Raw genomic sequence first — 143,844 nt, 5'->3', positions numbered from 1 at the left:
TCAGTGACTGCTTGAAAATAAAATTGTCAAGTGAAATACTCACTTATCATTAGTAACAGGATAACTATATTTGATATATGGGTTCCTTGCAATGTTTACATGTCCATTAGGTAGGGCTCACCGCTCACTTGACCTTGATCAGTGATCAAGGTAAACGTTATGTGATCAAGTCTGTATCTCAGATACTATAATCATTAGGTCAACTATATTTGGTGCATGGAATGTTTATAAGGTGTACATGTCCTACTGACAGGTTTCATATGACCTAGACCTCGATTTTATGCTTCATTGGTTAATGCTAAGTTTGTGCCTGACAGTTGGACATGTACACCATACAATGATTCCTTGTACCAAATATAGGTGCATTATTGCTTATAGTTTCGATGAAATAGACCAAACCACAAAGACTTTGACCAATAAACCATGAAAATGAGGTCACAGTCCGATGAAACTTGTCAGACTAACATGTACATTAACAATCATTTCGCTAATTATATCTGAGAACAGATCATACCACAAAATCTTGCTGACACTGACCAATGAATCATGAAAATGAGGTCATGGTCATATGGACCTCACCAGAGAGACATGTGTACCTTACAATCATTTCAATCAGCAAAGATAGTTGACCTATTGCTTATAGTATTGGATAAACTGACAAAATTACGAAAACTTAACATTGACAAATGAACAATGACAATGAGGTCAAGGTCATATGGACACTGCCAGACAGACATGTGTTCCTTACAATAATTCCAAAAGACACAAATAGTTGACATATTGCTTATAGTTTTGGATAAACTGACAAAATTATGAAGATTTATTGACAAATCAACTAAGAAAATGAGGTCAAGGTCATATGAATCCGACCAGACAGACATGTAAATCTAACAATCGTCCCATGCACCAAATTAAAATTACCAATTGCTTATAATATCCAAGAATAGACCAAACCACAAATACTAAACATTGTACAAAAAAACATAAAATTGAGCTAATACACCATGAAAATGAGGCCAAGGTCAGATAAACCCTGCCAGACGGACATGTACACCTTATAAGCGTTCTATTATATTCACCAACTATAGTGGCCAGTATCTGAGAAATAGGTGTAGGGTATAATTGTATGATGTGCATGTCTGTCTGGCATGGTTTCTCTGACCCAAAATAAAAAGCCTTATAATTTCTCTCCCACTCGCATACAAGTAAATTTATATATTTTTTTAAATAATCTCATCACGTAGTTACATAAAGAAAAAAATAGTATTATAAGAAACATTTTTTAAAATATTATGTCCCAGGTCGAACACAGAAAAACCCATGAACATTTGGATTTTACACCAATAGATGATTTATCTGATTATCTGTTTTCTTATAAAATTCAAAATGATTACCATTTATAATAACAACACTTCAATTACCAGATAGCCAGGTTTATCTCATGTTCTTTTTTTAGGCAAACCGAAAGTACGCCGCCCACCTTTTGTTCTATAAATATCACGATCAGCTGATTACCACATGTAAAAATTGATCACGTGCTTAATTTATGCTTCCTCGCACAACGAAATAACACAGAGGCTAGTTAAAAAGAGGTAAGATTATTTATAATCGAAATCAATCAAATTCACACAATGACAACATCAACACAAAGAACACAAATCAATAATTGATTTCCTTGACCGTAAATAAATGGGGAATGTTCGATGGTTTCTTTTTACGTATTGGATAAATATAGCAGGTGTTATTCCATAGTGCATTTTGACAAAGTAGCAGCTTCACTCATGCACTGAAAAATAAATAGCATGTCTATGAAATGATGATGAGGTAAATATCACAGTGAATCAGACTTTGGACAATAGTAGCTAGTCTAAATACTTACATCCATTAAGGCATTACTGAATGATTTTTTTAGTGTATTATTATCAAGTGTGGATATAGGATTTTGAAAAGAGGGACCCCCCTAAAAAACGAGTTGAAATAAAAGATGAGAATTAATGAAATCAGCATACATATGTAAGTGCAACTGTTGTCTATTTTACTTGTTAAAATCAATGCTATAATCATAATGGTTTGTATTTAATCAATATTATTTTCAGTATTACATTTTGTACCTCCTCAAAAATGCATGAGAGATATTAAGAGATATATTTATATTCCCTAATGGCTATTTCATTAGCTTCACAACAGTAGACAGTATTTGAAAATTTAAATACATAACTTAAATTTGTTAATGAAAATTAGCCACATGTGAAAAAGAATTTGAAAAAAATCAGAAGAGGGGGAGGGGCTCAGAAATCTGTAGTAGTTCATTTAAACTGAGACTACTTTTTCACATGCGTTATAGAAGTCTCAGATTTAAACCACACAAAAAAAATCTCCATTTACTAAATAAAAATTATCAAAGGACAGACAACAGAAACAGCACATTACACAGAAAAACTAAATATTGAACAACATATTAAACCCCACCATACTTCAGGTGTGAAATCCAGGTCTTCTGGAAAGGACAGCAGTATGATGTAAAAGAAATACATATCCTTAAAATAGAAATCATGGTATTATAAAAAATGTTATCGATAGCTCAACCCCTCCCCACCCCATTCCAATACTAAACGTAAAGAACTTTCACTTATGGCAAGAGGTGGTAAATCTGTAAAGATAAAATTTCTTAATAAGCCCTATACAAATATACATAAGCTTCAAATTCATACTCTTTGGTATGACTAAAAGGAGATGTGGTGTATCTGTCAATTGGACAGCAACCCAACAACACATTTTTCATAAGACATCTAAATCTATTTGAAGTGTTGTGAGGTATAAAAATCATTTCAAATACTAAATAGGTTTAAATCTCTCTTGAATCAGAAAGAGCAGGTGTATCTCATTTTTTGTCAAACAACAAATTTGTTTGCCCCTCTGCACTCTGTTAGATTAACATTGCTCAGACTAGGTATTGAAAAAATGTTTATCTCAAGAAATTGTTTTGTACACTGGCTTAATACTATGTTTCTAAGTTTACAGGTAGAATTGTCCTCATTAAAGTGGGCTTTTCAAAATGAAGTATTTAAAATGATTCAATTTTACTTGTAAAATTCAGTTGTAATCTTTTTAATGAGGTTCATATAAACTTTTATTGTTCAATATTATATATATGTCAAAATATTTGTTTTCCTGTTTTAAATTGCAACTAATAAGAGTTTTTTTAAAGATATTATTAACAATAATAACTGACTTTTTATTCATATCTGAATTTTGCTTTCTTTAAATATTAAAATATAAGCTAATTATTAAATCAATCCTTTTCTTTCTCAAAAAGTTATCAATTCCAGAATTATCCAAGACATCTGTGAGATTAGATCTGATTTACAGTAATATGTCACAAATATCCACTAAGATAAAAGAATTTGAAAAATGAATATAATCATTTCAGAGCCTTTTATAGCTGACTACCGGTATGTGGTATGATTTCTTTTTTCATTGTTGAAGGGCATATGTTTGTAATCTTCTATTTCATATGGTCTCTGGTGGAGAGTTGTCTTATTGGCAATTATACCACATCTTCTTATATTTATAAAAACTTATCTACAGGAGTCTCATCCCTTGGCACTACTATAAAGTAGGTTAGTGACGATTTTGTATAAAAAAAATCCTTTATGTAATATATGGATATAGTTATGATTATTGGTTGCGTTACATCAATATGCTAAAAAACAATAAAAACCAATGTTTCTATAAAAAAAAAGATGTTACAAGAAGTCCAGTACAGTATAAAATTACAATGTAAACCCAACATTAAGAAACCCTTACTACATGTACTAAGTAATGTTTGTTTAATCTCCCTGATTTCAAATCCTTTTTAAAAGATGTATGTAGAGAACAGAAAATTTGCATGATTAAAATTGAGAAAGGAAATGGTGAATATGTCAAAGCGACAACCACCCGACCATAGAGCAAACAACAGCCGAAGGCAACCAATGGGTCTTCAATGTAGCGAGAATTCCCGCACCCGTAGGTGTCCTTCAGCTGGCCCCTAAAATATGCATAATAGTAATTGTTTGTTCATTATGGTCTATAACTCATAATATAATACAATTATACCACTTAATCTGCATTTGACCTCGTATAATTTTAAGATATGAAGTGGGTCCTTTTAGGGTCAATGTCTAATAATTTTGTTATGATTAAGATGAAATAGAAAGATGAGCAATTAAATACACATTTTCTTTATATGAGTGTTTTGATAAAACAAGGCTATGATATGGTGACATGAAATTATTTCCTGTAAAATTAAATACTTAGCAGTTTTGATTTGATATTTTTTTAAGAATCACATTTTTGTTAGTCATATGACATTCTATCAAAATAGTACCGTGATGAGGAATAAACATTTACATGTACAGTCATGGTCATACATGTGATGAATAACTTCCATTCTGTTTTATGGTTAAGCACCAACCATTTAACTTTGTTAGGCTAGTACTTTTTTTCTGTGTGCAAATATTTTTTTCAATGACAAACGATAACCAGAATTTTATTTTAGATAATACCGTTTTTATTTTGTACATTATTTATTTTTATTTTCTATAAACAAAAGGAGATATTCGGTATATTTCCATGAGACTGCACTCCATGGACCAAACTTCCACAACCAAAAAAAACCCAAAGAACATCCAGAGGGCAATACAATGTATACAGTCTTCATCAAAAGCAGGTGTTTATACATTGTGTCAAGTTTTAAATTGTCCAGGGTTTAAAAAGGTTGTGAAGAAATTAAACAAAATAATCAGAGATATCCCATCAACACCAAATTCTCCTAATTTAATAACAAAACATAGGAGACAATCACTGACAAGGTTCTTAACTTCCTTATGTGAGGCGTATGTATATATGGCTGGTTTTTACTAGTTTTTGTCTCTCCTGTGACTGCAAGATATAGGAATGATAATCCAATGGCACCAGGTCCTTTAATTAGATACTTTGAATAAAAGGTCAACTAAATTTGGTGTATGGAATGTTTGTAAGTGTAATGTCTGTCTGACAGGGTTCATCTAACCTTGACCTTATTTTCATGGTTCAAAGTAAAGTTTTTGTGGCATGATCCCTTTCATAGACAATATAAGTCATAGGTCAACTATATTTGGTGTATCAATGATTTTGTATGGTGTACTACTACATGTCTGTCTTGAAGGGTTCATCTGACACTAACCTCATTTTCATGGTTCTTTGGTCAACCTTAAGTTTTCTTGGTTAGGTTCATTTTTTAGATGCAAACTTTAAGCTATAGGTAAACTATTATTGGTATTGTAAGGTGTATATTTTTTTTGTACATGTTGATCTTGCAGGGTTGTCCTTACCTTGACCTTATTTCATGATTCATTGATTAATGTTAAGTTTTCATGATCGCATTTGTAGGTCAGTTTCCAAGTAAATACTTGGCAATCATACCACATCTTCTTTCATATATAGATAGGTCAACCATGTTTCATTTATGGAATGATTATCAGGCAACCTTCAGTGATTGGTAATTCTCTCAGATATCGCCATATAACATGATTCCTTCAGTGGCTGGTATCATTTTCTTAAATCTCCACAGAAGACATTTTGGTTTTCCTTCAGTGTACTCTGGTAAAAGATTTGTTGATACCTATATAGTAATAAAGATATCTTATTGACTATGTTGAAATATACATTTTGTAGCTGACCCTGACTTCATTTGATAAAATTTGGTCAAAGTGCATTCATCAAAAGGTCATTGACATACATGTACATTGGTATATTTATATTTTAAAAGCTCCATTTAAAAGATTGTTATAACCTTTATAACTGCTATGTGGGTCATCATATATAGATAACAATTTCTCACTTGCAGATTTTCGTTTAGATCAATTTATTTCTGTTAAAATATAACTTATAATTAATCTTTTGATTGGATGATTTTGCCATTAATTCAATAGTAGATGGTTGAACTGACTGCAATACATGTATATAATTGCAATAAATTTCAGTAATCCCTACATCTATGTTTCTGGAATGGTTCAAATGTTTTATTTTTACCATTTTACGAGTAACAGTAAAATATGTAAAGATTTACCACCATTATTTCCTTTTTATGCCCCACCTACGATAGTAGAGGGGCATTATGTTTTCTGGTCTGTGAGTCTGTTTTTGTTCATTTGTCTTTCCTACGATAGTAGAGGGCATAATGTTTTCTGGTCTGTGGGTCCGTTCGTTCGTTCGTTTGTTCATCCGTTTGTCCCTCTTCAGGTTAAAGTTTTTGGTCAAGGTAGTTTTTGATGAAGTTGAAGTCCAATCAACTTGAAACTTAGTACGTATGTTCCCTATGATATGATCTTTCTAATTTTAATGCCAAATTAGAGTTTTTACCCCAATTTCACGGTCCATTGAACATAGAAAATGATAGTGCAAATGGGGCATCCATGTACTTGGGACACATTCTTGTTTCCCTTGTTTAAATAATATAAAGTATCTCCTTTTAAAAAAGCCTTGTCATACTCAGATCTACACATGTTTTACTTCTGAAGTAATGAAACAGGAGATTTTAGGTTTTTATGAAGATTTTAGATCCAAATATTGCACAAATTCATCATGTTTTGACATTTAAGAAAGTATGCTGACTTTGGAGCATTTTATGTACTATTATGGAGAGAATTGTTTTACTAAAGCATTAAGGCTGTTGAAATGGACCCATTTAATTTTGATGAAAATTTTGAATTTCAAAACTAAATTTGGACCAAAGTAAACCTATTTCTTTTGACTGCCACCGAAAATAAGAATATTTTGGATAGAGGGGGGGAGGGGGGGTTTGCTTAACAGGCCCCTCAACATGCAAAGAGCATGGCACGCACTCTGTAAATAATATCACATTTTGATAGAGAATGATATGTATGTTATTTTTCCTTTGGAAAGAAATATATTGTTTTTTCATACCCTTTATGCCCTTATCTCCTTTATGAAAAATTATTTTATGGAGCTCAGATAATGTGTGACACTAGTCATTACATAATTAATTTATTAGTTTCTGCCTTCACTGAAGAAGTTCTCATTAAAAATTTAAGCTTCTTACATGATCAACTTTAATGATCAATATTTTTAGTACATTTATATGATAGATATTAATCATTTTGGTTCTTTTGAAATGTTGAATATATTACAATTCATATGAAGATACATTTATTCTTGTTAAGTAAAATTTTTATGATTTATTAAGAATTGCTAAGATAGAACAAAAAAATCTGAAAAGGACATTAGCTACAATTTATGATTTTTGTTGCAAATATTTAATAAATTATTAGCAGGCAGTTGGGTTCAATATTGTAATAATAAGCTAAAAAAAACATCAATGTTATATTGTTGTCTTGCAACCAGCCAATAATTTAACATCATTTGGGTCTGTAGCATGAAACCTTTCATTTGGACCTGAGTTGGGCATGTGCTCAGCATTTCCATTGACTGAAACAAATGTTGAAACTGTTGAAGGACTTAATTTTACTCATAATCTTGAATGAAATGGTTCTTTTTGTAAATTTATTATGTTGTAAAAGTGTGAATGTACACATATTTTAAGTATGAAGCGCTTCAATTTGAGCTTCCATCAAATTGCTTGTACACCACAACAAATTACAGAAAGAAGCATTCCATTCTTAATTATTACAGGAGAACAATAGTCTTATCAATATTTTTTGTGGGTCCTGTCAATTATGGTTTATTTATATTAGTCAGGAATATGCATAAAATGTTATGTATTCTTTTCCTTGGATTTTGTTTAGTTCTGAATGATTTTTAAAGTATGATCCTTTACAATTACAAAAATAGTTGAAATGCCCTGGAATTATTTGTAATATGTTTCAGTATGTTTGCCTGCAGATATTTGTAAAGTTAAAAATACTATGAGTTTCTCTAATTTAATGAACAGCAAAGATAAATTTGTTCTTGTTGGCTTAGCCAAGTTTTGTAAAATTATAATGTCAATTTACAAATGATATTTACCTTCCCATTTATTCATGCATTTGTAAATATGTTTGTTAATGTATTATATCTTTAATATTTGTTATATTGTTGTACTATCATGCCTCATGTGAGGCCTATGTTTCAATGTTTCAATGTTTCAAAACTCTGAAAAAATATTTAAATATGGTATTGGTAAAATATTTGATATTTAATTCAAATAATACAAGTAGTAATTATACATTTTTATCTGTAATGTTCAAATGTCAACATTTAGTGGATGGAAGTTTGGTCATTCATGAACTGGTAAACGGGAAAAAAGTCACAGAATAAAAAGTCACAAAATCCTTAGGAAAAAAGTCACAGGAAAAAAAGTCACAATATGTTTAAGTAAAATTATTTGTCAGAAGTATGGTGGAATGCTCGTGAAAAGTCACAATGTACATGTATACAATAGAAAATTAAACTTGAGTTTTTGAATGCATAGGAAAAAAGTCATAATATACTTGTATCAGATTACCTATCTTAGTCATGTTAGTGGTAAATTTTTAAAAACAATAAAGGAATTAAGGAATGACTGTAATATTTTTTCTGTCTATGAAGAAATAACATAAAAAATTTGGTGTACACTGAATAAAGCGCGTAGCGGGTTATTTAACAGTGTGCACCACATTTTTTATGTTATTTCGAATGTAGAGAAAAAATATTACAGTCATTTCTTATAATTTAATTCTAAGTTCCATTTTAAACCGTAGAAAACCATGAAAATCCTTTGATGACTTCACGGTCACATGACTAAATTATGTCTATGGGCTGATAAAAAAATAACGTCAGCCAATCAGAAGACGTGTTACATCCAAAATTAAATTATTTATATATAAACTAATAAAAGCGTAATGGAATATGTTCTTTTTTTTCAAAATTAACTTGTTCACAAACAGGGAAAGCTGATTGTTTCCTTTTATTCAATATTGAGCATGAGTTGTATTTCATGGGTATGGCTTCCTACAAAGACAGGAAGTGAAAGGTCTACAAAAGGGGAAGGTGCCACAAGCAGCCACACATCAATATCAACAGTCCCTTGACTGAATTCTGAGGAATATGTTCAATTATGCAAAAAAAAACCTGTATTTATTTTTTTTAAAGTGTCTTCTGAAAAAAAAAAAATTATACTATTTACTTTTATTTACCTGTATTATTGGCACAATATAACCTCCTTGATTCTATGAACTACATTACTTAAAATTACAAAGGATTTGTATGAAATTTTGTACCAAAATTGAAAAAAATATATATTGAAAAGAGATAAGAATTTAGTGATTTTTGTAACAATATTTTAATAAATCATTTTAAGATTTTTTTCTAACGATGAAGTTTTATTTTTGATTTTTTATTTTAAAAAAAAAAGGGTCAAAAATCATGATGAGATGATCAGATAATTGAAACAGTTCATGAACCAAATATTTAATTATTGCATAGAATTAGTTGCATAATAACAATATTTACAACATACATGACACTTGTCAATGTCGTTTGATATCAATACATATCATAGAATAAACTTTTACAGATAAACAGGATAAACAAAGTGAATAAAGGATAGACATTCATTTTATAGATTTGTGTTAGTATCATACACCTTGAGGGTGTAAGATTTAGTATCATACAACCTCATCATACACCTTGAGGGTGTAAGATATAATTGTCAATGCAGAATTATAGTCTTCAATAATTTAGGAGGGGGTGGGGGTTGTCTTTTAGAAATTTGATCATAAATTATTGGAAAGCATGATAAATGCAAGGTATTCAATTTCCTTAAGCAACATTTTCTTGTAAACATATGATATATGTGTCAGAAAAGCAAAAAATGTGAGTAATCGTACTATGTCAAGAGCCCCTGCAGTTTATTGTAACACATCTTATTGTTAATAGAATCTGAGACTACTATAACTAAAATTGAGAATGGAAATGGGGAATGTGCCAAAGAGGCAACAACCCGATCATAGAAAAAACTTACATAACATACTAATGTTATAGTAGTCTCAGAAAGAAAGTTAACAGACCAACTTACACTGCTTATGTTAATGATCATGTCACATATTCAGTCAAGAATATAAAAAGAAGTTACTGTCAGTTTAATTGCTAACAAACAAAAAATATTAGGACATAGTAATGTAAAAGATGAAGATGTATGGTGTATGTAAACATGTAAAATAACAACACCAAGAATATAGAATAATTTCTGTTTACTGGAATTTACCATTTCCATATATCTTAGGACTTGCAGGTCATTTCATTGTTAGCACACAAAAATTGAATAAATGTAAGTATTTCAGTTCCGTAATTTGGGCTTTGTCTAACAATTACAATTTAATGTACACTTTTAAAAATATTATCCAGAGATTTGTTAGACATTAGCTTCTAAAGTGAAAAGTTGAGATTTATAAAATAACTTCTCCAAAATTTCAAATATAGAAAAATATTCAACCAGTGACCAAGAGGCACATTGATTTCGTGAAGTGAGATTATCAGGGTTGTTTGGTCATGAGTTAAATGTTTTCGATAATTTAACTCTTTGATTACTGTTAGCTTTTTTTTTGCATTTACACATGACATTTTTTTAATGGAAATAAGGAGCAATGTCTTTTTCTGATGCATACTCATATGTTTTGATACAATTTCATCAACAACTTTTTGCCAACACCTTTTGTTGTATGACATTAGAGGAGTATGATATCTGATTTTCACATGTGAAATTATCAGTTTTTATTTCACTGCGAAATCAGGTAGAATTGATCAACTGATGTTATAAATTAAACAGAACTTGGACATCTGTCAATTTTTCATTGTTTTTTATGTGTAAAAAGTAAAACTTACAGGTCAGAAACATACTTTTATTTTTCCTTAACAGCACATTAATTATAAACCTTTTTATTCCTGTAGTGTGAAGTGAAACTTCGTAAATTATTGACTTGAATAAAGGGATTTTTATCGATAATTGGTAATTATGGCTGGCAGTTTGGTGAGGAAACAATAACATAAAGTAGTGTTGAACAATCAGTAAGAATTCAGATTTTCAGAACTCAATTACTGTTTGTTTCTATTAATTAAAGTTTTTCCAATTAATGGGATTTCAAATGCATTACAATTTTTCTCAATATTTGTAAAATCAATTGAAGTCTTGTTAAATCTAGAGAAGATTCATCTCGTCAGGCACATGTACAAATGTATATTCTGGTTAGTGCATATTAAACTGTTTGTATTGTCAAACTTTGAGCTTGTTAATATTTTGACAGTTTGATTACAGCTACCTTAATATTGGACTTTACATGGAATGCTGTTTGATTTGATCGTAGTATATACACTTGTGACCTATCAATATCTCCAGCTACCTTGATCACAATGGTCCACTAATTTAAGAAAACGTTTTCTTAGGAACATGCAGATTTCCTCAAACTAAATTTTATATTATAAATTGAGGAGGATAAGATTCTTTTGTCCTTGAAATCTCAATCTTTAGGTGGTCAGATTTTGTGCTTTATTTTGCATTATAAATAATCCTTGTATGAAAGATATCTTTCCACAATCAATTAATTTATAAATCATTGCCCCTCAACTTTTGACCCAAATGAAAAACCAATAAGAATGTAAATTTAAGAGACAATTTTTTGAATATATCATTAATTCATGAATAGAAAATCTTGTCAGTACAATCAATAGTCAAAGCTTTAAGTAAGATGCAGCAGTTATAAGGTATGTATGTACTCATATAACACATTTTTGTTGTTTTGTTACTAAGCACTTATATGATGTCATAATAAATTTGTAATATTCAGATTGTGGATTCATTATAATTTGTGGGATACCAATGTTCGTGAATTTCTTGGGTACAGAGTGAGTGAGTGAAGTTAACCACATATTTGAATAATCCACTAAGTTCCAAATTTTCTATAGGCTTATATGCATACATTCCATTCTCAATTTTATTTGTAAAACTATGAAATTTTATATCCAGGAAAATACATTTGCTCTTCATCTACAAAAATTAGTACCCACAAAAAACTTTAATCCACGTTACAGTCCATAGAAATTCAATAACTTGCATGTAAAAAGTACATATATGTACATTAAATTAAACAAAATCAAGTTGCAAAATTTGGTGACGCCAATAAAAAATATCTTGCTGTAACAAGGATGTTCTTGCATGTTTTTATACGCCCTTTTACAGGACAGTATGGTATACCGTTGTCCATCAGTCTGTTGTCAACATGTCGGACATTAATTCAAATACGCTTCAACCTATCTGCATAAAACTTAAGTGAATTTTATATCTAGTGATGTGAGCTCCCTTTCATTTTTTCTATTTTTTTTGGATTTTACTTTCTGAGTTATGGGGTTTTATTCATTAAAAAAAAGGGGGATTTTCCCGTTTTCGGACAATAACTCAAAAATGCTACACCAAGTTGTAAGAAACTTTGGTCAATTGTTTATATCTATTGACATGAGCTCCATTTTAATTTTTTAGAAATTTTAGATTTTCATTTCCAAGTTATTGAGTTTTATTCTGTAAAAAAAGGGGGGATTTTCCAGTTTTTGGACAATAACTCAAAAATGCTTTCAGCAGTTCTCATGAAACTTTTTAAAATGGTTTATATCTATTGATGTAAGCTCCCTTTTAATTTTTATAAAATTTATTATTTACACTTCCAAGTTGTGGGATTTTATTCATAAAAAGGGGGTGATTTTCCAGTTTTCGTACAATACCTTTAATGTGCTTTGAGTAGTTTTCATTAAACTTTGGCGTCTGAATTATATCAATTAAGATAACCACCGTTTAGTTTTCACAAATTTCTGATATAACATTGAGAAGTTATTGAACTCTATTCTTAAAAAATGCAACGGGTGTATCATGCACTCATGGCGCAGCTGTTTATTTTAATAATTTTGATTCATGAGGTTTTGAGACAATTGCAGACTACTTCCAATATAAATCCTATTTATAGCTTGTATACCAACAGAAGGTTCACTTACTTATTTAAAAAAAAATGGGAGTTATGTGATGAAAACAGATAGCATCCTATTATTGTGCTGGAGAGTTATCATCATCATCACTACATAGCATTGTTGGACAGACTGTTGTTACAATGTCAAATGTACACCACGTCTTGCGCTATTATTGTTGTGCAAAGTGGTTATCAGAGGCAGATTCTGGATTTCAAACAAAAAGGGGGAAGGTATCTACATTTCTTTAGTCCTTGTGAAATTTAAAAATACAATACCTGTGCACAAAATGAAGGTTTTTTTTGGTTTATTATTGTTAATTCTCAATAGGACACAAAAGCCTTAACTTGTCTAGATATGTACTTGTATTTAGTTTTTACCAGACTTAAACCAAGATTTTGTTTTTGTATTTTTTATAAAAAATACCTTTATTGATATTATCAACAGACTTCATGTAATCATTTAAATTCTTGGGATTGATTAGGCATAATGGTATAATAAATAATCCAATTCAAATTCAGGAATTATGTATGAGTTTGTATTCTTATGTACTCTGACGAACAACAGATATTATAGAAAGTTCCATAACTCCTTTTGTGTGTGATTGTCTCTCTCAGTCTTTTTTGGGGTTTCTGTGATTTCACATCAGAAGAGGATGTGAAAAGGACCATTGATGTTCAATTTAAACATTCTTAAATATACTATAGATCATGTAGAATTGTTCTATAAACCAAGAAAAAAAAATGAAAAAAAAATGTTTTTTTTTTTCTTTCTTCGAAAAATACAAAATGAAACAGAAAGTATATGTTAGACAGACAGATGGACAGGATTAATAATGTAAAGCTTGTTATGAAAATTATGGATAATAAAAAGAATGTACATTTTCGATTTACGAAAGATACTTAAGGCCAATGTCTTAGTATGTTTCTTTATCAATAATTCAGCTGTTCAAAGAATCTATAAATTAGATGTTTTTTCAATGAAGCATGCAAGGTTTTAGTGTATTGAACTAGTAATGACAACAGTACTTTTTATGACTGTAATTTATATATTGATCAGTTGACTGAATAATTATATTTAGACTTCAGTAACAAAGACTTCAGTAACAAAGGGTGTTTTCAAGGTTTATATTGTGCAATTTTAAATAACTACTGGATTATTTGTTTATCGGATATGGGTTCTATTTATGTTGTTTGTTTATGTTTTTGGTGATTTAATTTGGATGTGGATTGGACGTAAACAGGTCAGTTTATTAAGTACTGTCTAAACAAATATCAAACTAAGTAGAAAACATGAATAAGAATATTAAAGAAAAAAGTAGTGAACTCAAAGACTCATTTATATACATGCATATCCATATTTTTTTCCTCGGAGTTCAGTATTTATGTGAGATTCTACTTTTTAATACAGATATATTACAGAAAAAAAATGGTTGCATAATAATAGAAAAAAGTGCAGAATGATGCAATTATTGAGATTTTATTATACAGGCCAAAGTAAAAATCAGGGTTGCATGTAAATTAATAAATTAAGATAAGTGCAGTTAACTGACAATAGTATCATATACTGGTAAGATCGTGATTTTAGTAGTACAAACAGTTATCACCTGCTACTTCAATTTCTAAAGTGTGTTGTATTTTATTTTTTAAGTGTCTGTCTGTCTGCAGGAGATATGTCTTGTAATAAGTTCTATTCTGTAATATTAGTTTTTTTAATTTACGTATTTTTTTTAATGGAAATAGATCAGATAGAGGAATATCTTTCACACACCACACTTTAATATTATAAGATGTTCAGATTTTAGCCATGTACCTAATTCCTAGATGTAACTTATGATTATCAATTCATTTAGGCATTTCCAATGAAAGGAGTACTGGTGCACAGATTGTGTCAATTTGTCCCTTATACAGGTGCGGATCCAGAGGGGTGTTCCCAAGGTTGGAAATCTCCTCTCTTTTTTTTATGGAAGATCAATACATTTTAATGGGATTATATGGTTGGAACCCCCCTTTCTGCTGGATTCAGATCCCCTCGGTTTTAGAATAGCCTGATCCACCCCTGCTATAGTTCAGCCTTTCATTCATTTGGAGCTGAAACATGTTTCATGTTGATGCATTTATGATGTTTAATTTGTGAGAACATTAAATAGACCAATAGAATTGTTTTTTTAAGCTTTTCTTAGATTTTTCAAATAATTAAGAACATACAGTATATGCATAGACAAGTTATGGAAAACAAATGATGTCAGCTTGAGTTCACTCTTGAAGTATTTATGTTTTACGACATTGTTACAATTACATATTTATTTATCTAAATAATTCCAAACATGTATCATCACAGTAACAAACATTAATATTGATAGTTACTTTTTACCTGCACATGCAGATGTAACTAGTGTACATATGATCTAGAAATAACTAGAAATACCTCCTACACCATGTGTTATCATTCAACTATCTATAATTAGTTTAAACGTACCTATAAATAAAACTGTTTCATTTTTTTTCAGATATTCACATTTGATTAAGAATGACTGAACATTGGTCAAGAGAATTTTAACATTTTGAGACCAGGATTTTATTGGTTGCTGCATTCAGGACTTCCACATAGATCAAATCTTGACAAGAGTTTCCTGTATATTGATGTAAACTATAATCCTACTAATTAACAGGACAGTAATTACAGTACTGGAGTACCTAAGCTACCTTGAACCTTGATAAATTTTTAACCTGATGAAGAAGAATGGGTAAAGGAAGACATCAGACAACAACAGACAATGGACAACTCACTCCTCCGGATGGGGGATGGGGTTGGGCTGTTGTCTTAGGATCATTTATGTTACATATTATTGCTGATGGAATTGTTTACTCATTTGGAGTATTTTACATTGAGTTTTTAGATGAGTTTAAAGAGAGTAAAGGAGACACAGCCTGGATAGGATCACTTGTTCCTGGAGTTTGTCTCCTTGTTGGTAAGTTTTAAGATATTTCACCTTTTTAGCTCACCTGGCCTAAAAGGCCAAGTGAGCTTTTCTCATCACTTGGCGTCCGGCGTCCGTCGTCGTCGTTAACTTTTACAAAAATCTTCTCCTCTTATAGTCAATTTTTAACCATTTTTCGTAAATCTTAGTAATATTTTACAAAAATCTTCTCCTCTGAAACTACGGGGCCAAATTAATCCAAACTTGGCCACAATCATCTTTTGGGTTAGTAGTTTGAAAAATGTGTCCGGTGACCTGGCCATCAAACCAAGATGGCCGCCATGGCTAAAAATAGAACATGGGGTAAAATGCAGTTTTTGGCTTATAACTCAAAACCCTAAGCATTTAGAGCAAATCTGACATGGGGTAAAATTGTTTATCAGTTCAAGATCTATCTGCCCTGAAATTTTCAGATGAATCGGACAACCCGTTGTTGGGTTGCTGGCCCTGAATTAGTAATTTTAAGGAAATTTTGCTCTTTTTGGTTATTATCTTGAATATTATTATAGATAGAGATAAACTATAAACAGCAATAATGTTCAGCAAAGTAAGATTTACAAATAAGTCAACATGACTGAAATGGTCATTTGACCCCTTTAGGAGTTATTGCCCTTTATAGTCAATTTTTAACCATTTTTCGTAAATCTTAGTAATCTTTTACAAAAATCTTCTCCTCTGAAACTACTTGGCCAAATTAATCCAAACTTGGCCACAATCATCTTTTGGGTTAGTAGTTTGAAAAATTTGTCCGGTGACCCGGCCATCCAACCAAGATGGCTGCCATGGCTAAAAATAGAACATGGGAAAAATGCAGTTTTTGGCTTATAACTCAAAACCCAAAGCATTTAGAGCAAATCTGACTGGGGTAAAATTGTTTATCAGGTCAACATTTATCTGCTCTGAAATTTTTAGATGAATCGGACAACCCGTTGTTGGGTTGCTGACCCTGAATTGTTAGTTTTAAGGAAATTTTGCTGTTTTTGGTCATTATCTTGAATATTATTATTGATAGAGATAAACTGTACACAACAATAATGTTCAGCAAAGTAAGATTTACAAATAAGTCAACATGACCGAAATGGTCAATTGACCCCCTTAGGAGTTATTGTTCTTTATAGTCAATTTTTAACAATTTTCATAAGATTTGTAAATTTTTACTAACATTTTCCACTGAAACTAATGGGCCAAGTTCATTATAGATAGAGATAATTTTAAGCAGCAAGAATGTTCAGTAAAGTAAGATGTACAAACACATCACCATCACCAAAACACAATTTTGTCATGAATCCATCTGCTTCCTTTAATATTCACATAGACCAAGGTGAGCGACACAGGCTCTTTAGAGCCTCTAGTTCTAGTCTTTTATGTTTTTTGATTTTAGTTCATTTATATTTTTGGGGGAGTTTAGTGTGAGGTCCATTTGCATTGATCTATTACACATTTGATTAGGAGCCAGCTGGAGCCTGCCTCTGAGTGTGGGTTTTCTCACTTTGTTGAAGACTCATTGGTTGTCTTTGGCTGTTTTCTGCTTTTTCACGGGGTTGTTGTCTCTTTGAAACATTCCCCATTTCCATTCTCAATTTTATAATACAATTTTTTAATCAAGCCTATCTAAGTATCTTGATGTAAATTCAGTCTAAAAAATAAATAGCAGTTGATTTATGATACTCATTTTAAGATAGCATGTATAAAATAATGAACACCTGAAACACTTTTCTTCTACAAAAGACTCAATAGTGATGCTTTCATACAAAAATTAAGTTAAAAAAGGCCAAATTAATAATGAAGTTGAGGAGAATTTAGGACCTAAAGTTTTGAGAGATTTTGCCAAAAATAGATAAGTTAGTTACTCTATACATGGAGTAGAAAATCCTTAATATTTTGAAATTCAAATTCAATTATGAATATGACCATATCAATTATAGTTCATGTCGACGCTAAAGGGCTGATTTATACTGGGCTGGTGATACCATCAGGAACGAAAGCTTCACTAGTAGAGGCGTTGACCAAGTTCAGTGAGAAGAATGAAAAACAGTTGATATAAATTTTGTTATAGATGCAAATGACATTTTCTAGCAATAGCTGGAATCATTTATAGAACAAAACATAATCATTTATTATAAAAGAGTAAAAAGGTAATAAAAAAAAACCTAAAAAGATATAAAATATTGTTATTGAAATTTATTACATTATATAATATAAGTATGTTTTACTTAATATATAACTTTACATTTTAGGTCCTGTAGCAAGTGCTTTGACAAACCGTTATGGATGTCGGAAAGTTACTGTAGTTGGAGCACTGCTAGCATCTTTAGGATTTATTCTGAGTTTATTTGCACCAAATATTTACTACTTATATGTTACATTTGGTATCTTATCAGGTAAATTAAAGACAATCATTTGAATATTAAATGCTGCAAGTGCATTTACCCTTTTGCAAATCCATATCAAGCATAATAAAAAAAACACGCTGTGGATGGTCATCAAGTTTTACTCTTGTCTATCCTTTCTTCCATACATCCCAAAATTAGTTTCCATTCCCTAACTTTAGTTTGCCTCATCAAATGTAAGAAACTTATACACAATGCTTATTAGCACCGAACACAGATCCAGTTCTAATATGGGTGTCTGACTTTCATCACTTTCAATGTTCTTAGTTATGTCCTTCATAAATGGAAAAATTAATTGCTAAATGCTCCATTTCCCCAATCTAACTTTAGTTAACCTCAACCAAATAGTACGAAACTTTTACAAAATGCTTATTACCACCAAATACAGACAAAGTTGGAATTTGGTTAGTGTCACTTTCACTGTTCATGAATTATGTTCCTTTAAATATTGTTACTGAAATAATTTTGGTTATTTGATTAAAATTGAGTTTATTATTAATTAAATCACCATTTTTGCACGATGCAATATAATGATATTCATTTTAAAATTTATGATTTGGAAGAACGATGTATAATGGTGAATATTCTTGGAGATTATAAACATAGAAAGTTTTACAAAAAATCACTTTCCAACCCGTTGAAAATCAAGAGGTTGTTCTAAAAACCAGAGGGTTATGTTTGCCGACTAAATGTCATGAGAATAGATTTTAAATAGATTCCATGCCATTTTTGCTTGAAGTTGCAGCATCAGAATAGATTTCTGTAGATTTAACTGTCGATTTCTATGTAAATCAATAAATGCTGCACTATTTGCACATTCTGTAAATCATGTTTTAATGTTTAAATAAGACATTTGATTCTATAAACACAAGTTTCATCTGCAAAATAATTCATTTTAGAATGCACTGGAACTATGAAAACACTATTAACACTTATTTATTAGAATTTGCATTGTGTGCTTTGTTTAGAAACAACTCTTAAGATTTGGCAAGGCTATTTATAAATAATGAATGTCTTGAAGTGAAATTATCATACAACAAGGGTAAATTAAATGGTCCAGTGATATCCTTTGGTTATAGAAAATAAAGATTGAATTTTTGCATCTCACCTGTGAGCAATACACAGAGATACTAATCCTACAGCAGTGGCAGTGACTGCCTATTATTTTTTTTTAAAGTTGTCATGTATGTGTTTGGTTGAAATAATACAATCATAAAACAAAAATCATTCTGCAATAACAATAATACAAAATAAGGATTATGCGAAAATTGTAAACTGTTTGAATATCATCTATAATTTCCGTTCTAACATTGCATTTTCATCTATACCATATGTTCATTGCACTAAAATAACAAATACTACCAATTTTGTTTTGGATTTGCCTATTATCATCAAATAAAAAAATTAAAAAAAGAGAACTACCAGTACTGCAGAAAGAGAGAAATTGTAAACAGTGAAAATAATCAGCAACACAAAGATTAAAAAAGAGAATGGCCATAGTTAGAGATGTACAATGATTCTGTTCAAATCACAAGCTCTTGTGAGACTCTAGTTAATAATTGTAGAAACAGATAACTTAATTTTCTGTAGTGTCATGAATTTTGTAATTATTTCAGTCTACTCATGTAATCTAACTGTGTATTTTATTTCAGGTTTGGGTTTTGGATTAATGTACTTGCCAGCCATTGTGAGTGTGTCACATTATTTTGATACAAAGAGATCATTTGCTACTGGACTAGCAGTATGTGGGTCAGGTATAGGTACATTTATATTTGCTCCATTGTCGAAATTTTTGGTAGATGAATACAAGTGGCAGGGAGCTGCTCTTATAGAAGCAGGGATTATTTTGAACTGTATTCTTTGTGGTGCTTTATTTAGACCATTAACTTACAGTGTGTCAGATAATGATGAAGAAAATGGTGGACTACATAGTACTGAAAAGGAAGTGCTTCTTGATAAGAAAACACAGAATGGAAGTACTGGAGATCACATTCCAGTAATTAAAGTGAATGGAGAAAGAAAACCGATTAAAGATCATGTACTCGATCAATTAAGATTGACAGAAACAAATAATGTAAATATGTTCAGAAGTGATGGAGCTATTCATACAGTTAATGGGAATAATTCAGAACCATCATCACCATTATCAGCCATTGTTGTTCCATCATTTAATCGTCAACATTCTTTTACACCTGTCCAGAGAACAACTGGTTCAAGTGTTTTCAATAGGAAAGATATATTTTATAGCGGAAGTTTAATGAACATTCCACAATACAAGTCCAGTCCAGAGATGTATATAACAAGTATTCAGTCCATACCAGAAATGATATCTGATGATAAAGAATGGTGTCTTATACGTTGTCTCAATTTGTCACCAGAAATGAAAGATGCCATTCATCAAATGTTAGACTTTTCTTTGCTTAAGGATGTTATATTTGTACTGTTTGTTATTTCAAACATTTGCACCAGTATTGGTTTTAACATGCCTTATATATATCTACCAGCTTGTGCCCAAGAAGCTGGAATAGATGAAAACAGTAGTGCCTTTTTAGTTTCTATAATTGGTATAACCAATACAATTGGTCGTATTGTGTTTGGCTGGATGGCAGACAGACCATGGGTTAATAGACTGATGTTGTACAACACTGCCTTAGTTATATGTGGTGTTGCTACTGCCTTGAGTCCTTTAAGTGACAGTTTACCATACCTCCAAGGTTATGCAGCTGTATTTGGTGCATTTATAGGTATGTATGTTGGTAGGGGTAAATATTATTAAACAATTCAATTTGGTATGTGTAGTGAAACAATATAGGCGAAAAACTATTAATCAGCAAAAAGTCTACCGGTAAACAAGTTTTAAATTATTTATACATAGGCCATCAATTATATAATTCTAACATCAATTTTTCATTTAGACAATGGACCTGAATAGATGGCCAGAATTCTAAATCTGGGACAAGCACATGACTACAAATAAAATTAAAATAATGACATACATTTATGGTGTCTTATTGGATTTCATTTAAATACATGTAGATGTATTCTGTATCTGTTAGTAGACTGTTACATCATGAATTTATTAGATTTAATTTGGAATACTAGAACAAGATTTGTCATTCAATCATCAAGATTAAGAAGAAAGGTAAAATAGTGCACAAGTTTTGCTTTTTTCTGTACTAATAAAAGTGATATGAGAGATATACCAATGAGACTGCAACCAAAAAACACAAAAAAACACTCAAAAGGTCTTCTAGGTCAGGTAAATGTGTATCCAAAACAAAGGCAATAAAGCTCTGTATCAGCTTAAGTCTTTAGATATAGATAAATTGAACAGAAATCCACATAGTTATAATGACACCACTGAAAAGTTCAAAGTTTTAGTATAGATGCACTAACATTTGTCAGGTTAAATCAATGTTGTGAATATGCATCTCTAACCCTATTACCTGGTTCAAAATTTTTTTTAAAAGTCCATAGAAAAATCCAATTAAATCATAATTTTACAAATTACAAAAAAGTTGTTGATTTGGGAGAATTTCTCACATGTCTCAGTTATCTCCCTTAACTAAATCAAAAGTGAAACATTTGCAAATTCTTTAGTTCAAAGTTTTATCAGTCCCTTACCTTCTAATTGGAAGGGGAATTTTGGTTTGAACTCTGTCTGTCTGTTTGTCCATCTGTCTGTCAGGCAATTCAGTTTTCCACACCTTTTTTTTCATGCTTGTAGATGTTGATTTGATATTTGATATATAGTTTTATAATGACAAGGTACAGATTAAGTTTTGAATTTTGTTCCAGTCTGATGATTATGATCCTAAAAAATTCCCTCAAGTAATCAGTTTTCCACACTTTTAATTAGGTGGGGCATTATGTTTTTCCCTCTGTGCATCCATTTGTTTGTCCATCTTTCCGTCTTTCTGTTTGTCCTTTCATCATTCTTGCTTCAGGTTAAATTTTTTGGGCAAGGTAGTTTTTGATGTAGTTGAATCTGATCAACTTGAAACTCAGTACGCATATGTTCCCTATAATATGATATATCTAATTTTAATGCCTAATTAGAGTTTTTACCCCTATTTCACGGTCTATTGACCATAGAAAACTATAGTGTGAGTAGGGCATCCTGTACTATGGACACATTCTTGTTTTGTCATGCTTGAAGATTCAATGAATTTTTAACCAGTAGAGGACTATTTATTGACTATGTTTTGCCATGCAATACTCTCTGAATGCTTGTTTGTATAAGACAATCTGGTTCAACAACTTCACCTACCCTGCATTTCTCATGCTTTTCAATATTATATAAATGTATGGTCAAATTGCCCTCCAAACTACTAACAAAATAGCAAAGTGATTGAAAACTATCATTCTCCATTGACAATGATGCATTCATGACATTGGTGTAAATTTAGATACACCCATTCAGGCTAAGGCCCTTAAAGTGTATCTAATATTTAAATAATGAAAAGTAGTTAAATATTGATTTTTAGATTATAAAATGATACAGAACACTAATAGTTCTGGAAACAAAATTAATTTTGGGTTTTATTGCAATTTTAAAGCATTTTAAGTACTTCATTCGTCAATGTTTTATGACTGAATTCAATTGTGTGAGATAATTTTTCTTAATATTGGCATTTAACATTTACTTCTGATCATGAATCCCTCCCTTGCTATTTCACACATTGTCAGGAGTCAGATATTATTGTTTTCATAGAAAAAAAGTGATTATATCTGCACAAATGTAGATGACATACATCACAAGTTCATGCTGTGACTTGAAAAATATTTATGGTTTGGGCATCAGTGGTGAAGGCATTGTTTAATTTAATGGAGAATTAAACAAAAAATGGGGATGTAGCCAATGACCTCATTTTCATGGTTCAGTGTCTACTTGAAAAAAAGTTCAGATTATTAGTTTTATAAATTTCACTCATAGAATGAGTAATAGGATAACTATATTTGGTATGTGCGTATCTTGCAAGTTTGTCATGCCCATCAGATAGTTTTCAATTGACCTCTACCTCATTTCATGAATCTGTGAACAAGGTTAAGTTTTCTTGGTCAAGTCCATATCTGAGATACTGTAAGCAATCGGTCTACTATATTTGGTGTATGGAATGATTGTAAGGTGCACCTGCCTAACTTGCAGATGTCATCTGACCCTGACCTAATTTTCATGGTTTATTGATCAATGCTCAGTTTTCCTGGTTAAATTTGTTTCTTAAAAGTATAATAGGTCAACCATATTAAAACCATATTTGGTGTATAGAATGATTGTAAAGTGAACATGTATTTACAGTTTGGTTTATCTGACCATGCATAACCTCATTTTCTTTGATCATGTTCAGTTTATGTGATAGTTGTAGTAAAGCTTTATATTAAGGACTATAATATAAACATAAAATCATTTCAGCATGTTTGCACTTCTGTAAGAGTACCAATGAACATTTGACATGTATGCATTGAAATAAGTACCACAATTTTAAATAAGTGTCATCCAACATAAAAAAAAAGTTTTTTACCAACATTTATATGACATAATAACATATATACATGTATATATTTATCTCCATTTTTTTTTCAGGTGTATATGTAGGACTTACATCTGTTGTATTGGTGGACTTGTTAGGGATAGATAAACTGACCAATGCTTTTGGTTTACTTCTAATGTTTCAGGGAGTGGCTACTCTGATTGGCCCACCAATTGCAGGTATTGTAATATGTAAATCGTACATGAACCTGAAGAGAAAAAAATAGTGTTTTCATAACAAATGGTTACCCTTATACTGAACCAGTCTTAGACAAATAGGAAAATTTTTCCTTTTTCTTTGAAAGAACAGTTTTTTTCTTGATTCATATTGTGAACTATGTAACCAAACTAAACACCACTTCATATCAACAGGGAATTATCAGCTTACAAAAAGTTTCTGGTATAGCTACTAATTGGTAGCAAGTAAATCAACAGCTATTTGTTTGCCATTAAATGATCTTGCTTTCATGCTAGCAGATATCAAATACATGACAATATCACTTTATTTGGTATATTTTGGTTCTTTGCAAGTCTTCATGTCTGTTAGACATGGATCACTTGAACTGGACCTAATTTCATGGATCAGTGATCAATGTTAAAGTTATATGACTAGGTCTGCTGTCTCACAAATATTATAAGAAGAAGGTCAACTATATATACATTGTATATTATATGTGGTGTATGGAATGATTGTATGTTGAAAATGTCAGTCAGGCAGGTAACAAATGACCTTGACCTTATTTTAATGATCTAGGTGAAATCATTGTTAACTACATTCCATGCTTACAGTTCATTCTGTATACCTGTAAATCTTATTTTTAAACCAGTTTGTCTACTATATTATACTATATTGAATTTCTTGAAGCAATTAGCACTTAAAGGCACGTTTTTAAGCTCAGTTTATCTGTATGTTGTTTTAAATGGTCAGTTCTGTTGGTTGTCATTTGAAGAATCAAAAGAAAGGAAGACTTTTTAATTCTAAATTACTATACTAAATTGGAAACAAAGAAATGCCAGTACTCACCTTTTTACATTGCAACAGCATTATTACAAGTAATTATTCAAAGAGCTCTTATAAAAATTATAAAAAGCTGTATAGAAATTTTGCAAAAAAAATATGTAGAAAAGAGTTATCTTGTGAAAGCTGATGTATTTACTATTAACTACCATTATATTGCTCTTTGATTTTACTTTTAAGTAAGTTTGTCTGTTACTTTACAGGCTGGTTGTATGATGCAACAGGAAGTTATGATATATCATTTTATGTGGCTGGGACTGTGGTAGCTTTTAGTGGTGCTGTACTATACATCATTCCTGTAATACAGAAATGTACTGGACGGAAGTCATATTCAAGAAACACAGAGTTTGTTGTTGACAATCCAGATACTTCAAACAATGAATTGAAAGAAGTAGAAATGTCAGAGATAAAGCAGACTTGAAGAAAATTGTGATAGATGTCTCATTTGAATATGAATTAGTGTAACAAAATAATTGCACAAGATTAGAATTATTTTTGTGATCATCAATTTCACAACGAAATGTTAATGATTTATATCAAATATATGTACATAGTACACTTAATTATATCATATATATATATTTGTTATGTTAATAAAGTTGGTTCATATGATTGAATACAGATCTTAGGCAAACTATCTATTATATAGGTTATAAAAAAAATTATATGTTTGTACTACTAAACATGGTCAGTGCCACGTAGAAATAGGGTTTACTTTTATAAACAATGATTGTTCGGAGAATAAATTGTAATAGAAGCTTGTCACTACCCCAAAAACTAACAAAATAGGAATTTGATTGAAAAACATTTATAGCTACATCAAAGAACAAGATAATAAAAGATAAAATTAATTTGGGAAAGTGATTTTTTAGCAGTTTAGTATTGATTTACTTTTATGTTTCACACAACAAAAGAAGTAGTTATAAGACTGTGTTTGGTTGGTCATTAACAAAAATGTTATAAACTATATTGCCTTCTGTGTCCACTAATTATTATTTTATATGAACAGTTCTTGTATTACAGTGAAAGGTACTATATGTGTTGTTTGTTATGTTTTGTCTTTGTTTGAGTGTCTATATTATTTTTAGGGAATCAGATGTTAGTTGGTTGATATGGTCTGTTGTACTGTCCAGTATTTTTTGTGATTCGTGTTATCATTTTTAGCTCACCTGGCCCTACAATTTTTAGATGAATCGACAACCTGTTGTCGGGTTGCTGCCCCTGAATTGATAATTTTAAGGAAATTTTGCTGTTTTTGGTTATCATCTTGAATATTATTATAGATAGAGATAAACTGTAATCAGCAATAATGTTCAGCAAAGTAAGATTTACAAATAAGTCAACATGATGGTCAATTGACCTTCTAAGGAGTTATTGTCCTTTATAGTAAATTTTTAACAATTTTCATAAAATTTGTAAATGTTTACTTACATTTTCCACTGAAACTACTGGGCCAAGTTCATTATAGATAGAGATAATTGTAAGCAGCAAGAATGTTTAGTTAAGTAAGATGTGCAAACACATCACCATCACCAAAACACAATTTTGTCATGAATCCATCTGCTTCCTTTATTTAATATTCACATAGACCAAGGTGAGCGACACAGGCTCTTTAGAGCCTCTAGTTATGTATTATAATTACTAGCCAGCCTTATCCCATCACAGGATATCTAGACTTGGTGACTTGGTTTGAATTTCTCATGTTATGCAAAAAACAGGCAATGATAATAATTTCCTCAAAAACAGGCAATGATAATATTTTCTTGTTTCAATATCATTAAATTATCAAATAATTGATTCAGTATAGCAATGTATGTACAGTTTCTTTGTTTAAAAATGAGTGAATCTGTGTAAAATTTCTGAGATTTTTATGTATTATTTTGTTGGAAAACAGAATTTTGATTGTACTTAACTTTAAATTATATGTGAGGAAACGATGCCCTGTTTAAAAAAAAAACAAAATTGGAAAAATCTCTTAAAAAAACTCTTTGACAATCTAGTTATTACTACAATGGAATTATGTTTAAAAATATAACACTATCTTAGAATTCATAAAAATACATTCTCTGATATATTTTTAAAAAAATTTCTTTTTGTCATACTTGTACAAAATAAAACAACATTTTTGTAAGACAAGACACATGATGATTTTATTATTTTTTTTAGGTCTATGATTTAGTTTCTATACTTAATTTAGAAGTTTATCATATATATGTGTGAATATTTAGCTGTGAAAAAGTTTTTCTTTAATTGAAAAAGTCTACAAAATATATAACCTCTCAATGGTTTTTGCAGGTAAAGGAGACAATCAAAGATATATATTTTTTTCCCCATTTTGTTTATATATATATATATGATTATATTAATTATATTAATATAAATATGTATATTTTCTAGAAACAATTTTTATAAACATGTTGATTTGTATTAATAACTCCTTTTGACCTTCATATATCCAAGTTGTAGTTCCATTACCAAACATTGTAAAATACTGTGGATTATTCGTTGGATACCAATTGTTCAATCCAATTAGGGTATAAAAAATGTGACATCATAAAATTGTGTATCTTCAATAATTTAGTAAAATGAAAAAGAGTAACCTCCCTTGCTTTAAAATCAGTTTTTGACTAATTTGATTCAACAAAGGGAGGCATATCTGTTCACCTCTTGTAGAAGGATGGGAATTGGGTACCACATTAAAATTTTTGCTAAAATGTAATTAACAACTTCTCTGTTTGATGTTAACTGTAGTTACAAAAATACCATGTTTGAATGACTATATAGAATTTTAAGGCTAGGTTGAGGTTGTACTGGTAGATGAAAGGAGGAAATTGACCCTAATACAATGCAAGGTATAAGTCCTAACCACCTCATGTATTTATATGAATATTGGAATAATCTTGGGATTTCTATACCCCAAAGCTGTTATAGTGTTTGTTATTTTTTCATTCAATTGTTGTTTATTTGATCACTGTTTTGTATGTTTTACTTGATTATTTTGTAGAAATATAAGTTTGATGAGTAGTTTTATTGTCGAGCCTGCAACTTTTGTTGCAGAAAGCTCGACATAGGGATAGTGATCCGGCGGCGGCGGCGGCTACGGCGGCGGCGTTAGCTAACTTCTTAAAAGCTTTATATTTTAGAAGGTGGAAGACCTGGATGCTTCATACTTTGTATATAGATGCCTCATGTTACAAAGTTTCCGTCAGTCACATGTCCAATGTCCTTGACCTCATTTTCATGGTTCAGTGACCACTTGAAAAAAAAGTTCAAATTTTTTGTAATGTTGAATTCTCTCTTATTATAAGTAATATGATAACTATATTTGATATGTGCGTACCTTGCAAGGTCCTCATGTCTGTCAGACAGTTTTCACTTGACCTCGACCTCATTTCATGGATCAGTGAACAAGGTTAAGTTTTGGTGGTCAAGTCCATATCTCAGATACTATAAGCAATAGGGCTAGTATATTCAGTGTATGGAAGGACTGTAAGGTGTACATGTCCAACTGGCAGGTGTCATCTGACCTTGACCTCATTTTCATGGTTCAGTGGTTATAGTTAAGTTTTTGTGTTTTGGTCTGTTTTTCTCATACTATATGCAATAGGTTTACTATATTTGTTGTATGGAATGATTGTAAGGTGTACATGTCTAGCGGGCAGATGTCATCTGAACTTGACCTCATTTTCATGGTTCAGTGGTTATAGTTAAGTTTTTGTGTTTTGGTCTGTTTTTCTCATACTTTATGCAATAGGTTTACTATATTTGTTGTATGGAATGATTGTAAGGTGTACATGTCTAGCGGGCAGATGTCATCTGAACTTGACCTCATTTTCATGGTTCAGTGGTTATAGTTAAGTTTTTGTGTTTTGGTCTGTTTTTCTCATACTTTATGCAATAGGTTTACTATATTTGTTGTATGGAATGATTGTAAGGTGTACATGTCTAGCGGGTAGATGTCATCTGACCTTGACCTCATTTTCATGGTTCAGTGGTTAAAGTAAAGTTTTTGAGTTTTGGTCTTTTTATATCTAATACTATATGTCATAGGTCAACTATATTTGGTGTATGGAAATATTTTATGATCTATATGTCAGTCATGCAGGTTTTATTTGACCTTGACCTGGTTGTCACGGTTCATTGCTCAGTGTTAAGTTTTTGTGTTTTGGTCTATTTTCTTAAACTATAAGCAATAGGTCAACTATATTTGTTGTATGGAAGCATTGTTAGCTGTACATGTCTGCGTGGCAAATGGTTCAACTGACCTTGACCTCATTTTCATGGTTCATGTTAAGTTTATGTGACAGTCGTAATAAAGCTTTATATTTAGGAGTATCAACATAATATCAATGATTAGTAAAGAAGGCGAGACATTTCAGTGTGTGCACTCTTGTTAAAGACAAAACACAAGTTTTAGAACTTGTTATTCTAAGAAAACATGTAATCTTTCATCAATTTATTTTTAATGTTTAGAAGATTTTACAGCTGAATAATCATGTCAAGTTAATGATATGTGTTTTATTTTGTATTCTTTTTTAAAATTAAATTTTTTGGATCATTTGGAAGATACATTTTATTGAAGAAAAATATGTTTTTTCTATAAATCATATTTGTACACAGGTGAGAGTCAAGAGCGTTCATAATGTCTTAAAAGAATCTTGCATATGGTGGCTATCTAAATAGGAAAAAGTGTGATATTGATTGAGCTTCAGAACAACTATTCAGTATAATAACATTCACTGTTTGCCCATTTGAGCTGTTTTGTGATCTCTCCAAAAGATTTTTAAATTGTATGCAAATGCATTATAATAGTAACATATACAGTGAATCTTGGACATTAAATACTGGCAATTGTTGAAAAACTAATATTACTTTTACAACATGTAGATTATTGGTTGTTGATGTCCACTTTAAAAATTGTTCTGTGTGTTTTATTTCAATATTATTATCTTCCATTGAAATGCAATATTTTAGCTGATAGTTTGTGCAATAATTTGTATAATAGCTTTACAACTTTTATTATATTTATTTATTTTATTTTTTAAAATTATACACACACATTTTCTGTAGTAGATCAATTTCATAACCTGTCACATTTGTTATACATATGCATTTAGAAAGTTATTGTTTATCTTATTTGAATGTTAAGTTATCTGAATCATAGGGCCACATAAGCTATTGCCTTCACTGGGCATGTCCATCTATCATTAATCTGATTGGAGACTTGAAATTTTCAAATTTTTCTGCTTTGTATAAACAAGGTTAGCTACTTTCAAGTATAACAAAAGTAATGATTGGCTCCCAGTTTGCCTTATTTAATGCATTTCAGGTGAAATTATACATAATTAATGATTCCACTTCGTATCATATTCAGTTCTGTTTTTAATTATTGCAGATTCCATCTTTTTAGCTCACCTGGCCCGAAGGGCCAAGTGAGCTATTCCCATCACTTTGCGTCCGGCGTCCGTCGTCGTCGTCCGTCGTCGTCCGTTGTCGTCCGTCGTCCGTCATCGTTAACTTTTACAAAAATCTTCTCCTCTGAAACTACTGGGCCAAATCAAACCAAACTTGGCCACAATCATCATTGGGGTATCTAGTTTAAAAAATGTGTGGCGTGACCCGGTCAACCAACCAAGATGGCCCCCACGGCTAAAAATAGAACATAGGGGTAAAATGCAGTTTTTGGCTTATAACTCAAAAACCAAAGCATTTAGAGCAAATCTGACAGGGGTAAAAATGTTTATCAGGTCAAGATCTATCTGCCCTGAAATTTTCAGATGAATCGGTCAATCGGTTGTTGGGTTGCTGCCCCTGAATTGGTAATTTTGAGGAAATTTTGCTGTTTTTGGTTATTATCTTGAATATTATTATAGATAGAGATAAACTGTAAACAGCAATAATGTTCAGCAAAGTAAGATCTACAAATAAGTCAACATGACCAAAATGGTCAGTTGACCCGTTTAGGAGTTATTGCCCTTTATAGTCAATTTTTAACCATTTTTCGTTAATTAAAGTAATCTTTTACAAAAATCTTCTCCTCTGAAACTACTGGGCCAAATTAATCCAAACTTGGCCACAATCATCTTTGGGGTATCTAGTTTAAAAAATGTGTGGCATGACCTGGTCAACCAACCAAGATGGCCGCCATGGCTAAAATTAGAACAAAGGGGTAAAATGCAGTTTTTGGCTTATAACTCAAAAACCAAAGCATTTTGAGGAAATCTGACATGGGATAAAAATGTTTATCAGGTCAAGATCTATCTGCCCTGAAATTTTCAGATGAATCGGTCAATCGGTTGTTGGGTTGCTGCCCCTGAATTGGTAATTTTGAGGAAATTTTGCTGTTTTTGGTTATTATCTTGAATATTATTATAGATAGAGATAAACTGTAAACAGCAATAATGTTCAGCAAAGTAAGATCTACAAATAAGTCAACATGACCAAAATGGTCAGTTGACCCCTTAAGGAGTTATTGCCCTTTATAGTCAATTTTTAACAATTTTCATTAATTTGGTAAATTTATGTAAATTTTTACCAAATATAGTTCTCTGTTACTAATGGGCAAAGTTCATTATAGATATAATTGTAAGAAGCAAAATCGTTCAGTAAAGAAAGAACTTCAAACACATCACCATCACCAAAATACAATTTTGTCATGAATCCATTTGTGTCCTTTGTTTAATATGCACATAGACCAAGGTGAGCGACACAGGCTCTTTAGAGCCTCTAGTTCTCTGACAAACTAAATCAAATCCGGCTGAAATGATATCCTTTGAAAACCTCTTTCAAATCTAGTTTGATATCAAATTAAAATATGACAACATTTTGGTCAACTTTTGTAAAGGACCAATTTCTACTAAATTTAAAATACAAAAATCAACAAAGGAATATAGTGTTATTGGGACCTATAGTCTTGGTTTATTATATTTTATTATGATTTAAATTGATAAAAAATTGAAACAGTTATTAAGTACAATTTATTTGTGACAGTATTAGATTTTGAGTACAGATGAAAATTTACTGTAACGAAATCAAGTCCATGTTTGAATGTAGGTGTTCAATTTAGTACCAATTTAAATTGTTATGAAAGTGAAATTCTCCATTAATTGGTGATTAAGAATGTAAATATTTTTCTTGACTAGATATATATGCAAAATATTTATATTCAATAGAGTATCACACACATGTAATATGAAAGTTCTGTGAATATTTCTTTAGATGATATATTGATGATTTACTGGTATGTACAAACAATTCTTTCTACAATAACTCATTAAAATCAAACTAATTTTACAGAAATGATTATTCTGGTATTATAATGATATTAAATGTGTACAATTTTATTAAAAAATTGTTTGATACAAAAAGTTATTGTATTAAAAAGATATGTAGATAATATTTATTGTTTTTCATAGCTTAAGCTAAATTATTGACACATGGAAATATGAGAATGCATTTTCCTTTTTAACTGTTCATTTGCACAAGCCCAAACATTTGTTTTGTATGTTTGTCTCCTCTATAATTGGGATTAAAAGGAAACATGGCATATATGTCAATGAAACAGCAACATATTGGTGCTTAAACATGCAGACGACTAGAGATAAAAAAAACACTGTCTTATACAATACACAGGTGTCTATTATATGCTGAGCTATAAATTTCCATGCACCTAAACAATTGCAAAATAATTGAACTAACTATTAAATATCTGCCTCCAGCACCAAATTCTCAAAATGACAGAAACATTAAGATAGAACAAAGGAACATATGTTTTCAACACAATGTTTCTGGTCATTTAACAAAGATTTTGAAGGACTTTCTGCATGTTATTTCAAACGCTTGACCATTGTAAGAATTAGGCAATTTAAAATTGCCTAACAGAAGAATTTTAAAATAAATGGCATAAAAAAACATCTTATCTTGAAGTTTTGAAACCCTTTACCCAAGTAGGAAATGGTATGTCTTTCGTTTCTGTATGTCTGGTAATTGAAGAAATCTGCAGATGACTTTTGGTTAGAATAATAGTAAATTACAGAGATAGCTCCCATTAATTGGAAATATCTAGTGCTTAGCAACCATATTATATCTTGGAATACCAGAACAGGAAAAGCAAACAAATGTAATGTTTGTGCACCAATATGCATTTGGAACTTAAATTCATGTAAATCTGAGATGGTTTCGATTTGTCCTGTTTTCACCACAGCTTAAATATTGGCACTTAAATCCACCAGAGACCAAATGACACAGAAATTTACAACTATAGTTCACTGACGGCCTTCAACAATGAGCAAAGCCCAAACCACATAGTCATCTATAAAAGGCCCCGAAATGACAAATGTAAAACAATTCAAACGAGAAAACTAAACTAAAAATGAATGAGAAACAAACATGTAACACATCAACAAAATGGACTGCAAGGGGAGAAAAATCTTTTGAATGTCAAATCACCATTCATCTATCAATTAGTCATTTATAGATATGAAAATGAACAAGACTGTTTATCATGTTATTTTAACATCCAGTATGATCTTTCTTTACCACTCTGATATAAAAAAAAAAGAAGAAAGAATGGATTTGCTAATTGTAATTTATTACATAAAAGTTCCTCAATTTCTGAATATCATTAACTTGAAGATTTTTTTCTCAGTGATTCCAATGAACACTAAATGATTTGTTTTTAATATGAACTAAGCCTTGAAATCAATCCTAGAAAATAAAATAGGTATTGAAGTGGTCAAAGTCAAATAAGAGTACCTAAGCTAAAGAAAAATAATTAAGAAAATCAAACAAATATTTTCGTGTTCTGGAAGACATTCATCAACTGATACTACACAAATGTACTAATGTCAGTGCTTATATCATGTCTTTCCGAGAGAAAAAACACTGATCAAGCACACTTGGGACCTAAAATATGCCAAGTACATCTAAAAAAACCTGAAATGGAAAATTAAAACAAATAAAATCATCTTTTTAAAAGTAAACTTTGTCTAAGGCTATTGCAATGTTAATTTGCCACTTCCAGAATATCAACTACATGGATAGAACTTTCTTAGAGTAATAATTAACCATTAGTGACAATGGTAGTTATACAAATGTATACCAATGCAATGATATATGTAACTGGTACAATCCTCATCTGACAAACATTTGCACTCCATACCTGTATGAGGAAGTTGGGTTAGAGAAGACAAACATTTTTGTTTGATTTATTTGATTTTGGAGCTTTGAAATACTATTGATTTCTGTGTATAAATGTGCACGGACTATAAAAATCATAGGCTTTGTCAATAATGCTATTTGTATCAAACAACAAACAGAAGTTTCACCATGGTTTGCTGTTCTTGATTGTATACTTAGAAATATCATCACGTGCAATCTTAATTGGGACTATGTTTCAATTAAAAGATCTTAAAAGTGTGAAATTTATCAGACGTACATTATCAAGTCTTTCATCTTTACAATTCAAAATATTGAAAAACAACTTGTAAATGAGATTACTTTAGTCTCAGTTAGTATTCACTTACCAAAAGTAAAGACGTCGACAAAACGGACATATTGCTGATAATCTCTGGGCTTCACAAATAGAATGCCCTTACATACACTCTTAAAGCACCAGTTTTTGATAGAACAAACATATCTTGACTTGTACATAAAAGCTTACCGAAAAGATGATTTACAATCTAATATCGGTCGATTTTGATACAAAAATATAAAATACAAAGTGTATATAGAGAAGTCAGTTCCGTCATTCTATATCCCTGTTCACCTACGAGGAGGTTGAAGTAGAGTTCAGAGCAGGAAAGTGCGTTTGATTATTCACTAATAACCCAAACACTAAGTTATCAATTTGATAACTATACAAGAATGGACGGTACATCAGTTATGTATTGAAGATAACAATCACAGAAATTTAATTAAAAGAGAAGAAGATAGTCAGAGGTCTATTGGTCTTTTTTACTTTGGGATAGACATCACAACATCATATTGATGCGATTTGAGAAATTGAAGAATATATCGAAGACATCAAAATAAAATGAAAAAATATTCAATTCCCATTAAGGACACCAGGGCAAATATTTTAGGAAATATTTTCAATGACGAGGGAGATATTCTGACAAATAGAACAATCGAAGAAGATCACAACCAGACAAAAACATTACTTACAAGGTAAGGTAGTTTAAGCTTTGACAAAGGAGGTGCATTTTAATTCAGATTTGAATTAAAAGTATACTATTCAATGGGCTTGGCATTTTTCTGATGTTTAAATATTTTAAACCATGTTGATGTATTGAATCAACCAACTGAGAAAACTACTAAAAAGAAAACTTCCTCATCAAACTTCCTAAATTCTGCTCCATTTAACATTTAATTGTCCAACTGCTTTTGATAAAAAGTCTAATAAAATGAATTTCCTTTAATTCTGTTTGTTCATATTTGATTCTCACCGTCATGTTATTTTATAAAACCTGTAAACGTTTTCGATTTAATATATTCAAACTAAAGTGTGTAAAAGGAAGGTTGGTTAATAGACTTTGTTGATGAATAGCGCAGTATCGACAACAAACAAGCTTCTTACATAATGGTAAGTTTTTCTTGCGATGTTACGTTCATAAAATTTTAAAATTTCAGGAAAACTAATTCTTTCATCAATTACCAAAATTCTTTCCGGTATATCTTTTTACCTTAGTTGGTGAAGATGTTCGGCTGTGGCGTTGTTGAATCTTATTTCTAACTTTGATGTAGCGTTCAAATTCACTTCAAGACAGGGATTTTATTAAAAAATCATTTTATGAATTAAGTCGAGTCAATAGTTTTTTTAACTTGTATCATTGAATCATTTGCAAATGAGAGGCAACAGTAGTGATGTTGAAATCTTATCAATCCATTTAGAAAATATATAAATCCAGGCCATACACAGAAAAGGACAGAATGAGTGCCTATGGATATTCATGCAACACCCGCCATGCGAATGTACACCAAGTTCAAATGTCACAATCAAAAATAGATAAGTTGGGATTATGACAATAAAATGACTCGAAATCATTTATTTTCATCTATGGTATCAAATCGATTTTGAATATCGGACACCTCACAAGGAAGCTATTAAACCAAGAGTTCCAAATGGTGAAGTTGAAATCATCCCTTCGTCAATTTTACGGACGCCATCACGAGTTGATTGACCGTTATGGAATAACCGTTTCACAAATGATATCGGATATGTTCTTTACGTCGTAACTACAATCCCCTTCCCTTTCATGAATGTGACCTACCGAATTAGACTATTTACCGGATTTGTAATCACATAAGCAACACGACGGGTGCCACATGTGGAGCAGGATCTGCTTACCCTTCCGGAGCACCTGAGATCACCCCTAGTTTTTGGTGGGGTTCGTGTTGTTTACTCTTTAGTTTTCTATGTTGTGTCATGTGTACTATTGTTTTTCTGTTTTTCTGTTTGTCTTTTTCATTTTTAGCCATGGCGTTGTCAGTTTGATTTAGATTTATGAGTTTGACTGTCCCTTTGGTATCCTCCCTCTTTCACACACAGTTAAGTCTGTGGTGCATCTGAGATCACTCTCGAGTTTTTGTTGGATTTGTGTTGCTCAGTCTTTATGTAGTGTTTTCTTAAATGCTGTTTTTTTGTGTTTGGTTTTCATTTCTTTCTCAGGTGTTGTTTATTTTTTCTTCCATTTATGAATTTTGATTGTTCTTTATGTACTTTTCTCTCCTTATTTCTTCAAATAAGATTTATGGTTGATTTCAATTCGACTTTGAAATTATGGTTCCAGTATTTCATTGCAACGAATGTAATCTAAACTTCTTTAAAACGAGGACAGTATGTGATAAATGAGCTCTTCAAATGAATGACTATAATCGTTTTCCAAGTCTAAAATTTAAGGGTTTTTAACATTAAAATAAATTTTAAAACTTTATAACAATTCTTTTCTTGCTCCAACTGCTATGAAACAAACATAGATAATAGCTTATCATTGATGTTGCATTTGAGAAAGAAGTAACAAATTAAACATCATGGTAATTTAGTTATGGCTTTTATCTGTAGTTTAAAATTGTTATACGATGATGACTGATGTACCCATATTCTACTATTTTATTTATTGTGTCTGTTTAGTTAACACATCAATGTAAATATAACGGAATTTAATGAGACTGTCATCAAAGTGAGAGGGTTAGCGCTATAAAACCAGGTTTAATCCACCATTTTCTACATTTGAAAATGCCTGTACCAAGTCAGGAATATGACAGTTTTTGTCCATTCGTTTTTGATGCGTTTTGTTATTTGATTTTGCCATGTGATTATGGACTTTCCGAATTGATTTTCCTGTAAATTCATTTTTTTTGTGATTTTACTTTTTTTCAATATATTTTAAAATGTTCTGAAATATAGAATGTGAACTGACACAATATCTCTTTTCAGGGTTTAATTGTGAATGTTGTATCAGGTCATAGGAATATCATTTTCCTAGTTGGATTCACTCTTTTGTTTTTGGAAATGGCTTGCGACCTTTACATACCGTGGTCAACTCATGGCCAGAAAACGTTATGGTGTCCGGACGGATGTTCAAGGAGAAATAATGAATATGATGCGAACTTCTGTTGCTCTTGTAAAGGAAAATCAGACTGGGAACTTCCATTGGTATTTCCAAACATTTCCTATAGTGGACTGTCAATAGAATTGAAGGATTTACAAGGAAAAGATTCCTTTTTACTTAACATTCATAAAAACAATAGTTCAAATTCAAATGAAATTGCTTCGAGGTATTTTTGGGTTACATATGTAGACGGTATTCTACGCAGATATCCAAAAAATGCATGCGACTTTCGGATAGTCACAATTGACTTTACCGGCAATTTATTTTCCGAAATAGGTAATTTATCATGTTTCTCTAGTTTGGATACATTAGTCTTGAAACGAAATAGAATTTCGTTCGTATCCAATCAAACATTCCGGGGATTATCAAACTTAAGAAAAGTTGACCTATCGTACAATCTGATAATTAAAACAGATAATAATTTGCTTGGTGCAAACGACGTCTATATATCTGAACTGGTGATGGAAGGTAATATGTTTAAGACAGTAGATTTATCCAATATTGTGATTCCAAATAAAACAATATGTTACAATAGTTATGCTGACAATATTCATGCTCTGGATTTCACGAACGAAATGAGTATGAAAATACACGAAAACATCTCAAATTCTTGTGGCAGCCTTGACATATCCAATGTACCATCTATTTCTCAACACCCCTTGTCGGCACTTAAAATGATTGGCTTAGAGGAAACAAGCGCATTACAGTTAAAACATTATGTACCGTGTGGTTTTTACAAAATTACTGGAACCTCATTTAAGTGCGATTGTACTGTTTTTGACATGATGAATTTACACGGATTTGATTTCTATCGTTTTTATGCTAGATCAAATGGACATGTATATTGTCATGAACCAAAAGTATTAGCAAATAAGTCATTCGATGAAATTCTAAGAAATGAGACATTGCGAGATCTTGTCGTTTGTGAATTGTCAGATTCCTGTCATAGCAGACCAAACTGTGAATGTCGTTGTATCTCGCAGCCAAATAGGCGTCGATTACTAATAGATTGTTCCAACCAGTCATGCACCGACTTTCCAGACGTGATTCCAGAATCGAGTTTTGACGTTGAAATGGATATGAGTAATAATAAGATATCTACTTTAAAAACAAAAGATTATTTTTCTCGTGTTAAAATTTTGAATCTCTCTGAAAATCCGATAGCAGTTATAGATGAAAATGTAAACAGACTAAATCATGCATCTCATATTTTCGTACCAAATCACTCTCTGGAGACATTACCCGAATCAGTTCAGTTTTTACATCCTGATATTTTTAGATTTGGCAGGAGAGGGATTCCATGTAATTGTGATAACATTTGGATTGGAGACTGGAGAATATACAATTCCGCTTCTGAGGAATTCCCTTTGTTTTGCAGTAATTTCAACAATACTGTATTTGAAAATGGGGCATTGGAGATAGGAAATTGTGAACCATATACTAGTAGCACCAATCATTTCCTATTTTCATTGCTAACATTCCCATTATTTATTTCCTTATTTGGTATCCTTTATTGTTTTCGATTCGAGTTAATCATATTAAAGCGTAAATATAATCGAAAACGCAACAAGAGATGGGAACACGATGTTTACATTTCCTTTGATGAAAACAACAAGTTTGTGCTTCAATTTGTTATAAAACTTCTATATCCATTTCTCAAAAGTAACAATGTATCAGCTTATATTCCTTGTAAAGATGACTGTCCAGGAAAAATGTCAGAGGAGAATATCACTGAAAATATTCAAAAGTGTAAAACTTTCGTACTTATTACTTCAGACGAAATGTATGAGGATAAACCTGGCAAAACAGAGGTTAAAGTTATGGAATATTATTTGGCATGGAATTATTTCACAAAAGGTGCGATAGATAAGATTTTTGTGGTAAAATATGACAAACCTAAAAAGAAGGATTTTCAATATAGAAAAACTGAAGCAATTTTTAGAACAGGCATGGGGATTAATATGTGGAATCGAAAAGTGTCCGTCTATCAAGCAATATTAAAATTACTGCAAGAGCGTTAAATAGAAAGAATTATTTTCATAACAGCGTGGAAAACCGAAATACTTTTGTTGGCATTAATACTGAATCATTTACAATGTACCTTTAACTTGTTTGTCATCGGCTATTGATGACAGTGATGTTACGCTCTCTTAGTTTGTCAGAGGCCTTCCAGTGGGAATTATAGAATAAAATAGTAAAGAACAGGCATGTGCACGAGAAAAAAAAGTATACAAAAGAGGGACGAAAGATACCAGAGGGACGAAAGATACAAGACGGACATTCAAACTCATAAATCGAAAAAAAAACTGACAACACCATGGCTAAGAATGAAAAAGACAAACAGACAAACAATATTACTCATGAAACAACATAGAAAAAATAAAGATTAAGCGACACGAATCCCACCATAAACTAAGGGTGAACTCAGGTGCACTGGAAGGGTAAGCAGATCATGCTCCACATGTGGCACCCGTCGTGTTGCTTATGTGATAACAAATCCGGTAAATAGTCTAATTCGGTAGGTCACATTCATGAAAGGGAAGGGGATTGTAGTTACGACGTAAGGAACATATCCGATATCATTTGTGAAACGGTTATTCCATAACGGTCAACCAACTTGTGATTGCGTCCGTAAAATTTACCAAGGGATGATTTCAATTTCACCGTTTGGAACTCTTGGTTTAATAGCTTCCTTGTGAGCAGCAACCCTCTATCAAGAAAATAATGATAGGAAATGTAAGCATTTAGATTAACAGAAGGTTTAATCCTGTGCTATTTATTTGTATTGTTTGATTAATGCTTCTAGGAACATTTGCGACCCCACAAATGTCTATAACACGTTTTGACAAGTGGGCTTTAAAAACGAACGTTCATCTAATCGAACCCAGTTCATTGATAACGTGAGCGCGCAAAGGAATGTTACTGTCCACGCTGTTATGAAAAGGATTATATATTCCGTTATTTGCTTCTGACCATTAAATGACAAGTAGATAAACCCGGAATTTGTTGAGGACCCTGTTGTTTGGTTTCTATGTTATGTGTTGTACACTGTTGTTTGTCTTTTGATTGTTTTCATTTTTTTGCCATGGCATTGTCAGTTTGGCAGCTTCTTTTGGGTTAACATATCGCTTTAGTATCTTTCGTGTCAGTTTTATTAAGATTTGCTGGTACACATATTCTAAGTTTTCACAACGTTTTAATTATTAGAATTTACTTGTTGACTGGCTAAAATATATTGCAATATATACTTGCTTTCTTGGTTTAGTAATTGTTAGAATATCTACTGATTACATTAAACATTAATTGCACTTTGAAAGAAATTGTAGGTTGTATTTCACTTAAAAAAATTGTACAAATAGTAGTTCTATAATAAAATAGCAGTTTCAATTCGAGAATATTTTTTCTACATTGGTACAAATATCAAAATGATGGCTATATATGCCTACTATATGTCAAATTTTTAATCATACAGGATCAAGCAACTTTCTTTTTTTTTTACTTATAACGAGATATATAGGAAGTGCTTAAAAAAATTGAATAAAATTCTACTCGACCATGCCAAGGTAAAGTCACATACTGTTTTCACAGTTTCAAATCTTTCTTTTTAGTTCAGATACAAAACAATATGCTTGAATAAAAAAAAATATGGAATATTCAATTCCTTGCTTGAATAGAATCTTTTTCTGAATATTCTTTCCCAAAACCAATATACAGCGCTGAATAACTGGTTCATTTGTGGTTTTAAAAGAGGGGCGAAAGTTACCAGAGGGACACCATAACTCATAGATCGAAAATAAACTGACAACGTCATTGCTAAAACAAGGAAAAAGACAAACAGACTAATAAAAGTATACAAGACACAACATAGAAACATAAAGACTAAGCAACACGAACATATTTGAGATATGTTATTCAGTTGATTACATATTCAAATGCCGAATGCATATGTTCTATCAATAATTCTATTTGTATCAAACAACACTTTTTTTTGGCCAGAAAATTCACCATAGAGTGCTGCCCTTAGTCAAGACTGTGTCTGAACAGAAAAATGATGATCAGGGGTATGTCAGAGAACGTCTCGTCCTTTAAAAAAAAAACATTTCATCGGACGATACCAAGCTCTTGTTGATATATACTCCGTATCAACTCCAGAGATAAGACATGATGGTCTTGAAGTATATAATGGAATTCAATGCGACTGTCATAAACGTGAAAAGTTAAGCTAGCTATAAATCCAGGTGTCCGCCATTTTCTTCATACAAAATGTCTGTACCAAGTCAGGACATTGAAAGGATGATTTACAATCTAATATCAGTCACTGAAGATTTTCGGCATCAACGCCACTAACTCCCCCTCCCCCCAAAAAAATCAACAGCAACAAAACAATACGATATTGCGCAAAGCAATGTTCTGAATGTCAATAACATAAATCAAACTTTTTTGTTATAGTTTAAACTTTGAATAAACGTATCAATATCAATACAAAAATTAAAAAAAAAGAAAGTGCAATTATTAAACAACAGATATTTAACCATTATTAACGAAACAGAGACATACTACAAGGGCACAAGCTATATGTTAGGAAAAACAGGTAACATGAACAAAAAGGACGAACTAAAAACAGACGTTTAGAAAAAAATCTTATAAAACCAAAGACTGAACATCATGAACACCTATTGTTTGTCTAAAAGAAAGACCTATTATGTCATTTTGCATAACCCTTAGTGTTGGGTACCGCTGTCGATAACTGCGAGCCATTATCGGCTGAGGTGTGACTTCTTGCTATGTGTTGAAAGTCTCATTGAAATTAGAAATAAACAGTGTATGTCGTTGTTTCTTTCTCTGCGTGTCATGGAATGTCCCTTCTTTTCATTACATTACATTACGCCACTGTAAGAGCTTAGTGAATATAGAGAATCTCGTTATTCTATATCACCTGCCCATCAACAGGGAAATGGAAGTAAAGTATGGAGTAGAAAAGTGTATGTGTTTTTATTATTGACAGATTGTATGAGCTAAACTAGTAGCTAAACGGATGGTACTGTAGAAAAGTATTGGAGATAACCATCTTATAACTTTTAAAAAGTTAAGATTGATATTCGGAGCTCTACTGAACTTTTTATTTCAAATTTGATATCAAAACATTATATAGGTGCAATTTGAGACATGAAAACATATAGACCTAAAGATATCAATATCGAAAACGTAGCTTATAAAATAAACAAAAAAGTCGCAGAGAAGATTGAATGCCAGCGAAAAAAATCGTATCTATAAAGTTCTTCAGTATATAAGAACATTTCTCTGTCTCGCAAAGAGTCATTTTAAAATAATGACACAACTGAAGAATGGACATTTCAGTATCATAATGCATACCGAGGCACTCCAATACAGAGCTAAGTGAATATAGAGAATTTGAAACAGCATTTTCTAATAGAGAGTCCCCAATTATTACCGCATAGATAGGTATTGTTTAAGATAATAACAGAAAATTGGGACATGATATATGAATAGTTGATTGCAGTCAAATTAGAATACAGACCATATGTCAAAGCTTTACTTACAAGGTAAGGTAGGCAAAGTTTGACAAAGTATCTGCATTTTATTCTTCATGTTTATCAGATTGATATGGTATTAAACCCTGCTGACTGCCATTGACGATTGCAAAATAAAATGATCACAAGATTTAACAAAATGGATCTTAATTTGATACCAAACAAAACACAATAAACTGGCGGCAAAGATGTTATCCTAAATTGCGGTAAATTAAATGGCCTTCCAAATACGTTTCGATCCCTAATATCACTGAACAGGCATTAATTGTCGAAATCGGGATACGATGTTAGCACCTAATGTTTGTGATTTACCATCTTTGCCGCAAGTTTGTTGTTTTCTATTTGGTATTAGATTAATATAAAGATCCACTTTGTTACATCTTGTGCTAAATTTATTTGGCAATCGTCAATGGCAGTCAGCAGGGTTTAAGAACATCAGTTGTTAGTCAAATGCGTTTTGTTAAATAATACTTTTTCACTTTTTTGTTTTTTCGGAAAACATTGTTTGTGCTGTATTTAGACCCCTCTACAACGGAATCATAGGTTTGAACGTTGTTTTCAATTTAGTCTAGTACACACATATATATATATATATATATATATATATATATATATATATATATATATATATATATATATATATATATATATATATATATATATATATATATATATATATTGTTTAAATATACTTTTTCACTTTTCATATATATATATATATATTCAGCTGATCTGTAACAATTCCATCTTCATACCTTATATATCATGTACTGTATAACGACGCTAGATTAAAACTGACGAGGAAAAAAAACTCATCATAGATACCAGGATTGAAATTTTATTTTTTCGCCAGACGCGCGTTTCGTTTAAAAAAAGACTGATCAGTGACGCTCGAATCAAAAATTGTAAAAGGCCAAATAAAGTACGAAATTGAAGAGCATTGAGGACCAAAAATTTCTAAAAGTCCTGCCAAATAAAGCTAAGGTATTCTAAGGTAGAGAAGCCTTAGTATTTCAAAAATTCTAATTTTTGTTAACAGTTAATTTGTAATTATTTTAAAACATATCAATGATAACTATCAATAAAAGGTAACACCCGACAACCGAAAGCTATATTTATGTAAAGGATAGGTGGTTGAGTGTTCTAGTGTGTCGGAAACAGTGCAAGGCAATTTGGAGTCACGATATCTCAGTAGCATGAGTTTGAATACCGGCGAAGAAAAAAAAAATACGAAAGCAAATTTACAGATCTTACATTGCTGGGCTGATGGTTAGACTAATTATATATAAAGATATAGATACTATTTGGCATATGCCTGGTGTTAGTTTTTACATGTTGATATATTTAATCAACCAATATTTATTGAGAAGACTACGAAATTGAAAACTTCCTCTTCGGACTTCCTAAAGCATGCTCCATTTAACTTTTTATTATCCAATTGCTATTGATCAGTAGTGTATTATACTGAATTTCTTTTAATTCTATTCGATTATATTTGAATAAAAGAATAAAATTGATTCAAATTGGCATGTTATTTCATAACATTCATACACGTTTTTCGATTCAATGGGTCCAAATTGAAATTGTGTACAAGGAAGATTGTTGAGCATCTCCATACTAACAACGAATAGGTTTGTTATATAATGGTAAGTTTTTCTTTCAAAATTTTCCGTATGTTTGACACCTTTTTTCTTAATTAATTTTCATTATTATTTTTTAACTTGAAGGTCAAACTTCCACTGCAAGATTGCTATCTTCTGAAACCGTTTAAAAGAGGGACGAAAGGTACCAGAGGGACAGTCAAACTCATAAATCGAAAATAAGCTGACAACGCCATGGCTAAAATGAAAAGGACAAACAGACAAACAATAGTACGCATGACACAACATAGAAAACTAAAGAATAAACAACACGAACTTTTTGATCTTAAAATGTTGATCTTTGCCACTAGCTATTCAATGGTTCGGTTTGAATCATTATGTATGTTCAATAATAAAACAAAAAATGTTAGTTGTTGGAGAAATAAAGGCAACAGCAGTATACTGCTGTTCGAAACCGTTTACCTATGTTTAGAGAATCGTTTACCTATGTTTGGGGAACATATAACCGTTTACCTATATTTAGAAAACAAATAACCAACGCCATTTCCTGTGACAACAGTGTAAATAATCGAGTGAATTTGATGCGACTGTCATACAAGTGAGAGGTTTAGCTAGCTATAAAACTAGGTTCAATCCACCATTTTCTACATTTGAAAATGCCTGTACCAAGTCAGGAATATGACAGTTCTTGTCCATTCATTTTTGATGCGTTTTGTTATTTGATTTTGCCATGTGATTATGGACTTTCCGAATTGATTTTCCTCTGAGTTCAGTATTTTTGTGATTTTACTTTTTTTTTCATAACATAAGAACTCCCTAACTTGATCGAGTGTAAGAACTTTGTAGAAAAAAATGAATATAGCAAAACCTATCACCCTGTTTCATGAAAAGACCCAAAATATTATGAAAAAAACCAGATTCTAACAAAAGACCTGTGTGACCGACGTCATCAAATGTTTTATATTTTATCCTCTAGGAACAAACTGTATATGCTTCTCTTTTTACCGTCTTTTTCCTTTATTTGTACATCTTACATGGCTCCTCAAGAAGAAAAAATGGAGATAAGCTAGACAATTTACTCAAGCTCAGTGTTTCGCTTTAACGGTGCACGATGTTCTTTAACAAAATGATTCAAAGTTTGGTTACTATGACATTGTTGTTCGATTTAATCAAATAGAACTAACAAAAGGATAAGACATATACAATTATGTATGCTTTATACCTTTGTTATCAAATAGAATCGGTTGTAAAGTCAAATTTTATGTTCTCACTGTCTTACCATTTTAATGAAAATTCAAGTAGCACCTCTCACTCCTCGAGAGTATCACCATTCTAGTAGTCAGCACTTTGTATTGACAAAAATTATTATTAATTTTTATTTCTCGCTTTCAGGCCTTCTTTAAATTTACGAATGGGACCGGTGGTTGATTTTGTGCTGAGTTGTTGTCTGTGAAATTCGTTTCTTGTTTTAATTCTGTATTTTTTATTCTCTTACATTTGTCTAATTCGACAGTATATTACTCGTGGTTCGTCTACAGGTTTTTGTTTAATAATGTTTGTTTTCATGGGTGTTTACTGTTTGGTCTTAAATGTTTATGCCTTATAATACATTAATTGTATATGTATTTTTCTATATATATATTAAAGTTGATGTAAATTGTAACATGAAAGGTATTTTTTCCTTTGTTCTTCAAGTGAGTTGAATTCTGTTATTTTTAGAGGGGTGTGTTATCTGAATGTTATTTTAGTTATTGCACTCTCCAGTCCTGTCGTGTGTCGCTTGTCATAGGAAAAACAAAGAATTAGAGGAGCTTAGACCAGTGCTCTAACTTCCATCTCAGAAGTTGTTATTTCACTGTCTAGCTTCGCCTCCTTGGCCTAGTGAACAATGAAATCAATTACCATAAATTGTCATTTTTTAATTTAAAATGCAAACAACACAGTTTTTTTCAAAATACAAATTCAGGAAAGAGGGAGAGGGCTTACTTAAACATTACTCAAACCCTGATTTTGTTTTTCTCTTAAAGTGTTTCCCTCGCTTTCAGTTTGTTTCCCTGGTTTGTTTTTTTCTTAATCGAATTATGACTATTGAACAGCGGTAAACAACTATTGCCTTTATATATGGTCATAACTATGAATTACTTTAGAAACTGTTTACAAAACGTTGAATGTTTCAAACTACTAAGGATTTTCTAAGCACCCATTAAGAAGATATTAATCAAAGTTATAAACAAAAACTGAGAAAATGGTATAAACTCCAAAAGGAATATAACGAATACGTCGACAGAGTCAGTGTATACGTTGGCCAAGCGAATTAATTTTCTATCGAAATGTCTTAAACAGGAATAGACATTTGATCTTTTGTGGAGAGTTGTGTCATTGGCAATCATACGCATCTCATATTTTCTTTTTTAAATTTAGTAAATTTACAGATAAAATGACTATTTCTGGTATCTAGCCGTATTTGGCACAACTTTTCGGAATTTTGGATCCGCAATGCTCTTCAACTTTGTACTTGTTTGGCTTTAAACATATTTTGATATGAGCGTCACTGATGAGTCTTATGTAGACGACACGCGCGTCTGGCGTACTTAATTATAATCATGGTACCTTTGATAACTATCTACAGACCGATGACCACAAGTTAGTTGAGACACAGACGTATCGTATCGATCAACCAAATCGTGATGCTCACCGTATATTGTGAGGTGTCGATTTAGGTCATTCTTCCTGTCTGATGTCGCTATTTTTATATTAAGAGCACACTACTGTTCATGAAATCTGTACACTGTGAACATGCAAGAGCTTAACGTATGAACTGGAAAAATTTCAACTGTCAAAAATTGAAATGAATTCTGAGTAACGGAGAGTTGACAATTAGAAAGTTGAAATTATCCCATTTGTCATATATAATTATTTAAAATCGTCTATTTTCTATCAAGGAAACGACCAGGATATGAAGCAAGTTCACTGGGTTTAAGAGCTGTCTAATGTAAACTACCACATTTCACGATTGCGAGCACATAAGATTATGATGACAACTTGGATTGTGTAAATAGAATTATTCGCAGTCATTGAACTACATGTTCTGCTTAACAGATGATTTCCTCTAACTTTATTATTCAATTTTGGTGAAAAATGTTGAACCCATGTATGGTATCCAATTTATTTTGAAATAAAGGACAACACACAAACAGTTATGACTGTCTTATATCTGGACTTAAATCTAGAAATTGACAATGAATCCTCGTATCTATGATTTGTTAATTAAGACACAGCGATAATTTCACCATACCGGTATTCAATTTTCCATCTTTATGTTACAACATCGAAGGAGCGCCTGTATATGGATTAAATATCCCCCAGTTGCTACAACCAAGGGTTTCTAATGTAAAAGATAAATTCATACCATCATGATTGCATTACAGTTGTGGAATTTGTGTACAATAGATGACCATGTGCATGTTCTAATTGTCGTAGCCACAATTGAGTTCTCTTTTATACAATTGTAACATTAACAAATGACACCCGTCATATAATTTGCACTTACCATGAACACAACGGCGTATGACATGGAGCAGTATTTGCATATCATTTCCATGAAGAGCACCTGCAATCCCCAACTTCCCCGCCCCCGTTATTTTGGTCGAGTTCTTGTCGTTCAGTCATTATGTAGTGATAAGGTAGACTGTTGTATGTCTTTTGGTCGGTTTTATTTTTTGGGCCAAAGTATTTTTTGTTTCTATTCGACCTAATATGAGTTTTAAACAGTGCCGATTATTGCTTTTAGATCAGACAGCAGTAACACACGAAAAGTTAGAAAGTCGGATTACTATCCTCAATTATCTGGAGTGTCCTATTATTGCCTTAACGCTATAGTATACGTTCGTGACAGATTCCTACGGATCGGAGAGGTCGGTTAGGACCCCCGATAGTTTTGCCAATGGAGTCAAGATTGTATTCCGAATGGTAATCGTCTCTAACGAAACCGTTCCGGAACAGTCCCGTTATTAATACGATATTCGACAATAATACCCTCGTCTGAGTACCGACAAATTACAGAACACAATACGACTGAGTCCAGACAAAACCGTTTGCAATGCTGTAGCTGTGATAGGATTGCGTTCCGATAGTACCTGATCATCCCAAATATGGCGAGAGTTTTCTAACAGATACCTTCTGTCAGCGTTGGTTCACTGTCTGGTCACTGTCGGATCGCATTCGACAGAATCGAGACGCTGTCGGGATAAATTCGGTCGTTTTAAACCATTGGAAAGATGCAAATCGGATTAGAATGGGATTGAGAAGGGATAATCGGGACAAGTTGGGATGGAAACGGCTGAATTTTGACGCTTCCTGAACAATATCTGATTGATGTCGTGATTAAATAATTGTTTTTACAAATTTTAATAAAAGTTTCAGCCACGATTTATAAGATCTTGATCAGACTTTTAACATTTTTTTTTATCGGGAATGCTCCTGACAAGGACGACAGTAAAAATCGTGAATATGTGACCCCTTAACGCCTGTTTGTGTTTTTTTTAAAAAATCGCTTATTTCTTTACTAAATATTCATGTTTACTTTTTATTCGCCTTGTTAATCATAGTACTTCATTGCATGTAAGCAAGAAATATTGCTGAACTTGATTCGGACGAGGACATAACGCGGTGAAAGCTGATCTGAAACTTGAATCGATTAATCGTTGTTCGATTTTATATTTTAAGGGTTTTTCCACATAAAAAATTAATTTAAAAAAAGGTAATTCTCATCTTGCACCAATAACTTGAACAAACATCTCGATAATAACTAACATTGGTGTTGCGTCTGACAAAATGTATACTGACATTATTTCTTTTTCAGGAATCAATTCTGAATGATGTATTAGATTGGAGAAATATCCTTTTTTTCGTTACATTAATTCTGTTATTTTCGGAAATGATTAATTGCGTTTACAAACCATGGTCATCTCATGGCCAAAAAACATTATGGTGTCCTGATGGATGTTTTAGGAAAAAAATAATGAAAATGATGCAAACTTCTGTTGCTCTTGTTAAGGAAAATCAGACTGGGAACTTCCATTGATATTTCCAAACATTTCCTATAGTGGACTGACATTAGAATTGGAGGATTTGCAAGGAAAAGATTCATTTTTACTTAACATTCATAAAAGCAATGGTTCGAATTCGAAGGAAATTGCTTCAAGATATTTTTGGGTTACATATGTAAACGGCATTCTTCGTAGATATCCTAAAAATGCATGCAACTTTCAAATAGTCACAATTGATTTTAACGGCAATTTATTTTCCGAAATAGGTAATTTATCATGTTTCTCAAGTTTAGATACCTTAGTTCTGAAACGAAATAGAATTTCGTTCGTATCAAGTCAAACTTTCCGAGGATTACCAAATTTAAGAAAAGTTGACCTATCGTACAATCAAATAGTTAAAACAGATATTAATTTGCTTGGTTCAAACGACGTCTACATATCTGAGCTGGTGATGGAAGGTAATAGGTTTAAAACAGTAGATTTGTCCAATATTTTGATTCCAAATAAAACAGTATGTTACAGTAGTTAGGCTTGCAATAATCGATCTCTGGGTTTCACAAAAGAAATGAATATGAAAATACACGAAAATGTCTCAAATTCTTGTGGCAGTCTTGACATATCAAATGTGCCATCCATTTCTCAACATCCCTTGTCGGCACTCAAAATGATTGTCTTTGGGGAAAAAAGCGAATTACAATTAAAACATTATGTAACGTGTGGTTTTTACAAAATAACTGGAACGTCATTTAAGTTCGATTGTACTGTTTTTGACTTGCTTTATTCACAAGGAGTTGATTTCTATGATTTGTTTGCTAGATCTCATGAACATGTGTATTGTAATGAACCAAAAGTATTAGCAAATAAGTTATTCGATGAAAATCAATGAAATGAGACATTGCTAGATCTTGTCATTTGTAAATTATCAGATTCCTGTCATAGCAGACCAAACTGTAAGTGTCGTTGTATCTCGCAGTCAAATAGGCGTAGAGTAATTAATAGATTGTTCCAACCAATCATGCACCGATTTTCTGGACGTTATTCCAGAATCAAGTTTTGACGTTGAAATGGATATGAGTAATAATAGGATATCTACTTTAAAGATAAAAGATTATTTTAATAAATGAAAATAACCCCTAATAAAGTTCTGGATGTGCTTTTATCACGAATGTTCACACATATTATAAGCAAGGGGTGTATAGTTGTCACGGTAGGAGCATGTGAAACTATGTGACCAAAATAGATATAAAAATAATAGCCAATTTCAACAAAGGTCAACTTTGACTGAGGGAGTGGAAATTTCAGTTTCTTCAAAATTCTTAATTCAATAGCGGTACCAAAGCACTGTCTACTTAGCTGGAGACACCTTAGGGAACTGACAAGCCACCAGCAGTAGTTTATACTAAATATAGTACAAATGTACATGAAAATATCAACACTTAATAATAAATTTTGTGCGTCAGGATTTTTAAATTCATCGGGAACGTAAAAAATCGTTGGTCTTTTACCTTAGCAAAGTAATGCATTAAACACATGTGATTGGTAGTTCTATTAATTACTTTCTCATACTTTTAATTAAAGACATATCATTTATAAACCATACCTCCTCTTCGACTACTTCACGAGAACGGTTTACCTTATTTCGACAATATGGTTTACTTCTTCACATAACAAATGACAAAGCGAACGTTCAAAAATATTTAAAAAACAAATTCACGTGTCTGCGAAAATGTGGATGTCCCTTTAGGCGACTGATATGGCAACCCACCATTTTTTCTTAAAATGTCCTGTACCTAGTCAGGAAAATGTCAGTTGTTATCTTATAGTTCGTTTCTGTGGTGTTTTATTGTCGTTTCTTTTTTTTCTGTTGCACTTTTGTTTCTGTTGTTTTGTCGTTTCCCTCGGTTTTAGTTTGTAACCTGGATTTGTTTTCTCTCGATAGATTTATGACTTCCGAACAGCGGTATACTTCTGTTGCCTTTATTTATGTCGAAGTATACGTTATTTGTCTGTGTTTCGTATTTTATTTCACCTAAAATATGTTTACATGATATAGTATCTACTTACACTGTATCATAATAGAGCTGTAAACTAATTAAAAAAGACAAAAGGAAATAAAGTAACTTATATTTGATTCCAAATGAGGGGGGGGGGGGCAAGATAAACAAAGTTGTCAGTGGTGTATTGATTCAGCTTCTTTCCCGATATATGATATTCTGTATCTAATGTTAACTAGAGAAATAAGCGAAGTATCTACATTACGCCATGGTTGAAGATGTTCGCATATAATTCGGAATAGAAACAATATCTGCACCTGTTTTCAGTGTGATGTCTATTTTGACCTTGCTAGGCCAATGACAACCAAACACTGGCCAAATAGGACGTGAAACGTCAACATTGTGAAATGTATAAAACTTCTTCTTGAAGGTACAGTCATAGACTGTTATTCTCTTCTGCTCGGTTTCTAAAAGAAAACCATAGGTGTTCTGACTAACAGTTCCCGCAGAAGCAGACGACAGAGGCGCGTGTGCAAGGTTACGTCCATTATGTCGACACCACTGACACAACTGTTTATGTTCATCACATTGCTGCGCACAAAATGACCATGCTGTACTCTGGTCATAGACATAATGTCCAATGTCTACGTCGTGTCGGCGACTGAAACCAATTTCAAATACAAAGTTTACATTGTCTAAGGGCTTGGTAATTTGAAAATCGACAAGAACTTCAAAATAAAACTTTCCTGGTCCTTTCAGTGGTCGGCTACTAATAGCTCCCCTATAATTTTTCAATCGTCTCTCATTAGATCCAATTAATCTTTGTCCACCAATGGATTGATTTTTTAAAGTCTTGCCGTCTTCGCTTACATCTCTATATTGATGGACTGTGTTAGAATCAAAAGTGATGTTTGGACCTGTAATTTGAAATGGCCGTCAATTATTTTAACATTTAAAAGACTATTAATGACAAAATGTGGTCCTCAGATAAAAGATTTAAAATCATAAACTTTTTAAACCTACATTGCATTTTATTTTACCATAGGCATGAATTAAACCATACTTCTCATATAATGGAGTTTTCCTTCTGGTCTCCTTTTGTTTTTGTTTTTTAAGGGGGTTCTTGTTTACCATTAATATTGCACCAGAGAAAAAATCCGTAGAAAGATGACAAAGATGAACATTAAAAATAAAGCTTACATGTTATTTCACCATGTCGAACGTCTCCTTCAGCTGAAAAAAAAATAAACGTTGTATTAATGCCTCATATTCAAATCAAGAGAAAATATTCAGAGTCGCATATATATCCATAATAGTTTGTATTCTCTGTTATGATTATTGAAATGGCAGGTTTTTTTTCTATGTTTCCTTAGTACTTTGTTGATTCCATTGCTGATGGCTGTTAGTTCCCGATTGTAACTATCATCAGCTCATTAGTCAGCACGTTGGGTAATGACGTTATTCATATTATATTTTTATTCTAAAATTCGCCGTTGACAAATTTAGAATGCATTAAGAAATTAAGGTTACGACTCACTCAGGCAAAGATTGTCCAAGAGTAATTTGGTTTATATAATTCGGTTCCTTTTGGTCATATAGCTTCTAGTGCTGATACATGCTTCTGATGCACGATATTCTTAAGGCATTAAAATCTTGGTTTTTTTTAAAGTTACAGAGACACTTACCTTGTGTATTTCTGAGTGATGCTAAGCTGACATCAGAATGACCACGTGTTGTACATAGTTGTTTGTTGTGTGTAACTGTTGTAACATTTCCCATTCCTTTCACAAATCTATGAAAATCTCCCTCCATTCTTGTTGGCTCAAATGCAGGTGATTCTATCTGCATTGTCTTTTTAACGTGGTGTTTCGTAAGAACTTTGAGTCGTCTGTATAAAGTAGTGTGTAAGGGTACAAATTCTGAGACGTCAGTATGAGTCATTATATTTTCTGAGAATTCTCTAGCCCCTGTTACGCCTTGAATGAAACTTTCAAGTTGTTCAGCTCGTGCTCGTAAAGATGACTTTTTAGCATCAGTTAATATTGCCACCTTTTCCCGCAGGTCTTCTCGCCTTCGCTCAATCATATCGTGACATCGTTTGACGGCATCATCTAGTTCCTGTTCTACTTCAAATTCCTTAATGTCTAAATTTACCATTTCCTGTTCTGTTTGTTTATGGAGCTCCTTTGCAATTTTTACGTCTTCTTCGAGCATACGAAATATTTTATCAAGTTCGTGCTTCTTTTCCACATGGACATCGTTCATATTTTGGATGATATGACCCCTGTTTTTATCATGATCACAGACTGTACAAGAGGTACATATCATCTTTTCACACCCTTTCTTTGCACAATAAAAACTTAAGTGCTGACCTTCATGACCCTGCTTATTGCATTTTAATCTCCTTTTGAATATTTCTGGTCCTTGTTTCTGAAGTTGTTCTACAGATAAAACTGCATGGTTTCTAGATGCTAAACTTCGTCTGTGAGCACGAGTGCATTCAAGACACATAAAAATGTAACACTCTTTACAGAACTCTGAAGCAATATTATCGTCGGGACAGTCTTTGCAAATGATATCAGACGATCGCTTACGCACGCGTAAAAACTCAATAAGATTTCTACGGGTAGCGTCTTTCGGGAACACATATATACCCTCACTTGGTAAGAGATACTCTGTTTTACACATTGGGCATGGCAATACTTCCCCTTTTAACATTTTCCTCAAACAGCTTTGACAAAATGTGTGTAAACATGGTAAAACTCTAGGAACATGCAAATCCTCATCAAAATCTTTTGTGCAAATACAGCACAGAAGAAATTCTTCTTTAACGTCTTCTGCTCGAAGCATTTTGTTCATATGTTAACAGCCTAGGAAGAAAAATGTTAATCAATTCATTGTTTTATATTCTTCCAAAAACTTGTATCTGGGTTTATAATAGCATCGGAAAATTAAGAAACCAACAAGTTCAATAAATAAACTGCTTTCCTAGTTACATATACGGTTTATGATTTAATAGTTTCATATTGTTCTTCTGGTATAGGTCAAGTTTTAAATTTAATATAGATATAAGAAAAGGAGATGGGGTTAATTGTCTCATCATTTCCGATCAAAGTTAAAGTCTATAGGAATGGATATTGAAGTCACCAAAAACGATATACGCCTTGTGTTATTGTGAATATATACTTTGATAAAGATTGATTGCGGCTTTTTTGTGACTTTAATACACTAATTCAACGGAAGGGCAGTTATACAGGATTTTAATATATGACATGTATGATAAACAAATATCACCCCAATACATGTGATACTTCCGTACAAATATTAGAATGTTGTTACGTTTCGTCAAAAAATTAGGACTTTAAATTAGAATAGTCATTAGACAAAAACAAAGAAAGTGAAATAGATACATGTCATATATGTTTTGGACAGTGCTAGAGTTGACTAACAGAGGGTTACATGGTACAAATATTTGTTTGTTTGCCAAAGTTTTCCACTTTCGATATTATTGAAAAAATATCATAAAAAATGCCCTTGTTAGTACTACTTTGACAAAAGTTCAGCTTGTTTGGTTACTATATAACATAGGAAGGCAATAAACGATAAAGAAAACCTGCACATTGCATACAAAAAGATACCCCAATAAGAATAATATTGTTAATGTCATGTAAATTGAAGAAGAAAAAACACGTCATGTCCTTATATGTTGATCGAACAGTTATGAGTATACATGATATCAATTTCTGATACTTTCAAATTAACCTTCGGTTTAACATCTTTAAAAAATGAAGCCTTCATCGGGTCGACGTCGTTGCATTTTTTGTGAGATGAAGAAGAAGAAATGCTATAAAAGCTCAATGTCACCCATTGTCTATGGAATGCCACTAGTGTAGAGAAGAATATGTGTATCCTTTCGAATCACATGGGAGCAACAGGTTTATTCTGGTGCTCAATCCTTCATTTTCTATGAACTGCATGGTGCAAACTTGTCTTTTTCTGAATTGTCATGGTATTCATTTATTTTAACTTTGAATTGCCTCTCTTTATAGTAAAAACACACATTTGTATGCCGCATTTCTTAAAAACAATCTATGGTCAAATGATGTACTTTATGTATCGAAATTCATTAAGTTCGAAGGAACCTTATTATATATATATATATACTATGTTTTATGAAAGTTATTAAAATGAGATGTTAATACTTACCCCCTTATGTCAGGACTCTACAATCTACGAAAATTAATATATTCCTTGAGTTGATATACTTTGGCCGTAAACACTCCTCTTGTCTAAGGAACAGGGGGAATCTCCGTGATTTTTGTTGTTTTTGCTGCCAAAATAGTCTTTTGTACAAATGCAACACGGTCTATTGTGCGTTTGAATTGTATGATCTCTCCGTTTCACTTATCATAAATGAATAGTTTTAAAAGATCAAAATCTTTCCTTTAAATTTCTGTATAAGCCTTTAGAACTTACATATAGGATGTCTTATGAGCTGTAGTATTTTATATCGGACGATTTAAAATATAATTATTTTTACGTTAATGGTTTTATTCAGTACACATTAATAAATAAAAATCGTTAATAATCACAAGTAAATGCTTATAATAGTATCTTTTGTCTGAAAGCCTTAATAGGAGAAATGATTGCTAAATATATGTAAACACTATTTTTTTCTTATTTAATTATATCCTATTTAAGTTTATAAATGATTTAAATTATTTTTGAATGATTTAAAATGTGAATAAAAAGATATGTGGGGTGTACGACAGGAACCAAGCATGCATCTAGAGATCCACATACAAACTATGTGAATATTACTATAAAAAGAACGTAATATATTGAGTCTGTATGGCTTTCTGATTACACTGAAAAAAATAATAAACAATTATAAAATGTATTTTATTGCTCACTTGTCCACGAGAATCTTTGTACGTCACTTGGCACCAATCTTCTATTAACTAATACAAAAAAGCTTCTCCTCTGTATCTATTCAGCCAATGGGATCCAAACTTGGTCAATATTATCCTTAAACTGTCTTGTTTTTATAAATGCATCTCGACTGCCACATGACCACCAAGTTTTAAATCAAAATTTACAAAAGAAAAGAATAAGTTTTGTCTATAGTCTTCAAAACCATTAAAGATCGAGTAAATACAGCAAAGGTAAAATTGTTAAGAATGTGAAGATATAACTATACCTCCTTTTTTAGCAAATTTGTAAGACGACTCCCGTATAGCAGATACATATAAACTGTAATTCAAATAAATGTGGCCAAATGAGATCTTAAAATAATTTTATCCGATCAAAATCGTCAGTCATCTCCTTATTTGCAAATTTTTATCCATATGTGTTTTTTTCCAGAAACTATTGTCGATCTAGAGAGGAAATGGAAAAAGCAAAATGATCAGAAAAATAAGACCTACGAATAATTAGCAAGATCATAATTATAAATCTCATTTTGGTATTTTGCCACGGAAAGACATTTTACTCTCTTTTTTTTTTTGAATGTGCGGAAACTTTAGCAGATCATGACTTCCTCCCTGATAAAGAGTTATGATTCTTGTTCATGTGAAGAGGAGGGGTAGGGTCGTAACGGCATTGTCTACAGAAGATGGAATCTGCTAAAGTTTCCGCGAATGAACAGATGAGATAGAAACTATAAAAATCAAAACAAAAGTGATCGGCGGCAATATTATCTAAAAAAAAAAAAAGATGACCAGAATCAGAATATCAACTGACTCTTCGTAGACGTATATAACCCTTGAATGACGATTTTTACCATTAAAATTGAGAATGGAAATGGGGAATGTGTCAAAGAGACAACAACCCGACCATAGAACAGACAACAACAGAAGTGCACCAATAGGTCTACAATACAGCGAGAAACTCCCGCACCCGGAGGAATCCTTCAGCTGGCCCCTAAACAAATATCTATACTAGTTCAGTGATAATGGACGTCATACATAAATCCGAATCATATGGTATATATATGGCTTTTGCAGAAACAATGGTAGATATAGAACACCCCTTAATAGCCAAAAAGAATAAACAGAAGATCTACAAATAATTCAACTTAAACGAAAATGTCTTGCCATCCCTCCTCTTAAACGAAAATGTCTTGCCATCCCTCATCTTCGCTGTACATGGGTAGAGGAAGAGACAGGGTCATAACCCGTGGCTAGCGGAGATTACCATCCCTCAAACAAAGGAATCATTGTCCTTGAAATAATGCGATTATTTACTCATTTTGTGTAGACTCCCCCCCCCCCTCCCCCAACGAAACTATGGACGTTGAGAAAGGAGCTACCGATAATTAAAAAAAAAAAGATAGGCAACGTAACCAATCTGATTGAAATACAGATTCGATATCCGCAGGGTGTGTTTTTAATCAGGATGGCGCCCCGCACCACAAGATCTACAAACATATAACATATGGTCAACATTGGTATTCCTCTCCTTGTAGGAGTCGTTTACAGCCGGCGGCACTTGTCTTTAAAAAACTTGAAACTAAATTCTTTATTAAACATGTGTTTGTAAATCCATGGTTTGTTTCCAGAGACAAGTGCCTGTTGAGTCATTATCCATGAATGATTTTTTTTTTTACTTATTGATTGTCGTTGTTTTCGTGAAACATTTAGGAGACAAAAAAAGCCCGTTGTAAATCAAAACAATAGACAGCAAAATAAATTAAGAATAAGTGAAAATTACCTATAATGTTATTGAACTCTTTATATGGATTAAACTATGATGTTCAAACACGTTTCATTGGTTTTCCATATATCTTAAATACTATTAAAGGTATTGAGGCTCAACACCTTGACAGGCTGAAAACTTGAACAGTGATATATGTAAGTTTTTTTACAATAAGTCATAGACATTAGGATATCCAGGTGTGTACTGGAGAATCCTGGATTGTGATTTATGAGTACAACAAAAAACACAATAATTTGTTGTTTTTTTTTTTCAAGTTATTTTCGATGATTTAAAACTATTAAAAAAAGTCTGAATCAAAACGTATTTAATGATTGGACCGATTCTATTATTCTATTTCAAACCAGAGTATTTTTTTCTGAAAATTCCATCAATATTTACTTAATTTATATTATCATAAAGATTGTTTTTCCTTCTCCGTCAAATTGTCCAAAAAAATAATTTCAATTTTCTCATTTCCCGCCATCTGTCACGTCTAAACACAGTTATCTTTCTTGGTACAATATGAGTGACGTCATTTTTTTGCAACTTCCGCCATATTTTGTTGAAAGAACCAATGTGATACAGAATTATTTTAAAACAAAAACACCAACTACCTAGGTATTGACAGATTTCTATTCATTCTGCAAACAATGTAGTGTTGTTCCTTATTTCCAATGCGTAATGATCAAATCGATAGTACATCGACAACAAACAAAAATAAACTGTTTGTTTACATATTTTTTTTTATTTCCCTCAACTTCAAAGTGTTCCATTGTCTTATTTGTGTGTTTTGTGTGCACACTATAGCTAATAGTACACGTGGTATTGAATACATGTTAAACCAGATTTTTTTGAGAACTTGAGATACAGCATGTGGGCATTAGATGTTGAACAAAACATACATGAAGCCTTGATAGGTCATAGCCATTTTGACTTTGATATGGTCCTTGTAATATTTTTGATAAGTCAATTTACAGTCTGAAGATAACACAAAGGCATCACATAATATAGTTTACAAATTTTTCAAGTCTGTAATTGTAGTAGCATTTTCTAAGGCTTATTAAAACACAATACTTTTTGTTAGAGGTGGTTCCTTTTATTTCTGGACGAACTGAGGATTATAACAAATATATGTATAAAAAAACAATAAGGTCTTTCCTCGCGTAGAGGAAAGACCTTAAAAATACCCTGCAAAATAAATACAATAGTAAGATTCTGACTGTTCATCAAATAAATAATCTGGTACATAGGTTTCTATCCATGTATTATCATCACTATTATGATAAACAAATGTTTTACTATTAGAAATATAAATAAAACTGTTCTGCATGTATTTACAACAATATGCTTATACTGTTGAGCGTAACTGACAAAGTTTAGTACATATGCACTTAACGATTCGTATTAAATAAACAAGTCTAATATATGAAAAATAACTAAAGCAGTTAACACAAGTTTCAACATAAGCAAATTAACAAAACTAAAAGCAATAACTGCATGCTGTATGAATGCTGTTAGCATAAAATAGCAACAAACAAAAATACAAACTACAAAAATAAAACTTCGCTTACCTCGCATGAGGTGCAAAGGCCTCCTGATTTATCTATTTGGAATTATTCACATCTTCCCAGGATTACTTAAAATATACCCGAATAGCAAATACACAAATTGTAATCCATGTTTTACTGTAATAAACCACCTGTTTACGATTTGTACTCTTAGTTAAAATAATCAATAAATACCACGTATCGTTTATTATGTTTATATTGTTACCTTTAAAATTATTTAACACATTCATTCTGGAACACTCGAATTCTCATACAATGTGTATTAGATTAATTCTTTACCAAATCAGTTAAAAGTACTTTATTTAAGAAAAATATGAAAATAAGATCTCTTAAACAATTTAATCAAACAGATAATACTTTACTGTACTTTATCTATTTTATATCGTTTTAAAGCATTCATCTCGCATTCAACATTTACACATCGCCTTTTCATTCTAAACAGTCATTCTAGGTAAAATAATAAATATATGGACTATTAATGTGTTATTAGTAAAAGAGAAATATAACTGACCTGAATACAGAATATAGAAAACTAAGAAAGAATATAAGTTCAGACTTTCAAAATTATATCAAGCACATATCAATATATCCACCAGTATATGGATAAGTGATGACCAGCATACAAGAACAAAAGAAATATAGCGCCAAAATATAATGACCAATAGAAATAAAGAAAGTGTGCGGTCCAATGAAGCATAAAAAGAAAACCTTTGAAGTAAACTATTTTTGTCCATCTGATGAGTTAAGCCTTTTTCAACTGATTTTTATAGTTCGTTCTTATGTTGTACTGTTATACCACTGTCCCAGGTTAGGGGGAGGGTTGGGATCCCGCTAACATGTTTAGCCCCGCCACATTATTTATGTATGTGCCTGTCCCAAGTCGTTTGTTTGTGTGTTACATATTTGTTTTTTGTTCATTTTTTTACATAAATAAGGCCGTTGTTTTACATTGTCTTATCAGGGCCTTTTATAGCTCACTATGCGGTATGGGCTTTGCTCATTGTTGAAGGTCGTACGGTGACCTATAGTTGTTAATGTCTGTGTTATTTTGGTCTTTTGTGGATAGTTGTCTCATTGGCAATCATACCACATCTTCTTTTTTATACAGTCAAACTAAACTTACCGAATCCAGTAGAAAACGTCATATGTCAATAAGTCAGTAAGTCCAACTGTCAAATACGTAAATAAAATGAACAAAGCATATATATAAACTAATCCACTAATTACAATATGTAATTAATAAACTATACCTTTAATTAATCAATATAAGTCATACATTTGTATAATATACAAAATACAACACAATAAACTAAATATGAAAATATACACAATTACTGTAAAACCTATAAAATACATTCTACCACATAATTAGCTGTATCGGTTACTGTCTTCTGAGAAATAAGTATACCCTAGGTACATTTAATTTTTAAAAGGTAATTTAAGGTATTCATATATGTCAAATACATGTAGAACATGTACATGTAACAAATGATGCCCCTAATATATAAACAAAACATTGTCTAAATGAAAAAGCCAGTATTTATGTGTTTGACACTGCAGCCTAGTTAAATAAAGGAGATTCATTTTGTAGTGTATGATTGCCAATGAGACAACTATCCCCCGAAGTTCCAATTAAGTGGATGAAAGAAATTATAGGCAACCATACAACCTTCATCAATTGGAAAACCCCATACTGTATCTACAGCTAATCTTTTAGATAAAAAGTCTTTCCTAAGTCAGGAATCTGATGTACAGTAGTTGTCGTCTGTTTATGTAGTTTATACATTTGTACATGTATGTGTTTCTTGTTTTTATATAGATTAGATCCTCGGTTTTCCCGCTTGAATGGTTTTACACTAGTAAATTTTGGGGCCCTTTATAGCTTGCTGTTGGGTGTGAGCCAAGGCTCTGTGTTGAAGGCTGTATCTTGACCTATAATGAAATAGAATTGAGAATGGAAATGGGGAATGTGTTAAAGAGACAACAACCCGACCATAGAACTTATAAATTGTTACTTGGATGGAGAGTTGTCTCATTGGCACTCATACCACATCTTCCTATATCTATTAGCTTATAAAGCTTTTTACTTCTCATGTTGAAGGCCTAGATAATTTAAATTTTGTAATCTGAATTCATCTGATCTTGGCCTTCCGGTAATCTATGGCTCAGTGATCAAATTTATCAATGCTAATTTAAGTTTTGGTGCTTAAATCAATTACTCAGATACTATAAGAAAGAAGGTAAACTTTATTTGGCGAATACATTTTGTTATATGATTTTAAGGTGATCTGGTCTTTTTCATTAGGTCATTTTGACCCTTGACTGCATTATTATATATTTACTGGTCATTGGTCAACATTAAGTCTTTGGGTGCTATAAGCAGTTTCGTATAAAAAAAACTAGGGGTTATTCCCCGACTAAAAAATAACCATGAAGGGAGACACCTGTTTATTTACTTAATTGGTGAAAAAGTATCATGTTATTACTATTTAATTGTAAAAAATAGTTAATTAGTTTTCTGTTAATTAGTTTTCAATTAAAACAGGTTAAATGATTGAAATAATTTTAAAAATTATATTAAATAAACATGTTTTGAGGGGAGACAACACTGTATACATCCTGTTTTTTTGGCAGTGAAAAATGAAAACTTATTTGCAGCCACTGTAGCTCTTTTCGGAGCAGGAGACCTTATCCTGAAACAAGATTTTTTTTAAAGGCCTGGTAAAAACCTATAAATTTCATACAGTTTTGATTATGTAAAATGTGCACGTACATGTATCATGTCTTCATGGGTATGAACATAACTTGATTTCAGGTTGTTTATGTTCAAATTAGGCATTTTCCCCCATGTTCTTTTGATGGATTTTTTTTAATATAATAAAAGTACACTTTATTTTTATTTCATTATAAACTAGAGAACATTTTGATTCCACTGATATCTAGTTTTATACAAGTATCTTTATTGATAAGTCCACCACTAAGGGTCAATTATGCATGGTCCCTTGAAATATAACGTCATAGAAAAAAACTGTTGATTGCACCCTTTATGATTACATGGAGGTCCATTAACTAAATTATTATGATAAGATTTTATAAGTAATAGATCAACTATACTTGGTGTCTAGAATTATTGTGTATGTCTGTCTGAAAAGTATCATCTGATCTTGACACAATTTACATGCATATTCATAATATTAAGTTTTTATGTGGTTAAAAATATTTTCATATACATGTAGTAAGACCTTGATGATATCTGAATGATAAAACACATAATTCAAATGCATCAGATGACTGGTGAGACTGTTCAGCATGTGCACTCACTAAGCCTCTCTTGTTTTAACAGAACTTGTTAAATATTTAGCGTTATCCTATCACAGAACATAAATGCATGTTCTACATGTAAATTGTGAAATCTGATTTGAAACATCTGGTGAATAAAGTTTTATTTCATGTGAAATGCAATCAGTATTTTGAAAGGAGTTTTTTTGTTCAATTTAAAGTCAATATAGCAGGCAAAAACTTGTTTGTACAATAAAACAAATGATATCATTTAAACCATCCGTTTCTGAAATCATATAATACAAATACATTTGTACCTTCAGAAGGTTTTACTAGCTTAAAATATTCAGATGCTTAGATTTATCAGCTCTCTTATTGATGAAATGACTCATTCGTTTTGATATTTATCCAATTTGTTTGTTGAGCAATTACCATGGCCATCTCAATATGAAACTAACTTATTGCCTAATTATTACTTATATATTTGATGCTTCTACAGTTTGTACCTGTATCATTAACCCAAACTATGCTTTAGAAGACAACATCCTTCATGTCATGAAATTAAAGGTAATATTGATCAAGATCATGACAGATCCTTGACCAAGATCATATCCATTCATATTTAAGTTAGCACAGCAGTCTATATATGACTGTTTATGTTGAAATGTTGTATCTTTGGCATCTGCTGATATATACATTGTTAAAGACGGATGAGGTTCTCAAAGAATGGAGAATCAATGAGTTCTTAATCACTCTTACTCATATTATTGTCTCTCCTTGACAGAGTCAAAATGCGAGACTATTAAAAGTATGCTGTTTCAGGCAGCAGTAGTGTCAACAATTTGTTAAAGGTAGTGATTTGTTCAGTTTAAGAAGAACCATTGATGTTAAATCAAAGACATTTGATTACAGTTGAATAAGCATTGCCGCATCTCATTCCAATGGAGATACATAGTAATTTGACCCTATCCCCTGTGTCATGGTCTAATGATTGAAAATTTACAAAGTTTACACCATGTTAAAGTTCGTGACTAGGTGAGTTTATCACTTATGATAATATAAGTCAATATTTGCAATTGGCATGCAGTTTTGTAAGCATTGGCAAATCTCATTTGCACAAAGATATACAGCCCAATCCCTCAGTCATGGACTATTGACTTTCATTTGTTTGCGCAGTTTACATGTTTAAGTTAATTATTTTTATACGACTGCAAATATTGAAAATTTTTTGGTCGTATAATGGTATCACGTTGGCGTCATTGTCGTCGTCGTCCGAAGATATTTGGTTTTCGCACTCTAACTTTAGTAAAAGTAAATAGAAATCTAGGAAATTTAAACACAAGGTTTATGACCATAAAAGGAAGGTTGGGATTGATTTTAGGTGTTTTGGTCCAAACAGTTTAGGAATTAGGGGCCAAAAAGGACCCAAATAAGCATTTTTCTTGGTTTTCGCACAATAACTTTAGTTAAAATAAACAGATATCTATGAAATTTTAACATAAGGTTTATGACCACCAAAGTAAGGTTGGGATTGATTTTGGGAGTTTTAGTCCCAATAGTTAAGGAATTGGGGGCCAAAAACAGGTCCAAAATAAGCATTTTTCTTGGTTTTTGTACTATAACTTTAGTATAAAATAATAGAAATCTATGTAATTTTTTCACAAGATTAATATTTATGACCACTAAAGGAAGGTTTGGATTGAATTTGGGAGTTTTGGTCCCAACGAATTAGGGGCCAAAAGGGTCCAAAATTTAACTTTGTTTGATTTCATCATAAAATGAATTATTGGGGGTTCTTTGATATGCCAAATCTAACCGTGTATTCACATTCTTAATTTTTGGTCCTGTTTTCAAATTGGTCTACATTAAGGTCCAAAGGGTCCCAAATTAAACTGAGCTTGATTTTAACAAAAATTGAATTCTTTGGGTTCTATGATATGCTGAATCTAAACATATACTTAGATTTTTGATTATGGGCCCAGTTTTCAAGTTGGTCCAAATTGGGGTCCAAAATCATTTATTAGACTTATTAGTATTGTGCAATAGCATGAAATTTTCAATTGCACAGTATTGCGCAATAGCAAGAAATTTTCAATTGCACAGTATTGCGCAATAGCAAGAAATATCTAATTGCACAATATTGCGCAATAGCAAGAAATTTTCATTTGCACAGTTTATATGAAATATTCTTTGAAAATTGGAGTTATCTTTCTTTGTCCAGAATAGTAGTTGAATCAACTTAAATCATTGTTTTATACAATATACAATGTATATTCACTTTTACTACCAACTAATAAATTAAAACAATCTTTACCATTCAGTGATTATAAGCACTTTTTTTACATTTTAATATTTAATGATGTATTTAAATGAGTAGTTATTGTTGCAAACTCAATTAGAAGTTTGAATACAGTTTTGGAATAAGGGAAAGGGGGATGTGAAAAAAAAATTGAGGGAAGTTCATTAGACCACATTCATTCTGTGTCAGACACCTATGCTATGTCAACTATTTAATCTCAATCCAAATTTAGAGCTGAATCCAGCTTGAATGTTGTGTCCATACTTGCCCCAACAGTTCAGGGTTCAACCTCTGCGGTCATATAAAGCTGTGCCCTGCAGAGCATCTGGTTGTATATTGTTATTTTCCTTAATAAACACTATCAATTTTGAAGCAATGGTTAGTTTTGTTTTCATTTTTGCATAAATTAGCACATAATGCAAACTTCAAACTTTGCCTCAGATTTCTTATTTCATGAATAATGACTGGATTTCTTTTTTTAGATGACTTGTTAAATTTTAAACATTCAAAATATTTTAAGATAAGACGTTTCTTATTTTCTGAAATTATTAAAATGAAGTTAATATTGTTGTCCCCTGCACGATCTTCTACTTTGGGAACTTTTTGATAATTTTTTTCTTGAACTCTTTTAATCTCGTGAAAAAGATACTTTTGATCAGAAAATTTTTCATTAAATCGTCAAATCTATTTCTTAGTGGGGATTTCTATAGGATACTGCATTTATAATGTACTGATTAATGTTGTATTAGGGTGTAAAGGGTACTACTATACTAGACACAAATATGAGAAGTATTTGTGTTAAACACAGAATATTTTCTCCTCATCTATTTCCATATAATGAGTTCAGTAGGGGTCATTTCATCTTAGATTAGATAAATTATACATGTATGACCTATATTACCCTTAGCTTATCTGTTTATCTCATCATTCAAAGAACTTACATAACACATCTGTTTTCATTGATTTGTAATAATATTTAATAATCAGCTGATGATAAATGTGCCTTGATGCGAAACTAATTAGGGGATAGAAAAAATAAAGAATAAAAGTGTACTTCAGTGTTTAATCTTTTTTTTCTAGCAAGGAAACATGCAAGAAATAACAAAAAGATTAATGTTACTTTGGAATTTTTTTTGTTGAAAAAAACCATTGCTGGAATGAAACAGCAGTATACATGTATGTGTCTTGAAGTTTACTTCAGTTCTGCTTGATCAATATTGATTTCAGCCGAATTTTTTCTTTAGAATCTCTAGTTGTACATGTTGTATTGATGATTTAAAAAAAAATCTTGACAAAGATTTTATTTGCCTTACATAGTGTTTGGATACCTGCCTGTTGTTAAAGTCTGAAGTTTGCCCTCTAGATGTCTTTTGGTTTTCTCTGTCCTTAGTCTGATGTTTAATTGAGGTATACCAAAATCTCTTTTTTGTCATAATTAAAATATTTCTGTTATACCAAGCTGTGATTTATTTAGGAAGATATTACCTATATAAATCCTTGGTTATACCTATACACAGATTTCTGGTTAGGATAACTCTAAGATGCCTTATTTATATAGAAAATGATATTTTGAAAATTATGTTGATTCATGAAAATTAGCAGACACCAGAATGTAGCAAAAGAATACAAATTTTATTGTTTTTTTTCATCCATATTTATTCTAAAAAGCAGTGTTTAAGAAGAATTATATGAATGTATATCTTATTATTAAACAAAATGAAAAGTCCAATTTATATTTAAGTTCCTCTTATTTATGCACATGTACAGGAGTTGTAAAATAGAAAACACTTATTAATTTGTGATGTTACTGTTCTATGTTTTGATCTGTTTTCACATGGTAATCAACACAATCTTTCTCCCCCATGAAGGACCTCAATCAGTATCAGCAATCAAATAATCTGTAGGATGTGGGGGTCATAATTACCAAAAATACTGTGCTACTGTAATGCCACTGAGTCATTCATGTTCCTCAAGATTTCTTAACTGACAGATTTAACATGTTGCTTATTTTTACAAAATGGATACAATAAAAACATATGTGTGCAAATAGTAGAGTTAATTAACTTAATACCTTACAGAGAAGCTATTACATGTTGAAAACTCAAAAGATAAGAAATCATTTTTTGGCAGTTCTGAACAAATTTTGTGTGTGTGCAGCAGTATTTATCATTCTTTTTCAAAAGATGCATTTGCATTGAAAATTTTATAACTAACACTGGGATAGTAAATGTGAAAGTTAACCATGGAGAAGGATCGGGAAGAAAAAACACCAAGTACTGATCTGTCAGGGGATTTTGACATGATTGTTAATGAAATTAACGAATTTATTAATATTTTAGAAGTGAGAGGCCAAGAACTAGAACAACAACAAGCTGAAGAAAATCGACAGCAATCCCAACATCAAACTGAATCAGAAGAAAGTGAAGAATGTGACACTCCTCCTTTTCAGTCGGCTCGGAATACTATTATACTTGTTGAAAACAACGAGGAACCAATATATGAAACTTGTCACAATGAGCAAGAAAACCCTTATGAAGCTATCCCAGCACTAGCTCACCTAGCAACAGTTACAGCATCAACAAGTCCAGCTGCTAAAAGTCAAAAGCCAGAGTTAAAACCAAAGCCTAAACATTTACTGAAAATGGTAGAGCCAAGCTCACAGAACCCTAAAAGGGTCAAGGCACTACATAACTTTTCTGGATCAAATAATGATGAGGTAAGTCAACTAAGTTAGTATTGTCAGGTTTATAGTCTATTAAAGATGCATAGGCATATTATTTCTTAACCCTCATAAAGAGAATTATTCTTCCATTGCCCAGACTTTTTTCCATATTAAACAGGTTATTACAATGTAGGATTTAGTTGCTCAGTTATAAGTTACAGATTCAAACAGAATGTCCTTATGAATTAAAGCCCATGAACTCGGAAAACTTAATTTCACTTCTTCAGATTTATTTTTACTGAATCTAAAGGTACATGTAGTGACCTTATTTTTGTATATATTTGGTTATATAATAAATTGTAACAAATCAGTTCCCATGATTATGCCTTTTGAAGGAATGATCATGACTCTTAGAGAAATATAATGAAAATATACATGTTACCTGTGCTGCTAATGACCTAGATTTTGCATGTAATGTGACTGATGTAAGAATAGATGATGACTTATGAATAATATTTGCCTTTAATTCCTGTTGTACTTGATGGAAGCATTCCAGCACTTGTGTTTACAAAAATTGTATGTGCCTGTATCAAGATAATTATACCCCCGCTTTAAAAAAGGGGGGGTATACTGTTTTACCTCTGTCTGTCAGTCCGTCCGTCCGTCCGTCCTTCCGTCCGTCCGTCAGTCCGTCCGTCCCTCAGTCAGTCCGTCCCATGAAACTTTCGTAGCATTTTTCTCAGGAACTACAATACAAGGATTTCTGAAATTTGGTTTCAGGGTTTATCTAAGTCAGCTATACCGTGTGATGCGTTTTCAGATTGATCACTTGACAACTTCCTGTTTACCGAACACTTGTATGATTTTACACATGATAGCCAAGTTGAAAATTTTCGTCACATTTTTCTCAGGAACTACAATACAAGGATTTCTGAAATTTAGTTTCAGGATTTATATAAGTCAGCTATACCGTGTGATGCGTTTTCAGATTCATCACTCGACAACTTCCTGTTTACCGAACACTTGCATATTTTTACACTATTAATATTATCCACTTGCGGCGGGGGTATCATCAGTGAGCAGTAGCTCGCAGTTTCACTTGTTTTATATGTAGTTTCCGAAGAATGTGTTAAAATATGGCAATGTTTAGTTTTGAACAAGTTTATTATGACATTTTTTTTTACATTTATTTTATAAAGAGTGAGGTATAAACCCTACATACATTATGTATATACAATTTAGCCATGGGTATTACATCTATGGTTTAGCTTACTAATATATATTTAAATAGTTGTTGTTATGCCAATATTATTATTATGACAATTTAAGTTTATTCCAATAAAACATCTAAAAGTAAAAATAATAATTGATAGTTCTTGGTAAATAAACATTGTATGTTTAAGTGCCTTTAAAGCTGACAATAATGCAGAACAGATATTACTCATTGTCAAAGGTCTTACAGTGACCTATAGTTGCATATTTCTGTGTCAACCTGTCACTTATGGAGCGTTGTCTCCTTGGCAATCAAACCACATCATTTTCTTTATATACAATGTATTTGAAATTGGAAATTTTTTTGAATGACAAAGCAAAGCTGTACTAAATTTGTAGATTTTATATATAGAACAGATTGCAGATGTTTATTTTCTTAAATTTCTCAAGAGACCTGTCTCTGAAACACTGCCAAAATGTTCTTTGGTAAAGAATTATTTGCAAAATATATTATAAAATCTGCGAAGTCAATACAAACATTAGACTTAGAAGAAAATTAAAAATGTTTTATTTCTAAATAGAGTATGCCATAGTTTATCTGATGATGTATAAAATATAAAGAGGTGAGATGGTGTATCTGGAACATCAAAGAATCACTTTAATGATGATTTATGGCATTAAATAGCTCTAAGTATCCAGAAATAGTTTAGACAAATAGGTTGTAATGAGAGGAAAAAAATCAGTACTTATGTTTCAGTCTGATTCAACTTCTGGCTGTTAACTTCACATTAAGGAAGTTAGATTTTAAATTCACAACACAATCATGACAATTTGCCATCAAGTTGATGAATTAATTAATAAGTCATCACTGACATCAATGAAACTTGTTTATTGAACAGTGCATTGACCTTATTTATGATAGTAACCACAATTTATATCAAGAGAAAAACAAAACAATTACTGACAGTTGTAGATCTATGCTATAATGTGTTGACCTTTTTTGGTTAATGTTGTTGTCGGAGTGCTGTCTCATTAAAATATACAGATACCTCATTTTTTTATGTATATCTAGAATACACCATTATCTTCTGTTGTCTAAATGGGATTTGTTTACTGTTTTTTTTTTCATGGATACCAAAAAGTCCAATTTTCATGGTTTGAGTAAAAATTGTGTTATCATGAATATGTAAAAGTCTGTATACAAGCATTTAGAAAATGTGAACTTTTTTTAACATTAAAATTTGTGCTTAAGCTGTATCCACGAAATCAACGAACATTCGTACCCAATCACAGTAATACATGTACATATCATGGTTATTGAGTTCTAAGACATGAAACCATAGGTACGCTCATAATGGTTTTGTGCTGAACTGTGTACCACAGAGATACATGTGATAAGTGTGTTTATCTCCATGTTGTTTATTTTATAGATATTTTTCAATAATCAATCATCGTGGTATCTTTTTGAGTTGAGGTTATTCACTTTTATCAAGTCCATCATCTAAGCAGCAGCTGATCATAGTTTTAATCTTATCATTCTATCTCTTGGTACTTCCTTGGATTATATTTCATTCATCTCAGCAGGGGGGATACCTTACAAAAACAAGTTTCTGCTAAAATCATGTATTTACATGAATTAGAAAGAAATTTTCTTGTTATTAACCTTCAGTGTAAAAACTAATCAGTCAAGGATTCTGAAACTGAAGTATTTTTATGCAGCATGTAAGAAACAATTTACCAGCATGTAATGAATGACAAGACTGATTTATATGTTACTAGGTAGCATTCTGTTATCAAATTTTTTGTCTGTGATGGTAATTATCAATGAATGATAATTCAACATGTATACAGGGATGTTTTAAAATATCTTGTCAAAAAGAATAAAATCCAAGAAGTTGTAGAGATTTGAAACTTCACTTTATATACTGTTAAATCTAAAATTCAGTAACAAAAAATTAAAAACTTGGGACATAATTAGATTTGTATTTGTACATATTTTTTTTAGGTTTGATAAAATCATTATTAAGCAAAAGAGATTCACTGAAAAATCTAACCTGCATTCAATGATGAAAGTTTTATCTGTATAATGTAAAAACTAATCATCTTAAAACAAAGTTACCTGGTACAGTCTCCAACTTTAGGAGTGGTATTCTGTATTAAAAAGTGCCAATCACAATTTAGCTTTTCAAGCTCACAAATGATGGAATTGTTTTGATCAGAGCAGATCAAAACAACGTAGTTGTATACTAGATATTAAACCCAATATGATTTAGCATTTAACCTGAATTAAATTCAGGAGACAGCTAATTATAAGAAATAAAGATGTGAAAGTTCATATAAAATTATAAGGAGATGTGGTACAGGGGTAAATTCAGTAAAAACTCTCTCATTGACTTTAATGCTAATCTATGTATGGAATAGTCCATTTGCCAATTCCGGTAAATGACCCTTAATTTTTATATACAATGGAGAGCTAGCAGAAAGAACAAATTTACCTGTAGGTAATGTGTGTAATCTTTAAGGTTTTGAAATATTTTAATAATTTGTTGCTTAGCTCAATACTTACGACATCAGAAATTATTTTTTATGAAAAATTAGTTAAACCGCCGATACATCATTTTCAATTCATCATACTTTACATTGGCAAAAGCCAATATTAATATTGTCCAGTATAGAACCAGTCTAAGATTGACAATCTGAAGTAATTTATTTAAAAAGTGTTTAAAACAGAATCAAATCGGTAATTGGCAAATAGACTATTAAATTTATATCTGATTTATTGTTAGAAATTAGAAACTTTCATAAATCATTCATGAAAGTACAAATGTAGCCCTATCTTTTGCAACAATAAAAACATAGGGTCATGCAGCATTTTTGGGCATTCACATGACCTTGTTTACAAACAATGTAGATTCACACTGAATTCCTATACTGACCCCCATTACTTTTCAACCCTGTAGTAAAAAAAAATAATACATTCAGCATTTATTTTTTTTTATTTTTTCAACTCTAATTTTGATCCATCTACCAAAAAATATTTATTACAAACATTATCTACCAATCAGAAGAGCACATGACTTCAGTTTTATACAGAAAGCTCTCCCCCAAATGGGCGGTCCTGGATGAGGTATATTTATTTACTGAATTTACCCCTACAATTACAATTAGGAGACAACTGCGTCAGGAGAGCCAGTAAACAGGTATTTGCGACCATCAAACCACCAATTAATGCCGTCAGAGCTTAAAATACAATATTGTTATCTCCATACTCTAATTGTGTATTGATGCCATGAAAATTAGTGACATTATCCAATCAAAATGAACGTTACAAACAATGTTGCATTAGAATTGCCAATGACAGCAAGTAAACAACTCTCTAGTGGTGTCCCAAGTACATGTATGTAAACTTAAGATCTCTGTACAGTATTCAACATGAGAATAAACCATACCCTATACTCAGCAATGTTTCTACATTTGCAAATAAATTTTGTGGAATTTTTGAAGTGGAAAGAGTAATTTTGGCACATGAAATCACTTCTGATGTTCAGAAAACTCTTCTGTTTGATACAAAAGCATTTTAATGTGTCTGTGCTCAAGTTATTAGATTTATCAGAAGTTGAAAACAAATTATTTCAAAATTATAAAGCTTACATTTATCATGTTACCGAAGTAGACTTCATCAGTGTCAGTAATAAAGCTAAAATAGATCAAATTGTACTTGTGCTATATAAACTGAGATTGATAGAAATCTTATCTTCATTCTGAAATTGTTTGATAAGGTTGTAAAGCCCACCCAGTATACATTGGACAGACTACAAGATATATGTCATGATTGAAAATAATCAAAATTGCTGGTTAAGCTCAATAAAAAATATTCTCAAGAAATTTAATATGTTCAACTCTAATGAGTCAGAATTAACTCAATTACATGTTTCTATGAAAAATATTGATATCCAAAGGATAATAAAATCTACTAAAAGTAAGTTTGAATCTAGATGGTTTCAACAACTTCAAACCAGTGAGAAACTGAGAACATATAGAACTTTCAAAAACATTTTCAAATTTGAAAATTATCTTGTTAATATTTGTAACGAAAATGATAAATATAACATGAGTAGATATAGAACCAGCAATCATAGACTGCAAATTGAATTGGGTAGATATACAATACCAAAAACACCTGTTAATGACAGAACATGTAAGAACTGTTCCTCTTGTGAAGTAGAAGATGAAAAACACATTTTATTAGATTGCCAAAAATATTTTACTATTAGGCAAACCTATATAGACATTTGCTATAATAAGAATAGTTCAAAACTGAACACAGATAACAAATTTATTTGGCTTATGAGTAATGAACATGCCAATGTATGTAGAAATATATCTAGATTTCTAAGTTTGAGTATATTTTACAAAACTGATAGCAAAGCAACAGAAAAATTATCATCTTAGTGTTCTGTCATATATATATATATTTATTTGTTGTATGGATATGGTAACTTAATAGAGTATTTACATAAGAACAGGGTTGTCTCCCTTGATATTTATCATACCATATAATATAATATTTCCTTTTTTTATGTGTGTATTAGATCTCTTTGTCAGCTATAACTCATTCTCAATATTTATGTACATATGCATTTATATTGTTCATTTTATGCTCTTTGTGAGTTTTCTTGAATAAATAATTTGAATTTGAATTTGAATTTATGTCTGTGATGAGGCCAAAAAATAATATGAGTGTTTCCGGTTGCATGCCTGATATTTAGGGTTGTAAGGTCTGTTTTTTTTTTTTGCCCAATCTAGGGGCATTACGTTTTTTGGTCTGTGGGTCCATTCTTTCATTGTTATTTGTATGTTTGTCTGTTTTGCTTCAGGTTTAACCTTTTGGTCAATGTAGGATATACAGATACAGATCAAGTTTGAATTATGGGCTTGTCACTAAATTTTCTAGGGTTATGCTCTTTCCAAAAGCTAGATTGCTGAATTTTTGGTTTCCATTCTCTAAATTAAGTTTGCATCAACCAAATTTCATGAAAATTATTTACAATGCTTATATCTACAAAACTCAGATCAAGTACTTCAGTTAGAGTCACTTTTAATGTTCCTCAGTTATGTCCCTTTATAACTTTATATGATATGCAAGCAGGGGCATCATCTGTTCTTTGAATAGTTGTTTGACCTTTTTTAAGTATGAAACTCTCATGAACACTTGCAATTGTATATATCCGGTTTATGTTTGCATTTCATCAATCCAACTGAGAGATCACTATACACTGTATATAGCTAGTTGTATTAGATTGAAATATATTTCTTAATATAACTTTTTTTTTAAAATTGTTTATTGATTATTTTGAAATGTTCATATATAAGTAAAAAAAATGTATATATATAAAAAAAGGCTGTATTAATAAATTTATTGGTAACTTTTCCTGCCTTATTTTAAAAACGTGGAAGTATCTCTGTTAAGATGTTTCCAAGTATTGAAAAATAGATGGATGCTTCAGCTAGAATCTGAGTAAAGAGGGACACACTGCAATATGTCTAGATGTAAAACTTCATTAGAACTGGACACTTTTATACAAATGTGAATCTTGCCAAATAGTATGTTACATGTACGTTTAGTTGGCAGTGAAGTTGACATATGAAGGATTGACATGGTAAATGCCTTGACACATTTTGGTAGATTCCAACTTCATCTTGTCTGAATTAATAATTTTGTTTCATCAGGTTTTGAGAAGTTAAAGTGTTTCATTATTTCGTTATCTTCGTTTTGTCTGTGCAAACACATGTCAAAACAAACTTTACTGTACCTTATGAATTGTGTTTTGGATTGTGTGAGACTAATTTTTCATCATTGAGGAAAAGAAGATTTTGGAAATGCCATGGTTCAACTGTAGGACGAATGTTTATTATAATAGATTTAGATAATTATTACACTGATGGAAATGTGTTGTTGTTCTAATGAATATACTAGTGACACTGGTAGTATACACAGTCTAAATGGTTGTTCTGATAATGTTAAGGCAAGTATATGTGGTTTCTCATATTCTGCTGCTTCAACATTTTGAATTGCTTTCGCCAAAATTTATTGCAGTTTAAATTGTATTTAAAAAGATAATGAAGATAGTTTATAATAAAAAATTCATGTTGAAAATGGAATTTTATTCAGCAGTAAGCTCATTTGTTTAAAAGAATTACATTTGGAAGTTCAGTAATCTGCTAAATGTAAGCTGAATTAGAATCTGGAGTATTAGCAGAATATAAAACTGTAATTAGAAGTGGAACCCCCATTATAGAAAAAAATATCTTTTGTGTTCCACTATTTTAGAGACAAATTTTATTTCTAACGGTAAACCTCATGCTTTTTTATCTCGCCTGCAACATTAGTTTTGGATTTCATCATTGAAAGATATTAGGCATACATAGGTATTTTTCAGGCAGCTAAGCGGAGGATAGTGGGTCAACAATTATTAAGTTTTCTGCTTTAGTCAGTTTGATAGGAACTGCTTGTGATTATATCACTATCAGTACAAATTAGTTTGACATCTTTTTTCGAGGCCCTGCCCCCAAGGTCAAAGTCAATCAACATTCAATAAATAAGCAAATTTCAATGTTGAGTTTTCTGCTTAAGTCAGTTTGGTTGAAGTCACTAGTGATAGATCAATTTTATTTTCTATTAAGTTTCATTACTATTAATACAAATCAGTTTGATGATTATTTCAAGTCCTTCCCCCTAGGTCATGGTTCAGTGACTTTGAATTGTTGCTCATCAGATTGTCTTGTCTTTTTTCAAATTTCTGCAGACAGGCAAAACCTATCTCTGTGTCCTTGTTGATTTCTTGGACTCTGAAAGGAGTGATGCACAATACTAGCTGGCTTGGAGTCAGAATAATGATTCCATCAATCCAGGGAGGGTAATATGTAAACATGTCTCCCCATGCAGGGCAAGTAAAAAGCAGGATATATTTATATTTTAGTAACATAACATTCATGAAATATTTGCTGTTGGGCATTAATCAGCCATCAATTTACTGGACTGGAATCTGGATGGCATGTTTTTGTCGTAATGATAGATTAATTTCTTTGAATTTGATATTTATATTTATCTCATTTCAGTGATTTGATTGTTTTGGAAGCATAACTGAGAATTGAAATGGATTAAAACCTAAATAGCTTATGACATCTCCCTTTTATCTGTATATTTTTAGCTATGTTTCAACAAAGGGGACATCATAACAGTCACACAGATGGTTGAAGGTGGTTGGTGGGAAGGTACACTGAATGGTAAAACTGGCTGGTTTCCTAACAACTATACCAAAGAAATTAAGTCTGGTAAGGGCAGACAAACTTTTAAACTTATACAATTTGCATGAAGGAAAGCAACTAAAGGTCTGATTAAGGGAAGATTTTGTGTTTGGAAGATAAACACATTGGGAGAAAAACTTTGGATGAAATTCTGTAATGACAGGAAAGTTTCCTAACAACTTCACACAATACTACCAATTAAGAGAGGTGAAATCATTCGGTGTGAGATAAATTTAAAAGCGCTTGATGAATTAATACCTGTACATAGTTAATAAGACAAGAAGACAAAAAAATAAAATTGATACCATAAGCCTCTACCTTTTGTGGTGCAGTACACAAAACTTAATTTATTTTTTTCTCAAATGTGACTCGTACTAATAAATGATTATATTATTGCAAGTATTTGCTCTCAAATTTATCAGTCACTTGTCTATTATATTAGCAGTTATTGAGAAGTTGAATACCGAATAATTTAAGTGTTGATTTCAATTTGTATCAAAAACTGATAAAATTTACTTGATGTTTCACTAAAATAATCATGGAAAGTATGAAAACAAGAACTTTAAAAAGAATAAAAAAAGGTTGCCAAAAAATATCTTGTTAATTTCTGATGTCTGTCATTAAAAGATGATAGCCATAATGGGAATCAGTTAATTGACTTCAGATGTTGAAATTAGTTCTGTAATAACCCTTGATTACAGAAGTCTTTAATGATGATTATAATGTTGTTAACCTGTACATGTATTTACAGGTCATAAGTATCAGGGAAATGTCTGGTTTTGATAATGAAACACATTTTTGTATGGGATATCCTGTCAGATAATCCCACTAATATTGCAATCAGATAATCCTACCTATATTGCACCAACAGAATCATAATGTCTAATGTGCAGGTGGTATATTTACCAGTTGAAAACTTAGAATATAAATTGTGCTTGGAAAATAAATAGAAAGCTCACTGAGGTGTTGTTCCATACATTAAGATAAAAACAATGTTTTCTTGAAGTTTATATTTTGTTTTCCAGATATTGCCAACAGATCATCAATAACTAAAGGACCAGACATGGGAGTATATAAGAGAGAAAGTACACAGTTATATCACAATGTTGTAAGTACAGACATGACTGCACTGAAATGATATTGTCCTCCCTCATTGTAAATCAAATATTTTTTTGTTATTTTGTTAAAAACGATTTACTTTGTTATTGAGTCTGAAGCTTATGCTTCCCAAGATCTCTCTTACTGTTGTTAATTGGAAAAAATATGAATAATTACATGAAAGAGATTTCAATATTTCTCCGTTTAGTTTATGTGATCTGCACATGCTGCAACAATGATACAACACTTCTTAGGAATAAGTAATACAACAACATCAAAATTGAATGTTTTATACTTATGAGGAAATAAACTAAAACTAAAGTGATATTGCAGGTTTTTCAGAATCTGATAGAAACAGAGAAAACCCATGTACAGGAAATGACAATGGTACTACAGAACTACATACATCCTTTACAGAATTCTGGCATGTAAGTCCTTCTACAGACTGGACTGTTAAAAATTTAACATGTAGACAAGTAAATAATATAACAAGGGGGTTGCAAAAAATTTGTTTAAAAGGTGCATATAAAAATATAGTATTTTATAATGTATATTGAAAGAGGATGTTTCATGATTGCTAGCAAGACAACTATCCACCAGAGACTAAATGATGTAGAATCTGAGACTATTATAATAGAATTAAAGCAACTATATATCATATAGAAAAAGAAGATGTGGTATGATTGTCAATGAGACAACTCTCCACAAGAGACCAAAAATGACTCAACAATTAACAACTATAGGTCACCATATGGCCATCAGCAGTGAGCAAAACAAATTCTGTAAATTCAGAAATTATTGCGAGGTTTTTATTAATGCGAATAATGCGACTGAGTGAGTATCCCAACAATAAGAACATTGTTATATCTGATACAAGTATCTGTATGCAGATTCCTGTCATTGCAATAATTAATCTCGCATATTTGTCAATTTTACAAAAATCGCAATAATAAATGCACACAATAATTTCTGAATTTACAGTACCCAAAAGTAAAGGTGCAAAACAGCAAGTTTAGTGAAAAGGAAGAAAGCAAAATACAAAAATCTAAGTAAACAGATTAAGCAGACCAATGATAACAGAAATTTTTACAGTATAATGTATACAAATGTATCACATTTTATATCAATGCCTATTTTGTGTTTCAGATTGACTCCTGTGGAGTACACTAAACTAGTAGGAAATTTAGATGACATTTTAGCATTCCAAAACAATTTTCTATCTTCAATAGAAGACTGTATGAAGTAAGTTCTATTTAGTAAAGAAAGCAATCGTACATACCAGTACATTCTTTTATATCAAACAATTTTAGTAACTGAATGTTTAGTATAAACCAATATATTTGAAATCTGTCATGTAGGGTTATAATTTTATATTTAGCACTGTAAGAGTTTGCTGTTTATCAATTGTATCTCTTTTAATGATCTGCCAATGATAAAAGACTCACTTGAACTAAATTTAATGAAAGAAAAGGGTACATTTATCACACTTTTTTCCAAGTATACAATAATTCAAACAAGGACCCTTTTTAGAGCTTTAACTGCTTTTCTTTACATAAAAGTCACAACTTATTTTACACGATTGAAGTGTCCTTGTTTCAAGTGATTTTTGTATTGAAATATTTGTCATATTTACAGAAAATACTGTTGTTGCATGTTAGAATTTTAAGCTTTTGGACAACTTTTAGAAGGGTTCATTAATGTCAGATATATCTTAACAGATGTCTCTAAAGAATTCATATTTCTTAACATTTCTTAACAGTCAATTTATAAGATATTGACTTCCAGTGTAAAATTGTAATTAATTTTGTTTCTGGTTTTCCAGACAATTACCTCATTTAAGAAGAATTGGTGGTGTTTTTATGAAACATGCTCCAAGATTAAAAGAATTATATTTAGAATATTGTTCCAATCATCCTAGAGCTGTAGCTATTGTACAGAGTAAAAGGTAGGACATTTATGTTTATGAAAGCTAAAGTATATTTTTTGAATTTATGAATATGTTCTGAGAAAATTTCTTCTTATATTATAAATGGAAAATGTGATTGTTACTTTGTAATTTCTTTACTGGTTCAATACATTTTAAATTATAGAAAGGATGATTTATCTACAAAGATTTAAAAAATAATGTTACATGAGAAGCATCAGTACATGTATGAACAGGAAGTCAAAGATTTGCAGAAAAAAATAGTAATTCAATTCATTACAGCTGACTGGTATTATGTCTGTAAATTTTCCTATAGTTTAATGGAATATCTCTGAGGAGCAATATAAACTGATTTAACAAGCAAAATACAGAGGGATATATAGCACATTCATAAACATATGGCACATCGACAGTAAAATGCCACAGACTTGATGTTGGTGAATTATTGTGAAATGATTATGCACATGTAAACTAAAACTATGTTATATTCATTAGAAATTCAAAGTGCTAAATAGTGATACATTTATTCTACAAAAATTTATGCACTGTAATATTTAAAAAAAAAAGCACAAATATCCAGCTACATTTTATAACGAAAGAAAAGGCTACTTACTAGTACCAGAAAGTCCTGCACTTTCTTCATATGCCTATTGTACAAATTTATTATCATTTGGTAAAACTTTAGTAAGTGCTAAATCATACACAGACATCAGCAGTTTTTTAGGGAGCAAACTTCTTAATTTGTCATAAGTAGTAAAAAGAATTTAAAATAATTGATTTCAGCCTACTTAAATAGTTTAAAACTAACCATAAATCATTCTTTATTAAATGATAAAGTCATAATATTCATCACCAGGAAGTTATAAATGTAGGTAAAAATTAAAAAAAATACTTTGATGAGTTGGAAAAATATCTGGTATTTGTAATTATTATAGTATAACATTGCAGTCATAATTTTAATTATTGTTTCAATTCCATTCTAACGTTTGAGGCTTTATTGTCTTAGAAAGACAACTGCTGTCTGGACCACAAAATTCTAACAAGATGATATGATGAAAATCATATTAACGCAATACACAAAGTATTTTTAAGTGTACAGGAATGATCATCTTTTTCTCTTCAGTATAATTACAGGATGCTGTTCTATATTTAGAAGCATAAAATCACTGTAAATCTGTTGTCACGTCTTGTGTGAGTGGGTGTTTTATATATATATATATGCCTATGTTTAGTGACAACTTGAATGATATAATTTACTGTTGTCACTTATCGGTTTTTTGTGTGTGAATGCCAGTTTCACTTTTCTATTGGCTACTATTGTCTATTTCGAGGCAGCCAGTTTTTAGTGAGGAAGCCCGAGTGCTGGGAGATCCTAGTACATAAATATTGGAGTCAAATGTGACTGCCATGTGTGGGGCTTGAACTTGCAAACTCAGTGTTGACAGGTTGTAGTGGTACAGTAGTAAATCTACTTAGACCACTCAGTCCAGCAACTGTTATGTAGTGCAATAGTTCCTTTCAGATATTGGTTTTGCATAGTAAGAGAAAATTTTGCCTCATATGCAATTATCAATATCCATTTTTTCCAATTTATAGAGTGCAAAATTGTCATTTATCAATTAATATTTGAATTGTGTTGAAATGATTTTAAGAAAAAGATTGAATTTTAAGTGTTTTTCATTACCGTTTAATAATTGATGTTTTATTTCAGGGATGAATTAAACAAATATATGGAGCAAGATGGTGCTCCACCTGGTGCTATGATCTTAACCACAAACTTATATAAACCTTTCACAAGACTAGATAAATATCCCAGCCTTCTCAAAGAATTAGAGAGACACATAGAGGTTGGTAGACACTACTGAAAAATGAAACTATATATAGAGATATGGGTACTGTTAACTTATATTTACAAGACGATATAAGTAGCATAGATATATTGCATATTAGATTTTTTCTCAAATAACGATTATGAAAGAGTGTATTTTAAAGCATCTGATGATAATTAATCTGTATTTAGTAAGTAAATATAACTCATCATTTATCTTTGAATCGGACCATGATCACGAAGAGAAAACTTAGCACAAAAAACCTCTGTGTCTTAACAGGTTGGTTTTGATTGCATGCTAGATTATAGGATATAAGACATATGGTAATATTAGAACAACATTATAAGTAAAGGTCATTAATAGTCTCAATTTACACTTTCAAACAGATATTATACAGCATTTGTAAACACATGTTTTTAATAGAGTCAACTGCTTTATAACTAAAGGTTATAGAGAAACATAATGAAGGATATAATTTATTGAACCAAGTGAAGGTGTATAAATTCTTTGTCTGATGTAAGTTTTATGTATTTTATAGGAAAGTCATGTAGACAGAGGGGATACCCAGAGAGCTATAGCTATTTATAGAGACGTATCAGTAAGTAAAATGATCAAGCAAAACCTTTTTGTTATTAGAACTGTTACTGACAGCACTGGATATACTTGTCACACTATGATAATAGCTTGCAAAAATTTGTTGGTTTACAATATATAGATATTTGTCATATTTAGTCAACATCTGCAAGTTATAGCTTTTAGATATACTGTACCATTCCTCATCTTGCTAGACCATAGTGAAAGAAATTGTTAGCTCCTTTGATATCCTACATCTTGATTGACAAAAATTAATATTTTGAAAATGTCATGCTGATGCAAGAAATTTTTGTCACAATATTGTCGAAAATATCTTACAGTATATCTTGTACAAGGTTTTTTACAACTTTGTGTTTATATTAAAAATTTTGATACCAGATTTTTCCTCACTTGTGCCATAGCTTCAAGGAGAATTAATTGTGTGCATTTATCTAGTTGAAATTATTTTGTTAGATTCTTTACAAGTATTAATGTAAGTTTGAATTATATAATTAGTCTTAATAACATCATAATGTCCTTGCCATTTAAAAAGATTTGGTTTGATCCAATAATATTTACTGTTAAATAAAAAAAAAAATGAATTAAATGCAGAAGACTTTCACATGCTCCCAAAGTAAATGTTGTGAACATGTATAGAAAAACAATACTTGTCTGGATTATCCATGTCATAGTTGTTGAATGCAACCAATTATCTTTACTTATTATTTAATATTATATATTTCAGAATGCCTGTATGGAAATAAGAAAAGTGAAAGAAATGGAATATGAAATATTAACAAGTGCAATAAAAGGTTGGGAAGGGGAGGTAAGTCTGCTTTTAAAGATACAAAAAAAAACACCAATTCATGACATACATTATTTAATATAATATGTCATTTACTTTTACCTTAGATATTTTAAAACCTGTTTAGTTAAAAGTACATTTAACTTAAAGCTCCTCAAAGATAATAAATAAATCTGAATAATTTTTTTTTTATTTCAAATGCTCAAAGATATTTTCAAACTTTTAAAAAGACCAATCTTATGATTTGTATGAAAGAGTTACACTTGTTTACCTGATGTCAATTAGTGTAAATGATGTTATTCAACAATCATTTTTTACTGTGACATAATAATGTAAGCATTATGACATAGGAAATGTACAGGAAAATGCATAAATATGAAAGTCATGTTATAAAACAAATTGTTAAATACAGAACTAGTGTTGCATTACGGAAGCACTTATGTTTTGACATTCTAATTTGAAGTGGATGTCATTTCCATTGTGCACTGTGTGTAACTTGCAAGGACCACAGCTATATTGCTGATTTTCTTTGTTTGTTGATTTAAGAATAATAGTTAACTTTTAACAATGCAGATATTAAAAAGATAATGAAATAATCACACAGCAGAAATTATTTTTCCACTACTAAAGAGTGAGTGCATTTATCTTGTTTTCCTCATATATTATAGTTCATAGTTTCTGTATATGATAGTAGTTAATATGTCTATAATTCACTCATTTTTCAGGAGATGTCAAAGTTTGGTGAGGTTCTACATTTATCCCAGGTTCATGTATTCACATCATCTGGAGAAAAGTATGACAGAATATTTGTTTTATTTCCTAACATGCTGGTCATGTTATCAATGAGTCCTAGATTAAGTGGTTACACTTATGAGGTAATATGCTTATTTATTTTTATTATAAAAATTTCATTTTAATTAGAGTTATGTCCTTTAAAAGAAATGAAAGGCGTCTCATAAAAATCAAAACACATACCATAAATGGCATACATTCTTGTACATTCAAATTTTGATCATCTGATTTTAACAATACAACTTATTTTCATGTATATTTATAGCACTTAATTTACATTAACAAGACAGAAATATCATGAAAATGTTGTAGCATCATATAAGATGATCTGAAAAAAAACCCACAAAAGATATAGGTAAGTAATGAAGTGCTGAAATTATTGTTTTTCAAGTTAAGATTTAACTGGATATTTGTTAACACATGTTTTATCTATATTTTATTTGCAGGGACAAATTCCTCTCAGTGGTCTAAATGTAAGCACATGTGATGATGAGGAAAATTTTCCAAGCAGTTTTGAAATTTCAGGTATGGTTACATACATTGTAGAATCACTGTGTAACTCTTTGAACAACTCTTCTTGCAAAAAAACATTTGCCATCCAGTCTGATATGCTGGAATGGAGCAGGGCTTCCAAAAAACATTTGAGCCAGCCGGACATTTTATATCTGATCCCGATTTTAATCCCTTAAGACTAAGTCACAAAAGGCAATTATGGTAATCAGATGGCCATTCCAATGATAATGACATTAGATTAAAAAACGATTTTAAACATTACTTTGTTTTGGATGTTTGGATGTAAACTGTTAAATTGGCAGTGTATCATTCAAAGTGTGCACATCAGCGTGCTCATATCTGCCATAGACTCTTTATTTGTGCAAAATGACATGTCAAAAACTTCATTTTCGTTTTGAAAATCACGTTTTTCTAAAACCGGATGTTGACTTGACAATGGTAAAACATGGACCGTAAACGGATGCGTAAAATCCGTGTACGTTTGCAAAGCGTAACTGAGTGAAGAAGCTCTTTCCACGTTATTTCTTCAACAAAATGTTTGAAATGAACGTTAAGATACAGGTATCAATGATAATTTTAGCATTTTGAAGAAATAAAGGATGCATAATTAAATTTCCCACCTTTGCACATGCGCACACGTGTTCTAGTTCATTCGACGTAGTTCTGACGATTTTTCATTTAAACCTTTTAAATTTTTTTATCAAATCATGTAGATAAACTAATTTCTTATAATTTTAATCTTTTGGACTAAATCAATGAGCTACAAACCGCTGAAATGTAAGAAAATAATTGTGAATAGACCAATCAATTTATACGATGTCAGGTACTGAACATACCGTATATTTTCGAATTTAAAGCGCATCGTTTTATAAGCCGCACGGCCGTTTTTTTGGGTGAAGATTGTTTTTGTCCTTACATAAAACGCACCTGAATATTAAGCGCACACTGAAGAAAACGTATATTTATTCTACTGACCTGATAGTGTCATGAATATTTTCTCCTTTTGTAACTCACACCGTAATTTGTTTCATTTCTATTTTCAGATTGGTGAGAAAGTTGAGAGTATTTTTGAATGTATTTATTTGTGTCATATTAAAATAAAAAATCTTAATAAAATAATTATACTTTTCTCATTGTTTTAATTATGCCAGTTTCGTTTGATGTTTTTTGTCAACAATGGCCATGTGTTGACAGCTTGGGTGTCCATTGAACCTTGTTGTTTTGATTAAAATTAGTATGGTATTGATTGCTTGTTTATTGTTTGAATTGGCATTAAGGATTTAAATTAATCTTAAAAATATATGCATGAAATGTCACCCAAGCCATAAAACTGCCATTGTTTACCTTGATTATGACCTACTTACCTGTACCCACGTGTGAAAACTGTTCACCCAAAAGTCAGATTTTTTTTTAATTAAATCAATCTTAAGAATTTTATTGTTGTCTATAAAATAAAAGTCGAAGTTCTGAAAGTAACAAACATTTTTCAATTTTAATTTGGATGAATACCACAAACAAAACAATTTACTTTTTGCAAGTCATTGTCTATTTTTAAATGAAAGTGTTATGAGCAATGACAAGGGGAATTAAAATAAGACGGCAATAAATAAATGTTTTAACAGATTAAATTATAAAAATTAGTATTCTTTTTTTTTTAGTTAAACATCCAATAATATTTCGTAAAGATATTTCGTTTTGAAACACAATAAAACGACAAACAGTTACTCCTCAGTATTTTATCCTGTTTGGTACCTCTTTTCAAACACGATTATCTCTTTGTTTATGAAGCACTTTAAAGTGTCGATTTAAGCACATGCATCACCATCGTCATTTAAAGAAACTTGTAATATTGGCAAGACACACAATCACTTTCTTTATTATTTCATTAGAAAATTTTATATTAAAACACATTAAATCAACTAACAACTACATATTTATGATAAATACACAATTAATATCCTGTATGGACACAGTTATCTTTCTTTGTTTACGAAATGAACACTAACACATGGTTATCGACTTCCTGTAAACCAACAATGATTGAATGAAATAAAAACAAACGATTTAGTAAATATATTTATTTATTCATAACAAAATATGACACATTAACAATTTATCAAGTCACTGCAAGCACTTGACAATCTGACTGTCTCCAGAAAACAAATCCAGATATTTTTTTTTTCACCGTCGTCCTGAAAACAGAAAATAATACATACATAACACGCACCCGAGTATAACACGCAGGGACAAAGGCAGAGAAAAAAACCTGCGGCTTATTTAACGATTTATACGGTAGTTTACCTGTCAATTGAACAGGTAGATATCACCTGTCCAACAACTAATTAGCCTTGATTAAAATTAGAAAGTTTTGAAGTAGGGGTTGTTTTGATAGTAATTAATCAAGAAAAAGCCTTGAAAACTAAAATGTATATGACCGTTTCATGCTTTGCCCAGCCGGACTTTTACCGGACATTAATCAAATGTCCGGAATATATGACCGTTTTGGAAGCCTTGGAATGGAGTATATTTGAAATCACATATTTTGTTCATATGTTGATTAATTGAATATTAAAAGAGTTTTTTTTCTGAAATCTTTGTAAATAAACAAAAGTTTTATTCAGGAAATTTTGTACAATCCTTACTATATTTTCTACCATATTTCAGGGAACATGATAGAGAAAATAACAGTAACATGTGGAACTAATACTGAAGTAAAAGCATGGTTAGACCATTTAAAACAGCAGGCTAACTATACCTCAGGGACAACCAAACCACAAAGTCTTCAAGTATGTCTAAACACCTTACAGGAACAGATGAAGCTCTTAAAAAATGGGGGATCAATGGAAACCAGTAGTGGTCAAAATAAACCTGAAAATCAAAAAGTGAGGTCAAAATCTGGTGTAGCATGGAAACCTCAGCCTTTATAGTCATCTAAAGCATATTCTCTCATAGCATGTAGAAGAAAAACTATAGCAATGTTCACAAATTGTTAACATTGGTAAAGCATGGTCTTGGCTTATTAAAAAACTTTCATATAAAAGATGGCCTACCCTATACTTTAAAGTTTAGAAACAAAAACTCATAGTCCTTAATCTTAATCTCTTAATTTGATAATGTGTCTATGTTTCAATAAAGTTTATTTCTGAAAGTTATTGTAGAAAGGCTCTGAATCTAAAGGAAACATTAACACTTTGACTACTTTTTATGAACCATTTCTTTGGTGGACCAAAGAAAGAGGAGAAAAGTTATTATTTAATTTGAATTGGGACTAAATTGAAAAAATATAGAAAAAAAAACTGAGAGAGAAAATAGGATGAATATAAGTTGCTTTAAATTATATGAAAAAAATATTCTTTCTTTGAATTACTTAAAGAAAAAAAGGAAACTGCTTTGAGGACTTTTATCTTTCTATATAAACATAAGCATTCGTTCTTAAAATTATACAAAACTTAATTTTAGCATGCTTGATCTTATTAACAAAAACACTGTAAATGAGACCTATAACTATTATGATATTGAATTTATGCTTACATTAAGGAATTGGTATGTGGACATTTGTAGGATGACTTAACACACTAATGGTTAGAGGTATCCCTCCCAGGGTCTTTGGTTTGGTTTAAGGATAACTACTTTTGTACAATTAAAACCTTAAAGTGAAATATGTGTGTTTACAAGAGAAATTTTTTCACTAAATATTTAGAAATTTGAATATGAAAAATCAACAAAGTAACATTGGATTTTTATTAGTGTCTACATACAATGGTCGTTATTTGACGGACATGTAGTTAAAAAGCTGTATATGAATATGGTTCTAGTATTGGGGGTTGAATGTCATTTATAAATACTATCACACTTTGGATTTAAACCTTCACTTCCCCTTTTATGTTATAGATCTCAACTTCACAACCTAGTATTAGTTTGTTAACGAAGGCAAAAACTGCCATGGTAACACATTCCACATGGTCAATGTCATGTCTACGACCTTCACCACCTCTCAGACAGATTCCATATAACAAAGAAGATGGCATCCGAAGTCCAAGAATGGGCAGAAAACCAGTCAGACGAAAACCAGGTGAGTGTAAAATGCAGGGCTCTCTACAGAATCTTATAAGAACAAGATGATAATCTATATAATCTTGTGTTATTCTAATTACTATTAAGTTCTCTGCAGTAAGGTTTGGACTGTAAAATATATTTTATGTTTTAAGGATCTTACAATAGTTTTATGAAGAAAAATGAAACATATTAACGATTTCATGACTTTTTTGTATAATATAACTTTAGCACAGTTTCTTGTATTTAATATATGAGCTGCATCGGATAGAAATCGACCTTATGCTAATCAACACCAATACATCTTTGAACCAATTTTAGTTTTGAAAAAAAAATCAACAGAAAGTCTGGGACTGTTTGCCCAGTTGCATTATTAATTGAATGCTACAAAACGGACTGAACTTCATCTTTAATTTCGTAAATGAATGTTCAAAAAATCAATCATAGTGTTATACACGTACATATTTAGGTAGACTTGCATACGGTCGATTTCTATCTGGTGCAGCTCATATGTAGCTGGGTCAACTTTATTCAATGATATATTGTGTATAACATGTATAACCATCATTATTATTAAGTATTATCAAATCCACACTTCAATAAACTGATATTTTTCTACACCCAGTGAGAACACATTCTCAGGATGAGTATGACTTTAAATCCAGATGGAGACAATGTTAGTATATGAATGTTGTATTCCCATATAATTTGTTATTCCTGCTTTTGGTGTTGTTTATTTTGCATTGATGATATGTATGCATGATTCAAGAATCAAGAATGAAGCTTTTTTATTTAACTGAAAATTTATTTTTGATTTTTATGAATTCTGTTTTTTATTGATTGTTTTGTAAAGCTGTATGTTAAGTTTTATTATTGTATTATTTCTTGCGATTGAACCTTTGGTTATGTTTATTTGCTACATCAATAGACAGGTTTTTCAGTGTTTTAAATACCTATAGGTGTCAGACCACTAATTAAAAATCCCTATCTGTTCAACCAAACTTTGCAATTTTCACAGCTTTCTAAATATTTTACCTTAAGTTTAACTTCATGGAAACCATATCCTCAATTGTACATGTATCACCTTTCTACATGCCAATTTTCAACCAATGTTTAAAGTCTTATAATAAATTTCTGATCTTCAAAACCCAGGTACAACCATAATAACTCTGTTTTCGGGAAATCTTAAATTAGTGTACTATGTAGCGCATTTATCCTGAATTGTTAATGCAAAGTCATAGACAAGTGAATTTTGACTGAAAATTGTCTAAATATATCTCCCTTTCACCAAAAGTTTTATTTTTTGCAAATTTGTTGGTTAGTTTAAGTAAACAATGGCATCAAATGCACTATTTTTTGTCCGAGTAGGCCTACTTTCACATTCGTTCTAAATTGGAGGTAGTAATTTGTGGTCTGACACCTATATACTGACTAAATGATAAAAAAGCACTTCCACTGCAACATGAACCATAAAATAGCCAACTTCCCCTATTACAAACACTACCCTTATACCAAGAACTTTAGGAAAAAAGGTATATATTTAAAGTTTAATGATAACAACACCAAACAAGTTTGTTTTAATATGGAAACAAAAATAAAATACTATACAGCATGCTTCATTAAACTGTTAACCAATGGTGGGTAAATATGAGTTATTTGTGAAAACATTTCATCAACACTGAAATGAAACTTCTTCTGATCTTTCTTTAATAAATATAAACCAAAAAGGGAGGATATTTTATTTAGTGAAAATTATTCTTAAATGACATGAGAAATAGAGTATGAACAAGTAGAATTCATTGGGTTGTACTGAGATTGACAGTGTTAAAGTTCTACCAACACATCTGTTTGTTCCCCTCCCCTCATGCAGATTTTGTAACCTTGGAGACTTAGTTCATACAATGTCAAATGAAGTTGTATGTTGTAACTTTAGTTTAAGAGTCGCCCAAAAAGTGACAGGTTATCGTTCAAAATCTTGTATTCGTCCTGTATGGAAATATTTTATATGCAGAGAAAATATAAACAGTAATCCAGTGGTTTTGAATGTTTGAGAAATGCATGGTTACATAAGCATGCCACATACACATCCTCACACAATATCAACTCTATAAATTCCTTATATGAACAATGTGAATTTGTTAGAACAAGTGAATATCTATTTATATAATTGAAAATGTCCAGTTTTATATTGCTTGTATGCCTTATCATGGCTTATGTACAATTTCACACATTGATTTGAAATTGAGTATTACAATGAAGTATATACAGTACTGCTAAGTCAGAAATTACAGTGTGTAAATATTATTTAATTTTTTTATAAGCAGACAAAAAATGTATACTGTTAACTATTAGTGAATGCTGTATTCCTATAGGTTCAAAATTAAAATTGTTACGTTTTAAATTTATCAATACTGATCTTGTTAGAAATATATCACTAAAATTTTGCAATAAAAAGTATAGCTGCAACTGTTTTTCCAGTATATATACCATACCATATATAAAATATTAAGCATGAAAGTTTTAAAACTGGCATGCCTCACAGATTTGATGAAAGATTTATTTTCAAATCATGAGAATGATGCATTTATAAGAAATGATATGATTTGAAGTATAGGAAAGACGATACAATTTTTAGACAATTTGTAACAATTTTAAGAATTTATGCATGTAATAACAGTATCTTACAATCATGTAGATATACAAGATGTGTATTGATATCAAAGTTGATTTGCTCACACTGTTTTCCAATATAAATGAAGGGAGACAATTCAATCTTGGTTATCTATAGGTTGCATTTCTGTAAATATTGACAATGCAATTTCCCATAGGAACTCCTTTTACGGCTAAAACTGTACCACTTTTACTATGAAGTTTTGAAAAAAATCTTATCCTAGAATTGAAAGTTCATATGCACCACAATTTTTTTCAAAGGTCAAAATATAGGGCTGTGCGGCATATTTTCAACGTTTAGATGCCCTGAACTTCTCAGAGTTTAAACTTACACTAATTTTCTTAACTACCCCTACCTCGAATGAAAGGTTACCACAGATTTCAATGTAAACAATATGCACGTGTTTATTTACTGGTAACATTCCCAAGTTCTGTCTCTGCGATATGGAACACAGAGAGTATAACTGGGAACCAGTATGTAAACAAAATCAATTTTCTATGAATATTCAATTACTCCCCAAAAGAGGCGTGTTTTGAGAAACAGCTGTATTTACAAAGTGCAACCTATACAGACATTTATTCAAATAGAAAACTCTCTAAAATCAGTTTTTCTCACATTAATACTCATTTATCAGAATTAAAGTCTTAAAGAAATCACTGTGTATACTCTAAGTTTTTCTTTACTATACATTTTATACCCCCTCCCCTGTTTCAATTTTTTAAAGAATTTGAAAACAAGACTTTAATTATTGCCAGCTTACCCTATTTGCATATTTTCTGATAAAAAATGCCTAAAACCTGTTAAAAACTGTTTTTATAACATATTGAAAGCATATCAGAATATCATAATTGTAATGTGAAGCAGTCAATCATTACAACATTCAAGATTATATAAAGTATCCAATCCAGCCTCTATCTCCAGTCCACATCTTACTGTATGCCTATTTGTCAATTAAAGAACACATTTTCTGCCTCAAATGGTCAATTTAGAATTCTTGTCACAACAGTATCATCTGTAACCATATATCTGACACAATTTAGCTACTATATATACTAGAAGTGTTCAAACAAAGCCATATTTGCAATAGTTGTATGTATGCAGATACCAGTCTGAATAATAAATTCACTTAAAATGTTGTAGAGATGACTGCTAACATCTGATTTTTGCATAACTTCCAAGCATAGTTATTGTTTTCTATATCAAGAACTTTAAAATCATAAATTCATAGCATTTACAAGTTAAATTATTTGTTTTATGACCTGGGGGGTAGACAATTTGCTATGTTTTTTGCCCCTGGGGCCTCAAATTTCCTAAATCATTCTGCTGTTTCTAGCAATTTGGAATATTTAGTACATATTCAGGATAGAACACACTATTGTAAGTTTTCTTGAGATATTTTTGTTTTTCTAGCTTGTATTTATTATGCCGTGGTGACAAAAAGCAGACTTAGGTGTTGCGGCTTACTTTTGGGTTATCGAAAGGACACAAATACCCCATAAATAATATTCAGGAAGGATCTATGAGTTTCAATGACTGCGAAGAGTAAATATAAGCACTTCTTAACAATTTAACTTACAAAAATGCAAATATTATGATTTAATTTTGTATCCAGGACTTTAAGTAAACTATGCATACTGTAAACTGTGAATTTTTGCTGAGTCATCATATTTAAGGCCCAGGATTCTATCAATCTTCATTAAATATTTATAAAACTTCTTATTTCAGTTAATTTCTTTAAAATCTGTGAAATAAAGCAAATTTGGTTAAATTCTGAATGTTCCCCTTTTTCACCCTATATAGGTTGCATTTCTGTAAATATTACAATGCAATTTCCCATAGGAACTCCTTTTACGGCTAAAACTGTACCACTTTTACTATGAAGTTTTGAAAAAAATCTTATCCTAGAATTGAAAGTTCATATGCACCACAATTTTTTTCAAAGGTCAAAATATAGGGCTGTGCGGCATATTTTCAACATTTAGATGCCCTGAACTTCTCAGAGTTTAAACTTACACTAATTTTCTTAACTACCCCTACCGCGAATGAAAGGTTACCACAGATTTCAATGTAAACAATATGCACGTGTTTATTTACTGGTAACATTCCCAAGTTCTGTCTCTGCGATATGGAACACAGAGAGTATAACTGGGAACCAGTATGTAAACAAAATCAATTTTCTATGAATATTCAGTTACTCCCCAAAAGAGGCGTGTTTTGAGAAACAGCTGTATTTACAAAGTGCAACCTATAATTATGAATAGTTTTACATTGAATAGCGAACCTTACTGTTGATAATGCTTTCTTTAAAAAAAAAAACAAGAATGAGATCAACATAATTAAGAGACTTTATAACCAACTAATAGATAACATTTGCAATGTTAAAATGGAAGATAACAACAACTGCTATGAATAAAAAAAAGTATTTGTTCAGAAATGATTGAATGTAATAATTTACATGTTTGGTAATGCTGCTTTTTGTTACCATGTCAAATTGACAAGACTCACAGCATAGACAGTGCATAGATTTTACTTATTATCACACATACTATATGAGTTGTGCCACTGTTGACACTCTTTATAGATATGGAACAATAATTCCTAATAGCTTTCCTGTCAGCTTTCTGATACAAAAAAAAATCATATTAACGCAAAATTTTATATGAAATTAACTTTTAGTATTACATGACTCAGATATTAAAGGTGTCTTTGAATATTTATCTTCTGCTGTAATTGAATCATGCCTGCAAAAAGTACATAATCATGTATTTTTTGCACCACTGCCTAAAGTTTTGATTTAGATAAACTAATTGTAAATTTGTGTATCATGATTATAATGTGCAGATTGAAGGCAAGAAGTGATACATTCAGTCCATTCCAGATTAATAAGTATTGTAAAAGGTTTCCAGAATTAAATATAAAGGTATGGTAACATTAAAGCTTTATCTTCTGAAAATTTCAGATGACCCTAGAACAATGGAAGAAGATTCTTTAATTTTACGAGTGATAGAAGCTTACTGTACCAGTGCTAAGACAAGGAATACAGTTAATTCATGTGAGTATATCAAAGTAAGGTCTGTTATATGTTGTCCTGTAAAGTATCGTTGCATTGTTGTAAAAACTGTAAACATTTGCTTTTTGATGGTCAAGTCTTGAAAGTAAAAGATAAGAAATATTGTAAGTTGAACATGCATAATGTAATGGTTAATTTGTTCTATGGTAAGGAATGCAACAATTAACAAACTCATTATACAGATCTATTTTACAAAGCTTTATTCCCATGAAAAATATGGCTTCCAATAATATTGAAAAAGTTAGTTGTGGTGAATAGAAATTTGAAGACTGAAAATGTTTAAGCAGTTGTCTTGAGCAATCCTCTCAATTTAAATATTTGATTTTATAAGAAAACATTCAGTTCAAAAGCTTTTTTGATTTGTAAGGAAGACTTGTCATCATTAATCATATATTTAATCAACTCATATATAAAAATTAGAAAAAAGTAGCAAAAGTATAAAATGTATAGAAGATTTTTGTGGTTTAAAAAAATATTATGAAGAGATATTTCTTTATTTTAATGTTGCATGTATTCTTAATGAATGTCTGTTATTCTGTTTGCTTTGTTAAAAGATGTCTTTAAATTGTTTTAAGATGACAACAAAGATTTCTTCTAATATACTTGTTTGTGTGTGCACCTTTCTATGTATGTTTCACTTTTCATCATGGATTTTTATTTGTATTGCAATTTTATGAATGTATCTTTATTTAGTATATCATAACAAATACTGAAAACATGCAATTTTCTGTATTTCTGCTTATAATTTAATATTTTTATAAGAATGATTTTAGTGATGGTGAAAAGTTCTTGATGTAATAAAATCTTACAGCCTTTAGACATTATTTCTATTCGGGAATTAGCCCAGTAATGGGAACAAATAGCAATAAAGTCTATTAGATAGTTCTATGTGAAAAAAGTCATTAGATTGTAACCTCCTGTGCATTAAAAATTGAGTTTTTATAAAGCAGAAGCAGTTCTTTGTTTAAAATGTTTTTAGATTGAAATATTGCCGATAGGTCACTCATGTTGAAAGCTGAAATTCTTATAAAGTTGAATGATGTTATATATAACAATAGTTTTACATAGAACACTGTAGGTTTCATGTATATGTTTAAGTATTTTAGATTAATTTTACTTATTATAATAATTTACTTGAGTTCAGTAGATAAACTTGAAAGAGTATATATTTGTTAAAAAAATAAGTATGTTTTTCTTTTTTTCACATCAATAAATGCATGCACACATTTATACATTTTTGTGTCACATGATTGTTTTGTTTGATATTGTAGCATTTGTTTTAGTTGCTTTACTGAAATTCATTATTAAAACTTAACCAAAACAACTGCTAGCAAACATTTTGCTAGAGAATAATCCAAGAATAATTAATGATTAAATCAAATTATAACCAGAATTTCAACCAGAAATTAATCTGCATGCTAGTTAGCATCAATTTCCAGTGCTGCAATTTCAAATGTTGTCATTGTTCTGTATGTACTGTTATATATAGTAGGAATTAATTCTGTTTTGTTAGATTGTTATCATTCATGTATTTGCTCAGTACCAGGAATTAGAATCATGTTCATAACAGCATGGACAAGACCATTTCTTGGCGCACTTAGGTTATCAATTGGCTGGATCAGATTTTTTTCTCTTATGCACCTGTACATGTGCTTTACTATTTAATTCTATTTAAATGTCCATTGGAAGGCCTCTGACTGACAGACTGAGTGATTGTAAAATTACTGTTATCAATAGCCTATGACAAACAGGTTAAAGGTAAATGATTCAGTATTATTACCAACATCAGTATTGCTGTTGTCCCCGCTGTTATGAAAATGATTCAATGATCTTCTATTTGTTAAACAAAATCATGATTTCTAAATTTGTTAAATTTGAGAACTGAATCCTAAATGTATTAAGAGTGTTCAATTTTTAAATAAAAAAACTTTTAATGCTTTTTTTGTTGCTATGACAGCTAAACATTGAAAATATATTTTATTTTACTGCTGCCTCGGATATTTTTTACAACAATGAAAAACAGTGGATTTGAAAAAATTAAGATTAAATAAAGATGGTTCAATTCAAGGATATGGAGACCATAACATTTCACCAGAAATGGAAGATTTCCAACATGTACATGGACAACGAATTCCAGGTTTCTGCTGTGCTACATTTCCAATAGCTAAAGGAATAGCTAGGACAATCAAAAGATTATAAACTAGTGGAACTGATAAAAACTAATTGTTAATAACATATGCAAATCAGAAAACATTCTGAAAGTGTAGGAGAGCTGTTATCCTACTGCTCTGATTTAATGGTCAAAGATTTGAAAACAGATAAGACTATTCTATAATAGTATACTCCATTTTCGATGTCTTTACAAGTATAAAATAAAATGGCACATGTAAATACAAAAAAAAACCAACTTTGGTACAGTTTATTTTTAATTTTACAAAGAGTTCAATTGTAGAGGTTAAGATTTGTCCTTTGTAAAAAATGGATTTAGTAAACTTATATCAACTAAGTTTTGTTTTCAACAACAACAACTTTTTTTTCAAACAGCTTTTGACAGAATGGAAATTTAATTTAAAAAAAAAAAACATAAATTAAGTTTAGTCTTTAATCGTTTTCACTACCGAATGATTTGCACACTTGTTATTGATATTGTGATATTTAACTTGAGAACAAGCAGCTTGATGTTCCATATCAATGTTAGATAGCTGCTATATACACTGCAATAGTGACATATTATGATCACTTTCATAACTTGGGTTATCATTCTAATAACTCATGTCCATCGACAGCTTTTTGAAAAGGTTTAGACAGGAAGTGTGTAGATTATACTACAAGTTCTGCTCCAGCTATATTAAATATTATCAGAAAGATTTTTTGGGGATTCCAATACCAAAACCTTGACTTTTACCATATCTGATTTTATTATTTGAAGACAGTAGGCAACACACATATCTTCCTTGCACATGCAAATATATTTAGCTTTAGCATTTATTTTTTATATGAATTTGCTACTATGATTGCATAAATGATTGATTTGTTTGTTAGAATTAATAATTCAATGTTAACAGTATTGCCCTTTTTTAACCATGTATGTTGTTTGCTGTGTAATTAATTTTTTGTTGTTTTTTTTGTGGTTTTTAGCTGTAACTAAAGAAAGGTTCACTCTTGTGAGGCCATTACCTAAACCAAATCTTACTCCCATCAAAGAGACCGGTACACAAGACACAGTTTTGCAAGGTACTTCGTGTTGCATGATCTAGGAGATTTTTCTCCATAGCAACATGATGTAGAAGTCTACCAATATTTTTGTTTAAAGACAATAGTAAAGCATGCCCAGTTTGTAGTTTTAATCTCACCCAAAAAAGAATGTCACTAAAGATGAGACATATGTATGCTGATTTGGCAACAATGGCATTCATGATTGGCATCAAAGTTCTATTACTCTTTTATGTGTCTCATAATTCACTTGACACATTTTTATGCCCCACCTAGTGCCAATATGTTCTTCAGTCTGTGAAATCATTCATTCGTTCTTCCATCCATCCCCCCGTTTTTTTGTTCCTTTGTCTGTCCGTCCTGCTTCAGGTTAAAGTTTTTAGTCCAGGTAGTTTTTGATGAAGGTGAATTCCAATCAACATGAAACTTAGGACACATGTTCCATATGATTTGATCTTTCTAATTTTAATGCCAATTTAGAGTTTTTATCTCAATTTCATGGTCCACTGAACATAGAACATGATAGTGTCTGCTTCAGGTCAAAGTTTTTGGTGAAAGTAGTTTTTGGTGAAGTTGAAGTGTATCAATTTGAAACTTAGTACACATGTTCCATATGATATAATCTTTCTAATTTAAATGCGAAATTAGAGTTTTCACTCCAATTTCACGGTTCCTTGAACACAAAAAATGATAAAGTGACAATAATATTCTGGGCCAAATATGACCATTACGGAATATATTTTGCTTTTATAACTCATGCTCCATCCATACCTTTTAATTTATGAAAGCCAGTTATGCAGGCAAAACATTTCAGCATGTCCACTCTTAACTGACTACTAAATATTTGAAATAGATACATTTAGAAATTTGGTCTTGATATCACCTTACTAATTGACACCAAGCGTACTATAAAAATACTCTGTAAAGCATGCTATACTGGCTGGACAGATATTTGGAAATTTTCATCTTCCATTTTAACAAGTTTTCAGATCATAATTTAATTCTAAATTTGCATCATACTATCAAAATAGTACACAGGTGAGTGTTTTTCTGGGTTATAAGTAAAGGTACTATATTTATACCCCCGCTTTAAAAAAGGGGGGGTATACTGTTTTATTATACCCCCGCTTTAAAAAAGGGGGGGTATACTGTTTTACCTCTGTCTGTCCGTCAGTCCGTCCGTCAGTCCGTCAGTCCGTCCGTCAGTCAGTCCGTCCCATGAAACTTTCGTCACATTTTTCTCAGGAACTACACATCCACCCTTTCTGTAATTTGGTATCAACATTTATATATGTTAGCCATACCGTGTGATGCGTTTTCAGATTCATCACTTGACAACTTCCTGTTTACCGAACACTTGTATGATTTTACACATAATAGCCAAGTTGAAAATTTTCGTCACATTTTTCTCAGGAACTACACATCCACCCTTTCTGTAATTTGGTATCAACATTTATATATGTTAGCCATACTGTGTGATGCGTTTTCAGATTCATCACTTGACAACTTCCTTTTTACCGAACACTTGTATGATTTTACACATGATAGCCAAGTTGAAAATTTTCGTCACATTTTTCTCAGCAACTACAATACAAGGATTTCTGAAATTTGGTTTCAGGATTTATATAAGTCAGCTATACCGTGTGATGCGTTTTCAGATTCATCACTCGACAACTTCCTGTTTACCGAACACTTGTATGATTTTACACATGATAGCCAAGTTGAAAATTTTCGTCACATTTTCCTCAGGAACTACAATACAAGGATTTCTGAAATTTGGTTTCAGGATTTATATAAGTCAGCTATACCGTGTGATGCGTTTTCAGATTCATCACTTGACAACTTCCTGTTTACCGAACACTTGCATGATTTTACACATAATAGCCAAGTTGAAAATTTTCGTCACATTTTTCTCAGGAACTACACATCCACCCTTTCTGTAATTTGGTATCAACATTTATATATGTTAGCCATACTGTGTGATGCGTTTTCAGATTCATCACTTGACAACTTCCTTTTTACCGAACACTTGTATGATTTTACACATGATAGCCAAGTTGAAAATTTTCGTCACATTTTTCTCAGCAACTACAATACAAGGATTTCTGAAATTTGGTTTCAGGATTTATATAAGTCAGCTATACCGTGTGATGCGTTTTCAGATTCATCACTCGACAACTTCCTGTTTACCGAACACTTGTATGATTTTACACATGATAGCCAAGTTGAAAATTTTCGTCACATTTTCCTCAGGAACTACAATACAAGGATTTCTGAAATTTGGTTTCAGGATTTATATAAGTCAGCTATACCGTGTGATGCGTTTTCAGATTCATCACTTGACAACTTCCTGTTTACCGAACACTTGCATATTTTTACACTATTAATATTATCCACTTGCGGCGGGGGTATCATCAGTGAGCAGTAGCTCGCAGTTTCACTTGTTTGTATACTGAATCATTAAAAAGTATCTTTTCTTTGGACTTTTGGATTACCAATTATTTAAACAATCTTCATTAATTTAAATATCAGCAACCCCCTAAACCACATGAAAAGTTGACAGGTATGTCCGTGCAAATTCTGCACATATGTGACAACAATCTCTTGCCTCTAAATTATACAGATCAAGAACAAACCCCAGCTAATGACTCCTATTCTAATTTACGAAAAATCAGGAAGTTACATTGAAAAACATTTTCATAGCTATGTATTAATCTTAGATTTCTTTTTATGTTAATATCTCATTTGATGGCATGCTTTACAAATGACACTGTAAGCCACTAATGTCTATACATGTATATATTAAAATGAATGATGTTATTCATGTTAAAAAAGTAGGTGCTAATTTAACTTGGGAATTTCAATCCAAGTGTACAAAATTTTGATTGTATTCAGATGTTTTTATAAGTTTATTTATGAATTTTATATAGATGCTAAAATTATGATTTCAATTGTTCCTGAATATTTCTGTATAGTGTGTTATGAAGTTTGCTTGTAGTTTTTTGTTCTTGAAATTTTTACTTAAAATACTTACAAAAAGCATGTTTAATTCAAAACTGTTAGTCAAAATGTTTATCTGATGCCATAAAGTTGGTACTGCTAAAAGTTATAAAATAATGTTTAAAAGGACCTCAGTGTATATCAATGAGACAGAACAGCACCAAAAGCTAGTCCCATCATTCAATCTCCAACAGACTGTTGTCCTTACAATATGTCATGACGCATGATGTTGTATATAAATCCAAATCTAGAAAAAGATGTGTTTTATTACTTTATTAGTAAAACTATCATATATATATATGGAAAATCCATAGTGATAATTTAAAGAAGCCTTGTCATGTCCATGACTGTTCTGATAATTTCTATAGTTGTTAAACTTATTGAACCTAATTTGTTGTCATCCATATAGTGCCTTTGAAGGAAGTTATCAACATAGTTAAGCCTATGCCAACAGATAGATATGTTCGACGAGATGTTGGTACTCAAGGTACAGTTTGCATTGCATGGTGATCCTCAAGTTTCTTGGAATGTTTAAGTAGATAGATTTTTTTATGAGCAGTTTGAAACCAAAAAATAATGTGTTTGCACTGAGAGATTTAATGATTTAAAGATGAAATTCATATTCTAACTCTTGTGAGCATATATTTTCAAAAAGAACAAAAGTAATAAGAAAAGCAAGTTTTTCTATTTAATTATTAAAGAAGACATATTGGTATGATCTTGTAAGTTAAATAATTTATTATGATAAAAAGTAATTAACAACAGCCATACTTTCATGAATTCAGTAATATACAGACAGATTTGTCGATCTCTCAATGTAAATATTTTTCATGGAAATTAACTGACTTTTTTAAAGCCAAGCACATTTTGATTTTTGTGGGCATAACTTAATTTTGTTTATGTTTGAATTCGGTTGAGGGCAGTTTGTTTAATTTTGCACTTTTTAAGATGTTTTCAAAGTACCCACTGGTTTCAATTTGCACAAGTTTGCAACTGTCAACCAGTCAGTATTTTAAGGATTTTATATGTGGGGTCTGTTTTATGGATTCCTTCATTCTATAGTCTTTGAAACATGACATTAAGGTCTTTAAATGCAAAAAAATAATTTCTGAAACTTAAAATTAACACTGGAAGTATGTATTTGAATAGATATAATTAAAAAATATATGAAAAAATTGTTTTTTGTATTTTACAACTAAAAATATTCAACTTTTTATTATCCCCCTGTTAAAAAATACTGCTTCTATTAAGCATGCTGTAAAATGTGTGTGTGTGTGTGAGTGTGTTTGTTTGAAAGTGATATAACTTCTGGTTGTGCATAGAATGTAAATAATTCTGTTAAAGCAATGCAATATCCTAAACATGTTGTAATGAAATGAACAAATATTAAACATATACTAATTTTTCTATCTTTCTGCTTCTTTCAAACACTAAAGATGAATGTCTTCTTAAACAGTTTTTAATGCCAGTCCCCAAGAACAGTAATAGCTAATCATTATGGTAATATTGAAGATAGCAATTTAACATACCAGTCAAATTTAGAATTTGTAGCATATTTACACCATGTATTGACTCTCTCAATAATAACTTTCGAATTGACAAAATGGCACATTTCACAAGATGCACAAATGTTTTGTATTCAGATGGCTGTTCCTATGAATTTTCTATTTTCTATTTAATATGCAGTTATAAATCATCGAGTTGACATGTAAACAATGATAAAACACAATTGAGTACAAATAAACTGACTCCAAAATAGAAGTTTTAAAATCAAACTCTTGTCAAGTAACATACCACTAAAACAAGATTTCAGCTATTTACCATGAAATCTGTCTAAATATCCAAGCTTAGGAAATATCGTGAAAAATTTAACAGAATAAGAGTGTAGAAGATATTTTATGTGATGAAAGATTAATTTGGGACCCAAAAACCTAGTTTATACTTCTGCCATGATAAAAAAAAAATCACAATCTGACATGCAATGGTTTTAAAGTCAACATTTTCAGACTGTTCAACTGAAATGGTAAAATTGTTCATATAAAAAAGAAGATGTTGTATGATTGACAATGAGACAACTATCCACAAGAGACCAAATGACACAGAAATTAACAACTATAGGTCACCATATGGCCTTCAACAATGAACAAAGCCCATACTAATGTTTGTTACACATATTTTTTGTATAGGGACAATCACAATTTACAATTAATCATAATTTATGCATCAGGACAAAAATTGTGGACAGTAAAACAGACCTCATCAACCCAACTACTCCGAAAAAAAATGAATGTACAAACGAACAACAACAAAAAACAAAAGTCCATTAACCCGACTTAGTACAGACACATATATATATATAATATATATGAATGAATGTTTGTAACTCTAAAATGCATGGTATGCAAAGTCATTTGTTTTATGGTTTTATTGTTGTGTTTAATCTGTCTATTTTTTTATGTATACCCCAAATCTGCCTCATTTCATTTGCAAAAAAATAACAATGTTATAATGCTGCAAAGCATTTTATAAACTAAATTGGAATATGTGTTAAATTTGTTTTTTTGACTAACCAAATGAATGTTGTTCTGTTTTATTAATGTTTTGTTATCTGGAGGTTAGAATTAATTCATTTCTTAATTACCTAGAAATTTCCTGGGAATTTGGTCCTGTATCGAAAGATAATTATGTTTTGTAGTTTTAAGAGAAACATGTATGTCGTGATCATTTGAGATGAATGAACCAAGTATAACTTAAAACATTTGATTAAGTTCAGTTGAATGTTTCTTTCTTTTATTTGAAAGAGCATTGTTGTAATTTTGTTGTAAATTAGTTTTATGTTCTGTAAAATATGTGTATAATATAAAAAGTAACAAAATATAAATATATTATCACATTCTTTGTAACTTCATATTTCATCATGTTTGTTTTATTTTCATTGGTTATTGAATAAATACTTTTGGACTTAATGCTAAATAAGTTAGGGTTATAAAATCAAAAATTGGTGCCACAAAAAAAATATCATTTTCTTTTTGTTTTAATTCTTATATTCAGTTACTTAAATATATTTTTGATTGATGAATAATAACATGTAAAAATTCCTACATTGAAAATTAAGTTTGATCAAGCTATTAACTTTACTAGTAATTTAGAAAACTTTAGTTTATTGAATGTATGTTATATCTTCAAAGCTTTGTTTGGCTATTTGAATTGATAGAAGTCATAAAAATATTAAAACATGTTAGATAAATGTCCATGATTAACCCTTCTCTGTCATATATTATTTAGAGTATACAGGTTATTTTTCTTAGTTTATTTTATTTTTTTGTTTATTTTTCTTTCATTTTGCTTATATGAATGATCAACAAATTATTTATTCCATATTTTTATTCATGCATAACTCACAATATGAAAATTCCTGGTTGAACACTGAATTTTCCATCTTTTTAAAATACTTTTGGATTGAGGGATCTATTGAATACCAGTATTCTATTCTCTTTTTGTTTGTTTCTAACTATTTTGCTTCATTTTAATTTGAATGGCTGTTGCATGTCTGCATGTTGTAATTTTAGCTATACTGATGAATCCTCATGTGTTGATAGCTGAAGAAGAGAAGATAATAGTGGACGATGGAGGGGACCCAACCATGTTACAAGAAAAGTAAGCTAGTATTGTATAGTTGGCATGATAGAAGTTATAAATGTCAGCTTGTCTTTTTATTGGAAATCGGTAGTAAATGTATCACAGCTTTTTGCCCATCCAGAATTACTTTCTGAAATATTTCTATTTACAAGGCAAATACCATCACATACTCGTGTTCCTTTCAATGACATTCATTCCACATCCTTATCTTGTATTACTTTATAGTTCACTTATTTTTTTCAGCTAGTAAGCCTGACTTGGCCAAATTTTGAAGAACTTAGACACAGACTTCTAAAATATGACCTTGAACTTTGACCCTGATGTTACCTGTTCTGGACATTGGTCTATCATTTCTCAAAATATGCTCCTACATTCCTCATATAGCTATATGTACCTGAAAGTGGACTAAAAGAAGACATGAACTTCTATATCTAGTTGACTAGTTTTGTCCAGTTTTAGAAAGGATAATGTCTAGAAAATATTGTTTAGCCTTGTGTTTATTTAAAGGAAGGATTGATGTGTTGATCCTACATTTGTGTTAATATTATTGAAATTTAATATTGAGTACTGTAAATTTAGAAATTATTGTGAAAAATGCGACAGAGTTGTAAACGCAATAATTTAAACTCACATTTTGAAATATTTTATATTAATTAAACAGGATTTTTCTTGAAATCGTAAAAATTAAAATCGCATTTTAGCCTAAAATTACAAAATCGCAATAATAAATGCATGCAATAATTTCTGAATTTACAGAAGCTAATTGCATTGTATTATAAGCCAAAATATTTCAAAGTAGATGACCTCTGGAAAAGAGAATGTAGAAACTACAAATTCTGTAATCTTTTAATTTATAAAATAAACAATGTAATCTCTCCCTGTTTATTTTAGGTCACTTGTGGATACAGTTTACTCACTAAAAGATCAGGTCAAAGCTTTAGAAACAGTAAGTAGACATAAATACTGATTGTCCAGACATCAAAATATATTTTTTTGTTTTCCTCAAATATACATGTACAAAAGGTGTGTTTCTTTTTGCATCAGATATGTCTAAATGGTCAAAATTAAGCATTCAACATGACTAAGTTATCATATTTACCCTCTCAAATTCAATACTCGGAATCAAGTAAAACAGAAACATCTCAATTTTGATAAAATTATAATGTTAGACATTATTCATCTATTGTTAAAAATGATGGAATATAAAGGATATGGTGCATCAATTCATTACAAAATCACTAAACACATATAGGAAAACCCAAAAGCGAACATCATTTCATCTAATGGTCACATCAATGACTTTGACATTCAACAAAAACTCAACCTCATTGAAAGCTGGTCCCTAGCACTGGTTTGAGCAGAGTTCTGAGCATTCAAGAACAAAGCTACGGAGTTATATCAAGAAATTATAAATTATTTAGACAAGACCTGTCATAAATTACTTGACAAATTCTCTATAAAATATAGAATCTATACTTTTATTAAGACAATCATTGGTCACATCAAGAAATATTTAAGAAAACATGAAAGGGAATTATGTATGAATAAGTGAGATAATTCAGCTGGACTGAATTATGAATATCAATATCAGTGGACAAACTAGTGAGAGTAAAAATTCCAAATAAAATTATCTAAACATTGTGATAACTGTAAACATATGAGAGCCTACATCTCAACTTTTTGATATTCAGATGTGGAATAGATTTTACAACCCCAAATTAATAGTGTTCTTTACCTATAGCCCTCTATGGGCAATAGTTGATTGGGTTCCCGCAATAAAATGAAAGTTATAATCTAATGCTAGTAAATGTTTTGTATGCTGAGTTTGTATTTGTTTGTGTTTTATAGGAACATAAGAGAATGAAGAGAGATTTAGAGGAAGAAACAAAAGCCAGAAAAAGATTAGAGACTAACATGAAAAAGTTTATTAAAACCAGAACAGATATGCTGGATGAAAATCTTATGTGATCTCTCTTGGATAATACATTACATTTGTCTCAGTATGTTAACATTTGAAAGGGGCCATGATTTTCATTAATATTTTATAAAAGAAATCAATTTGTATTTTATAAATACTAGATCATGTGAAAGAAAATATGTTTTTGTAAACTTGTTTATAAAAACAGTTGCTATAACTGAAAAAAAGTATAAAACTGGTCTGCAAGATAAATAATATCTGTTGCAAAAGTTGCCCAAGGAACCAATTTTCAGTGTTGCAGAACAAAGAGCTTACATAAAGGAACTGGCCTTGAAAATATGTTACAGATAATAGAATGATCTGTCATTTTAATAAGGGATCTCATCTAGAATAGTAGCTATACTTATGTTATAAATTTATTTTGTTTGGTATAATAAATTGAGGAAAAAGTATGAAATTCTTATGAAAAGGAAATCAGTTAGATGTTATAAGATAGTATATTGAATTGGTGATTATGAAATTGTTTCTAAATCCATTATTTAGAGTGCTTGTAGTTGAGGAATGACTATTTGATTAGGAGAAAAATTTATTAGGGAGACTGAGATATACAATTTTTGTTATAAAACCTTATTACTAACATGAAAAGTCTTTGTCCAACCTAATACAGTTTATATTATTTGTTAAGTTTGTTTTTCTGTGCTATTTGTATATATGATCTTGTCCTGCATAATATTTTGTTATATTGTTTATTATATAGATAAGATTTGGATATAGTGATACAGCTAAATCAAAATAGCTATCTAGTCCTCTTTACATAATACTGGCTTGCTTAGGCAGATAAATGCTTTGAGAGAGCTATCTTCATTTATAATTATGGTCTTGTTGGATAGTTGTCTAACTGGCAATCACACCTCATCTCTATTGTGCTATAACAAAATTTAAAAAATACAAGCTATTTTGCATTGAATCTTCCCCCCCCCCTATTTTAAATAGACCAACACAACAAAGTCTTAGCCTCTCAAATTAAATTAAATTAAAATCTTGTGAATTAACCATTTTATTGTGCTAAAATTTTATGAAAATTATTGTTTGCTGTATCTTTATAATTAGTGGATTCTATGAGGTTAAACAGTTATACATGTATTGCTAAACATTTAAATTATTCTCAGGTCAGTTTCAGCCTTTTTGATAAAGCATTATTACTTTATTTGAAAAAGAAATAAAATGAAAGGATGACCTACCACTTTTAGTATTTCAAAGTTTTTCTTGAGAATGAATTATTTATCTTATATATGACTGGTAATATATGATATCTTTGCCAAGATTTATAACATTGTGATACTTGGATTTATATTATAAAAATAAAAACTAATCACTTGTTTATTTTGTTTATACATAACATGATACTGGATGTTTGTTTTTCCTCTCATAGCTGTAGATTTTCAGAGATAATTTACTGCATACAGTTAAATTGTTCTTCTGGTATTGCTTCATTAATCATTTATAATAAGTCAATAGTTTCTGCTGATAACTACTTTTAAACACATTGGACATTTTTGTCGAGCCAGAGAGCTTTCTTGGTTCAGTGACTACTTGAAAAAAGTTAAGATTGTATACCTTGCAAGGTCCTCGTGTCCATCAGTTTTCACTTGACCTTGACCTAATTTCATGGATCAGTGAACAAGGTTAAGTCCATATCTTGGATACTATAAGCAATAGGTCTTGTATATTGGTGTATGGAAGGATTGTGAGGTGAACGTGTCCAACTGGCAGGTGTCATCAGACTTGACCTCATTTTCAAGGTTCAGTGGTCAAAGTTTTTGAGTTTTTGGTCTTTTTTTCTAAAACTATATGCAATAGGTCAACTATATTTGGTGTATGGAAATATTTTATGATGTATACATGTCAATCTCACGATTTATTTGACGTGATCTCATTTTCAGTTCATTGCTCAGTGTTTTGTGTTTTGGTCTGTTTTTCTTAAACTATAAGCAATAGTTCACCTTGTATGGAAGAATTTTAAATTGTATATGTCTGTCTGGCAGGTATCATCTGACCTTGACCTCATTTGGTGGTTGATAGGTCAATGTTTAGTTTTCTTGGTTAAGTTTGTTTCTTAGAAACTATATGCAGTAGGTCTAAGTTTGTTTCTTAGAAACTATATGCAGTAGGTCAACTATATTTAATGTATTTAATGATTGTGAGATGTACATGTATTTCTTGTTTGGTTTATCTGACCTTGACCTCATTATTTTGGAGCATGTTAAGTTTATGTGATATTTGTAGTAAAGCTTTATATTTAGGACTATCAACATAATATCAATGGTTAGTAAAGATTAAGAAGGCAGGGCATTTCAGTATGTGCACTCTTGTATTTCTTTATTGGTATATTTTCAATATAACTACAACTTCAATTGTTGTGTGGGAGCTAAACATAAAACTTGTTTCCATATTTTCCCACAACAAGGTTATTGGGGCCATATAGTTTGACCTTTGTCTGTCATTCCATCATTCTGCAACAAACCATTCTAGGCAAATGGTCGAAGTCCCATAACTCCTGTAAAAATGGTGTGTCATAAGATTAACTACACATGCACCAAGTATGGTGTGTCATAAGATTAACTACACATGCACCAAGTATGGTGTGTCATAAGATTAACTACACATGCACCAAGTATGGTGTGTCATAAGATTAACACACATGCACCAAGTATGGTGTGTCATAAGATTAATTACACATGCACCAAGTATGAGAGCTTTTCTTTACAACAGCTCAGAGAGCTCGTGTTCAAAAGATGTTATTGTTATAATACTTAAAATATTTGGTCAATTTCTACAACTCTTAAAATTGGAACTGACAGACTCCTTTACCATATCTCTAAGGAACAACACACCATGTATCACAACAGAAACTTGCCTTGAAAAAGAGGTAAATATAAAAATATGGAGATGTGGTAAGATTGCCAATAAGACAACTGTCCATAAGAGTTCAAATAAAGTGGATGTATGGAATAATAGGCCCCCTTTATACTGCAAATGTCAGTTGAACCCTGCCATAGATGCATGTACACCTTACATTCATTCTATACACCAAATATAGTTGAACTATTGCTTAATATTTCAGTTGTATCTGAAGAGCTGAACTAACCAAGAAAAATTAATGTTGATCAAGGAACCATGAAAATGAAGCTCAATTAAGGCCTGACCGTTGGAAACAATCATTCCATTCACAAAAAAAAACTTGACCTATTGATTATACATTGCAGTATCTAAGAAGCACACCTTAAAAAAAAATGCGGTCTAATAATAAACCATGAGGTCATGGTCAGATGAACCATACCAGATTGACATGAAGACCTAACAATTGTTGCATTCATAAAAGATTGTCATCTTAAAATAAGTGAGAAATACAGGTGATTGAAAGCCTCTAGTTTTAAGTAGTGCCTGAACCATGAAGTGAAGGATGACTGATATATGTATGACCTTCAAAACACATCTGCATATTTCAATTAAATTAACCTTATCTTCTACATGCTGAAATATAAAGTTTAATACCAAAAGTGGTAGGTGTACAACTTCTGTAGAACAATCTGAGCAGTTTTGTTGAAATTTGTCATGAAGATTCACAACCTGATGCAATTAGAAATTTTAAAAAGTCTATGTTCAAGCATAACTCTCACTACACCTACTATTTCAACTATCGATCTGAGAGATTCCAACACAAAATCATATACCCTGCCATTTTTAGTTACATTATTTGTAGGCTATGTAACACAGATCTTCTTTGGATGATTTCCCCATTTTTGTATGACCTGAAACAAATGTCAAAATATGGTATGCTTATACTGTGGCCTAAACTTTTGGTATTAAACTTCATATTTTTACCTTTGAAGTTTTCGTTCTAAAAATAGACTTTTAGGTATCTTAAAGGATAATTTTGCCCTCAGCTCCATGGTGTGAAAATGATAATTTCGATACGAAAGGGTTAACAAAGTGTAGACAACACAGACACGATTATTGTAAATTCAGGGATATTTGCAAGGTTTTCATTAATGCAAATAATTCAACTAGGCGAGTATTACAATAATGACAATTTCTTCTGATATCGTATACCTAAATCTGTCAGCTGATTTTCATGAAATTGCAATAATCAATCTTTCATTTTAATCCATTCTTCAATAATCGTAATAATAAATGAATGTAATAATTTCAGAAGTAACAGTAATCCTCATGTGTCAAATCCGCTGAATGCTGTCAGACCAAACAGTTTGTCTGATTGTCTGATTTTCTTCATGTATAGGTACATAAATGTAAATATTATTATAAATATCATCTGTCATACTTTTTATTAAATTTTCATTTATAATATCATAATTCATTCAAATATACAGTAATAAATTAAGAGATCTCACAGTAACATCGATAACATAAATTGTGCTAACTTGTATATGTAATTTAAGTACCTCACGACATGATTTTAAATTTGTGAAACTTAATATTTCAAATATGCTTTTAAACTGTGCTGATGTTTAATATACAACATGTATAAGCTATAATAGTTTGTATATCTACTGTTAACATTCCTCAAGAAATAGTGAATTTAAATTCATCAATATATAGCACTTTTGTAACTGACACTGTAATATCTATCTTATTTCTTTTTAAAGAAATTAGTCAATGCTGCTTGCTTTCTACCTCCTGCTGATGGTGGTGATTTTTTCTTTGGTGAGGCTTTCTTTTTCTGTAAAAATATGTGTAAATTCAATTGTAATCTACTACCAAGAAAATCATATGACACCTTTATTTCAAGGAAAAATTTGCAAGATAAAAAAGTTGTTATATCTCAATAAATAAATAAATTACATTTGCCGAACTAATAATTTTCTTTGACTTCTGAATCAAAATCAATTTTTTATTTACGACCTAGTTTTATACACAGCTACTTTTGCATAGGTACTATTTCTGTACAAAAAATTTGTAGTACCGGAAATCTACTTTTAAAATTCAGTACTATTTTATTACTCTAAAATTATTGTAATATTTAGGTACCTGTATTTTACAGTACTTTATTTGTACTTGAAATTTAGGTACTACAGATTTTTGGTTACTACCGTTACATTTTCAGCATTTTGAAAGTTTTTTTATTTCAAATCTCTTAAAGTTATGATTTTCAAACATGGAATATTGTATTATTTTTGTACCAAAATATTTAGTACAAATCAAGTACTGTAAATTACAAGTACCTTAATATTACAATAGTTTTAAAGTAAAGAAATAGTACTAAATATTAAAAGTAAATTTCCAGTAGTGCATTTTTTTAGTACAGAAATAGTACCTATGCAAAAGTAGCTGTGTATAGGAAAAAATGTCTTTTATCAATAATTACACCTTATGTAAGAATCCTGGGTTTTGATTGGTTGATAGCCAGTGTATTTTTCACCAATTTACTGTTATCAAATGAATATCGTTCATTTTTTAATGCCGCCGGGGTATATGCAAAAAAGATATGCCTTTTTTACCCTCTCTGCCCTGGTATTTGCTAAAAAATACTCTATCTGACTGGACACTTGTAACGTCATGATCATCAATGCGTTTATGAACATTAACATTTGGTGTAATTAAACAGATAAAGCATGTTCTTGAGGAGTATTTGCGAAAAATACCAGTCTTGAGAATGAATTACCCTCGCCTTACGGCTTGCGAAATTTAACATTCTCTCGACAGGTATTTTTCGCAAATACCCCCCCTTAACATGATATATCTGTTCATAATACAATATAATGTTTAATCATTTCTTAGTGTCAATTGACATTGATAGAAAAATAAACTCACATATTTTGTTTAAACATCTAAATTATTGTGTTGTATAACATCTTATTTATTGTATTGAATTGATTTGAGAGTTTCCAAAAATATTGAGGGAAAGCTATTATTAGATAAAAGATCTATGTTTCGTGAACTTAGGTAAAGATGTGTTAACACTGCAGTCTGTAGGGATCGAGTTCAAAGCAACTTAAACAAGCCTGATTCTTATCAAAAAGTAAACAAGTGGTGTATTCAAATACTTAATTCATAATAGAGTAATGCATTTTGGGAGAGCAATTTCTGTTTGATCAATTTATAGTGCAAAGTTTTTTATAGTTGAATTCTGTTACCAAGAGTGTATGTACTTTTGACACATTTCAAATTGCCCATTATGAGATATTCAAGATGGCAAATTGGATTTTTTGATCTTTTAAGACTTTTTTTTTTTTTTTTTATTTTCCCGAAAGTTATATCTAATACAACTGTTAAATAAGTTGGTGGTTTGGTGCCTTAAACCTGGTTTAGCATATTGTTATCCCATGAACAAAACTTAGTTCAAAGTCTATCATAAGTCTTCTGGTTGATTAGTTGTTTTGTTCATTATTTTCCTGTTTTTGCCAGTAATTAAGATTTTTGATTACAACCATTTAAATAATTCAAGTAAACTTGTTATTTCCCTTGAGTATCTTATTTAGTGACTACCTGTGGTGACTTCGTTACTTTTTCTTGAGGTTTCTTAGGAGGTGGTTGCTCTGTCTCTGATGCATCTGTTGACACGTCTTCCCAAACCTTTTCTGTCACTGTTAAAAAATAAATATGATCTGTATGTGTGGATATTGCATACATGGTTATTTTCTTAATTAATCTTAATCAAGTTTCTAAAAGTTTGCCAGGTGATAATTGGCAATCAGTTGTCTAACAGATACAAAATGGATCTAAGAAATCTTAAGAATAACTTTTGTGGTAGAATTCTTCATTAAATTTTTCCAGACAAAGCATATATTCATCCAGTGTCATACAAGCAAAGATTTTCAATAAATCAATTATTGTTTAACATTGGTTCTACTAAAGATCTATGTCTTGTTTTATTTACCCATATATCCTTCATCATCCATGAAGGTTTTAGGGACTAATTTCCTCCTCCTTTTCCTCTTTTTCTCTCCATTATTTGTGTAGGTTGTTTTCTCTGGTGAATGTTTTTCAGGACTTTCTTTCTCCACTTCCTTTGGAACAGGGGACTCTGGAGCAGGTGATGGTTCTCTAACAGGACTAGGTATAGGACTTTCATAATCCATTTCTGTAATCATATAAAGTTTATCATCAGCAAATATTTTATTAACTTACATACAAGTATATCATATTTTGGATAGATATAAAAATTGGGAAATGTGTTATAATTGGCAATGAGACAGTTATACATAAAGACTCAATGAACAAGAACAGCTCAGCACACAGCCTTTATGACAGAGTTCTCAAAATCTTATACATCTGGTGGTCCCTGAAGAAAAACCTGTGGTCCTCACTACTATTTCTATTTCAAAATACTAAATTTGTGTCGGTCCTTTGCAAATTTTGGTTGGCAAATCCATCGGACCACCACTTTTCGAGTATTCTAATTATGAATGAGGTAAACTAATATGTTATAACAACACGAATGGCCCCATCTCAAAAAGTTGAAAAATCTACAATTTCAACAACACATGTGGACATGAATCAGCTCAAATCTTAAATCTGTAAAACTGTAATTTTAAACAATTTTCAAAGTCTTAATTTCGGCAAAAATCAGCAGAGTGGAACTTAACTTTAAAGTGAACTAGATCTGCGACTGATCATGGTTAACTAACATATCAAAAATCAGCCCTATATCTGAAGGTGTTTAGAAATTAAGTCTGTATAACTTTGATTTTCTACAATTATAGAAGTCCAAAGCCCATAATTTCGGCAAAAATGAGCGGAGCAAAACAAAATTTGATCTGTAACTTGTCATGATTAACTCACATACCAAAAATCAGCCCAGTACCTGAAGGTATTTAGAAAGAAAGTCCATTCAATTGTGATTTTCAACCATTTATCAAAATCCAAAGCCCTAAATTTCGGCAAAAAGAAGTGCAGTGGAACAAAGATTAAACTTGACCTGAAACTCATCATGGTTAACTCACATACCAAAAATTAGACCAATACCTGAAGGCGTTTAGAAATTAAAGCCTTTAAGGCTGTTAAAGCACTAGACCACTTTGAGTTCATCCGTCACCGGCAAAAACTCGTCAATTATGCGCGCCTTTATGACGTCATTTACCAGATAGAGGGGATCGCCTGTATCCCTGTACTTTTTACGTTCATCAAGCGTCTTAGTGATCGTCATTGTGCAGGATAAACTAGAAATAACGGTTGTTCTGTAGGTACTTAATGGCAATTCCCTAATGACAGCAGTGCTGATTGTCAATTTTGAGAATTTAATTTGCTGAATAATTCGTACAATATAGAAGTATCGTTTTCCAACCACTCGCTCAATATTGAAACGGAAGTGACGACGCCCCTAAACGCACAAATGACGTTCACTAAAACCAGAGTTTTTGATGGAAATGCATCGAACTTGAAAGTTGTCTATTGCTGCCAAGTTAATATTATTGTGACTTTCATCCACATGCATACACCTTATAGGTGCTTTGACTAGTTAGAAGTAAGAATATTTGAACTTTATATATCAATAAGACTTATCCAGCAGAAAGTCATTTTAAAATTGTTTTACATTTCCTAAGGAGCTGACATGTTTACCACGCTAACAGTGGATGCAAATATATGTGCGGAAACAGTAAATATAATACTAGTAACTCAATGAAGAAAAAATAATAGTATAAAATCCCCTGTAGTTGGTAAAGAATGTTTTCAACTGGGAAATAATTTCAAGGCTTCCTTTTCTTTAAAATGCATTATAATTGTCATTATTTTCAACTTCTTTCTTCGTTTAAAATAAATAAATAACCTTGCAAGACGTCATAATTATTTAGACTAGGATTTTTTCATAAAAGCTGAGACGACTATACTGTTACAGCAGTCTCCGTCAGATATAAGGCACAAAATATGGAAAAAAATCCAAAAAAAAAAATCTTACTTACAAGACATAAACATGTAACAAGTAAATATATATATTTTAGATTACTAAAATTTTTTTTTAAAATGCATTATTTCTTAAATCTAAGTCCCAAATAATCATTGCTAAGCTACAAAGCTGATACATGTATGTGCAATCGTCACGAGTCATGCAATTTCGAAAAGACATGAAGGACGGGAGGGGGGGGGGGGGGGTATCACCCACAGACACTTGTTTCTGTCACTCTTGGGTTTACAGGGCCGTAAATTACATGGAGGCATCTAGGCAGTTGCCTCCTATAGCGAGCTGACCAAAAAAACAAAATACGAAAAAAAAAAAAAAAAACAGAAAAAAAACAAGAATGTGTCCATAGTACACAGATGCCCCACTCCCACTATCATTTTCTATGTTCAGTGGACCGTGAAATTGGGGTCAAAACTTTAATTTGGAATTAAAATTAGAAAGATCATATCATAGGGAACATGTGTACTAAGTTTCAAGTTGATGTAACTTTAACTTCATCAAAAACTACATTGACCAAAAACTTTAACCTGAACTTTGCACTATCATTTTCTATGTTCAGTGGACCATGAAATTGGGGTCAAAACTATAATTTGGCATTAAAATTAGAAAGATCATATCATGGGGAACATGTGTATTAAGTTTCAAGTTGATGGACTTCAGCTTCATCAAAAACTACCTGACCAAAAACTTTAACCGGATGGACGAACGGAGGCACAGACCAGAAAACATAATGCCCCTCTACTATCGTAGGTGGGGCATAAAAAAGGTTAAAATCATGCCTTATTTTATATATATGCACCAGTTATTAATTTGACCAACAAGGTGATTAATCATAATTGCAGGGTATGATCGATATTTACATCTGGTAAATATCGCTGAGCGGTACTTAACTCCTTTGCACACGTAAAAATTCCCGCCAATTTTGAAAAAAAAAGATTAATCTGACGCCCAACGGCTGACTATGACTTTACAAGATCCATGTCAAACACGAAGTAGACTCATCCACTGGAAAGACGAGGATATAATATCAGCTTCATCATTTGTTTTGAATTATGGGTTTTAATATCCAAATCAGTCAAACTTTTTATTCAATCTATAAGACCAGATAAATCATAATTCTAAATTATTTTTTGTGAATATCTCCTTCTCTTTACTTGAGCTTTACTTCGCATCTTTCACATTTGGGCGGGTCCATTTCATTATTAAGGTGATCGACAAATCTTAGGGATAATGAAAAAGAAGAAAAACGAAAAATTAGGTCGTTATATTTCACACTCTTAATTCGCTACATTAACTCCTCTTGAGAACAATGTTAAGTGGACGCTGTAATTATTCCAGTTAGTTTCTTTCCAAAAAATTATTTGAGCAAACAAAAAAACAAGGCTGATCAGTTCAGTTTGTCTATTTTTAGATTACAGGTAATCATTAGGGTTATATTGACATTCGTCACTGTTATGCATTACTGTAACTTGCGTAGTGATTTATTAATGATAAATTTATGAATGAACCAATGATTGTATGAATATACAAGAGCAACTTGACCTCTACCAGAAAGAAACAAACTGAATAACATCAAACCTTGAAAGATAATTCAGTCAATTTTCGATATTAAACCTACATCTGAAATGATTCAATATTTTGTTGCAATATCTCGCACGGGTATAAAAAATGCACTTTTTTGACTCTGACTTCTATCTTCTATGATAGAAAACCATTTGTCCCCTCAAAAACAAATATACATATACAAGAGCATATGTTGAAACTTTTCAAATCCACTGATGTTTTTCAATATTATCAAGCTGAGTATTACATTAGAAAACATAATTCAGTGTTAAATAATCATACCAGGAATCTGCTAAATTGGCTTAATATGTGCGGAGTTTCTGATCTGGGTCACAAAGATGGCCATACGCCACAGCATTAAAGCAATTGCTTTAAAAATGTCTGTATAATGGTTTGTTGCGGAATGACAGACAAGGGTAAAACTATATGGTTGTGACAACTTTGTTGCTGGGCCATAAAAACTGAAAACAATTCAAAAGATAAATTGCTATGCTGAGCGCAGCTGGATACAACCGCATAGGTCCAACCCTAAACAGTTTGGGCAAAAATGGACACATTATTCAAGCTTGTTACGGGTCTGAATTTGCATTGTAATTAAATATTTGACACACAATAGGTTTCTCACCCAGAAGAACTTTAGTCAAAGAACTTAGAATTGGTTATATAATTCGCCGTTTCAGAATCTAAAGACCTATGGGTAATCTCTAATGTTCGTACACCAAATTAAAAATAACGTTACGTTATTGGCTGAATTTCCCTTGTTTAGAACATTCTAAACCAATCACAACTTTTTGGTGTACGCTTTTGGAAATATTACTCAGGACAGAGTTCGCAAAAACTTTGTTTGACCCGTCGGTCATGGGACCGACAAAGCAAGATTATTTGTCAGTCCTACAAAATTTTAGCCAGTCCTAAAAAAATCTGTCAATTTGATCCTAAAATAAAAATAATAACATATTTTATCCAAAAGTAACTTTATTATTATTAGTTTTATTTTTCACAGCCAGGGACAAATAAATAATGAAGGACCAGTTCTGATCTTCTGATTGTTCTTATTTATAGTCATTTTCTCTATCCATTTCATCATCTGAATCATTCTCTCAGTATTTGTTATCTTCTTCTAAGATTTCAATCGCCGATTGTTTGCCATGAACAAATTTAGCAGGCCACGTGTAGATCGGCACTTTGGTTTCCATAGGTTTCAGTTTGTTTATAACAGGAAACCAGTACCGGAAATTAGCAGCAGGTTCATCTGAAGACCGATGTAAACACATATTGGAATTAGTTGCGGTACAACTAATAACCGATAAAAAAGGCACTGCAACGGCCGTTTTTACATCGGACATCAGGACCGACACTAGCTTTCAATATACTGGTCCGAGCCTCATTTTGACCGATAGGACCGACCATTTTCGCGAACTCTGTCAGGATGCTTTAGATTCTAAAATGGCTATCTTTTGCTATTGTGCAATACACCATGCTGTTGTGAATTGACCCCTACCCTCCTTTATTTTTTTATTTTGTGCAAAACACTAATCTGTTGAGATTATGACTATAATTACATGCATCTATCTGAAAAGAGATAATATTTGATTATGATCAGGATGTTTTTAAATGTGGTACACCTGCAGTTTTAAATAAACAGGATAAAATAAACAAGGTTTTATATACCTTCTTCACTACTACTGTCTATTAACACAGCTTTTATTCTTCTTCTTTTCTTTTGACTATCATCATCTAATAATTAAGCAAAATATATCTCATTAAGCTTCGATTATTTCATCATAAATCTTATTTTCTGCTTAAATTTAAAGTGCATGGATGCTTATGCAATAGGGCATTTAAAATTCAAGGTCTATTATGAGAACTTTCTACATCAATTTGAAACCTGAAATACTTGCTAATGCAAATTTAATCTTATACTTATGGTCAATCACTAAAACATCTCAATAAATATCCCTTTTTAAGCCTGACATTTAAACAAAAAAATCCAGTCTGTCATGAGGGGAGAGGATCTCAATTACTTCATGCAATTTGGATTATTCACTTGTTCAAAACATTAGAAATTCATCATAGACAAAAATTGCATTATTATTGTTGACCACTTTTCAAATGTTTTTGCAGGTCATGACATAAATTAACCAGGGACCAAGAAGTATAGACCTAGAGTTCTGGGTTCATACCTAAAAACTAAATATCAACTTTGATACATCTTACCAGAGTCTTGTCCAGATTTTGATCTTTTACCTTTCCCTTTGTCAGAAACTTTCCTACAAAATATACAATACTATACTTATATATGTACATTTATCATATGTTTAGTACAAAATACAGCAATTTTGTATATCTAATAAAGGTTCTTTTTTCCAGTCTGTATCACCTACCCTGTATCGCATACCCCGTATCGCATGGTTAAACCCATATCGCATACCCCGTATCGCATACCTGGCATGACGTCACAATTCGAATGACGTCAACGTTTGACCTATGACGTCCAGTTGCTGTCCCTACTAAAAAAATGTCATATCATTTCAACTTAAATCGATATTTAAAAAAAAAATCATTACCCAGTAACTTTACTAGCGATTTTCATAAAAAATAAATACAATAAGATGTAGAAATGGCTGTAAAAACTGTAAAAGAAAAGGGCAGCTGAAAAAATACAGGAAAATCATAATGTTCTTTTCTTCCTTATATTTTCGGACGATTTAAAAAAAAACGGATATTGCATGAATCTGATTCTGTAAAAATATATGATAAACAGAATAATACATGGCAAAATCCGTATCGCATGCTGTATCACCACTCGACCAATATCAGCCCTCGGGACCTTCGGCCCTCGGGACTGATATTGGTTTCTCGTGATGATACAGCATGCGATACGGATTTTGCCATGTATTATTCTATATGTATACATCTTCCTTGTGATATATATTAGCCATCAAATACTGATTTAAATTTTAAACTAGAAATAGTGACCAAATTAGGGTGTTATCAAACCGTCTCTTTTCATGAATTCAATCAAAGTGTGAATGTGTTGAAAAGGTACCGTTAAAATCGGTAAATAAGCCGCGGGATTTTTTTTCTGTCATTGACCCTGCGTGTTATACTCAGATGCACTTTATGTATGTATTTTTGTTGTGTTTCAGGGACAAGCGTGAAAAAAATATCTATGGATTTTTTTATGGAGATCGTCAGAAGATTGTCAAGTACTTGCAGTGACTTTATAAATTGTTGATGTGCTTTATTTTGTCATGAATAAATATATTTACTTGATCATTTGTTCTTTATTTCATTCTTTGTTTACGAAGTTGACAACCATGTGTTCAAATGAATCGAAATGTTACATAAACAAAGAGAGATAACCGTGTTTGTAAAGAGGTACCATAAAGGATATTATTTGTGTATTTACCTAGAAGATGCGACTGTTTGTTGTTTAAATTTTTTAATGTTGCTGAAAAATCATATTTAATTTTCTTCTATATGAAATAATAAAGACAGTGATTGTTTATTTCCAATGTTCCAAGTTTCTTTTAAAAAACGAAGGTGATGATAACCATGTGTTGAAATGAACTCAGGTATTACACAAACAAAGAACGATAAACCGTGTGTGAAAAGAGGCACCATACAGGATATACTATTGAGGAGTAACTGCTTGTTGTTTTATTGTGTTTCAATATGAAATACTTTGATGAAATATTGTAACCTCGCATATTCAGATATTTGAAATAAAAAATAATAATTCAGTTTCATAATTTAATATGCTAAGACAAGTTCAACAAAAACAAATAAATTAGATATAAACATAACAAGTCAAGCACAATAAATTATTATCTTTAGGAAAAGCACTAAAAGTTTGTATTCAGCACAAATGTTCTTAAAGTGATGCTATCTAGTCTTCTGAGTCACTGAAACCATCAAAGTCTTCATCTTCTGTGTCGGAATGGAATAGCTCTGCTAACTCTGGTGTGATTCTGGTATCCATGTTGATGAGAGGCTCATCGTCTTCACTCTCAGAATCGGACTCAACCATTGGAGCATCTTCTTTGTAAGCGAATATTTCAGCTTTCTTGAACCCGTTTACGACACATGACTTAGGTACAGACTTTGCTGAGTCAACAACCCATGTAGCTACTTCTGCTAGTGTGGCACGACGAAGTCTTCCTGTTGCTGTAAAGGACTTTTCCCCGGAGGTCATCCACTCTTCCCACTGGCTTCTCATACGCATCTTGAAGGTGCGGTTGACACTGATGTCTAATGGTTGCAATAACTTTGTCATTCCACCGGGTATGACTGCTGGAGTGGTGTTAACTGTCTCTAAAACATCTTTCACTTCTTTGGTGATATGGGCTCTCATGCTGTCCATGACGAGGAGGGCTCTTCTGGTGTGGAAAAAACCACCTGGACGTTTGACATAGCATTCTGTGACCCAGGATTTCATCATCTCGTTGTCCATCCACCCCTTTTCGTTGACTTTTATGATGATGCCTTTTGGGAAGTTCTCTTTAGGCATGGTTTTTCTTTTGAAGATGAGCATGGGTGGTAACAGGAACCCAGAGGCAGTACACGATAGTACACAGGTGAAGCTTGCTTTTTCGTGCCCGGTGGTCTTGATGCTAATGGTTTTTGTACCACGTTTCTCAACTGTTCTATTAAGTGGCATGTCAAAAGTAAGGGGGACCTCGTCCATGTTGATGACTGAGTCTGGACTAATGTTGAAGTCAGCAACTTTGTCTATGCAGTACGCTCTGAAGTTGACAAGTTTCTCTTCGAAGTCGGCAGGAAGAGTCTGGCAAACAGTTGTTCTGGATCTAATGGATAACTGTTTCCTGCGCATAAAACGTAAGCACCAGGAAGGGCCACCTTGGAAATCTACTATGTTGAGCTCTTTGGCAGCGGCAATGGCCTTCAGACGTATCTGTGTAGTACTGACACCACGAAGTGATGCTCTCTGTTCTAGGATCCAGCTCTCAACCTTGTCTTCTAGGGCAGGCCACCTTGCCTTGTGACCCCTGTTGGCACGCTTAGATTTCTTAGTCAGTCTAAGTTGGTCTTCTTGTTTTCTCCAGGAGCGAACCATGGACTCATTGATAGTGTAGTTGCGAGCGGCAGCTCGGTTGCCATTCTCTTTAGCATATTTCACAGCCTCTAGCTTGAAAGCGGCGGTATAACTCTTTCTCGGTGGCATTTTTGAAACTATATTCATTATAAAAAAATGGACATTATATTACAAATCTCGGCTTGGGTTGAAAACTAACGTATGACATAAAATAATTTTCATTGGAACAAGTGAGATCGTCCAATTTTTTTCTCTTAAAAATTCTTAATATTGCGCATTGTTTTAGAATAGCCTTTAAATTATTGGTTTTCAAAAACATTTGAGAAAACTGGCTTCAATGTTTTTTTAAACAATGACCACGCCTTCCACGCCTATCTAATGAACCAAATCTTTTTTAACTATTGCAAATAAATATGATTTAACAAATTTCATTTTTCTACAAAAAAATATTTATTCTATCTTCTATTTAATTAATCTTTTCTCTATACAACGTAAATTATTAAAAAAGATAAAAATGTCCTAAAATTATCGATCTTTATTTTCTAATTCTATGCATATTTTATTTCTATGAAGTACTCAAAAGAAAATCGTGTTAAATATAACACTTCTAAAAAATATATCACACTATTTTTCACCATTAAACTTTATTTAGTTATGATAAACAACAGACAAGTTTTATATCTCGCCGTCTTATATGAATTCCCCTTTCCGTGCCCCATCTCACTTTCAGTTAAAAATAGACAATGACCTTGCAGAAATCAAATTGGATTGTGTCGTAGTTTTTAACCAAGTTTAAATTGAAAAATGTTTAGGGCTATCTTAAACTTCAACTTTTATTTTATAAACAACAATAAAATTCTCTCGATATTTTATTTGACAATTTTTTCTTCACAACTTATTGTGACCTGTAAACATGTTACAGGTAGTTACGTAATCATCAAGGTAAACGATGACAGTTTTATGGCTTGAGTGACCTTTAATGAATACATTTGCAAGAATAATTAAAATTATTGATTCCAATTCAAACAATTTACAAGCAATCACCAAAGAATTAATTTCAATCAAAACAATAAGTCCACAAATGATCAATAGACACCCACGCTGTAGACACATGGCCATTGTTGACAAAAAAAAAACAACAACAAACAAAACGGCGTCAGTAAAACAATGAGAAAAGTATAATCTTTTTATTAACATTTTTTATTTAATTATGACACAAATAAATAAATACAAAAATACTTTCATCTTTCTCACCAATCTGAAAATAGAAATGAAACATATTACGGAGTGAACATTCATAACACTCTAAGGTCAGTAGAATAAATATACGTTTTCTTCAGTGTGCGCTTAATATTCAGGTGCGTTTTATGTAAGGACAAGAACAATCTTCCCCCCTAAAAACGGCTGTGCGGCTTATAAAACGATGCGCTTTAATTTCGAAAATATACGGTAGTTACAGGATTTATGATTGTGTAGTTTTATATACATATTACTTTTCAGGAAAGGCTAACAATATCAGATACATTTAACATCTTTCAATTATTATGGCATGGAAATGATAATTCTACATAGCATTTCTAATGAAAATCTTATTGTATGAGTATATTAATGCATGAATGTCTTATAATATAAAATTTTACAGTCTTCAGTTCTAGAGCAACTTACAATTGACTTTTTGTTTTATATTCAATTGAGTATTTAGGGTCATTTGGTGAGAATTTATCTCAAAAACACAGAGTTGTATGATGCATCTCTATGTGTCCATTCTTTCCCAGAAAATCATTATTTTTCAAAAATTATTCAGAGCAGAAAGAAAACAATTCCATGTATGATTCATGAAATGACTATGCCAGGGCACCAGTTATTGTTTGTGATTGTCTCCTTCCAACTCTGAAAAACCCTGATACTACAATATTTTTGTTACAGTTGTGTAAATGTATGTTATAAAAAAGTAAGGAGATGTTGTGTCATTGCCAATGAAGTGGATGAAATCAAATTTATGATATAAAAATAATACCTTATACATGAAGTCATCTATAAAAGGCCCAGACATGAAAAAAAATGAACAATACAATTGAGATAACTAACAGCCTAATTCAAAACAAAACAATTTATGAAAAAAAGTATGGCAGACATGAACTAACGACAACCATAGAACTACAGGCTCCTGACCTTGGACAGACACATAAAGAATGTGGCCTCATTAAACAGTTTGTGAGCCCTCTACCCAGCCATACCCGGAAGTGTTCTTACTACATACCTTTTAGCTGGTGAGGGTTCCTTTTTTATTGTTTCTTGTTTAACTTCTGGCTCTGATTTCACAATCTTATCCTTTTTTACTGGCTCTGGTGGCTTCTCATCTGCTTTTGCTGTAAGATACATTGTTGGAATAATAGATATATGTATCTAACTGTAATTGTTAGCTTGTTTTCAGTCAAAAAAATATAGCTAACCTTTATATATTTGGATGAAGATTTAAATCTCAAAGGGTATGAGCTGAAATATCTGAATAGGAAATGAATGTCATATTTAAAAAAAAATATCTTATACATGTTCAACAGGGGTTTTCTTTTTTTTTATATATATAAGATAAGATATTTTTATTCCAATTATATGCCTGCTGATAGTCTAATACAAAAACATAAAGCCTTATTGTTAAATATTTCACATATATAAGATAGACTAATGTCCTGTGGACCTCTGTGACTAACAATACTTTGTGATTTTTTAATTCACAGAGCAAAAAGATGACCTACACATTTCCTTTTTGAGGGCAGTTTACCAAATAAAGGATTTTCTGCACTTCATCATTAATAAGTTTTCAGTTTCAACTTTTTATGTATTTTTCTATTATATTTTCTATGTTAAAAATACCTGTCTGTTTTGAAAAGAATGCCATGACTCCTCCTTTTTTGTTTGATGATTCCTGTAAAAAAATCAAGACCTTACAATAGCAAAGGACAAAACTTATTAACCATAACTTATACACCATAGACATCTAAGGGCTGTTTCAGAAAATACTATGATTTCCATATGTTTCTTTTAAAGGTTTATGTGGTTTTTCAATAATCAATACCCTTTTAAGTTTTAGGGACGACATCAAAAGATCAATGTAAGATAAAAAACTTAATTCAAATAGTTTGGGGGTGGGGGGGTTGAACGGCTGCAAGATTTGGTTATCCGACATTGATTTTTACATATATCTATATGGGTCAATCAATTTTTCCCAAATTAAGTTAAGAGGGGGGTGGGGGATCAGTGAAAAAACTATGTGAATTAAGTTTTTTTATCCTTCATTGAACTTTTGATGTCGTCCCTTAAACATTTCATAGAAGAATTTAGAAAATTTGTCAATCAGTAGTAAAGGTTGTCTCTTGGAGTCATGTTTTTAACCTGTCCAAAACCAGGTGTGGATTGTTTGTAGAAGACTTCCAATACATCATTGTTGACTGGTTAAGTGGTTTAAAAGATGAAATGTTAAATTTGTACAGAAACAGGTGTCAAAGTATAGCAATAGTCTGCTTTTAGACAAAGTGAGCTAAAATTTCAAGCTGATTAAGATCCACTCACTTTTCTCTGAAAAAAAGGTACATTTATTCAAATACCTTTGCATTCTTTTTACTGTCTTTGGAGTCTTCTTCTTTCACCTCCTTTGTATCCTTCTCAGGTGACTTTGTTTTATTCTTTGTATCTTTCTCTGGTGACATCTTTTTTGCTTGATTAGCAAACATTCCGGCAATTCCTCCTTTTTTCTGAGGTTTAGCTGCAGGTTTCTGAGAGACATTACTGTTTTCTCCATTCTGTTTTGATTTTTGAGAGGTATGGCCATTTTCTCCATTCTGTTTTGAAGTACCATTAACCTGTAATTATGAAAAGCATTTATACCATCGTTTGTCAATACCACACAACAGTGGAAATACTCATGCAATATTGAACTTGACCTCAATATTGTCATCGGTAACAACATACTATTTGAAAATCATTGGTTGAATGCTTCATTCGTTTTTTCATACTGTTATAGTTAAAATCATCAAAACTATGACTATGAAACAGAGGTCAGGTGGCCCATGTCAATCTTTCATGTATTTTATGTTTCTGATAGAAATTGAAATTCACTTAAACAGTGTGATGTTGTAGGTATGCTTCCAGTACGTATCAAGCATAAAAATTTAATTTCAACCAAAAAAGAATTTTCAGGTTAAATAATGAAAGTATCAAATTAATTGGGTTTGTGTTGTTTAGTCTTTAGTTTTCTATATTATGTTTTGTTTTATACTATTTTTGTCTTTTGATTGCTTTTCATTTTCACCATGTTATGGTCAGTTTGTTTTTTGATAAATATCTCTTTGGTACCTTTCACCTCTCTACTGCAACTTTTGACACATTGCCAAGAACCATAAGCTATACATAATTTATTTAAAAACTTTGGACAATCTTACTATGCTGCCTTCTTTGAATTAAATTTGTTCAAATCCACACACCTTTATCTCAGGATAAGTGATAAGATCTAACATGCAAGAAAAAACTAAATAATGAATTGATAAATGAATTATAAAGGACATGTTTTTGTTGTAGAAAGGCAGATAGAAGGGTAAAATATGCTACTAAAATGTGACAAGATAAGCTATTTGTATGTTTTCATTTATTCACCCCTTAAATATAACCACACAAATTTTCAAAACCCACATTAAATTAGAACAGTACCTGTTTTGTTGTGGTAGGTTCAGTTTTGTACCTTTTCTGTGATTCAACTTCTGTGTCTGATCTAAGTTTTGCTTTAGGATATTTTATTGAGCTAAATCTGAAATATAGATTAAATTTAACTCCTATCATAATATAAAGTTTACAAAAAAACACATTATTAATTATTACAACGTGATAACTATGAAGACATGCATCATATAACTGTATTACTTCTGCAGAATCGAAAACATTTCTCTTCAAAGGCATAAATATTCAGAAAATCCCATGCATTCATTAAACTTCTTAAAATCATTCCCCAAAACTTTTTTTTAATACAGAATGGTAGTAAAACAATATGTGTTATTATTCCATGTTAAATCATAACTGTTTTTCGTCTATTAGAAAATTCTAACTGATAGTATTTTCTGATGTTCATATGAGTTTGGTATTACTATGTACTTACTTGAATATGTCTGTATTTGTTGTACTATCTTTATGTATAGAATCATAGTCAGCTAGGTATAATTTGTTATCATCCTGAAAGATAGATATCAAAATCATCCTAAAACAAGAATGTGTCCAAAGTACATGGATGCCCCATTCACACTATCATTTTCTATATTGGACAGTGAAATTAGGGTCAAAACTCTAATTTGGCATTAAAATTAGAAAGATCATATCAAAGGGAACATGTGTATTAATTTTAAAGTTGATTTGACTTCAACTTCATCAAAAACTACCTTGACCAAAATCTTTAACCTGAAGTGGGACAGACAGACAAAAGAACCTACAGACCAGAAAAAATAATGCCCCTCTTCTATCATATGTGGGGCATAAAAACACAGGCTTGAAACATTTGTCTGTCTGATTTTCAGTTTTGACACTTTTATGAGGTGAATTTAAATCAAACAGATTCACAAAAAAAACCTCTTAGGTGACAATTCTTTGATCTAACTCCTTAATTCAACATATGCAGAGAAGTGCAACAAATACCAATTTTTATGCTCCAACTACGATAGTAGAGGGGCATTATGTTTTCTGGTCTGTGCCTCCGTCCATCTGTTCGTCCATCCGTCCTATCGTCTCACTTCAGGTTAAAGTTTTTGGTCATGGTAGTTTTTGATGAAGTTGAAGTCCAATCAACTTGAAACTTAGTAAACACGTTCCCTATGATATGATCTTTCTAATTTTAATGTCAAATTACCCCAATTTCACGGTCCACTAAACATAGAAAATGATAGTGCAAGTGGGGCATCTGTGTACTAAGGACACTGTCTTGTTTAGTCTTCAGTTAAAACCAGTATGGTATCCTAAGAACAATTTCTCCAAAAATTTATCCTCTACATTGTATCATACCAAGTAACTTTTATCACTTTTAAACACTTATTTGTATCTGTAGGTTTTAACTGAAAATTATTAGTAGAAGGTTTAAGTATTTACCTTGACCTTGGATCTGCCGACACTGTAGATATGTGAACTTGTAACCACAGATAATGTGGATTTAAATGCCTCTATATTTTCCTCAGGAACAACCATACATTTTACTGTCTGAAATTAATACTATTTGTTAAAGTTGAAGTCTGAAACTACTATAAGGCTATACATTTTTTTTATTTCATTAAGCAATATGTATACACATTTTTAGTTAGTATCATAACTTTCAAGCTTTCATGACTTTGTTGATATAAAGAGTATAGGTAATTATGAAAACTAATCCAGATAAACAAGAATGTGTCCTCAGTACACGAATGCCCCACTCGCACTATCATTTTCCATGTTCAGTGGACCGTGAAATTGGGGTAAAAACTCTAATTTGGCATTAAAATTAGAAAGATCATATCATAGGGAACATGTGTACAAAGTTTGAAGTCGATTGGACTTCAACTTCATCAAAAACTACCTTGACCAAAAACTTTAACCTGGAGCGGGACAGACGGATGGACGAACTGACGCACAGACCAGAAAACATAATGCCCCTCTACTATCGTAGGTGGGGCATAAAAATTTGCTCCATACTGCTATCATGTCTCAAGTGGCATATTCTTTTTAGCTACAGTTAGTTACATTGGCCAATATTTTGGAGGAATAGTACAAAATGTAGTTGATTTTCTTTTTTGACTTACCAAATTAAACATGCAATACAGACTACGGTAGACTAATAAGAGATCCTTATTATTACATAGATCTACATATTAATTTATTATAAGGCTAACTTGAGCATTAACTTTCAACGTCTACACATACTAGCATAGTAAATGAGATATATTACCAGCAAGAAGAAATGTTTCCTTATTAAATCCAACTATTAAATTGAATAGCAACATCGTGAAATGTAAAAACTTAAAGTCTTCAAACAATAACTGATAAAATGAAATTTTAAGATAATTCTTCCTTTGCTCAATGCTCTTCAACTTTGTTTTTGTTTGGCTTTATAATTATTTTGATCTGAGCGTCACTGATGGGTCTTATGTAGACGAAACGAGCGTCTGGCGTATTAAATTATAATCCTGGTACCTTTGATAACTATTTGCAGCAGCTATGTTGTTTATGTTCATAATAGCTTTGAATATGACCCTTCTAAAGCTGAACAGCATCATACATTCCAATGATAAGTTCACAGAATGAAAAATTTCTCAAGTCTGAATGATAGGAAATTCATACTGACCCCTCAACCACAAAAAAAAAGGGACACATTGGTATTATTTGAGGTGAATAATTCATGTACTAATATACTAGTTATATGCTGTCAATCTGATATTACTTACCTTAACTCCGACAACAGGATGTGACAGGCCAGCAACAAAATATGTCACAAATAGATGATCATTGTCTTTGTTGTTTCTCTGATGTTGGACAAAAGAATATAACATCCTGTGCAAAGCAAACATATGATTTGTTAAGTTCATAAACACAGGCTTGTCTCTCTTTAGTTTATTAAATATAACAATCATAAAATATTTATCAAATGAGAGGTTTTTAAAAAGTCATAAAAGTATAAAACTACTCTTGCTTTTAACAAATTGTGGAATATTTCAAATTTAAATTGATTTTAAATTTCACATTTAGAATTCAGTATTGCACAAAAGAAGCTTGTAATAAAATAACTTATGATCCTTAATATTATGCTTTTGTTCAGCATGTGTCATCAACTACATACAATGTCTATTTTATTTTTGTAAACTCCTCATTAATTAGAATACTTACTGTTTTGCTTTATTCACATGAACTTTTAATTCTAAACTTAACTTTTTGAATGTGACCTGAAAAATAAGAGAAAATAATCATCAGTCCTTCTTGTTTCCTTTTCAAATAAAAAGTTCTTTCAGTCTTAAAATAATATTGGTCATTTCAGTCTTAATAATATTGGTCATTTCAGTCTTAATAATATTGGTCATTTCAGGAGTCACATATATCTTTTTGAGTTGTTTCTAATTCAGGAAAAAGATTTTTGTCAGTCTTCTGTTCAACACATTATTTGAAAATTAATTGATGTCATTTATACTTTCAATATTTTACAAAGTAACAGATCCATACATAAATATCATACTTTTATTAGTTTTAATCAAGGTACATTTGTATGCCTATTATTGATCTAGTATCCCATTTTCATCACATCTTGGCATGTAAATACAAATGAGTCATATTTTACCAAATAGAAATATGTAACTATTAAATGTCAAAATAAAAGAACATGTTGCTTTTAAAAGGCAGCTCAGTAAAAGCATATTACTTTAATAAGAAATATCATTGTCCATTTATTCAAGTTACTGTAAATAATATTTATTCACTCATGTAATACTTAAAGATTGTCATTGATCATCTCGATGAGATTGTTTTCTCCCTTGAGCCAGTACGGAGAAAGTGAGAAAAGCAGTCAAATGAAGATGACCAATGATAATCTGTCTATCAATTTTTTGCCTATGACAACATTTTTAATTTTGTTGACAATGGCATGTGTGTCTCTAATTTCTAGCAATAATTTTTCATATCACTCTACTGCGCTCAGAAAGGAAATAATCAGTAAGATCAATGGAAAATTTTGTAAAAATAGTCATAAAAGCACATACATTGTATATTATTTTAAAAGACAAAGAACAATAAAAAAGCCATAAATTTCAAAGCATATGATACTAAATGATAGGTCAAAGCCAATAACAATTTTTTGTATCATGTTACTGAGATTACTCTCAGATAGGTACTTTGTATAGATCTGGTCTTATTCGTCTAGGTGTATATTTGTTTTACTGACATGTGCTGTTGCCAGGATATATTGCGATCTGCAGATGCTTTGGTTTCTCGAATGGTGAATGAATCAGGGCAAACGGACCAAGTTTCAGTTCAGACAGAAACTCATGCATTCAAGACCTACAATGTACCTGTGTACACACCTTAAGCAAACCCTGATATTTGCTGAGAATGACGTCTCAACTGACCACTTTCAAGTTTAAGTATTTCCGTCAAAACTTCGGTTTTACTTCACACCAGTCCTGGGTTTAGGGACATTGTCAATTCTTTCCCATGTTGAGAGATTGGTTAAAAAAATAAGATGCGATATTGCATGAATTATTTGGCAAATAAAATTCATATATATGATTGCATTGATAATCATCAAGAATATGTGATCAAGTACCTAAGGAATAATAATAAATAAATAAGACTTATTTAGAGTCGGCAAGGTATACAAACATAGACAAACATAAGCTCTAATGAGCTTTTAACCGACATTGTTTCTTAATTAGCCTGCATAATGACAATCAAAATGACACTTGAACTTTAATAGTGCAGGGATACAGGCAGTCTATTTCATAAATGACATCATAAAGGCTGGCATAGTCAGCAAACTTTTCAGGTGAAAGACATATATGTAACTGGTAGTGGTCTATTGGCTGAGTGTACAAAATGGTTCATCTCTGTTATTCAGATTCTGTTTTAGATATTTTATTGCATAATGAAAAACTTTATATTAATACACACTAACACAGACTTACAGAAGTGGGTCTCATTGGGGTCTAAGCCTGACGCGGGATTGCCGTTTTTTTGTAAGCATGACACATGAAAGTCAACTGATTATGCCGTGAAAACAGGAAATGAAGTCTAGCGGGACACGGGAAATTACATTTGTAATGAAAATTGCTTACATACATAGTGTAAGCAGGATACGGGAATCTGACAAAACAGTAAGCAGGATCCGGGATCAGAACCCCCAAAATTATGAGACCCCCATAGAACATGTCAGAAAGGGACAAAATAGCATTAACTATTAGATTGGCTGTTTTGGAAATGTAAGTATTTGCTAGACTTTTTATCTTTTTAATGTTGGATATAAATCGCAACTTATTAAGACAGCTTTTATATGTACACATACTATTTGATTTTCATCATTGACCCACTCGTCTAAGTTGTCCAAATACATTTCGTCGATAGTGCCCATTTTGCTGAGTATTTACTTTCGTTTTCCCGCAAAATCAGAGTCAGATAAGTGCTTGGCTTTAATGGCAATAAATTTCTAGTAAAAAGCGGCCGTGCAACTTTGATGCAAGCGATGTAAACAAATATGGAAGACACCAACTTTTAATTTCAATTTGAGTTATAATCTTAACGTCTTATTACTCCATATGGCAAGTGATGATGCTGTTAGGGCAACAAATGATGATGCTGCCCAATGTAAACGATTTGCAGTGGAGAAAGGATACTGGCAAGACCCTTTTATCTCTCTACTGACTCAAAGAAGTCAAAATAAGCATGCTCCAGAAATAAGCCGTGGTTACTATGCTCGTGTGATGGCGATGAGGACACTTCTTCAAAAATTTATCAAAGTATGCACCTTTCAAACATTCACGGAGATCGTTTTGCAAATTCACAGTGTCCTGAAAGACAACTTTCGAGTTCGATCAATTTTTATCAAAATCTTTTTAAATTATTTTTTAGCATGTTAAGTGAGCATCATTCATGCTTTTAGGGGCATTGTCACTTTCGTTCCGATATTGAGCAAGTGATCCGAAAAGATATGATGCAACAATGCACAAATTATTCGGCGAATTGATTCTCATAATTATCATCAGCAGTGCTATTGTGATTAACCCTTACATCGGCTTTTAGAGTTAACTCTGTAAGTGCTGAGAGCCGATATATCGGCGGCTTTGTTATTTTTCCCTATATCTTTAATGGCATCACAAAGGCGATGACGTCACAATGTTCTGACAGCGTAATCAAGATGGCCGGCCACGCCCAGTTTGGAATTATGTGGTTAATTTATTGAGCAGTTCCTATAATTTTTCTTTAAGACACTTGCAAAATCCATAATCTTGCAAAGTCTCTTAAAATTTGTGATTTTATCAATTTTATACAGAAAAGCCTGTCAAATTCATTTCTCATTAGATATTATATTGTCCCCAACTTGAAGCATACTTAAGTAATAACAATAAGGGCCTGGACCGTTTCCTGGGAACCACAAAATCCACAATAAATTGGTATCCAATGAAAAATAATGAATTCACAGTATTGTACATGAATTTATTCAATGGGACAATAGAACTGACAAATACCTTGAGAAAGAGGAGACAACTCTGTGGAAAAGTTTCATTTGGCTGCAATAAAACAAACACCCAAACAAATTTGCTTCAAGAAACAAATGTAAAGCTCTCTCATTGTTTATCTCAGATCCAATTTATTAAGAATCCTTTTATCAAGGGACAGTCACTTAGCTTTGATATACACATGTGTTCTTGTTTTGTTCTGTTTGCATTTTCAGTGTTTGTATTTGTCTATGTTACACTTACTTTCATGACTTTTCACTTGTTTATTTTGTTTTCTTCAGATGACAGATGGTAATTGCCAGGTTGTTAACCTAGGAGCAGGTTTTGACACAACATACTGGTTGTTTAAATCAAATGGAATCAAAGCAAAGTCATTTGTTGAGATGGATTTTCCTACTGTTACATCAAAGAAATGTTTTTTCATCAGAAAAGGAGAAGCCTTGTTGAATGCAATAGCCTCAGATGGTATTAATATTATTAATTTGTAAACTGCTAATAGACAATTTTATATTAGAACCCATGCATATATATTTTTAAAAGATAATGCCATAACCTGGTTTCCTTTCTATATATCTTTTCTTCTGGAAACTCTAGGACAATTTTAACTAAACTTGGTCATATTCAACTTTTTGGAGATAATAGATATAGGAAGATGTGGTGTGAGTGCCAATGAGACAACTCTCCATCCAAATAACAATTTATAAAAGTAAATCATTATAGGTCAATGTACTGTCTGCAACACAGAGCCTTGGCTCACACCGAACAACAAGCTATAAAGGGCCCAAAATAACTAGTGTAAAATCATTCAAATGGGAAATCAACGGTCTAATTTATCTGTATCTTCATCTTATATTTACGAAGTACAAATAAATGCATAAAAAGAAAAGCAGGAACCCAAAAAATAACTCTGGGCATTTGACCTGTTTTTTCCTGTTAGTTTTTCCTATGTTAAAGGCTTGTGATACAGATTAAATCTTCCAAATTTGAACCAAGTTTGCAAATTACATACTGTTACTACATGTAGGTAAAGTGAAAATTGATGATGCTTAAATAGGTTCCTATAGTCTGCTGAGTGTTGATATTTTACAGGAAATTAAGAGTTAGGAACCATTGAACAAATTTGAGCAACACAACAGGAAGTTCTATACCACTAACGAAGCAGGAAAACTTACACAAGAAATGAGTTCACTTCTTGCAATTGCTCAATCTTTGGTTTTCTGTTATGTTTTGTGAATAATTGTTTGTCTTTTCATCTTTTTATTTTTGCTATGTTTTATGGTATATGTCTCTTTCCAACTTAATATTATTCAATGTAACCTTGTTATCTTCTTACTATTACTTACTAATCAGTTACATGGGTTAAATTCATATCTTCTTTTTCAGAAGAAGATATACAAATAAGCAAGTCTGAAATTCATGGACAAGATTACCACTTAGTATCAGCAAATCTACGAGATATTAAAGAAGTTGAAAGAAAGTTACATGACTGCCATTTGGATAAATCTTTACCTACAGTGTTTATAGCAGAATGTGTACTTGTTTATATTGATAGTGATAAAACTAAAGTTTTGTTAAACTGGATTACAGAAAATTTTACATCAGCATTATTTCTAAATTATGAACAGGTAAGTCAAATTGTAAGATAAGTTGATGTTATTTTGTAAGATTATTAACAGTCCATTTCATGTTTTGTCAGAATGACCTTGTTTATGTATGTCAACTTTTTCATTTAAAATTCTAATATGACGTGCTTCTTTTGCTTTGTGAACATACCCATGCTCTAAATCCAATAAAATTTGTTTGCACATGAGTACTGTATATTGACTACTGCAGAATAATGAATTTGATTAAATTGGCATACATTTAATATAATTTTATTTCATTAACTTAAAACACTTCTATATCAAATTATCATGCACTTAATATATTTCCTTAACTTTAAAACACTTTCAAACTATTAAATGATGCACATGTTGTTACTAATTCATTTATTATGACTGTAATGTGTTGCATTTCGAAATTGACATATTTGACCTAGATACAACACCCGTTCATGTTGGCTGTTCAAACTCCTCCCTTTGAAAAATCACAGTGCCAGTTATTTGCTTCTTTACAAACAAACAATGGAGGTTCATGGAAGAGCTGACACAAACGATCTTCACTTATATACATCGGACATAGAAATTACCTTAATTGTACATGTCCTAATCAGAATCGAAATAATTGATGCAAGCTATACTTTATTGTAGTTAAAACATGGGTAGGTATTATATTCGCGTTATTTTAGCCCTCACTATCGCTCAGGCAAAAATAATCAAGAATATAATGCCTACCCATGTTAAAACTACAATAAAATATAGCTTGCATCAATTATTTCTTAAACAATCATAATAGGAAATCATTTTAGCTCATCTGGACTGAGATCCCTGTTAGCAATTTTCATCACTTGGCGTTTGTTGTTATTGTTACTGTGCTTATCCAATAACCTTTGTAGTAGTGTCAGAATTACCTATTGCCTGACCAGTTTAAAAAATTGTCAATACAGTTTGTCCATTTAAATTGTACAATAGGTATTGTGAGAGCTATTATCAACAGGTGGTCATTTAACTACCTGTAGATTTACCTGGTTTGTTTTTGACAGAGCTAATTTAAATGAATGATAGCTAGCTTGCTTTCCTCATGTACAATGTCCTGAATGGACTATTCTATTTAGGTATGGGACATTTTACATTTAATACACTTTTTGTTCTTTCTAATAAAGATATTTATTGTAAATTTATTTTTTTTGCTTACAATCACAAATAAATCATTGCTGGTAAATCCCACTTTCATAATGAAGAATAAAGCACTGAAATTTCTATTCACTAAGCCATTTGTACTTTTTTTGGTATATTGAAAATAAACTTTTAACAGTAATTCCAATTGAGGTAGATACTGAATATTAAATGAAACTTAGCATCACTACTATTTAATTTCAGGAATCGTAATATAACATGAAAATATATCCCATTAGAAAACACCAAGCCACACATAATTCATCTTGTAGAATTATTCACAAATAGATGGGCTATCCAAAAAAATCCATTTCACAAACACTTCAATTCCATATCAGGAATCAGAAACTTAAAATACATCCCACATTTAAAACACCATGAAGAAAACATATATCTACTTTTTTTATAAACTAAATTCACTGATTGACATTTCCATCTTGACTTTTTAGAGACACAAAAAGAAATGGCTTAAAATGTCCCATATCTAAATGGAATAATCTATTCAGGACATTGGTCATGATACATGAGGAAAGCAAGCTAGCTATCAGTCATATAAATTTTACCTTTAAGGAATAGTGAATTTTTTTTTACTGGGTAGTTAAATGACCACCTGTTGATGAGTTCTCACAATACCTATTGTACAATTTAAATGGACAAATTGTGTTGACAATTTTTTATACTGGTCAGGCAATAGGTATTTAAATACCACAAAGGTGATTGAATAGTGACAGTAACATTTAAAATGTTCTGTTTGCCAGCTATTATGAAAACTATAATAGATAATTGAGTGAAAAGTGAGTAAATATTCTGTATTTTTCTGCATGTCCTTTCATCGTCTCTCCTCTTATATATTCCAGCAGACTCCTAACTTTGCAATATGCTGGTTGTAATAGTTTCTTCTCAGTAAAAAATATCTTAAATTACAAGTTAACAAAAATATGTCTTTCAATTTGGTGGATACAAGATTCAATTAACATTTAGGAAATATAATTTTACTTCGGGTTTATTAGATAAGATAAGATAAATCCATGTAAATGTATCCCCAAATTAAAAGTTAGTGATTTATTATGGCTGTGATATAGCATAGTGAATTTATATCATGAATTTAATCCAGACTGGCTATCTGTAACTAATTAATTGAAGAAAAATGTTTGTTTTATATGACGAGACAGCAAATAACCTGTGGTGCCTATATTTTTTTTAAAGGTAAAGACTGGACTTAGCTTTAACATTGTCATTGAAGGAAGTTTTGTAATTATAATACCATTTTTCAGGTTAATATGCAAGACAAATTTGGAGAAGTTATGATAGAGAATTTAAAGCAGAGAGATTGTTCCTTGCCAGGAGTTTCAGCATGTGCTAGCCTTCAAGCTCAGAAAATAAGGTATTCCTTATGTAATTGTATTATAAAATTTGAACATCATGCAATCATCAAATTAAAAGGAAATCAATAGCTGTTTCTGCACCTAATTAAATATGTATAATGCCCTTGATGCTTTAATTCGAAGCAAGTTTCCTGGAACTTAAAACAAAATTTCCCAAATTATATTTATGATTTTTGAAATTAGCTTATGGGATCAATTCTAATGAAGACATTTACATTTTAGGTAGGTATGTCTTAAGCAGTGAAGTATTATAATTTAACAGATTAAAAAACTAAAGTTGAACATGTACAAAGCTATTAAGTTCATGATATGTTTGAGAGTTGTAGTATACAAACCTGTATGATTAATTTTCAGATTTACAGATACAGGATGGGAAGCAGCTGAAGGTATGGAGATGACAAATATTTACAAATCTCTTCCGCATGCTGATGTTTACAGGTACATGGCATTATTTTACTTTTTGTTATTTTCAAAAATTTAACATGCAGTTTCTGAATCTGAAACATATGAGTTATTAAATTGCTTTATTTGAAATCAAAAATATAATAAACCTTTGTTTATGGGCATAAATGTATCTACCAGTTCAGGGTTTCTAATATTTAGATATTTAATTTTGGCTATGTTTTTGTGTTGGATGAATGATTTACCTAAGAGAATGTACATTTTGTTTTGGCATGAAACACACATACATAGCTAGTTTCAATTAAAAGACATAATTACTTTTTTCATACTTTTCTTGGGTATATGATAGAATTGTTAAATATGGCATGTTTTCTTACTTTTTTCTTCAATAACCTATTCCATGACATATGTTATTGTCAAGGTGCAGAGAACATAGCAATACTGGGCATTTGACTTTTCCTTCATTCATGTATAGCAGTTTCACATATTCAGGGTTTACGCTAGGATTTTGAGGGCTTTAGTCACTTTTGCGCGCTATGAAAATCAACCTTTTTCTTGTGTAACAGTAAGGGACCAAGGATGTATGTTACTAGCTTCATCTTTGACTTTGTCAGATTTTAAAGGACTTAGGCATGATTGGCAGTCAGTATTTGTATGATTTGACTGTATTAGCCCTTATTATGAAACATTCTGACATGGCATGTGGAAACTTAGTTCACAATTTCTCTTCAGTTTGTTCCAGAGCACATTCCTGATCAACAAAAGTTGGAGTCATTTTTTTTAAACAAGGAATCACAGTAGAAATTAACTTGCAATGATTATATCACTGCCTAATCATTATCCTTATAAAACGTCTAAATCGATATTTGGAAATCATTTCTATTAAGTTGGAACTGTATAAAATCCTTTTTGGAACGAGTATAACGACTGAAAGGAGGTTGTAAACAAATCAGAATAGATCACGTTTACTACTTTCGTTTTTTAAAATGAAACGAAAACGGGAAGTGACACGTGGAGGATAAATTCAAAAAAGTCCAGATTCATCAGGAAATTATCATTTTTCGGTTTAAATTACTTTTGTAAGAGATATGTATTTGTTTCTCTAGTTTAATTATTGTACATGATTTCGTATTTTACGTTTTTAATCAGGGTCTATAAATAGTCACAGAAATACTTTTACGCATTCGAAGAACACAGTACAGGAAGCACCTGTTTAACTTGTGAAGACATCTCTGAACGTTTTGAAGTTCTATATTTTAAATGGAAATTGTCGAAAGTTTTTTTTATAGCAATTTAAATCAATTATGACGAAAATGTGTTCAAATGACGAATCTACGACAAACGAACTTCAAATTGTGATCGTTTGAGAAATATTGAAATTCAAAAGCAAACTGCCCAGGGGTAACAATTTCGATCAAATGACGAAACTGTACTACTGCTGGTTGTTAAAAAGCCAACTGACTGTTTTTCCTGGGGAATTATGATGGTCATTATAAGGTTTATTAATAATTAACGGATAAGTGACCCACCCAATGACGATAATCGGATTAGTTGTAATCACAACCTGTAACACCTGTTGAACATGTTAATTACCTGGGGGTCATAAACTTGTCAAAAACATAAAGACAGGTAGATTTATAGCTTTTAATGCGAACATATTTTTACACTTGCAAAATTTAAGTGACGAAATTGATTTGAAATACTTTCGTCAATGCGAAAATCCTTTCGTAAATTACGAAAGTGATGAGCGCTAGCAAAATCACTGCACATATTAAATTCATGATTTTTTTTTATACAATTTAAATCAAAGTTATGTATCAGCAAAGTCTTGGAAAGTATGAAAATCAGTGACAACCAACTCTTTAACCCTTTCCTCTATAATGACACCTATAGACGCCAACCCCTTTACTCCATAATAACCATTTTTGACACCTGTGTAGTACCTCAGTTGAAACGCTTGGACTACGAAATGTCTGCATCAGACTTAATAAAATTTGTATCTAATATGAAAAGGATATTCACTAGATTATCTGACTTAGATTTATTTGGTGAAATATTTAAAAAAATTAAAAAATAAATAAAAATCAGTAGTTTATTACATGTTCCTAACTAGTCTGCTATTTTATTTTAGGGTAGAGAAGTTAGAATTTATGGATGAAAGAGAATTACTTGATCAGCTGTTCTCCCATTATTGTATTGTATGGGCATGGAAAGATCCAAACAACATAGGATTAGGAAGCATTGATTTGACTTAAACACAAATATTGATTTGTTTTGGTATTTACAGCTTGCTTGAGCAAGTACTGTTTGAAAGCAGATTGCTTATTGTCTAACAGAGGGATATCCAACTGTGCCAACATGACATTTGTTGTATGCATCAAATATCAATTGTGTAACCTTTAACAAAATATTTCAATACAAACTTGCTTAATAAATAGATGTCCATAGATATTTAAGATTGCTTTTGTGTATCATTCCAATCATTAATTACTCTAAGGATTCATCAAACTATTTATTGTTAAAAAAAAAATAATTGTTGAGTTGTTTTAAAGGGCATACAATAGAATCCTAATTATGGTCATTTTTAATAGAAAATGTAAAGGAATCTGTGATTTGATTATTTGTCATTAAACCAAAAAATACACCACTTGATAATCGGAAGAGTTAGATTTTGATACAATAAAAAAATAAATGAATAACCTAATTTAATATTGTATTTGGTAGTGTCTGTTAAAGAAAAATAATCTTTAAGCGTTGAATATTGATGCTGAAATAATACCTCTTTTTCATATAAAAAAACATGAAAGAATTACAATCAAAATCAAAAGTGTTGTCTAGGCAATTTTTACTTCAGTATCATAATCTTGTTGACTTACAAATATTGATTGGAGTGTAGTTAAGCAACTAACATTGAAGTGATGACATGGTGTCATTATAGCTTCTAAACATCCTTGTTTTGCCTCACATGGATTTTCTCCAAACCTTAACATATAGTTGGACTTTTAAGGATAAATTTTCTAATTTATTTGTATTTGAAACGTTCTGAATAATTTGCATATTGTCTGTCCATATCTGAGAAAATATTTACCTTATGGCATCACTTTGATAATGTCCCAGTCAAATTGTTTCTCCAGCTTTTTAAAGGCAAGAAGTTGACAGTATTATAAAACATTTGTTATTGATTGACAATTTTTCAAACACTCCACGTTTCTTTAACAAATTATACTTTAGCATTTTAAGGGCTTTAGAGATGTTTGCTTTGTACCTTGGAGGGAACATAATATCATCATATATGATAAAAATGTTGCTTTGTACTTTAGAGGAAAAATAATATCATCATACATGATAAAAAAAATGTTTGCTTTGTACTTAGAGGGGAAATAATATCATCCTACATGATAAAAAATGTTCTTCATGTTAGGATATGGTATACAAAATTGTAATGTTTTTTTGCCAGGTTTGTGAAACGTTCAGTTGTATTGTTATAGTACAATGTAAGTTCTACATGTATGTAAAGGATTATTTTGCTACCATGTGCTTAAAGTTGTGATATAATATTGCTTGTTAAAGTGCTTTATCATGTTTATGATTAATAAAAGATACTCATGATTGTGAATTATTCTATCACTTATTAAATTAATGTACAGATACACTTCATTGGGTTGCAATTGGCATTATGTTTTCTAGTCTGTCTATACCATATAAAATTAAAGTTTTGGATTTCGGTTATTTATGATGAAATTGTTGTCACATCAACTTAAAAAACTGAGTATTACTTGATTTATTTTACTTGGCTGGGCGGGGTTTAACCGGTTCGTTTATTTAAGACCAGTTCATCTATAGTCAGGTGTGTCAGGATAAACTCATCAATAAAGTGTTCAGTTATTTGTCCCATATCATACACTCAGTTCATTTGTATATATCTGTTTGGTGACACTGATAGGGGATTAGAAATCAATTATAACTATAACAGCCATCATCCTTATCACACACTTGTTCAAATAGACTGTTCTTATGCAAATTAAAACATAAGCGCCACTGGATCAGTTGAAATAACATTGGTAATACACATTATGATGTTTGTGTGAACTTATAAAATATGCCAAATAAGGGATATAACACATATTTTCACAGTTCATTGAACATGTAAATGTATTAGTGCTGTATATACTGTAAATGAGAAGGAATTTTACCGTCAATATATTTTTCAATTTATGAAACAAAGGAGTAGGGCATAATCACCACCCCTTGCCGTAGACAAAATCCAAAATCCATGGTGCTGTTATTTGTAATTCTTTACCAGTGATCATTTTTACATATCAAAGTTTCCAACTAAAATTAAGTAAAAAATATTAGGTAAAATGCAAAAAAAAATAAATAAAGTTGTCATTAAAGGGCAATTACATTAGTATGAAGTCGTTTCAAGATTTTTGTATACATTGACTTATATGGAGAAATGGTCTCCATGATCACTTTTATGCACCAAAAGTCACAGAATTGCAAGACACGGGGATAATATCCAGTGCTACAATGTAAACTGTTTGTATCAAGCATTTCATTTCATAAGGCAGGCCTAAATGCTTCAAATTTTTTTGCAGATAAATTATGTGACAAAGGTTCCGTTTGTCCATAACCACATTTTCATGGTTCGGTGACTGCTTGAAAAAAAAAAATTGTCATGTGAATTCCTATGCTACTCTGGATTCATTTATTTCCGCGAGTACCAATAATATTTTTAATTCGTTGATTCTTTAATTTCGTGGTTCTCATGTACCCACAAAATACACGAAAATTGGTATCCAACAAATATTTATGAATCCACAGTATCAGAAATAGGATACTCTTTAATATTCGTTGGATACCAATTTTCGTGGATACAGGGGAACCATGAATTTAAATATTCATCGAATTGCCAATTGTCTGAAGGAATGAATGCAGACTTTGCCAAATCCACGAAATTAAATATCCACGAATATCTAAGTTATAATCAAACCACGAAAATTGGTACCCACGAAAAAATAAATGAATCCACAGTAACTTTATTTGGTATATGGGTTTCTTGCAATGTCTTCATGTCTGTTAGACAGAGTTCACCTAGCATCCTTGTATGGATCAATGATCAAGGTTAAAGTTATGGGATTAGGTTGGTTTCTCAGATACTATAAAGTATAAGCAGTATGTAAATAAGCAATAGGTCAACATTATGTGGTGTATGGAATGATTGTAAGGGGTACATGTCAGTTGGCTAGGTTTTGTCTGACATAGTTCATTAGTAAATGTTAATTTTTTGTGTTTTGGTTAGATTTTCAAATTTTGTAAGCATTAGACCAACTATATTTGGAGTATATAATGATTATAAGATTAAAGGGAAAAATGGAAAAAAATTGGTTAAATTAGTAATTTAAAGGATTGACTATAAAAAATCATCAACAGATTGATGTAGATAAACAGTAGGTAGATTACAATATTTTGATGGTCGGGTATAATCAGGACGAAATGTTTGTTAAGTTAATGATGACAACAGATGATTGACACAAAGTGATGAGAAAAGCTGACTGTTTGCTGTCAGAAACTGTGAGTACTCTCAGACTTGTACTAAGTGTTTTCCTGCCACTTCCAGTCTGCGTTTTTGTTTGATATTTTTCTGCTTTAGATGTGCCCTTTCAACTGATTATTAGTACCTTACCGATGAAGTCAAAGGGGACTTAATGTTTTCACTCTGTCTGTCTGTCCATCCATCAGTCCAGCAAATCATTTTTCCACACTTTTTTTTATGATTGAAGATATTGATTCGATATTTGGTACATGGTTTTATCATGATAAGTTACAGTTACAGTTCAAATTTTGTTCCTGATAATTTTGTGCAGAGTTGAGGTCCTTGAACTCTTAACATTTTCACACTTTTCTTAGACATGCTTGAAGATTTTGATTAAATAATTGGTACATTGTTTAATCATGACAAGTTACAGATCAAGATCCTGATGATATTGTGCAGAGTTTATGTGCTTGGATTTAAAAGATTCACTCAAATAATCAGTTTTCCACTTTTTTTTGGTCATGCATGAGGATATTGACTTGATATTTGTTCTATAGTTTACACCTTGCCTAACTGTAGATCAAGTTAGCATTTTGTTCCAGTTCAACTAATGTTTAACCATTAGGGTACTTTGTATCATCATGCAATAGTTTGTTCTTATATTATTCTGTTACACCGCTGTCCTAGGTAAGAGAAAGTATTTGTGGCCAGCAAACAAGTTTTTTGTATGTGCCTGTCCAAAGTTAGGAGCATGTAATTCAGTGGTTTTCATTTCTTGCTGTATATCATGTTTGTTTGTTTCCTTCAGTGTTTTGTACATATATCAGACCGTTAGTTTCCTTCAGTGTTTTGTACATATATCAGACCGTTAGTTTCCTTCAGTGTTTTGTACATATATCAGGCCGTTAGTTTCCTTCAGTGTTTTGTACATATATCAGGCTGTTAGTTTCCTTCAGTGTTTTGTACATATATCAGACCGTTAGTTTCCTTCAGTGTTTTGTACATATATCAGACCGTTAGTTTCCTTCAGTGTTTTGTACATATATCAGACCGTTAGTTTCCTTCAGTGTTTTGTACATATATCAGACCGTTAGTTTCCTTCAGTGTTTTGTACATATATCAGACCGTTAGTTTCCTTCAGTGTTTTGTACATATATCAGACCGTTAGTTTCCT

The 143,844-nt window shown here is 31.3% G+C and overlaps 5 protein-coding genes across 20 annotated transcripts; 3 read left to right on the top strand and 2 right to left on the bottom strand.

Annotated features, from left to right (window-relative positions):
* Positions 1-1,492: 1,492 nt before the first annotated feature.
* Positions 1,493-32,280, top strand: LOC143067760 (monocarboxylate transporter 5-like). 4 transcript variants are annotated; one of them, XM_076241260.1, is made up of 6 exons: positions 1,493-1,592; positions 15,476-15,937; positions 18,184-18,327; positions 19,989-21,080; positions 23,921-24,046; positions 25,088-32,280. In XM_076241260.1, the coding sequence occupies exons 2-6, from the start codon at positions 15,709-15,711 to the stop codon at positions 25,303-25,305; spliced, it is 1,809 nt and encodes a 602-aa protein (XP_076097375.1). In that variant the 5' UTR covers positions 1,493-1,592; positions 15,476-15,708; the 3' UTR covers positions 25,306-32,280. The 4 variants fall into 4 exon arrangements, with proteins under 4 accessions (XP_076097375.1, XP_076097376.1, XP_076097378.1 ...); XM_076241261.1 differs by lacking the exon at positions 1,493-1,592 and adding an exon at positions 1,649-1,824; XM_076241263.1 differs by lacking the exon at positions 1,493-1,592 and adding an exon at positions 1,854-2,013.
* A 19,526-nt stretch (positions 32,281-51,806) lies between these two features.
* On the bottom strand, positions 51,807-56,069 carry LOC143067758 (protein PML-like). The gene is made up of 4 exons (XM_076241259.1): positions 55,897-56,069; positions 53,376-54,560; positions 52,891-52,923; positions 51,807-52,607 (listed from the first exon to the last, which is right to left on the bottom strand). Exons 2-4 carry the CDS (start codon positions 54,547-54,549, stop codon positions 51,952-51,954), a joined length of 1,863 nt encoding a protein of 620 aa, XP_076097374.1. The 5' UTR covers positions 54,550-54,560; positions 55,897-56,069; the 3' UTR covers positions 51,807-51,951.
* Positions 56,070-67,480: 11,411 nt separating this feature from the next.
* Positions 67,481-107,192, top strand: LOC143067767 (rho guanine nucleotide exchange factor 7-like). Of its 13 annotated transcripts, none has more exons than XM_076241291.1 (20): positions 67,482-68,248; positions 76,618-76,741; positions 77,740-77,822; positions 78,146-78,240; positions 78,959-79,054; positions 79,635-79,757; positions 81,448-81,583; positions 82,104-82,163; positions 82,884-82,964; positions 83,669-83,818; positions 84,182-84,260; positions 86,913-87,034; positions 88,140-88,320; positions 88,927-88,977; positions 93,932-94,024; positions 97,181-97,276; positions 100,665-100,742; positions 103,825-103,912; positions 104,786-104,840; positions 105,743-107,192. In XM_076241291.1, exons 1-20 carry the CDS (start codon positions 67,775-67,777, stop codon positions 105,860-105,862), a joined length of 2,385 nt encoding a protein of 794 aa, XP_076097406.1. In that variant the 5' UTR covers positions 67,482-67,774; the 3' UTR covers positions 105,863-107,192. The 13 variants fall into 13 exon arrangements, with proteins under 13 accessions (XP_076097414.1, XP_076097406.1, XP_076097415.1 ...); XM_076241288.1 differs by having other exon boundaries at positions 67,485-68,248; positions 86,913-87,130; positions 103,855-103,912; XM_076241286.1 differs by having other exon boundaries at positions 67,485-68,248; positions 86,913-87,130.
* A 2,947-nt stretch (positions 107,193-110,139) lies between these two features.
* Positions 110,140-131,536, bottom strand: LOC143067756 (DNA polymerase delta subunit 3-like). Its single transcript, XM_076241257.1, has 14 exons — positions 131,403-131,536; positions 129,242-129,297; positions 128,803-128,908; positions 127,478-127,585; positions 126,501-126,574; positions 126,059-126,155; positions 124,960-125,214; positions 124,229-124,280; positions 123,615-123,723; positions 118,513-118,565; positions 117,967-118,032; positions 112,711-112,914; positions 112,320-112,417; positions 110,140-110,553 (listed from the first exon to the last, which is right to left on the bottom strand). Exons 1-14 carry the CDS (start codon positions 131,466-131,468, stop codon positions 110,464-110,466), a joined length of 1,434 nt encoding a protein of 477 aa, XP_076097372.1. The 5' UTR covers positions 131,469-131,536; the 3' UTR covers positions 110,140-110,463.
* A 25-nt stretch (positions 131,537-131,561) lies between these two features.
* LOC143067757 (leucine carboxyl methyltransferase 1-like) lies at positions 131,562-139,532 on the top strand. The gene is made up of 6 exons (XM_076241258.1): positions 131,562-131,853; positions 132,855-133,038; positions 133,957-134,198; positions 136,622-136,731; positions 137,087-137,170; positions 139,266-139,532. The coding sequence occupies exons 1-6, from the start codon at positions 131,653-131,655 to the stop codon at positions 139,387-139,389; spliced, it is 945 nt and encodes a 314-aa protein (XP_076097373.1). The 5' UTR covers positions 131,562-131,652; the 3' UTR covers positions 139,390-139,532.
* The last annotated feature ends 4,312 nt before the right edge of the window (positions 139,533-143,844 follow it).

The sequence above is a fragment of the Mytilus galloprovincialis genome, chromosome 3 (genome assembly GCF_965363235.1).
Source record: "Mytilus galloprovincialis chromosome 3, xbMytGall1.hap1.1, whole genome shotgun sequence".
In the NCBI taxonomy this organism is placed as follows: Eukaryota; Metazoa; Mollusca; class Bivalvia; order Mytilida; family Mytilidae; genus Mytilus; species Mytilus galloprovincialis.
Note: the sequence above shows the minus strand (reverse complement) of the source record. Positions and strands in the feature narration are given on the sequence as shown.

Excerpts from the sequence above, each read along its gene's own strand:
- LOC143067760 (XM_076241260.1), top strand. The coding sequence starts at position 15,709 with ATGGGTAAAGGAAGACATCAGACAACAACAGACAATGGACAACTCACT. Across the intron at positions 18,328-19,988 it reads TACATTTGGTATCTTATCAG|GTTTGGGTTTTGGATTAATG; the intron begins GTAAATTAAAGA and ends ATTTTATTTCAG. Across the intron at positions 21,081-23,920 it reads TGTATTTGGTGCATTTATAG|GTGTATATGTAGGACTTACA; the intron begins GTATGTATGTTG and ends TTTTTTTTTCAG.
- LOC143067758 (XM_076241259.1), bottom strand. The coding sequence starts at position 54,549 with ATGAACAAAATGCTTCGAGCAGAAGACGTTAAAGAAGAATTTCTTCTG. Across the intron at positions 52,924-53,375 it reads ATCACTCAGAAATACACAAG|CTGAAGGAGACGTTCGACAT; the intron begins GTAAGTGTCTCT and ends TTTTTTTTTCAG. Across the intron at positions 52,608-52,890 it reads TCGACATGGTGAAATAACAT|GTCCAAACATCACTTTTGAT; the intron begins GTAAGCTTTATT and ends TTCAAATTACAG.
- LOC143067767 (XM_076241286.1), top strand. The coding sequence starts at position 67,775 with ATGGAGAAGGATCGGGAAGAAAAAACACCAAGTACTGATCTGTCAGGG. Across the intron at positions 82,164-82,883 it reads CTATTTATAGAGACGTATCA|AATGCCTGTATGGAAATAAG; the intron begins GTAAGTAAAATG and ends TATATATTTCAG. Across the intron at positions 100,743-103,824 it reads ACGAGATGTTGGTACTCAAG|CTATACTGATGAATCCTCAT; the intron begins GTACAGTTTGCA and ends TTGTAATTTTAG.
- LOC143067756 (XM_076241257.1), bottom strand. The coding sequence starts at position 131,468 with ATGGGCACTATCGACGAAATGTATTTGGACAACTTAGACGAGTGGGTC. Across the intron at positions 118,033-118,512 it reads AAAATCTGGACAAGACTCTG|ATGATGATAGTCAAAAGAAA; the intron begins GTAAGATGTATC and ends CTTAATTATTAG. Across the intron at positions 112,915-117,966 it reads AGACAGTAGTAGTGAAGAAG|AAATGGATTATGAAAGTCCT; the intron begins GTATATAAAACC and ends ATATGATTACAG.
- LOC143067757 (XM_076241258.1), top strand. The coding sequence starts at position 131,653 with ATGGCAAGTGATGATGCTGTTAGGGCAACAAATGATGATGCTGCCCAA. Across the intron at positions 134,199-136,621 it reads TATTTCTAAATTATGAACAG|GTTAATATGCAAGACAAATT; the intron begins GTAAGTCAAATT and ends ACCATTTTTCAG. Across the intron at positions 137,171-139,265 it reads CCGCATGCTGATGTTTACAG|GGTAGAGAAGTTAGAATTTA; the intron begins GTACATGGCATT and ends ATTTTATTTTAG.